At 38.1% G+C, this 144,179-nt stretch overlaps 1 protein-coding gene across 1 annotated transcript; it reads left to right on the top strand.

Annotated features, from left to right (window-relative positions):
• The first annotated feature begins 57,402 nt into the window (after window positions 1-57,402).
• Window positions 57,403-141,277, top strand: PGM2 (phosphoglucomutase 2). Its single transcript, XM_053704062.1, has 14 exons — window positions 57,403-57,592; window positions 65,258-65,425; window positions 77,165-77,271; window positions 83,009-83,093; window positions 84,863-84,946; window positions 96,304-96,497; window positions 108,058-108,247; window positions 108,409-108,506; window positions 119,752-119,932; window positions 123,407-123,500; window positions 125,068-125,197; window positions 126,507-126,696; window positions 130,788-130,921; window positions 136,565-141,277. The coding sequence occupies exons 1-14, from the start codon at window positions 57,536-57,538 to the stop codon at window positions 136,665-136,667; spliced, it is 1,815 nt and encodes a 604-aa protein (XP_053560037.1). The 5' UTR covers window positions 57,403-57,535; the 3' UTR covers window positions 136,668-141,277.
• Window positions 141,278-144,179: the final 2,902 nt, after the last annotated feature.

Raw genomic sequence — 144,179 nt, 5'->3', positions numbered from 1 at the left:
GAGCATGTAAAGTCAGGCCTTGGGTTTTGTGCAGTATGGAGCAAGAGAAAGTTTTTCAGTAACTTGTAATGGCAGCGCTACGGAAAGTGCGATATTGCTTATTTTTTTGCATTATTTACGCACCTGGTATAGTGCAAAACTTGTAATCTTGGTGAATGTTATTTATATGTCACACATGAAATACCAATGTCTTGCTGTGAAAAGCTATAAAAATGGCCTAACATAAAGTCGCCCTGTACTAACTTAGAAACAGGAAGAAATGTAATGGTTTAAACGTTATAAAGTATATTAATAACAATGTTGGTTGTGCAAAATTGAGGAACAGGTAGTAAATGCGTTATCTAACTTTTCAAACAATAACATTTTTGGAGTAGACCCTCTCATTTATATTAGTGATAATAGTTATTTTTTACTAGCTCATAGTAAATAAGAATACAATTTGAAACAATTCTATTATTGTCCATGGGGTGGCAGTAGAGCTGCACAGGTTTGTTGTCTTTGGTTATAAGTAAGGTATGGTTTATATGGCAACTGGTGGTTAGTCAGCCCAAACTTTTGAAACCATTTTTACCTGTTATGCTATCATCTGTCTTTTATCCCCCAACCTATTCTGTCTCTATATTATTTCCCTGATATATATTCAATTTATTCTCTTACACTTTGTATTTCTAAGTTATTTTCATACAAGCTGTAGTTCCCATATTATCCACTCATATATAGTCTGTATTCATCCATGTTGTTGACTATAGGCTAGGGGTGACAAGATCTGAGGGGGAAAACGGGACACACAACATACTCAAAACAGAAAGAATGAATTATTAGACTAGGTTTTGGTTGTAGCATTTCAAACCATTGATTTTAAACTGTATTAATTAACAACTTCACATGCTATACCACTGAATACATACAGATAACATTATATACCAGACATAATCAACTGTAATTCCTTTTTAAGTTGGCTAGACAGAAGACTCCATCTATGTATGGTTTATTGTTATTTTTTATTTTGTGTTTCTTCTACCTCTTACACATTTGGGGCTAAATTACGAGCGGCGTGAGCGGCAAGGGGTTTATTGCAGCTCTGTGTGCACATTGGAAGTAGCTTGCGTATTACGAGTTTAAAGTAAACGTGTTTGCTTGAGCGCAATTGAATTTAACGTGTGTCGGGTTAACACGACTTTAGAGCTCTGGTTAGCTGTTATGTGAGACAAAAAAGTGGCACAAAACACATCAAATTACATTTAACATAGAGATACATACATATAGGGTTGCCACCTTCAATACAGAAAAATAAGGGACGCCTGCCGCAGCGGGGCCCACACCCCTCGGGGTCACCATGACCACAGGCCCGTTGACGTGCCAAGCTTACCCAATGAGAACCCCTTAAAGTATACATTGAGAACTTGCTTTTTCCTATAGGATGCATGCAGCAAGAAGAATGTGCAGTTGTCACATTGTTATTGCCATGCAATATAATTAACCTACTCACTGCCAGGGATTTTATTTATATCAGTGAATATGCTAAAATTCCCAGATCTAGATGCAGTTAAACCTTGATTCTTGTTTGTGGCTGCAAAAAGGACATCCCCCATTACATACTGCTGCTATAGACACGTACAGACTCCTAAGCTCCTATCAGCCTACCTGGCTTTAGTCTTCAACAAAGGACACCAAGGGAACAAAGCAAATTTGATAATAGAAGTAACATGGAAAGTTGTTTAAAATTGCATACCCTATCTGAATCATTAAAGTTTATTTTTTACTTTACTGTCCCTTTAAGGTAAATCATTTACTATTACTGTCCCTTTAAAGGGACATTAAACACTAAATAAATGCTAGATAGAATGATGCATTCACAGAACAGATTAGTCTGATAATAACATGTTGTTTTAAAAGTTTCATTAGTTGTTAAAATAGTGACAAAATAAGTGTAAACTTTTACAGGCCCATTTATCATGCTCCGTGAGGAGCTTGAAGGGCCGTGTTTGTGGCAAGTCTTCAGACGGATCAGGTCCGCAAGACCTTCGATAAATTGGGGCCCATGTGTCTATAAAGCAATGGGAGCTACCATGTTGCAACTTAGGTTAGTTTCTCTGTTGTTGCCAATTAGGGACAGTTATAAATAGGTCACTAGAGTGTGCAGCCAATGGCTGGGTAGAATATAACTGTGTTCTGCTCTTCCATTTCTATCAGGAACTGAAATGCTCACAATTTTAAAATCGAATTACAGGAATAGGGGACAACATATTGTAGGTTTTATTTTAATATATAAGATTTATCATTTTTTATTACCATCTCAAAATGTTTAATGTCCCTTTAAAAAGTTCTTATTGCTATGAACTTAATAGATCTTAGAATTTCACCCTGTCTTACAGAATGGATATATATCTATTTAAAATCCTGATATTTAATATTTGTTTACACTAGTATGAAATAAATCTATAAATACATATTGCTATTAATACAACTGTCATGTTCAATTTACTGTATCATTTCAAGCCTAAACTGCATTAGTGTAAAAACTTGAAAACTAATTAACATGTTTTGTTTTATTTTTATTTATTTTTTTTAAAAGATACGTTTAGATTGGAAAGCTAAACGTTATTAAGAATCTAGTGCTACGTGTTTCTTTATTCTTCTTTTTTTTTTTTGCAAAATAAAAAAACATGAATACAAATAACTGCAGTTCTTCCTGTGCATCAAATGTTCACTGTTTTAAATGCAGGAATCTCACATACTCTCCAAAACATCTTATAAATCAGTATGTTATAGTGAGAATGCAAAACATATTAATTCAGTATTTTATATATTGTTTACATTTGAAAGCATTAGTTTACAGCATCTGCTATATAGAGGCTCCTTTATAGAACGTGACAGATATAAACATATGATGAACAAGTAAAGTATATTTGAAAAATATAAAATATTTCCTTGAAAAACAAAAAGTATTATTCGTTCAGTAAATATGAAACATCACACATCACCGTAAGGCACAACTTACCTGACAGCACTGAGGAACTTACAGGAGGCTAAAATCGGGCATGCATGCTGGGAATTGTAGTCATCTTTACGGCAATATTGTAATGGTTTTAAAGTAATATGGAACTGCAAATCCCAGCTTAGTGATGTCGCGAACCTAAAAATTTGGGTTCGCTAACGGCGGACGCGAACTTCCGCAATAGTTCGCGAACGGGCGAACCGCCATAGACTTCAATAGGCAGGCAAATTTTAAAACCCACAGGGACTCTTTCTGGCCACAATAGTGATGGAAAAGTTGTTTCAAGGGCACTACCACCTGGACTGTGGCATGCCGGAGGGGGATCCATGGCAAAACTCCCATGGAAAATTACATAGTTGATGCAGAGTCTGGTTTTAATCCATAAAGGGCATAAATCACCTAACATTCCTAAATTGTTTGGAATAACGTGCTTTAAAACATCAGGTATGATGTTGTATCGATCAGGTAGTGTAAGGGTTACGTGTAAGGGTTACGCCCGCTTCACAGTGCTCAGTGTAGGTGATATACCTGCCCTGACCATGCTTTGCAGACCAGGTATCAGTGGTCAGATGGACCCTTGCCCCAACACTGTGTGCCAGACATGCCATTATAGCAGACATATATGGCTTTGGCGTTGCTTTTTGGTAATTAGAAGGCTGCTAAATGCCACTGCGCACCACACGTGTTTTATGCCCAGCAGTGAAGGGGTTAATTAGGGAGCATGTAGGCAGCTTGTAGAGTTAATTTTAGCTTAAGTGTAGTGTAGTAGACAACCCAAAGTATTGATCTAGGCCTATTTTGGTATATTTCATGCCACCATTTCACCGCCAAATGCGATCAAATAAAACAAAATTGTTCACTTTTTTACAAACTTTAGGTTTCTCACAGAAATTATTTACAAACAACTTATGCAATTATGGCATAAATGGTTGTAAATGCTTCTCTGGGATCCCCTTTGTTCAGAAATAGCAGACTTATATGGCTTTGGCGTTGCTTTTTGGTAATTAGAAGGCTGCTAAATGCCACTGCGCACCACACGTGTTTTATGCCAAGCAGTGAAGGGGTTAATTAGGGAGCTTGTAGAGTTAATTTTAGCTTAAGTGTAGTGTACTACACAACCCAAAGTATTGATCTAGGCCCATTTTGCTATATTTCATGCCACCATTTCACTGCCAAATGCGATCAAATTTAAAAAAAACAAATATTTTCGCAATTTTAGGTTTCTCACTGAAATTATTTACAAACAATTATGGCACAAATGGTTGTAAATGCTTCTCTGGGATCCCCTTTGTTCAGAAATAGCAGACATATATGACTTTGGCGTTGCTTTCTGGTAATTAGAAGGCCACTAAATGCTGCTAGCAGTGAAGGGGGTTAATTAGGTAGTTTGTAGGGAGCTTGCAGGGTTAATTTTAGCTTTAGTGTAGAGATCAACCTCCCACCTGACACATCAGACCCCCTGATCCCTCCCAAACATCTCCCTTCCCTCCCCCACCCCACAATTGCCCCCGCCATCTTAAGTACTGGCAGAAAGTCTGCCAGTACTAAAATAAAAGTTTTTTTTAAAAAAAATATTTTTTTTATTTTAGCATATTTACATATGCTGTGGTGTAGCATCCCCCCTTAGCCCCCAACCTCCCTGATCCCCTCCCCAAAAAAGCTCTCTAACCCTCCCCATCTGCCTTATTGGCGGCCATCTTAGGTACTGGCAGCTGTCTGCTATTATTTCACAGTCAAAAAAGTGTTGTTTTTTTTAAATGTACACTACTGTTACACCCGATATGAGTGGTGGCACTGGGCAAATGGGCACAGTATACGCTGTGAGCCTGACACACATGCTGGCAGGCAGGCAACTGCAATTAGATTACACAGGAAAAAAAAAAAGCAGACTGATGTTCTAGCCCTAAAAAGGGCTTTTTGGGGTGCTGTCCTTACAGCAGAGATCAGATTAGTCCTTCAGGACTGTAGTGGACACTGAATACACTAGCCTAGCTATCGATTTCCCTATTAAATCAGCAGCAGCTACACTGTCCCTCCTCTCACTAAGAATGCAGCTTCCAAATGAATATAAAATGGATGCTGTCCAGGAGGTGGGAGGGTCTGGGAGGGAGGGTCTGCTGCTGATTGGCTGTAATGTGTATTCTGACTGTGAGGTACAGGGTCAAAGTTTACTCAATGATGACGAATAGAGGGCGGATCGAACATCGCATATGTTCGCCCGCTGAGGTGAACGCGAACATGCTATGTTCGCTGGGAACTATTAGCGACATAACTACCCAGCATGCTTTATGAGCCTTTACGGTCCACAACATCATTGACCCTTACCTTGTCCATAGACTAACAAACCACCATGGGCATGCTGGGAGTTTGAGTTTTTGAAATCTAATAAATACAAGGGCAAGTCTGGCGACATACTTACAAATAAAAAACATGACTCCTATTACTCTCGTGACTGTGGGGACATTTAATTGTTCAATGTCTGGCTGCCAACCAGTAGAAAATACGGGATAAACTCCATCCCATATTGATTCAACACAAGACGCGCAATGTTTATTTCAAATATGGCACGAATCTGTATTGTAAGGGACGGGAGGCAACCCTAGTCTTAGGCCACTATTAGTTTACAAGTCTTAGACCACCATTAGATTTGTTGTTTTAGCAAAGTTTTAATGGCCATCCATATATTTTCTTCGGTCTTTTTATTAAAATACAAACAGAAGGGTCGTGTCTCTGGGCAGCACCATGAATGGTCGCAATATTGGTAGCTCTAAGTTGATCACTGATAATCTGTCTATTATCAGTGTATTAGAAGATCATCTCATTACTCCCTTTGGATATCCTAACCCTCAAATCAAGCTAAAGATATGTTATTATTGGGATTTCTACCTTTGCCAGACAATCCGGAGTGTTGAGGCCTAAGGCAAACTCTTCAGTGAGAAGTACTAAAAAAAAAAACCTGGTATCTTGTATGCTGGGTATACAGTGCATCGATACTGATATCTTCTATAGCTAAATTAATGCAACATACATTAAGCATAGACTCAGCATGGCAGTGAAATTTCAATAGTTTAAAGATGCTGTATATTCTTTACTAGAAACCAATTTTGCAGACCTTCACTGGCTTATTGAAAACTGCTTTCATTTTAGCCATGTGCCAATAGTGAACCACGGCATTACTCCTCTCACACAACAAAACACATGTGAGACTACAAAAATGGCAAGCACCTCTACTGAGCAGACAGACTGAACACATACTACATCAAATACCATTCAGCTAGCTGACAGTTACCTGATAGCAGATGGTGGTCGGCGTGAGAGTGGAAGACTTGATGGTTGGGGAAGGATCCGTCAGTGACATAGCCGCCCAGATGAAAAAGCGTCCACTGGATGCCCTACCTACCTCGCTGAGACAAAGATCACTGCATTTGGAAGATCTAGAGCCTGGCCAAGCGAAGCCCGCATTGCGAATTGACGTAGCTAAAGTCCGGACTTTGGAGAATGCTACAATACACCTTGTACCATTGAAGGCTACAAAGAGAAACCCTCCCATGAGCCGCTCTTTACCAATGCAGGAAGCCGCCATGCTCAGACCTACAGCTTCAACCGGAGCTACTAATAAAACTACCAGAAATGTATCAATGCTGCAATTAATCTTGCTGAGACTCAATGCTGTGCAGCTGCGGCATCATCTCTTTATAATCCAACCATAAAACTGGATATGCACAATAATACAGATAATGACATACCAAGCTATCAACCTGCTTTACTTTGCCACCTGTGTTCTCTGGTCTGGAATCAGTTAGTGAGGGGACACCCCATACCCGGAGGTATATTTGCATTTTTGGAAACTACTATAGATTTGAAAAAAAATTCCATAACAATATGAACTCTCTTCAATATACACTAGACAGTTTGAGGGATAGAGCGAGATTGAGAAGAACTCCTCCACCTGGTTTGATATTTGCTTGTACATCTGTATATTTTAGCAGCCATGTTATACTTGTCAATTTAACTTTGCACTATCTGATAGGTCAGTGAGATCTTTGTTTTATAAAGTATTATGTATCAGGTATATGACTCTGTATCTCTATTGACATAGACAGATATTGCAGGACAATTTAGGGTTGTTTGCCCTCCTCTTATACCACTTTATATAGGTTGAGAGCTATATCTGATGTATTTACCTAATTTGTCTATATACATAGAGTAATACCAGAGGTCTTAAAATTGAGGATTTCTGTAGATACCTAACTAGGGGCGTTTAACCTGTTAGGTCTGCATATTATTCTCTACGCCTGTAGGATTTAACAGCATGCTATAGATATTTTCCTAATTAATAAATTAACTCCTCATACAATTCAGAGCTTACCAATCAGGATAAGACCCAATTGTTATTTATCTAGAAAATCAATAGCGCCACAGCCATACCATAAAGTAAGTTCAAGGGACCCTCCTCTTATGAGTATAATTCCTAATTTAGAGCCTTAGCTATGCAGATACTAGACATAATAATATTTCTCTACTTATTCTCTTGGTTAATTACTGCTGATCGCTCTATTTATGCAGCTAATAGACATGACATTATCTGATTGTTTATCTTTGTTGGTTAGTTACATAGCTATTCTTTGTTCTACTTCCGCAGACTGCAGCCAATAGACAAAAACACGTTTGTTTGCTTATTTACTAAGCTAGCTATAGCACTGCTGCCTGTCTTACATATACAGTTAACAGACATGAAACGTCCTATTTACTTATCTACTCAGTTATAACACTGCTGCTTACTTTATCTGTGCAGCCATAAAAACTAGTTAGGACACTGCTTCTTGTCTTACATATGTAGTTATTAAACATGAAAGCTCTTGTTCACTTAACTTGGTTACAACACTACTGCCTACCTTACTTGTGCAGTTAATAGACAGAATAATACTTGTTTACTTAGCTAATAGCAATACTACTGTCCGTCTTACACCCACAGTTAATGTTTACTTATTTACTTAGTTGTACTACTACTGCTTAACATACCCGTGTGGCTTATAGATATAAAACTACATATTTACTTAACTAGTGATAACACTACTACTTGTCTTACAAATGCAGTTAATATGCATGGAAGCTCTTTTGTGCTTATCTACTTATTTACTTAATTACACCCTAGATCAGTTATTTAGCGTATTTTACAGGCTTTTAGCATTAAAAGAAAAACAAAATGAGGTTTACCATTTGAGACCCAAGAGTGGTCTCCTTTTGTTCAAGTTCACCTTCTGTACCTTTACATCTCCCATATTATTAAGAGGTCCAAGAGTGGCCTCATGTACCATATAGAAGGTATATAGTCCAACTAGCAGGCAATATGAATACTAATATACTTGAAATATGTCATATAACCATGTATTGTATATTGTTTTTTTCTTTTTTGCTCTTATTGGTTACATGTCTTGAATCCAATTTGTTTGCATTCTTTACTGACATGTAATGTTGTTATGCCTTGAACTGAACCTCAATAAAAATGATTAAAAAAAAATATATACAAACAGGAACTATGTACACACAATATAAAAAAACGCAATTTTTAGAACAAAATGGCTTCTTCAGGCAAAAGTCAGTATTTAGTGTGACCTCCCTTGGTACCAAGCACATCGTGAACTCTTTTGGGGAGACTGTCCTGAAGTTTTCTGAAGTAATCTTCTGGTATATTATATAAGGCTTCTTTCTGCACTTCCCAGAATTCTTCTTTAGATTTAAATTGTCTTTTATTTATTTCTCTGTCCAGATGATCCCATACTGCCTCTATAATATTTAGGTCTAGACTCTGTGGAGGCCAGTCCATGATTGTCAGTGTTTTATCAACTGTTTTTCTCTCCAAATGTGATTTCACTGCATTAGCAGTGTGCTTGGGATCGTTATCATGCTGAAAAATAAAACCATTCCCAATAAGGTGCTTTCCAGAAGGAATGGCATGATGAATTAAAATCCATCTGTACTTTTCAGAATTCCCATCAATTTGGACAATATCGCCAACACCACTGGCAGAAATGCAGCCCCAAACAAGGTCAGCCCCTCCACCATGTTTCACTGAAGGCTGCAAGCACTCATTCTTCCATCTCTGTCGAACTCTTCTTCTCACATATTGTTGACAATTGGACCCAAAATTTTAAAACTTGGATTTGTCACTCCATAATACTCTTTTCCACTGATCTTCATTCAAATTGTTGTGAGCGTTAGCATATTTTAGCCTTTCCACCCTGTTTTTCTTCCAAAAAAGTGGTTTCTTGGCTGCTACCCTTCCACAAAGACTATTCCTGATCAAGCTTCTTCGGAATGTAGAAGGGTTAACTTGGCATCCCGATTAAGCTGCCAGATGCTGAGCCAGGTCCTTGCTTGACTTCTTCCGGTCTTCTAAAGGAGAAACTGTGAGAAACTTCTCATTAGATTTTGAAAGTTTTCTTGGCCTTTTTTTGTCCTTGACCTCTCCTGATTATTCAAATTTCTTTATAACAGCTTGTATACCACATCTTGAGTATCCAGTTTGTTTGCTGATTTCCTTTTGAGAGTGGCCTTGCTGTTGCAAAAAAATATGTGACCTTTGGCATTTTGAGTGGAATGATGTGATTGAAAGCTGGTCTTTTTAGCAAGCTTCCAATGAATTAAACTCATACCACATGTGTATGTAATGCTCAAGCATGTCTTGTAGAAACCTGATGTAATAGACCTTTTACACAGCAGTCATTTTGACATGAAATAGTAGGACAAATACAGGTGTTAGCAATGACATTAATTAGGGTTCCATTCTATTTAGGTTTCCAAGAGCCATGTTCCTGCTATTGCTCAAGTGAAGGTCACACTAAATACTTGCAACTTTAGCCAATAGAAGCTGTTTTTTCTGGGGGTTTTTTTATTTTTAAATACTGCATACAAATATCCTGTATTTTCTCGTTGTATTCTAATACAGAGACTGAGAAATAATTATATATGGTCATTATACTATTGCTAAAACAACAAATCTAATGGTGGCCTAAGACTTTTGCACAGTACTTTATGTATACATATATAGACATATAAATAAGTGCATTGGAGCTCTTTGCAGCCAAGTAGCGGAAAACATGAAAAAAAACATATATATGCAATATTCATATTTATTAAAGTGTTTAACTGTGTATTTATTGTAAATATTTCACATATAATGGTGGCCTAAGACTTATATGGGGGAAAACGTATATATATATATATGTGTATCTGATCCGGTCTTGGAGTGCAGTTCCCTTCCATGTTTTATATATATATATATATATATATATATATATATATATATATATATATATACAGGGAGTGCAGAATTATTAGGCAAATTAGTATTTTGACCACATCATCCTCTTTATGCATGTTGTCTTACTCCAAGCTGTATAGGCTCGAAAGCCTACTACCAATTAAGCATATTAGGTGATCTGCATCTCTGTAATGAGAAGGGGTGTGGTCTAATGACATCAACACCCTATATCAGGTGTGCATAATTATTAGGCAACTTCCTTTCCTTTGGCAAAATGGGTCAAAAGAAGGACTTGACAGGCTCAGAAAAGTCAAAAATAGTGAGATATCTTGCAGAGGGATGCAGCACTCTTAAAATTGCAAAGCTTCTGAAGCGTGATCATCGAACAATCAAGCCTTTCATTCAAAATAGTCAACAGGGTCGCAAGAAGCGTGTGGAAAAACCAAGGCGCAAAATAACTGCCCATGAACTGAGAAAAGTCAAGCGTGCAGCTGCCAAGATGCCACTTGCCACCAGTTTGGCCATATTTCAGAGCTGCAACATCACTGGAGTGCCCAAAAGCACAAGGTGTGCAATACTCAGAGACATGGCCAAGGTAAGAAAGGCTGAAAAGACGACCACCACTGAACAAGACACACAAGCTGAAACGTCAAGACTGGGCCAAGAAATATCTCAAGACTGATTTTTCTAAGGTTTTATGGACTGATGAAATGAGAGTGAGTCTTGATGGGCCAGATGGATGGGCCAGTGGCTGGATTGGTAAAGAGCAGAGAGCTCCAGTCCGACTCAGACGCCAGCAAGGTGGAGGTGGAGTACTGGTTTGGTCTGGTATCATCAAAGATGAGCTTGTGGGGCCTTTTTGGGTTGAGGATGGAGCCAAGCTCAACTCCCAGTCCAACTGCCAGTTTCTGGAAGACACCTTCTTCAAGCAGTGGTACAGGAAGAAGTCTGCATCCTTCAAGAAAAACATGATTTTGATGCAGGACAATGCTCCATCACACGCGTCCAAGTACTCCACAGCGTGGCTGGCAAGAAAGGGTATAAAAGAAGAAAATCTAATGACATGGCCTCCTTGTTCACCTGATCTGAACCCCATTGAGAACCTGTGGTCCATCATCAAATGTGAGATTTACAAGGAGGGAAAACAGTACACCTCTCTGAACAGTGTCTGGGAGGCTGTGGTTGCTGCTGCACACAATGTTGATGGTGAACAGATCAAAACACTGACAGAATCCATGGATGGCAGGCTTTTGAGTGTCCTTGCAAAGAAAGGTGACTATATTGGTCACTGTTTTTTTTTTGTTTTGTTTTTGAATGTCAGAAATGTATATTTGTGAATGTTGAGATGTTATATTGGTTTCACTGGTAAAAATAAATAATTGAAATGGGTATATATTTGTTTTTTGTTAAGTTGCCTAATAATTATGCACAGTAATAGTCACCTGCACACACAGATATCCCCCTAAAATAGCTATAACTAAAAACAAACTAAAAACTACTTCCAAAACTATTCAGCTTTGATATTAATGAGTTTTTTGGGTTCATTGAGAACATGGTTGTTGTTCAATAATAAAATTAATCCTCAAAAATACAACTTGCCTAATAATTCTGCACTCCCTGTATATATATATATATATATATATATACACATATATATATATATATATATATATATATATATATATATATATATATATATATATATAATAAATAGAAAATATTCTGCTATGTGAAGAACATTGGAATGTAAAATATTCATAGTTCATGTAAGGTTAGCGCACTTTGGTTAAACATAATTGAGTTTGCGAGAAAGTAGGGTGTTTTTTCCCACTTTTTTGCGTTCAATTGAAGTCTATGGGGGAGTATGTTAACGCAGTTGCGAAATTCAAAGTTTGAATTCTTGCATGCAAAAAGTTAACGCACAAGCAGGAGCACTAATTTGTACGCCATATGTAATCTGGCCCTTGGTTAAATAAATATAATACCACAGATACCGGGGTATATTAGTAGTTATTAACCATAATATCACAGAGTAATCTCTCTGCTGTTCAGCTCTTTCTCTGACGTTCTTCTCCTCTCTGATGTTCAACTGCCTTTTCTTTGCAGCTCAACTCTGTCTCTGCTGAACTCTCTCTTTGCTCACAAGCTGCTCACCTCCACTTCCAATCAGACACCACCAAAGAGGCGCAGAAATTTTTCCCACCTCCTGTTATACATGTCCACCACAACAGCATACAGGGAACTGTAGTTCCCCAGATGCAGAGCTGCAAACAGCTGCAAATATTGCATGCCATATTGCTGTGATGGACATAAAAACAATCCCAGCATGAGCATTGTGCATATATAATACAAAATAAAATCAGTAAACCGTCATTATAAAAAAAAGGATATTTTGGCGTCCCTTCAAAAAGTTGTGAGGACAAAAGGACAGTGTGTTCAACGGGACAAGTCTGGTAACCCTACTATAAGAAACAACCAGAAAGTTTGCCGGGTGAGGAAAGGGTTAATACAGTGTTCATAAGACAAACAGTCTAGTAGATTGGGAACAAACTGTTATTATAAATTCAATTCAAAAGGATATAATGTCACTGAGTAATAAGGACATCCAGGGGCGTTTAAAACCACAGATGTAATAAGCCAACATTGCAAATGCAAATGCCAAAGCGGAATACCTTTGTGTGTAATAATCTCCACAGCTGTAGTTATCGTATAAATGGCTTAGAGTACCTGATGGTAAAACGTGTGGGCTGTGTGCTCCAACCTGCCTCCGATACACAAACAAGCCGCCAGCAAGAAGACGTGCTTCATCCACAGGTGGTTCAGATGGAAAACCCTGCACATGCTCCATCTGCTCCGCTCGCCGCAGAGACTGGAAGTTCCACACTCACCCTGTGATCCAATAGGATGCCGGAAGGCTTGTCACTCATCGGCAGTTGCAGGTACTGATACGTCCTCGGTCTCATAGAATATCAATCATAGCCGAACTCAAAGGCTTTCACTGAAGAAGTCGCGCTGCTTAATGGGCATAAGAACATAAACCCAAAGAAGGAGCTGAAAGCAGCAGAATATATGTAAAACGTAGCATTTATTCTGCCAAAAAGTAAAAAAGTCCATGGAGGGACATAGGTACATGAAGGAAAAACAGTATACGCGTTTCGGCTGGACGCCGTATTCACTACTGCTAAAGAATTGTTAATCACATACAGGTTTAAAAAGTTTGTACTTTACCCCTATTGGTTAAAAGTTCTAATGCAGAACACACCTCAAAGTGATGTGTCTGAATGTACCTGAGTCAAATTAACATGTATGTGTAAACATAAATTTAAATACCAATACTTTCATATACAGAACAATTGCATATGTCCATGTATTACATAAGCAAAATGTTTGTTTGCACATTTAAGGAATACCACAGTATCCACAGATATCCCTTATGTCAGAGCCCATAGAGCATTGAGGCCAAGGCCCCCAGATACAGCACCTCCAAGGGACATTATTATGAAGTTCAAACAATTCAATGAGAAAGAAGAAATTTTAAATCTCTCACGGTAAAACCAACCTGTAAAGTTTAGAAGTGTGGTGCATCAATTTTTTCAGGATCTATCCCAATGAACATTACAAAGAAGAAGGGAATTAACCCCTTTAACATCTCTTCTACATCAGAAAAGAATTCTGTACAGGTGGGGATTCCCTTTCCACCTATATGTTCATATGTTCTTTATGGAAATAGGAAACTATCATGCAGATCAATAACTGAAATTGGAGACTTTTGTTCAGCATTGGACATTGATCCTCCCAAGATCCCTGACTCAGAAGACAACCACCCAAAAAAAATCTGCTCATGAGAAATCTAATAGATGGCAACAAGTCAACTCCAGATCTGGAAAAAAAATGTCTCCCAGAGAACGTACCCCAACCGGAGGGTAAAAAGAACAGTGATACTTAATTCAGATCTGGACTATACCACATAATAATCCATCTGGGAATAGTGATCCTTCACACATGCAAGATGGGTAATATTAAGTCATGATGTAACTAGTTAGGGTTAAATGTTTAAGAGTTATGAAAAAGTTTTTACTATACAATAATTACTTTCAATAGTCAGTTTACAGGACTTTCTGTTTAATCTGGAGTAATTCAGATCAGGTTAAAATTACAGAATACTTTTATAAAACAATGTAATATTTAGCTCCTGCGATAAAACGACAACAGTAAGTTTAATTTAAATAAGCTTGTTAGGAGCTGTTTTGCAACCTCTTTTCTTTGCTAACAAAAGATGAAACTAAGACTTTGAAAATGAATACCGTATGGGTATAATAAAATATGTTAAGATACGTTAACTAGTTTGTATTATCAGACCATGTTAAGCAATTTTTTATTTTTTTTATCTTACGTTATGGAAAATCTGTCACTATGTTCTTTACTTTTCCTTCTATTGTTTTTATTTTTTATTTACAAGACACTAACTCAGAGAGCTCATACATCATTATACCAGCTCATAAGATACATAAATGGCACACACAAGTAGAAAAACTGTACTAATATATCCCAAAATGTAAAGGGTTTTAACTCTCCTCAGAAAAGAGCCATGGCACTTTTAGATCTTTCCAAAAGGAAAGGGGATATATTATTCTTACAGGAAACACATTTTCAAAAGTTAAAAGAACCGAAATATTTAGGTAGCAATTATACACAGCATTCTCATAGTTCAGCCACACAGAAAAAAAGTGCAGTTAGTATTCTTTTACATAAAGACATAGGGTCATATTTATCAAGCTCCGTATGGAGCTTGATGCCCGTGTTTCGACTTGCCGGAAACAGAAGTTATGAAGCAGAGGTCTAAAGACCGCTGCTTCATAACCTGTCCACCTCCTCTGAGGCGGCTGACAGAAATAAACCCGATCAAATACGATCGGGTTAATTGACACCCCCTGCTAGCAGCCGATTGGCCGCAAATCTGCAGGAGGCGGCATTGCACCAGCAGTTCACCAGAACTGGTGCAATGATAAATGCCGACAGCATATGATGTCGGCATTTATTGATGTGCAGTGGACTTGATCCGCAATATCGGATCATGTACGCTCGCACCATATTAAATAGGCCCCATACCATTTAAACACATACAGACAAATAGGGATCAGGAGGGAAGATTTCTAGGAATCTTTGGTCTTTTATATGGCATCCCTACAACGTTGGTTAATATATATGCACCAAACACTAAACAACTCCAGTTTTTTAAGAAAATGTGCAACCGAATTCTAGATATAACGAAGGGCATATTAATAGTGGGTGGTGATTTTAATATTCCAATGAACCCTCAGATGGATACCTCCAATACAGATCCAATACTACCAAAAAACTACCAGATACTTATGGAAGAGGACGAAAGACTGTAACCTGCATGATATTTGGAGATTCATATACACACTTAGAAAAGACTATACATTTTTTTAAATCCACACCACACGTACAGTAGACTCGATTATATTTTTACTAATTCAGATGGCCTTTCATTCCTACAAGCGTCGAGAACCTCACACAGGACCTGGTCAGATCATTCAGCAATAGTTACGCAATTCAGCTGGTCTAATACACCAATACATCCATATATTTGGAAACTAGATGATGCTTTATTAAATCCCACTAATATTACAGAAAGAGTTGAAAAAACACTAACATCATATTTTACTCTTAATTCCATAGAAAATAGCAATCCATATATTGTATGGGAAGCACACAAGTGCTATACGAGAGGGGAATTTATTAGAATTGAAATCACAAATTAAGAAAGCAGCTAGAAAACGATATCAAGACTTATCTCAATCCCTTTCTGCATTAGAATTTCAACATAAACAAAATCCAGGGGATCAACATTTATACCTTAGATTACAAAATGCTAGGAAAGAACTGCAAAATCTTTTACTTCAAGAATATAACTTGTTAGCATTGAAAACTAAACAACGATTCCACTTTGAAAGTAATAGGGACAGAAAACTTTTAGCTAGGGCCCTAAAACTAAAAAAACTTAAAACTTTTATACACACAATTAAAACACATTCAAACACATGTGTACAATCTACTCCAGAAATTTTAACCCAATTTCAAAAATATTATAATGACTATAATATCAAAAATACAGAACAATATCCGACACCCTCGATTGATTTAGCCTCGTATTTAGGGGATACCGACCTACCACAATTAACCCAGGAGCAAAAAAGTTACTTAGATATTCCCATCTCATAGTTAGATATAAAGACCGCTATCAGTAAGTTGACCAGTGGAAAAAGTCCAGGCCCAGACGGGTTCACGGTTAAATATTATAACAATTTTCAATCTATATTGACACCATATTTACAAACAATATTTAATAAAATAGACGATCAAACACAATTCCCTCCCACGATGCTTGAAGCCCATATATCGGTTCTTCCGAAACCGGGTAAAACCCCAGATACGCCATCAAATTTTATACCGATCTCGTTATTAAATGTGGATATTAAATTATATGCTAGAAAATATCTGTCAACCTTTCCTACTAGATTACTAGTTGTTAGTACTATTTAACTATTAGGTAAACCTAGCTCCACTACACCTGAGGAAGGGGTGTGGCTATAAAACATGTCTTGAGTTTGGAGTCTGGCACACTAGTGTTTAAATTCCAGTGCAAGTGTCATTTTGTATTGTCACTATTGTTTTATTCTATACAATGTAAACATTTTTCTAAAGTGTTTCTTGCTATTAAACATAATAGCACAAAAAAAAAATATATATATATGCTAGAATTATTGCATCACATATAAATAAAATATTACCACAATTGATTCATTTTGAAGCATGGGATAATACCCTCAAAGTACTCCACCTCTTGGAATATGCACAAGCACATAACATACCGACAGTTCTATTGGCAATTGACGCCGAAAAGGCCTTTGGACAAAAGACAATAGACAGAATTTTGACATCGTATTCTAAACCTACTGCTTGAATTAAACTTAACGACTCCCTATCAAACACAATAAATATACATAATGGAACTTGCCAGGGAAGCCCTCTATCCCCAATTTTGTTTGTCCTAGCAATGGAAATATTAGCATCCAAAATAAGACAAAATGATGCTATAAAGGGGTTAAAAATAGGACAAGGACAATATAAAATGTCACTATATGCCGATGACGTCTTGTTAAGTTTAACATCACCACTGAATTCTCTTGAAGCCCTAAAAACAGAATGTGATTTATACAGTACCCTATCATATTATAAAAACTACAAAATCAGAAATTCTAGGTATTGCTATATCAGAAGCAGAAATGCAACAAATTAGTAATAAGTATCACTTCTCTATCCAACGGTCATCTATAAAATATCTAGGAATTCATATAGCAAGAACTTTACAAGAATTATTTACACTTAACTATCAAAAGCTATTTAAAGACTTACCAGTAGATTTACAGAACTGGAGTCTGAAATATTTATCATGGCTAGAACATATACATGCCTTTAAAATGACTTTACTACCAAAAATTCTTTACTTATTCCAGACATTACCCATCCAAATACCAGAAACATATATTTCTTCCCTGCAAAATCTAGCTTATATATTCATTTGGCGTAACAAACAACCCAGAATAGCTAAATACATTATGTATAGAGATAGAGAAAATGGAGGACTGGGGGTACCAAATTTATCTTATTATAGAGTAGCAACACATTTAAAACATATAATAGACTAGAGCAAACACACAGACCATAAAGAATGGGTAGGGCTGGAACACGCTTTATTAGACTATAACGGCTAGATTTAGAGTTTGGCGGCCAAAGGGGTGCGTTAGCTACGCATGCTTTTTTTCCCCCGCACCTTTTAAATACCGCTGGTATTTAGAGTTCACAGAATGGCTGCGTTTTCAGTGCGTTAGGCTCCAAAAAGGGAGCGTAGAGCATAATTTAACGCCACTGCAACTCTCGATACCAGCGGTGCTTACGGACACGGCCAGCTTAAAAAACGTGCTCGTGCACGATTCCCCCATAGAAAACAATGGGGCTGTTTGAGCTGAAAAAAAACCTAACACCTGCAAAAAAGCCGCGTTCAGCTCCTAACGCAGCCCCATTGTTTCCTATGGGGAAACGCTTCCTATGTCTGCACCTAACACCCTAACATGTACCCCGAGTCTAAACACCCCTAACCTTACACTTATTAACCCCTAATCTGCCGCCCCCGCTATCGCTGACCCTTGCATATTATTTTTAACCCCTAATCTGCCGCTCCGTACACCCCTGCCACCTACATTATCCCTATGTACCCCTAATCTGCTGGCCTAACATCGCCGACCCCTATATTATATTTATTAACCCCTAATCTGCCGCCCCCAATGTTGCCTCCACCTAACTACACTTATTAACCCCTAATCTGCCGACCGGACCTGAGCGCTACTATAATAAATGCATTAACCCCTAATCCGCCTCACTCCCGCCTCAATAACCCTATAATAAATAGTATTAACCCCTAATCTGCCCTCCCTAACATTGCCGACACCTAACTTCAAGTATTAACCCCTAATCTGCCAACAGGAGCTCACCGTTACTCTAATAAATTTATTAACCCCTAAAGCTAAGTCTAACTTTAACCCTAACACCCCCCTAAATTAAATATAATTTAAATCTAACGAAATAAATTAACTCTTATTAAATAAATTATTCCTATTTAAAGCTAAATACTTACCTGTAAAATAAACCCTAATATAGCTACAATATAAATTATAATTATATTGTAGCTATTTTAGGATTAATATTTATTTTACAGGCAACTTTGTAATGATTTTAACCAGGTACAATAGTTATTAAATAGTTAATAACTATTTAATAGTTACCTAGTTAAAATAATTACAAAATTATCTGTAAAATAAATCCTAACCTAAGTTACAATTAAACCTAACACTACACTATCAATAAATTAATTAAATAAAATACCTACAATTATCTACAATTAAACCTAACACTACACTATCAATAAATAAATTAAATATAATTCCTACAAATAAATACAATTAAATAAACTAACTAAAGTACAAAAAATAAAAAAGAACTAAGTTACAAAAAATAAAAAAATATTTACAAACATTAGAAAAAAATTACAACAATTTTAAACTAATTACACCTACTCTAAGCCCCCTAATAAAATAACAAAGACCCCCAAAATAAAAAAATGCCCTACCCTATTCTAAATTACAAAAGTTCAAAGCTCTTTTACCTTACCAGCCCTTAAAAGGGCCCTTTGCAGGGCATGCCCCAAAGAATTCAGCTCTTTTGCCTGTAAAAAAAAACCATACAATACCCCCCCCACATTACAACCCACCACCCACATACCCCTAATCTAACCCAAACCCCCCATAAATAAACCTAACACTAAGCCCCTGAAGATCTCCCTACCTTGTCTTCACCATGCCAGGTTCACCGATCGGTCCAGAAGAGGGTCCGAAGTCTTGATCCAAGCCCAAGCGGGGGGCTGAAGAGTGACGTCCATCCTCGGGCTGAAGTCTGGATCCAAGCGGCGGCTGAAGAAATCCATCATCGGGCTGAAGTCTTGATCCAAGCGGGCGCTGAAGAAGTCCATCATCGGGATGAAGTCTTCTATGAAGCAGCATCTTCAATCTTCTTTCTTCCGGAGCCATCATTTTCCAGCCGACGCGGAACATCCTCTTCTACCGACGCCTACTCGCCGAATGACGGTTCCTTTAAATGACGTCATCCAAGATGGCGTCCGTCGAATTCCGATTGGCTGATAGGATTCTATCAGCCAATCAGAATTAAGGTAGGAAAATTCTGATTGGCTGATGGAATCAGCCAATCAGATTCAAGTTCAATTCGATTGGCTGATCCGATCAGCCAATCAGATTGAGCTCACATTCTATTGGCTGTTCCGATCAGCCAATAGAATGCGAGCTCAATCTGATTGGCTGGTAAGGTAAAAGAGCTTTGAACTTTTGTAATTTAGAATAGGGTAGGGCATTTTTTTATTTTGGGGGTCTTTGTTATTTTATTAGGGGGCTTAGAGTAGGTGTAATTAGTTTAAAATTGTTGGAATATTTTTCTAATGTTTGTAAATATTTTTTTATTTTTTGTAACTTAGTTCTTTTTTATTTTTTGTACTTTAGTTAGTTTATTTAATTGTATTTATTTGTAGGAATTGTATTTAATTTATTTATTGATAGTGTAGTGTTAGGTTTAATTGTAGATAATTGTAGGTATTTTATTTAATTAATTTATTGATAGTGTAGTGTTAGGTTTAATTGTAACTTAGGTTAGGATTTATTTTACAGGTAATTTTGTAATTATTTTAACTAGGTAACTATTAAATAGTTATTAACTATTTAATAGCTATTGTACCTGGTTAAAATAAATACAAAGTTGCCTGTAAAATAAATATTAATCCTAAAATAGCTACAATATAATTATAATTTATATTGTAGCTATATTAGGGTTTATTTTACAGGTAAGTATTTAGCTTTAAATAGGAATAATTTATTTAATAAGAGTTAATTTATTTTGTTAGAATAAAATTATATTTAACTTAGGGGGGTGTTAGGGTTAGGGTTAGAATTAGCTTTAGGGGTTAAAAAATTTATTAGAGTAGCGGTGAGCTCCGATCGGCAGATTAGGGGTTAATACTTGAAGTTAGGTGTCGGCGATGTTAGGGAGGGCAGATTAGGGGTTAATACTATTTATTATAGGGTTATTGAGGCGGGAGTGAGGCGGATTAGGGGTTAATAACTTTATTATAGTAGCGGTGCGGTCCGCTCGGCAGATTAGGGGTTAATAAGTGTAGGCAGGTGGAGGCAACGGTGAGGGGGGCAGATTAGGGGTTAATAAATATAATATAGGGGTCGGCGGTGTTAGGGGCAGCAGATTAGGGGTTCATAGGGATAAAGTAGGTGGCAGCGGCATGCGGTCGGCAGATTAGGGGTTAAAAAATTTTAATAGAGTGGCGGCGATGTGGGGGGACCTCGGTTTCGGGGTACATAGGTAGTTTATGGGTGTTAGTGTACTTTAGAGCACAGTAGTTAAGAGCTTTATAAACCGGCGTTAGCCCAGAAAGCTCTTAACTACTGACTTTTTTCTGCGGCTGGAGTTTTGTCGTTAGATTTCTAACGCTCACTTCAGCCATGACTCTAATTACCGGCGTTAGAAATATCCCATTGAAAAGATAGGATATGCAATTGACGTAAGGGGATCTGCGGTATGGACAAGTCGCGGCTGGAAAGTGAGCGTTAGACCCTTTAATGACTGGCTCCAAATACCAGAGGGCGGTAAAAACCAGCGTTAGGAGCCTCTAACGCTGGTTTTGACGGCTACCGCCCAACTCTAAATCTAGGCCTAAGAGTTTGAGCAGCTCATGTATACACAAATCAAAATGGCAAATACCTCCACAGACTCCAAGTATAATCCTAGAAACATACAACACATGGGACAAATTAATCAAAGAAAAAAAAGAATTTTCCAGTATACCCTCACCACTAACACCTCTTCTTTCCAATTTAGATTTGCCATTATTACAGAAAACACCTCACACAAAAGCAACAAATATCCACTAACATTTACCGGCCTATGCAGTAACGAACAATGGGAAACTTCTCCCAGAGTCTGAAATTAAGGAAAAACTCCCAATCATAACACAACATTGGTACACGTATTTCCAAATATCACATTTTATTCAAACTAATTTAAACAGACAGGAGCTAACTAGACTACTATCACCCTTTGAGGCTCTATGCCATTCCCAAGGAACTTCAAAAAAAGGTCTCTCTTCATCTTATAGAATATTGATATCACTACATTCAAAAATCTAACCAAAATACACCAACGCATGGGAAAAAGAACTAAAAATAAACATCCCACTTAAAGATTGGTAAATTATATATATATTTTTTATTTATTTTTTACTTTTTCAGATTATAAATCTTTAATTCCTTTTTTTTTTTTTTTTAAATCTTTATTAGAAAAGTTGTATAAAATGTACAGAAAAAATAAGAGAGTGAGCAAAACTTCACACACATATCAAGAGAAAAATCATCTGAGGTATTATTACAACTATTAAGATAGTTAACCAACACCGGTTTATAGTACCCCACTGTTCCTCCTTCTTTCACTTCACTCTCTTTCCACTATAATTCAACATTCTATAATCAAAATGCTAAATAACTTCATATTATTATCTTATAATTTCAGATAAATATGAAACCTGTCCCTTCCCCACTCATCCCCGCCCCTCCAAGCGCAAGAGAAAATAAAAAAGGGAAAAGGGAGGGGGCAAATTAACCCAATACTTCCCAACTTCCCGCGGACAGTGGTATTATTTGTGAAATATTTAATACAGCATCTTCCTCCATGTACTTAACAAAACCCAGCCATGTTTTCTTGCAACTCAAGATATTTGCTTTGTTGTAAAATTTAGTATCATAGGCCTCCAGGAACGCCTGTCTGAGTAGCTTTTTTTTAACTGCTCCTATGGAGGGGATCTTATTATTGACACAATTTGCATATAGTAAGGATCTCGTTAAGATTATAACCCATTGTATAAATTTAGTATTTACCTCCCAGTTAACCTCCTTGTTTAAGAAGATAGAGTTTTCTCCCAGTAAGTGAATCTTCTTCTTTGTAACCATAAGAAGGAGATACTCGATTTTACCCCACATCTATCTAACCTTGGGACATGAAAACACCATATGGATAATAGATGGATCTACCTCCCCACATTTTACACATTTGTTGTCTATTAATGTATTCCATTATTGTGCCCTTTTTGGGGTAATATAATCAAAGTGTATAAATCTAAAGTGAGATTCTCTAAAGTTAGCTGACTTTGTAATATTCTTAATAATTTCAAAACTCTTGGGAATAATCACACTATATATATAATGCCCCACCTATTAGTATAATCTGCAATAACTCTCTCCATCTCTGGGGTTTGTAATATACCATATAGAATGGATAAAAGACCCTTTTTAACTCTTGGACAATCTAGGATCGAATGTTTATGAACAATACTTGGTTTTCTTTGACTAACATTTGCAACAGATAGTGTTTTGCCTGAAAAAAGTAAAACTTATCTGATGATGGCACTTCATATTTTAACTGAAACTCCCTAAAATTATATGGACGTAACAATAAAGGATTAATCAGTTGATTTATATATATAATATTTTTAAGCCTCCAACGATGAAATACCTCATAACTTAAGCCTGGAATAAAACTAGGATTTCCCAGGAGGGGCAGATGTTTAGTAATCATATGCCCGTGGCCTACCGATCTCATTGCCATCCTCCAAGCCCTTATAATATCTTTATAGAGAGGATGTGGTCAGATTCTAAAACCGAGTTCCCTGTCAGAAGCATGCAAAATGAATGGCAAAGATAATGGCAAACAAACTGTATCCTCTATTTCACGATTTGAGAAATTTTCCGCATGTGTTAACCAATCCAATGGATATCTTATCAATATCAATATTATATTTTTTTAAATTAGGGAGGGCCAATCCCCCTTTAGAGATTGGAAGGAGTTTATTTTTCCAATCTAATCCTCAGCTTTTTCACTTTCCACAGAAAGTGCCGGAGGTCTTTCAAAAAATTTTCAAATATCTATATCTTTTATCATCATTGGGAGCATTCTAATGAAATAGAGAAGTCTGGGTAAAATAAACATTTTAAATACTGCCACCCTTCCCATTAATGAGAGCGACATGTTAACCTATTGTTTCAATCTTTCAACATTATGTTGAAGAACTGGAGTAATATTTAATTCATACCATTTAACTGGATTTGATGATAGATAAATTCCCAAGTAGCTTAATTTCTGTGTTTCTATGAATTGATATATTTGAGTATCCACTGGCTTCTTTAACCATAACATTTTGGATTTAGAGTAGTTGATTTTATAACCTGATACCACTCCATAAGAATCCAATATATCTATTATACCCTTAACATATTTACCTGGGGATGAAACAAACATTAAAAGATCACCCGCAAAAAGCAAAATTTTAACACTTTCTTTGCCAATCTCAGAACCTATCAAAAAACTCCTAAGAAGAATGGCCAGTGGCTCCAGTATTAGATCAAAAAGCAATGGGGACATAGGACAGCCCTGCCTTGTACCCCTCTACAAGGGGAAGGGGGACAATAAATAGCTATTAAACAAAACCAAAGCTTCTGATTCAGAATATACATTCGCTATTAATCCCAAAAAGCCACCCTCAAAGCCATATCTAGCCAATACTTCCAACATAAATGCCCACTCGACTCTGTCGAAGGCCTTCTCTGCATCCAAAGATAGCAGGAAGGCCTCCGGCAGAGCCGAGTCATTCTCCCCACAACTGTGACTACTGTACTTACATATTACTTGAAATATCTTCCTTATATTCATTTCTGGAGTTCTACCCATTACAAACCCCGCCTGATCAATATGGAGTAATCTTGGAAGAATAGTTTTAAGTCTATCAGCCATTATTTTCATTAGTATCTTGTAATCAAGATTTAAGAGAGAAATTGGCCTATAAGAAGATAGTTGTGTAACATCTTTTCCCTCCTTAGGGAGGAGAATAATATTAGCTGACTTAAATTGTGCTGAAATCTTTTGGCTATTAATAAAGAAATGATTATATACTTCCCCCAGAATTTTCACAATGTCCTCTTTAAAACACAGATAAAATTCTAATGGCAAGCCATCTGGCCCAGGTGCCTTTCCTTTACTCATGACAAATTATATTTAGACAGATAGGAAAGTCTCCTTCTATGAGCATTACAGAAACCAACATGAAAATACTAACCAGATGGTATCTTAACCCAAGTAGACTTCACAAAATGTTTCTAAATACTAGTAAATTTTGCTGGAGAGGATGCGGACAAGAAGGCACATTGGCACATATCTGGTGGAACTGTCCACCTATTATTACATACTAGAAGGATATAGTGAAAGAAATAGAACACATAATAGCAAGACAATCTAAAGCTAGAACCAGTTAAAATGTCAAATTAGACTTACATTGTTATACATAATGATCAGCAGTGCCAAGCAACTGATCCCGAGATTATTGAAAACGCCACAAATCCCCACAATATCAGGTTGGAGATAAAATGTGTCTAGATTATTAACACTAGAAAAATATCACTTTCAACAGACTAATCGTCTGGACTTCTATCATTCAATGCAATTCTATTGGGAAGAGTATATAGCCTCGCTAAAATAATTCACAATAAGGAAACAATATTAAAACGTATAGAAATCTGTTAAAGGAAAATGTAAAAACATTAAACAGGAAAAATGGGGGATATAATGTACGCATATATATATCTTATGTATCAAATTCTTCTTAGATATAACAAGGAATATCTTGGTAATGAATACAACTTAATTGTAAATAGAGCCCTAGAAGATTGTATATTGAACTTTAGTGTCTTACTATTTAATGACATAAGTGACCGCATGTATTATACTCTGTATAATTCCATTCAATATGATTAAGATTCTCTTTTTATTTTAGTTTTTTTTATGATATTATTGTATTGTATTATTTTATTATCAATAAAGCTTTTGGGGGAAAAAAAGAGGGAAAAAAGATACAAACAGAAAATACAGGACATATGTACACAAAATATAAAAAAAAACACACATTTCAGAACAAAATGGCTTCTTCAGGCAAGTCAGTATTTAGTGTGACCATTGGCACTAAGCACATCTTCAACTCTATTGGGGAGACTTTCCTGAGTTTTTTTGAAGTAATCTTCAGGTATATTATACCAGGCTTCTTTCAGCATTTCCCAGAATTCTTTAGATTTAGGTTGTCTTTTATTTATTTTTCTGTCCAGGTGATCCCATACTGCCTCTAGAATATTCAGGTCTGGACTCTGTGGAGGCCAGTCCATGACTGTCAGTGTTTTATCAGCTGTTTTTCTCTCCAAATGTGATTTCACGGCATTAGCAGTGTGCTTGAGATCATTATCATGCTGAAAAACAAAACCATTCCCAATCAGGCACTTTCCAGAAGGAATGGAATGATGAATTAAAACTTGTCTCTGTCTGTACTTTTCAGCATTCATGATCCCATCAATTCGGACAATATCACCAACACCACTGAAGCCCCAAACCAGGACAGACTCCCCAGAATGTTTCACTAAAGGCTGCAAGCACTAATTCTTCCATCTCTCTCCAACTCTTCTTCTCACATATTGTCGATGATTGGAACCAACAATTTAAAAATTGGATTTGTCACTCCATAATACTCTTTTCCACTGATCTTCATTCCAATCTTTGTGAGCTTTGCAGCTTTGTGAGTCTTTTCACCCTATTCCCCTTCCGAAAAAGTATTTTTTTGGCTGCTACCCTTCCACAAAGACCATTCCTGATCAAGCTTCTTTGGACTGTAGATAGGTCAACTTGGCATCCCGATGAAGCTGCCAGATGCTGAGCCAGGTCCTTGTTGGATTTCTTCTGGTCTCTCAAAGAAGAAACTCTTAGAAACCTCATCAAATTTTGAAAGTTTTCTTGGCCTTCCATTCCTTTTTTATCCTTGACCTCTCCTGATTCTTCAAATTTCTTTATAACAGCTTGAATACCACATCTTGAGTATCCAGTTTGTTTGCTGATTTCCCTTTGAGTGTGGCCTTGTTGATGCGAAAGTATGATTTTATGTCTGTCAAAATCTTTGATCTTTGGCATTTTGAATAGTATGATGTGATTGAAAGTTGGTCTTATTAGCAAGCTTCAAATAAATTAATCACCACATGCATATGTAATGCTTAAGCATGTCTTGCACAAACCTGTTGTAACAGACCTTTTTCACAGCAGTCATTTTAACATGAAATAATAGGACAAATACAGGTGTTAGCAATGACATTATTTAGGGTTCCATTCCATTTAAGTTTCCGAAAGCCATTTTCCTGCTATTGCTCAAGTGTAAGGGGAGGTCACACTAAATACTTGTCACTTTAGGCCACCGGTTCCCAAACTGTGGGGTGCACCTCCCCAGGGGGGTGCCAGAGCTCTTAAGGGGAGGCGTGGGAACAGGAGCGGAAGAGTTTTTTCTTTTTTTAAAGTAATGTGCAGCAATTTTATCATAGCTAAGCTCCACAGTGAACAGCACCGTGACAAGGAGACTGAGCGCCTCCTGAGCACTTTCTGAGGATCATTGCCGTAAGTACAGATGGCCAAGAAGTGGGCTCTGCTGATACTTTCCTTGTCTCTGTGACTGCAGCCCTTATTGTGACTCACCGGGCACGCACTGTACTTGCTGTAATTAGGATGGCCCTCAGCTGGTACACAGATCCATGTGCTGGCTGTTCCCTCTGTAGAATAAGATTTTGCCTCACAGCTATATAGATATAATAGTTATTTAGTCATTATACGAATATTATATCTATATTCTACAATGGGAACAGTCAGCACATGCATCCATGTCCCAACTGAGGGACATCCTAGTTACAGAAAAAAGGGGAGCCCAGTGTGCAAGACTTTGAAAACCTCTGATTTAGCCTAAAGAAGCTGTTTTTTCAGATTGTATTCAGATTTTTAATACTGCATACAAATATCCTGTATTTTCTGATTGTATTCAAATAAAGAGATTGAAAAATAATTATATATGGTCATTATATCATTGCTTAAACAACAAATCTAATGGTGGCTTATAAATAAAAATGTGTTAATACAAAACCAATACTAGTGTTTATACCAAACCAATAATAATGTATTATACAGGTCAAGGATTAGAAACAAAAATCCTCAAAGAGAACAAGGAACAGATACATCCATAGCATGATTCTGCTTTAATTTAGAGGTTTAAAGATTATAAAGTATATAATCTTTATAATTATAAAGCAGGGGAATGGGTAGTAAAGGCATTATCTATCTTTTAAACAATAAAAACATTTGTGTTGACTGTCCCTTTAAAATATACACAGCCACAGGTATAAAATTACTTAGGTAATTACAGCAAGTAAAAACAGCTTCTGTACACTTGCAATGTGTGAAAGTCTCTAAAACACTTTTAATCCACACAGTGTCCAAGCTGCTGTTAGGACTGTCTAACATCTCTTTCATGGCCATGTCAATTTGGGGCAAAAAGGTGTTTTGTAGGTAGTGTTGACATTTTTCTCTGTGGGTTGAAACAATTCTATGAGGAAATAGATGATAGAGTTTATGGTAAAACTTCCTAAATTTTTCAGCGATCGTTGTTGTGTCTTCCACTGTTATTAATGTTATTCCTACTTTATTACCTTTTTGAAAATATATTTGTTGGAAGTAAAAGGCCTGTATTTGTTGTTTGATGTGTGTTAATTTTTTCTCTACATTCCTTCAATTTATGCCATATATCTTCATTATCTGGCGTTAACTTATGTTGGAGATCTAATTTAAGTAAATCCTCCCCTAATGTTTTAAGTTCTTGTATACTCTGTTGTCTTTTAGAGGATTTGATTTTGATGAGTTCACCCCGTATTACACTCTTATGAGCTTCCCATAACAATGTAATAGGTGTTTCTGGGGTTTTATTATGATTAAAATATTCAGTTGCGTTTTAAATTAAACGGTCCAATAACAAAGTTTCATCTAACCTCCAGGTAAATTCTTTAAGTGGTAGTGATAGCCATTCTAATACACTTCATACTAGCGAGTGGTCAGAGCATGTGGTAATGCTAATATGAGATTCTGAAATATGAAACAGTGCAAGATGGTCCACTAGAATATAGTCCATTCTAAAGTAGGTTTTATTTGGATTTGTAAAAAATGTATAATCCCTAACCATAGGGTTTATGTATCTCCAAGAGTCCTGAAGTTGAAGTGATTTTAGGGAATGTCCCATGATTCTAAAAGAGCATTTAGTAAAATGTGTGGAGGGGTTTGAGCAGTCTGCAGTGGGATTTAGTGCAAAATATAGGTCTCCTTCAACAGTGCTTTTCTCAATAAAGCAATTAGGGCAACAAGGATGTGTATACATTTATCATGATGTTTGTTAGGGGTATATAAATTGATGATTGTAATTGGTTTACCAAGTAATAGTTCACATATCTCTAGGAACCTTCCCTCTCCATCTTGTTCAATTTTTAAAGGTTTAAAGGGAATTGAGGAATGAATATGGACACTAACACCATTAATCTTTTTCTGTGCATTAGTACTATGAAAATGTTGAGAATAGTGTTTAGTAAAATAATTAGGCACTTGCCCAGATTTAAAATGTGTTTCTTGTAGTAATACAGTCTCCCCACCCTCTCCTGTATAAATCTAATAGGTCAATAAAATGTTTTGGGGGAACATTACATTCTTTAACATTTTGGGTAAAGACAGTAATATATTGGGATTTAGATGTGATCACTAATGTAATCTGAGAAGTATAACAAACAAATAATACAAACAAAATAGTAATGAGATCCTGTAAGGATCTAAAAATATACAAGTTCAACTCTGGTAAATAACCATTGGGGAACTTATTGTAGCTTAGTTTGATATTGTATATGTGGCTTCTATTAAAGCCAGTAAGAAGCGACCTCCATGTTATGTAAAAATTATAAAATAAGGAGGTTTATAAAGTGAGACACCAAAACAGCAGTGTTTCAACCCCAAAGCAAAGAACAGTGATTTAAAAACTATAAAAAGGTGAATACCATTTACAAGTTGAATAAGAGAAATAAATCAGATATTCAATGTTTTACACTCAGTATATGGATATCAAGAGTACCAGTTCCTGCATATATTTTTATCCTTCTGTGCTGACTATTTTAGGTGGTGAGTATTTAGGTCTGTTTTTTTTCTTGCTCAATGTTTGGAGTGTCTGGAGAGGGGTCCTCACCTTCCAAAGAAGGATTGGAAGGACAAGTGAGGTCTGATGTCAAGTTTCTGACAGAACTGCAGTATTTCTGAAGGAGATGAGCAGACTGATTTCCTGCCTTTCCAAATCACAGACAGTTGGAACAGAAACCCCCATCTGCACTGTATTTTTAGCTTAGTTAAATGGGATACTAAAAGGCTGTAGCTCCTTCCTTCTTTGTAGGGTCCATGTTGATACATCTGCAGAGAATTGTAATGGAGTATTATTATAGATGATTGGCTGTTTGTGTCTTGCGAGTGTCATTAAATCTTCTTTATACTTTGCTAGCTTTACAATGACATCTCTTCGTGGAACCCCTTCTATAGGCTAAGGACATAGAGCTCTGTGTGCTCATTCAATTTCAAGGTGTAGGGGTTCTGAGCCATCTTTAAGGTGAGCAAATAATAACTGTAGATTTTGTTCCAAATCAGTTTCCGGGATTGCACAGATTCTCATGTTTTGACATCTATGACGGTTTTCCATATCCTTAAGCTTATCTTCTAAAATGTTCAACTGCTCATTATGTTTCTGTATGTTGTGGCTATTCTCAGAGATCCTATATTATAAATGCTATTTTCCAGGACCTGCATATATAGTGGGGGGGGGGCAAACACCATAAAGGACCTCACACATAGGCCCCCTAAATACATACAGTCTAACAACAATAATGGCAGCACACCAGAACATTTCCAATTCTTCATGTTTATTCAAAACATCTCCATCAGACAAAAAAAACAAGATGTTTCGGGCATTAGCCCTTAATCATGTTGCATACATTCCATACTGATACTACACCTTAAGTATCATAAATCCCACCCACATCACAACTAACACCTGTGAGTCTAAAAACAGATACATATCTAAACATTGCATTCCTATGCCCTTTAGTGGTAAATTCCATACAAAATAACTTATCTATATACATAGTTACAAACATATCCCTAATTAGCAATATATGTATCTTATTCATGCATCAAAACCTCTATTATTGAAGCATTATAAGAAACAAAAGGGAATCAATTGCACATTTCATTTCACATAATATAGAATCTCAATGTCAACTGTGCTATATAACAATAGACATTTTAAAATCCTTATGCATCCATGCAGGGCCTATTGCTTCCAATTTATGAATTATTTGGGGATTTGTACAGTCTCTGATGCCCTGATATTCAAAGCGACAGATCAATGAGAAACTGCCTTTCTGGAATCGTCAGCCTGTCGATATATTATAATAAAAGGGGTGGACCCGAAAGGCGATGTGTCTCCCATAGGATATAATGGGGAGTACTATGTCAGCAAAACATCGCCAACATCACCACTCGTCTGCACTTTTAGCAGGCGGGGGAGCATATTTGAAGTGTTCCTACATAGCGCAGACAGTGCGCTCAGTGAAACAAAACACGGTTTCTGTGTAGGAACTCTTCAAATAATGCCTGTGTGACCTTACTTTCCCTAAACCTACACTACCTGCCTCACACTGGAAAGTCTTGTCACTCCCACAGAATGCCTACACCTAAGCCATACTCTAGCTATACTCCCTCTAGAACGCCCAGCTAACTGCTAATACCGCCTAAACCTATGCCATGTCTTAGCTACACTCCCATGGAACACCCAGCTAACTCCCACAAAACACCTACACCTATGTAATGTCTGCCATCTACCTGACTAATAAAGTATACAAAACCTCCCTATTATAACTTTAGGAGCTATGTCGCTACATTTATATCCAATGTTAAAATGATATGCATTGTTATGTATAATGCATTATTATTTGAAGTATTGTATATCATTTAAAATGTAGTTATTATTTATTTTTAAAAATATATATATATAATTATTTTAACAAAAGGAGGTGCAGGACCACCAAAAATTGTACACATAAGCAGCATTTAAAATCCCTTATGTAAATTAGATTTTAACTGAGCAACAAGTGGCAGATATACCAGGGAAAAATATATATTAAAAATTAGCTTTTATTAGGGCATTTAAAATAATGGAAAGACAAAACATTTAAAACCACAGGGAATAATTATAACTTAAATCAGGACTGGAAGGCAGTAGTGGTAATACCAGATTGTATCATTATTAAAGATGCAGGGTCTCCTCTAGTGAGATGAAAAACTAGTATAATACTAAATCGTCTTATAGCATAGACCTAGGATGTAATGTTAATCCATAGTCTTTAGACGAATAAATAATCTCATTATTTTATCAAGAGGGATCCTAATATTGGGACAAGATCAGATTAAGTCTGAAAGTATTATAGTAACACATATGGATTTGTGATTATGGCATATTGTGATATACCATATACATATAAAGTGAATTCTGTATTAAACAGGAATGAGGTAATTTAAGGTTAAAAGTAAAATTTAAGTAAAAAGATGTGTTGATTCCTATGTTACGGCCAGATTACGAGTTTCTCGTTATGAGCTGTGCGGTGCTGACGAGCAGTTTTGTCTCACCGCTCACTTACCTGCAGCGCTGGTATTACGGTTTTTACAAACCCGGCATTAAAAGGCAAGAAGTGAGCGTTGAGCAAAATTGAGCTCCTTACCGCACTTCAATACCAGCGCTGCTTAAGTCAGTGGTGAGCTGGTCATACGTGCTTGTGCACGATTTCCCCATAGGAATCAATGGAGAGAGCCGGCTGAGAAAAAGTCTAACACCTGCAAAATAGCAGCGTAAAACTCAGTAACGCTGCCCCATTGATTCCTATGGGGAAACACATTTTATGTCTACACCTAACACCCTAACATGAACCCCGAGTCTAAATACCCCTAACCTTACACTTATTAACCCCTAATCTGCCGCACCCGATATCGCCGACACCTACATTATACTTATTAACCCCTAATCTGCCGCTCCGGACACTGCCGCCACCTACATTATACTTATGAACCTCTAATCTGATGCCCCCAACATCGCCGACACCTACATTATATTTATTAACCCCTAATCTGCCACCCCCAATGTCGCCGCAACCTACCTACACTTATTAAGCCCTAATCTGCTGCCCCCAACGTCGCCGCCACTATAATAAACATATTAACCCCTAAAGTGCCGCACTCCCGCCTTGCCAACATTAGTTAAATATTATTAACCCCTAATCTGCCATCCCTAACATCGCCGCCACCTACCTACATTTATTAACCCCTAATTTGCCGCCCCAACGTTGCCGCCACTGTACTAAATGTATTAACCCCTAAAGCTAAGTCTAACCCTAAGCCTAACACCCCCTAACTTAAATATAATTACAATAACTCTAAATAAAAATTAATATTACCTAAATAATTCCTATTTAAAGCTAAATACTTACCTATAAAATAAACCCTAAGTTGGCTACAATATAACTAATAGTTACATTGCATCTAGCTTAGGGTTCATTTTTATTTTACAGGCAAGTTTGTATTTATTTTAACTAGGTAGAATAGTTACTAAATAGTTATTAACTATTTAATAACTACCTAGCTAAAATAAATACAAAAGTACCTGTAAAATAAAACCTAACCTAAGTTACACTAACACCTAACACTACACTATAATTAAATAAATTAACTAAATTAAAAACAATAAATTAAATTAAATTAGCTAAAGTAAAAAAAAAAACACTAAATTACAGAAAATAATAAACAAATTACAAGATATTTAAACTAATTACACCTAATCTAATAGCCTTATCAAAATAAAAAAGCCCCCCCCCCCAAATAAAAAAACCCTAGCCTAAACTAAACTATAAACAGCCCTTAAAAGGGCCTTTTGCAGGGCATTGCCCCAAAGTAATCAGCTCTTTTACCTGTAAAAAAAAATACAAACAACCCCCCCAACAGTAAAACCCACCACCCACACAACCAACCCTCCCAAATAAAATATTAACTAAAAAAAACTAAGATCCCCATTGCCCTGAAAAGGGCATTTAGCTCTTTTGCGGCCCAAACCCTAATCTAAAAAATAAAACCCACCCAATACACCCTTAAAAAAACCTAACACTAACCCCCTGAAGATCGACTTACTGTTCTGAAGACCGGACATCCATCCTCAAGGAAGCGGCAGATGTCTTCATCCAACCAGGCCGAAGTCCTCAACGTAGCCGGGAGAAGTCTTCATCCAAGCCGGGAGAAGTCTTCATCCAAGCCGGGCGAAGTGGTCCTCCAGACGGGCAGAAGTCTTCATCCAGACCGCATCTTCTATCTTCAAGACATCCGACGCGGAGAATCCTCTTCAAACGACGGCTTCTTACTGAATGACGGTTCCTTTAAGTGACGTCATCCAGGAAGGTTGAAAAAATCCTATTGGCTGATGCAATCAGCCAATAGGATTGAAGTTAAATCCTATTGGTTGATCCAATCAGCCAATAGGATTGAGATCGCATTCTATTGGCTGATTGGAACAGCCAATAGAATGCAAGCTCAATCCTATTGGCTGATGGGATCAGCCAATAGGATTGAACTTCAATTCTATTGGTTAATTGCATCAGCCAATAGGATTTTTTCTACCTTAATTCCGATTGGCTGATAGAATTCTATGAGCCAATCAGAATCTAAGGGACGCCATCTTGGATGAGGTCACTTAAAGGAACCGTCATTCAGTAAGAAGACTTTGTTTGAAGAGGATGCATGCTCCGCGTCGGATGTCTTGAAGATGGACCTGCTCCGAGTCGGATGGATGAAGATAGAAGATGCCGTCTGGATGAAGACTTCTGCCCGTCTGGAGGATCACTTCGACCGGCTTGGATGAAGACTTCTCCCGGCTTCGTTGAGGACTTCGGCCCGGCTTGGATGAAGACTTCTGCGCTACTTCCTTGAGGATGGATGTCCGGTCTTCAGAACTGTAAGTCGATCTTCAGGGGGTTAGTGTTAGGTTTTTTTAAGGGTGTATTGGGTGGGTTTTATTTTTAGGTTAGGGTTTGGGCCTGCAATAGAGCTAACTGCCCTTTTAAGGAAATGCCCATCCAAATGCCCTTTTCAGGGCAATGGGGAGCTTAGGTTTTTTTAGATAGTATTTTATTTGGGGGGTTGGTTGTGTGGGTGGTGGGTTTTACTGTTGGGGGTTTGTTTGTATTTTTTACAGGTAAAAGAGCTGATTTCTTTGGGGCAATGCCCTGCAAAAGGCCCTTTTAAGGGCTATTGATAGCTTAGTTTAGGCTAGGGTTTTTTTTATTGGGGGGGGGCTTTTTTTATTTTGATAGGGCTTTTAGATTAGGTGTAATTAGTTTAAATATCTTGTAATTTGTTTATTATTTTATGTAATTTAGTGTTTGTTTGTTTTTGTACTTTAGCTAATTTAATTTATTTAGTTGTTTTTAATTGAGTTAATTTATTTAATGTAGTGTAGTGTTAGGTGTTATTGTAACTTAGGTTAGGTTTTGTTTTGCAGGTACTTTTGTATTTATTTTAGCTAGGTAGTTATTAAATAGTTAATAACTATTTAATAACTATTGTACCTAGTTAAAATAAATACAAACGCCTGTAAAATAAAAATAAACCCTAAGATAGCTACAATGTAACTATTAGTTATATTGTAGCTAGCTTAGGGTTTATTTTATAGGTAAGTATTTAGTTTTAAATAGGAATTATTTAGGTAATAATATTTTTTATTTAGATTTATTGTAATTATATTTAAGTTAATGGGTGTTAGGGTTAGTGTTAGACTTAGGTTTAGGGGTTAATACATTTAGTATAGTGATGGCGACGTTGGGGGCGGCAGATTAGGGGTTAATAAATGTAGATAGGTGGCAGCGATGTTAGGGACGGCAGATTAGGGGTTAATAATATTAAACTAATGTTTGTGAGGCGGGAGTGCGGCGGTTTAGGGGTTAATATGTTTATTATAGTGGCGGCAGATTAGGGGTTAATAATTTTATTTTAGTGTTTGTGATGCGGAAGGGCCTCGGTTTAGGGGTTAATAGGTAGTTTATGGGTGTTAGTGAACTTTTTAGCACTTAAGTTATGAGTTTTATGTTACGGCGTTGTACCATAAAACTCTTAACAACTGACTTTTAAATGCGTTAGGACTCTTGACGGGGTAGGGTGTACCGCTCACTTTTTGGCCTCCCAGGACAGACTCGTAATACCGACGCTATGGAAGTCCCATAGGAAAAAGACTTTATGAAGTTTACATAAGTCGTTTTGCGATAAGGCCAAAAAAGTGTGCAGTGACCCTAAACCTTCAAGACTCGTAATAGTATCGGGCGTAAAAAAGCAGCGTTAGGACCTCTTAACGCTGCTTTTTCAGCCTAACGCACAACTCGTAATCTAGCCGTTAGTATTTTATACTGCTAGTAAACAGTAACTGCTAGTGCTACTATATTACTAATGTGCTTGTGAAAAAAAAGTATATTTACTCTCATATTATACTAGTTATCTATTCCATCAAGGACAGGTAATCAGATTAGGACAGATATAATAAAAATAAGTTCAATTGTCGTCTTTACAGAAGGTAATATCCAAACAGAAGTAGTTCTCATTAATCAAATCTCGTTTACCAGTGTAGTACTCATTACAATATATAACACCATTAGCTGGTTAAATATCAACACCCTCCTGTTAAACTTATATATGCTGACTCATTATAATATATATTAGCGTCCTGTATGAATCTACTCTTATATAAAGTCGGAATGTATCCACAAACTCAATCGCAGTTTTATGCCGGATTTATAAACCGATAGTGACTAATCCTAAAAATCTGCAGATCAAATATATAAATATATTTTTAAATAATTGTCTGACCTTTACTGTCCCTTAAGTAACATCTTGTTTAAAGTATACTTTATATAATAGTTCTAGTAACTGCCTTTTCCTGAATATAAAACACGGTAGTAAAAATCAGCTGCTTGAGCCTAAATTAACAATAGTCTAATGATAGTATTAAAGGCTATGGGCAGCCAAAATATAGTAAGCTGAAGTTTTTTAAGTTATATTCCTGCTACATTAAAATAACAACAAATGAGAGCCCATAAACTCCCAACCTCCCCTGACATGTTTCGCCAATAGAATCGGCTTTCTCAAAAGGGTTTACTAATGTTCCGTTATGGCAGGTATTTACTACCTGTAGCTCCGCCTATTGGTAAGAAGATAATATGAATTCTCCAATAGAAATAAATGGGTGTCAACGTATGTCACACAACGTTTTCATAAAATGTTGTTCTTAACATGTTATGTACCGTTTCTATGAGAAGTGTAGAAATCTGTAACAGATATTTACTGAGATCAAAATAGATACATTCTAATGTGATACTAGGATACAATTGGATACACATTAATAGCGTTAACATTTACAATAAAGTGTTTATATGAAATGTTATTCCTATCATTTTGTGTACCTATTCTATGTTAAGTCCGGAGATCTATAACAATTATTTAATGAAATAAAATTTGACGTATTTTAATTTAATATAATACTAGGATACTGATAGGTATACTTCATAATATTGTACATGTCAGATGATCTCATTGAATTTTTGACATGCTTGTGATACGATAGAATTTAAGAATATAGTAAACTAAAAAAAAAATTCTCGTATCATATAATAGCTCAAGTTTTTCAGTGGCAAAAAAGGGGGGGGGGAGAAGGAGAGCATTAATTAAGCATATATTTAGCTGTAGTATCAATACCCTGATCTATCCTTTGATCATGGTTTGTAGGGGTTAATCTACCTGTGAATGTGTGTATAGAAGATAAAGAAGTGAGATTTATTAAATGTGTGTGCACAATATTTAAAAGGATAATTCTAACAATGAAAATATATCAAGCAACTTGCTATACTGTTTTATTGTGATAATAGATGGTGAATAATAAAAGTGAACTAATGTGTTCATGGATTGAATACTTGTAAGTAAGTAGGACCTAATAAATTAAAAATATCATCATTCATATAAGGATTAGTGCTTGCAGTGTAGAAAGTGCTAAATACAAAATAAAATAAATAAAAAATAATAATAAAACTAACCTTTAAACTCGTGACAAAGTGACTGTAGGTAAGAAGAATGTTATTAAATAACATAATTTATTCAAATCAGTCTGTGATTTGAATTTACTGTGACTTTAAATAGATCAGATTATTATAAATAATCAAAATTACTATGAAGTTTTGTTTTGCCTCTCATATACGATTTTTGTATATGTCTTTTATTTTCATAGGAATATTTTAATAATCAATTTTGAGTCACTGTAGCAACATCTCTAATCAGATTAATAAAATCTATTTATCCTACTCTTAAACTGATCAAGATTGGATTATATTAACATACCTAAAACCTATCGAATGTCTGGTGTTGTATCCTGTGTGTATGTTAGTATACATGATGATCTTCTACATTATAAATATGAAAAATAATTATTGTGTTCATTCAGTCCATGAGGTTGGACAGAATTCATTAGAAATATCCATCTACTCTCATGCTGTTATAAACTTTTAGTTAAATCGCCTCCTCTTATTCCTAAATTAATTTTTTGGATCCCTGTACAGGTCAGGTTTTCAACTTTGCTTTGGTGATATTTCAGAAAGTGATAGGCTACAGAAGTGATGTTTTTCTTTTTTACTAACATAGGAATCAACACATCTTTTTACTTGAAATTAAAGCAGATCTGACAATAGTAATTCTGTGAGTTTTTTAACACATACATATAAGAAGAATTTAAATGGTATAATAGGATTAATAAGAATATTATAAGGAAACCTTAAATTACCTAATTCCTGTTTAATACAGAATTCACTTTATATGTATATGGTATATCACAATATGCCATAATCACAAATCCATATGTGTTACTATAATACTTTCAGACTTAATCTGACCTTGTCCCAATATTAGGATCCCTCTTGATATAATATTGAGATTATTTATTTGTCTAAAGACTATGGATTAACATTACATCCTAGGTCTATGCTATAAGACGATTTAGTATTATACTAGTTTTTCATCTCACTAGAGGAGACCCTGCATCTTTAATAATGATACAATCTGGTATTACCACTACTGCCTTCCAGTCCTGATTTAAGTTATAATTATTCCCTGTGGTTTTAAATGTTTTGTCTTTCTATTATTTTAAATGCCCTAATAAAAGCTAATTTTTAATATAATTTTTTCCCTGGTATATCTGCCACTAGTTGCTTAGTTAAAATCTAATTTACATAAGGGATTTTGAGTGCTGCTTATGTGTACAATTTTTAGTGGTCCTGCACCTCCTTTTGTTAAAACAAGTGACTAGTACACAGCACCTTTAAATGACATATTAGTATATTGCATTATGTTAGGAAGGTACTTTGCCTCCCTTCATAGAATTACTAGAAATTAAGTCCCTTTTATTCCCCAGTAGTGCCATTGGGCCCCTTTTTTCTTGTTATATATATATTTATGCTTAAAGGGACAGTCAACACTATAATTGTTATTGTTTAAAAAAAGGTAGATAATGCCTTTTACTACCCACCCCATCAACATTGTTATATTAATATACTTTATAACACTGAAACCTCTAAATGTCTGCCTGTTTCTAAGCCATTAAAGACAGCCTCTTATCACATGCTTTTGTATTAGCTTTTTACAACAGGGGAGTGCTAGTTCATGTGAGACATATAAATAACATTCGGGTAGATTAAGAGTTTTGTTGGTAAAGCTGTGCGGTGCTAACGAGCAGTTTTCAGTCACCGCTCACCTACAAACAACGCTGGTATTACAGGTTTTTTTAAACCCGGCGCTAGCCACAGAAAAGTGAGCGGAGAGCAAAATTTAGCTCCACATCTCACTGTAATACCAGCGCTGCTTACGGTAGCGGTGAGCTGGCTAAACGTGCTCGTGCAGGATTTCCCCATAGGAATCAATAGGGCAGAGCTGGCTGAAAAAAAGTCTAACACCTGCAAAAAAGCAGCTTTCGGCTCCTAACGCAGCCCCATTGATTCCTATCAGGAAACACATTTTATGTCTACACCTAACACCCTAACATGAACCCCGAGTCTAAACACCCCTAATATTACACTTATTAACCCCTAATCTGCCAACCCCGACATCGCTGACACCTGCATTATAGTATTAACCCCTAATCTTCCGCTCCAGACACCGCCGCCACCTACATTATACTTATGAACCCCTAATCTGCTGCCCCCAACATCGCCGACACCTACATTATAGTTATTAACCCCTAATCTGCCGCCACAAACTAACTACAATTATTAACCCCTAATCTGCCGCCCCAATGTCGCCGCAACTATATTAAAGTTATTAACCCCTAAAAATAAGTCTTACCCTAACCCCCCTAACTTAAATATAATTTAAATAAATCTAAATAAAATAACTACAATTAACTAAATTATTCCTATTTAAAACTAAATACTTACCTATAAAATAAACCCTAAGATAGCTACAATATAACTAATAGTTATATTGTAGCTATCTCAGGGTTTATTTTTATTTTACAGGCAACTTTGTATTTATTTTAACTAGATTACTAACTATTTAATAACTTCCTAGTTAAAATAAAGACAAATATACCTGTAAAATAAAACCTAACCTACGTTACAATTACACCTAACACTACACTATAATTAAATTAATTCCCTAAACTAAATACAAATAAATAAAATAAACTAAAGTACGAAAAAAACAAAACACTAAATTGCAGAAAATAATAAAATAATTACAATTGTTTTAAACTAATTACACCTAATCTAATCCCCCTAATAAAATAAAAAAGCCCCCCAAAATAAAAAAAAGCCCTACCCTATACTAAATTACAAATAGCCCTTCAAAGGGCTTTTTGCGGGTCATTGCCCCAAAGTAATCAGCTCTTTTACCTGGAAAAAAAAGTACAATACCCCCCCAACATTAAAACCCACCACCCACACATCCAACCCTACTCTAAAACCCACCCAATCCCCCCTTAAAAAAACCTAACACTAACCCCTTGAAGATCACCCTACCTTGAGAAGTCTTCCCCCAACCGAGCCGAAGTCCTCAACGAAGCCGGGCGAAGTGGTCCTCCAGACGGGAAGAAGTCTTCATCCAAGCCGGGAAGAAGAGGTCCTCCAGACGGGCAGAACTCTTCATCCAGACGGCATCTTCTATCTTCATCCATCCGGCGCGGAGCGGGTCCATCTTCAAGACATCCGACGCGGAGCATCCTCTTCAAACGACGTCCAACTGAAGAATGAAGGTTCCTTTAAATGACGTCATCCAAGATGGCGTCCCTTCAATTCCGATTGGCTGATAGAATTCTATCAGCCAATTGGAATTAAGGTAGAAAAATCCTATTGGCTGATGCAATCAGCCAATAGGATTGAAGTTCAATCCTATTGGCTGATCCAATCAGCCAATAGGATTGAGCTGGCATTCTATTGGCTGATTGGATCTACCTTAATTCCGATTGGCTGATAGAATTCTATCAGCCAATCAGAATTGAAGGGACGCCATCTTGGATGACGTCATTTAAAGGAACCTTCATTCTTCAGTTGGACATCGTTTGAAGAGGATGCTCCGCGTCGGATGTCTTGAAGATGGACCCGAACGCTCTGGATGGATGAAAATAGAAGATGCCGTCTGGATGAAGACTTCTGCCCGTCTGGAGGACCTCTTCTTCCCAGCTTGGATGAAGACTTCTGCCCGTCTGGAGGACCACTTCGCCCGGCTTCGTTGAGGACTTCGGCCCGGTTGGGTGAAGACTTCTCAAGGTAGGGTGATCTTCACGGGGTAAGTGTTAGGTTTTATTAAGGGGGGATTGGGTGGGTTTTAGAGTAGGGTTGGGTGTGTGGGTGATGGGTTTTAATGTTGGGGGGTATTGTACTTTTTTTTTCAGGTAAAAGAGCTGATTACTTTGGGGCAATGCCCCGCAAAAAGCCCTTTTAAGAGCTATTTGTAATTTAGTATAGGGAAGGATTTTCATTATTTTGGGGGGCTTTTTTATTTTATTAGGGGGATTATATTAAGTGTAATTAGTTTAAAAATTTTTTAATTATTTTATTATTTTCTGTAATTTAGTGGGGGGTTTTTCGTACTTTATTTTATTTAATTTAATTTAGGTAATTCATTTAATTATAGTGTAGTGTTAGGTGTAATTGTAACTTAGGTTAGGTTTTATTTTACAGGTAAATTTGTCTTTATTTTAGCTAGGTAGTTATTAAATAGTTAATATATATATAATAACTATTGTACCTAGTTAAAATAAATACAAAGTTGCCTGTAAAATAAAAATAAACCCTGAGATAGCTTTTAATCAGCCAATAGAATGCGAGGTCAATCCTATTGGCTGACTGGATCAGCCAATAGGATTGAACTTCAATCCTATTGGCTGATTGCATCAGCCAATAGAATTCTATCAGCCAATCGGAATTGAAGGGACGCCATATTGGATGACGTCACTTAAAGGAACCGTCATTGTTCAAGAAGACGTTGGATGAAGAGGATGCTCCGCGTCGGATGTCTAGAAGACGGAGCCGTTCCGCGCCGGATGGATGAAGATAGAAGATGCCTTCTGGAGGACCACTTCTGCCGGCTGCGTTGAGGGCTTCGGCCCGGTTTTATTTTACAGGTATTTTTATTATTTTGGGGGGCTTTTTATTTTATTAGGGGGATTAGATTAGGTGTAATTAGTTTAAAAATCTTGTAATTTGTTTATTATTTTCTGTAATTTAGTGTTTTTTTTTTTTTTGTACTTTAGATAATTTTATTTAATTGCATTTAATTTAATTTAGGGAATTAATTTAATTATAGTGTAGTGTTAGGTGTAATTGTAACTTAGGTTAGGTTTTATTTTACAGGTCAATTTGTATTTATTTTAACTAGGTAGTTAGTAAATAGATAATAACTATTTAGTAACTATTCTACCTAGATAAAATAAATACAAACTTGCCTGTAAAATAAATAAACCCTAAGATGGCTACAATGTAACTATTAGTTATATTGTAGCTAACTTAGGCCTAGATTTAGAGTTTGGCGTTAGCCGTGAAAACCAGCGTTAGAGGCTCCTAACGCTGGTTTTAGGCTACCGCCGGTATTTGGAGTCACTCAAAATAGGGTCTAACGCTCACTTTTCAGCCGCGACTTTTCCATACCGCAGATCCCCTTACGTCAATTGCGTATCCTATCTTTTCAATGGGATTTCTCTAACTCCGGTATTTAGAGTCGTTTCTGAAGTGAGCGTTAGACATCTAACGACAAAACTCCAGCCGCAGGAAAAAAGTCAGTAGTTAAGAGCTTTCTGGGCTAACGCCGGTTTATAAAGCTCTTAACTACTGTGCTCTAAAGTACACTAACACCCATAAACTACCTATGTACCCCTAAACCGAGGTCCCCCCACATCGCCGACACTCTAAAAAAAAATTTTAACCCCTAATCTGCCGACCGCCACCTACGTTATCCTTATGTACCCCTAATCTGCTGCCCCTAACACCGCCGACCCCTGTATTATATTTATTAACCCCTAATCTGCCCCCCTCAACGTCGCCTCCACCTGCCTACACTTATTAACCCCTAATCTGCCGACCGCAAAGCGCCGCCACCTACGTTATCCTTATGTACCCCTAATCTGCTGCCCCTAACACCGCCGACCCCAATATTATATTTATTAACCCCTAATCTGCCCCCCACAACGTCGCCTCCACCTGCCTACACTTATTAACCCCTAATCTGCCGACCGGACCTGAGCGCTACTATAATAAAGTTATTAACCCCTAATCCGCCTCACTAACCCTATCATAAATAGTATTAACCCCTAATCTGCCCTCCCTAACATCGCCGACACCTAACTTCAATTATTAACCCCTAATCTGCCGACCGAATCTCGCCGCTATTCTAATAAATGTATTAACCCCTAAAGCTAAGTCTAACCCTAACACTAACACCCCCCTACATTAAATATAATTTAAATCTAATGAAATTAATTAACTCTTATTATATAAATTATTCCTATTTAAAGCTAAATACTTACCTGTAAAATAAATCCTAATATAGCTACAATATAAATTATAATTATATTAGAGCTATTTTAGGATTTATATTTATTTTACAGGTAACTTTGTATTTATTTTAACCAGGTACAATAGCTATTAAATAGTTAAGAACTATTTAATAGCTAAAATAGTTAAAATAATTACAAATTTACCTGTAAAAGAAATCCTAACCTAAGTTACAAATAAACCTAACACTAGACTATCAATAAATTAATTAAATAAACTACCTACAATTACCTACAATTAACCTAACACTACACTATCAATAAATTAATTAAATACAATTGCTACAAATAAATACAATTAAATAAACTAGCTAAAGTACAAAAAATAAAAAAGAACTAAGTTACAAAAAATAAAAAAATATTTACAAACATAAGAAAAATATTACAATTTTAAATTAATTACACCTACTCTAAGCCCCCTAATAAAATAACAAAGCCCCCCAAAATAAAAAAATGCCCTACCCTATTCTAAATTACTAAAGTTCAAAGCTCTTTTACCTTACCAGCCCTGAACAGGGCCCTTTGCGGGGCATGCCCCAAGAAATTCAGCTCTTTTGCCTGTAAAAAAAAAACATACAATACCCCCCCCCCAACATTACAACCCACCACCCACATACCCCTAATCTAACCCAAACCCCCCTTAAATAAACCTAACACTAAGCCCCTGAAGATCATCCTACCTTGTCTTCACCATACCAGGCTCACCGATCGGTCCAGAAGAGCTCCTCCGATGTCCTGATCCAAGCCCAAGCGGGGGGCTGAAGAGGTCCATGATCCGGCTGAAGTCTTCATCCAAGCGGGCCAGAAGAGGTCTTCCATCCGATTGAAGTCTTCATCCAAGCGGCATCCATCCGGAGCGAAGTGGCAGCATCCTGAAGACCTCCACCGCGGAACATCCATCCTGGCCGACGACTGAACGACGAATGACGGTTCCTTTAAATGACGTCATCCAAGATGGCGTCCCTCGAATTCCGATTGGCTGATAGGATTCTATCAGCCAATCGGAATTAAGGTAGGAATATTCTGATTGGCTGATGGAATCAGCCAATCAGAATCAAGTTCAATCCGATTGGCTGATCCAATCAGCCAATCAGATTGAGCTTGCATTCTATTGGCTGATCGGAACAGCCAATAGAATAATGTAATGTAAAATAAATATAAATCCTAAAATAGCTATAATATAATTATAATTTATATTGTAGCTATATTAGGATTTATTTTACATGTAAGTATTTAGCTTTAAATAGGAATAATTTATATAATAAGAGTTAATTAATTTCATTAGATTTAAATTATATTTAACTTAGGGGGGTGTTAGTGTTAGACTTAGCTTTAGGGGTTAATACATTTATTAGAATAGCGGCGAGATTCGGTCGGCAGATTAGGGGTTAATAATTGAAGTTAGGTGTCGGCGATGTTAGGGAGGGCAGATTAGAGGTTAATACTATTTATGATAGGGTTAGTGAGGCGGATTAGGGGTTAATAACTTTATTATAGTAGCGCTCAGGTCCGGTCGGCAGATTAGGGGTTAATAAGTGTAGGCAGGTGGAGGCGACGTTGTGGGGGGCAGATTAGGGGTTAATAAATATAATATTGGGGTCGGCGGTGTTAGGGGCAGCAGATTAGAGGTACATAAGGATAACGTAGGTGGCGGCGCTTTGCGGTCGGCAGATTAGGGGTTAATAAGTGTAGGCAGGTGGAGGCGACGTTGTGGGGGGCAGATTAGGGGTTAATAAATATAATATAGGGGTCGGCGGTGTTAGGGGCAGCAGATTAGGGGTACATAGGGATAATGTAAGTAGCGGCGGTTTACGGAGCGGCAGATTAGGGGTTAATAATAATATGCAGGGGTCAGCGATAGCGGGGGCGGCATATTAGGGGTTAATAAGTGTAAGGTTAGGGGTGTTTAGACTCGGGGTACATGTTAGAGTGTTAAGTGCAGACGTAGGAAGGGTTACCGCATAGCAAACAATGGGGCTGCGTTAGGAGCTGAACGCGGCTTTTTTGCAGGTGTTTGGTTTTTTTTCAGCTCAAACAGCCCCATTGTTTCCTATGGGGGAATCGTGCACGAGCACGTTTTTGAGGCTGGCCGCATCCGTAAGCAACTCTGGTATCGAGAGTTGAAGCTGCGTTAAAAATGCTCTACGCTCCTTTTTTGGAGCCTAACGCAGCCTTTATGTGGACTCTCGATACCAGAGTTATTTTTATGGTGGGGCCAGAAAAAAGCCGGCGTTAGTTTTTTGGGTCGTTACCGACAAAACTCCAAATCTAGGCCTTAGGGTTTATTTTATAGGTTAGTATTTAGTTTTAAATAGGAATAATTTAGTTAATGATGCAGATTAGGGGTTAATAAGTATAATGTAGGTGGCGGCGGTGTAAGGGGGGCAGATTAGGGGTGTTTAGACTCAGGGTACATGTTAGGGTCTTAGGTGTAAACGTTACTATAGGAATCAATGATACCTCTCCTCAGTGTATTTGTGACCATATAGGAATATCCACGCTGTAAACAATTTTCAAACCATGCCAGGTCACTGCAAAAGGATCAGAGCACATCCGTTTCATCTGTATCATGTAAGCACTTGGAAAATCTTTACAAGCCAAAGATCGTGTGTCAGAGCACCTAGCCACCACCTACGTACGTTTCACTCCCATTGGCTGATCAATGGGGCTCCGTCTGGGCGTAATTGCGTCATGTGAGAATACTTAATTTATTCACTTCTCTTAGCCTCCTGACAAATAGCAAAGTATAATTGGGTAACATTTTAACAGCAACAACTGCTAACCAATGAATAAGACATGTGTGTGGAGAACCCACAGCATTCACCCCATTTACAATACACAAGTATGCAGACAGAAACCTAAAAAAAGAAAAGACTTACAAATGCAAAAGTGGTGTCACAAACACCACTCTCGTATATACAAATATTCAACTCAATATCAGCACGGCCATTACAAGGTAATAGAAGTACTATTTACAAACATATAAAGATTACCTACAGCTTAGTTGGATCAATTAACATTCAAATATGACATTCTGACATTTTTGTGTTGATAGAGGGCAAGTATCTAACGAATGATGTAATGTGTAAAGATACTGTATCTCTTATTACCCTATATTACTTGTAAGGCATTTCTATGATAGGCATATTTTAATTTATTTCCTAGCCTCACTTCCAGACAAAAAGTTTCAACCTTGGAAGCAGGAAAAGTCTATCTTTTCATTAAGCCCAATGGGAGCTAAAGTTTGGAGTCTATGAATCCATCTAGATTCATTTCTTAAAGGGACAGTCTAGGCCAAAATAAAATTTCATGATTCAGATAGAGCATGTAATTTTAAACAATTTTCCAATTTACTTTTATCACCAATTTTGCTTTGTTCTCTTGGTATTCTTAGTTGAAAGCTTAATCTAGGAGGTTCATATGCAAATTTCTTAGACCTTGAAGGCCACCTCTTTTCAGAATGCATTTGAACAGTTTTTCACCACTAGAGGGTATTAGTTCACGTATTTCATATAGATAACACTGTGCTCGTGCACGTGAAGTTATCTGGGAGCAGGCAGTGATTGGCTAAACTTCAAGTCTGTCAAAAGAACTGAAATAAAGTGGCAGTTTGCATAGGCTTAGATACAAGATAACCACAGAGGTTAAAAGTATATTATTATAACTGTGTTGGTTATGCAAAACTGGGGAATGGGTAATAAAGGGATTATCTATCTTTTAAAACAATAAAAATTCTGGTGTAGACTGTCCCTTTAATAGACATCTGTCCTGATCCCCTCCTCTTCCATTTACAATACCTTTATCTATCCCTGTGAATTTAAGGGATTCTGGATCACTTTGATGGTATTCCAAAAAGTGTCTAACAACGCACAATCTAAATCTTTATTTTTAATGTCATCTCTATGTTCTCTGATTCGATCTTTGAATTTTCTTTTTGTTTTTCCAACATAGAATTTTGGACATGAGCAGTATAAAAAGGTATACCAGGCCTTCAGTGTTACAGTTAAAGAAATACCTAATGTCAAAAAAGTTACTCTGATTTGTAGAAAATCGTCTAGTTTTATCCATATAGTCACAAGTGACACATTTGCCACAGGAAAAATTTCCTTTCACCTTAACACTTGAAAGCCAATTGGTTGATGATGCCACATAATTACTGTGTATTAATTTGTCCCTAAGATTGGGAGCCCTTCTTGCAGTTAAGAGGGGTCTATTTCCTATATCTTCCGCTAGATTTTATAGTAAAATGCCTCTCGGTTATGCCACCTGTTAATATAGATGTTGATAGCTTTGTATATTTTGCCTGCACGCTCAACATCACGGCAGATCCCTTTGCATATATTGCTGCATTGCAGCACTTTCGATCATCAGGGCCTGAGTGAGAATCTTCTTCTGAATCAGAAGATAAGGAAGAAGGTCTTTGTGGCGTTAACAGGTTGGGTGTAGCATATTCTGTGTTTTTAAAAAACTATTCATGGAGGAGTAGAAATATGTGATTTTAAAACTTTTTCTTGCTTGCTTACTTTTTTAGGTAACATTTTGGTAGATATCAAACACACAGAACAAAGTTAAATTTCAGATAAATAAAAATTGGTGCTCACCTAAAGGTTTTAAAGTGCAGCTTCAGAATCCGGTATAAGATTCAATTTTATTCCCTGATCATACATTAGAAAATTCTGGGGCAATACCAAGTACAAATTCTTCACTGTGAGACTCTAGCATTATATATCTAAGGATACAGAAAAAAGAACTTGTAGGCAAATCCCCTAGTGTAACACTATAGCGTAAACAATATGGTGGTCTGCAATTTTTGCGCTGTGAGTTCTGATGAACGATGACACTCATTTACTATACTGCAATAAACATGGTTGACATACTCATCTTTGCCATTTAATGAGACTGTGCCGGAGGTTGACTGGCGATGTGGAACTGATGATCAGGAGCACACTTAAAGGGATAGTCTAGTAAAAATGTATCTTTATTGATTCTGATAGAGCATGCAATTTTAAGCAACTTTCTAATTTACTCCTATTATCAAATGTTCTTCATTCTCTTGGTATCTTTATTCGAAAAAGCAAGAATGTAACCTTAATAGCCAGCCCAATTTTGGTTAAGCATCTGTGTAGAGCTTGCTGATTGGTGGGTACAATTAGACACCAATCAGAAAGCGCTAACCATGTGCTGAACCAAAAATGGGCCGGTTCCTAACCTTACATTCTTGCTTTTTCAAATCAAGATACCAAGAAAATGAAGAAAAAATGATAGGAGTAAGTTAGAAAGTTGCTTAAAATTGCATGCCTTTAAAGCGTGGCTATCTTCGTCAAGTGCCAGCTCCGCCCCTTTATTGCCTGTTTTATGTCGTCATCAATTGTCTTCAGCAGGGAAAACAGATAAGGGGCAACATAAGTTAAAACATGGAGGTACTCATTTCTTTATAGAAACTCAGAGCAATTTAGAAAAACAACAATGTTCAGAAAGGGGTAAAATAAATAATGAAAATATATTGCAATGTTTTAATTACACATAATAAAACATTTTATATTACAATCTAATACTGTTTAATATTCCTTTAAACGTTAATATCTGTTTAAATTAGGCATGGATCCAGAAGGATACGGCTGTTTTTCTAGAATGACCCAGATGTTTTTGTTTAAAATATTGTTGGATCCAGAAATGTCTGGATGTGTCTGTGCAGAAAACACTTACATTTGTGTGTATCTGTCTAAATTATACATGGATCTGGCAGGATCTGGCTGTTTTTCTATAAATAAATAAAAAAAGAGTTGGTTCTGGAAGGACCCAGATGTTTTTGTGTAAAATAGTGTTGGATCCATAAATGTCTAGATGTTTTTGTGTGGAAAACACTGAAGTTTGTGTGTATCTGCCTATATTAGGCATAGATCCGGCAGGATCAAGCTTTTACCCACACACGCAGGATTCGGCTGTTACAGGATTTGGCTGTTTTTCTATAAAAAAAAGAGTTGGTTACGGAAGGATCCAGATGTTTTTATTTAAAATAGTGTTGGATCCATAAGTGTCTCGATGTGATTGTGTGGAAAACATATTGGTGTGTATCTGTCTAAATTAGATATGGATCAGGCTATTTTTCTATGAAAAACTGTTGGTTCTGGAAGTTCCCAGATGTTTTTGTGTAAAATATTGTTGGATCCAGATCAGCCTTTTGATTGGGCAGTTAACAGTATGCTGTTGGCTGCTAGCAGGGGGTGTCAATCAGCCCGATCGTATAGGATCGGGCGGATTGATGTCCGCAGCCTCAGAGGCAGCGGACAAGTTATGGAGCAGTGGTCATTCTTGCTTGATAATTCGGCCCCTAAATCTATATACATCTGGATCTACTAAGCAAATATTCACCAAATAAAAAACACTGGAACCATAACATATATCTCATCGCCAAATTTCATGGATTAGTAAAACAGTTTTAGCTGTGGCTTTTAATAAATATTATGCTATCTCAACAATACAAACATGGAATTTTTCTCTCACTTATAACCTAAGAAGCATTTGATAAGCAACATTTTAATACGGAAAGCTTGTATAGCCATGTATTTAATCAGATATGTAATTTTCATTAAAGTGATGGTAAATTCAAGCTTTTAACAAACGCTAGGATTTACCATCACTAAAAATCAAGTGGAGGTTAAGTGATCAGATATGTAAAAAAAAGGGTGATAAACTCACCCTTTCTTTGCCATTGCACAGCACTAAACACAGCGGCTCCAGCACTTTGCTCTTCCACCAATGAGGTGCCACTTGCACCTCTAAACCAATATCCTTTCATGCATACAGAACACTGTCAGTTGACACGCATGGCTATTGGTTCAGAGGTGCAAACATCACCTCATTGAAGGATATCAATGTGCCGTGGGCGGCTGGAGACGCTGAGTTTAGCGCTGTGCATCGGCACAGAAAGGGTGAGTTTAGCACGCATTTTTACACATCTGATCACTTAACCTCCACTTGATTTTTAGCGATGGTAAATCCTTTTTTATACACTTGGATTTACAATCATTTTATAGACACATTTTGGCAAAAACGCTTCTAGTAAAAGTTATCACTGTTTTAGTGTTAGCATTTTTCTCTGCACGTGCATGTGAAGCATAGCTAGATATTCTCTGTGCACCAGCATTTTAAATACTGCAGCTGCTCAGAGCACCAGTAGAGCTTGTATTATGTCAGCAATTAACAAATTGAGTCATTACTAGACTGTACAAGCACCTTAGGCCCTCTGAGCAAGTGCTGTGTTTAAAATGTCTCTACTCATTTTAAACACAGCATCCATGAAATGCATCCATGCGGATTCCAATTTTGGCTGGAATGCCCCTTTAAACACTAAATAAATGCTATATAGAAGGATGTATTCAAGCAAAAATGTCAACAGAAACAAAAAAAAGTCTCAAACAGCTATCTGAGTGCTGGTAATACAGAGTAAATATTCAATTATGGATAGGTAAAAAAAACAAAACAGTTACCCTCTAAACAGCTATAAGGGCTACTGAACTATTACTTACTAACAAAATGTTTGCCCCATCGTAGTCCAACCTATTTTGGGGTTGGTGGGAGCAGTTGGACATCTTTGGAGATTTAAATCCCTTCAAAAGAAAGATATCTTTTTAAAAGAGTTACTTAGACGATTTGATCTTGATTTCGCATGGAACTATCTCTGAGATTGATCAGTTTGTCCACTGGCTTAAAGAAATGGTAAACTTTCCACTTTTTGTAATCAGATCCTGAATGTTAGTGATATTTTAGATTGACTTTAATAGATCACTTCTAATGAAGATGCACATTATCTTACTTTTTAATCTAGCCGTGCCATTCTAATACCCTGCGCTCCCGCCGCCCACTTCAAAAGTAATATTTTTTGTGAGCTAAGGATTTAAACTGTTCACCAATCAGCGCTCTATCCATATAGCGCTATTAGACCATCCCTTCCTCCTGCTAGCGGCGAGACAGCACTATAAAAAAGCAACCCCTATAGAAAGACCAGAAACATCATTAAAGTGACTGTAAACTTTCATGAATTAGTGCCCGTTTTTTAAAAATACTATTAAAAACAGGGGCACTTTCAATAATGAAAGTTTACATTGCAGCATATTTTAACAAATACATTCTCTTCAGGAGAGCCGGATCGGTGATCCCCCGCCTGCTTCTCATGCTGTGCTTACACAGCAATGACGAAACCGGCTTCCTCCAATCACGGCGTGGCCTCACGAGATTGACACTTGGGGGGGGGGCATGATTGGAGGAAGCCTGTTTGGTCTTTGCTGACGTAGGTACAGAGGAGCTGCGGGCGGGGGATCACCGATCCGGCTTTGCTGAAAAGAAAGGTGTTTGTAAAAACACGCTGCAACGTAAACTTTCAGAAATGAAAGTGCCCCTGTTTTTAATAGTATTTTTAAAAACGGAGCACTAATTCATGAAAGTTTACATTCATTTTATGGGATTAAAACAGGTACTTTGGGCACTGTAATGGCCTTTTTAAATCTGGAGTCTGTGTTTCCACTTTTAGTAGGAACTGAAAAGACCACAATTTAAGGAATTACATGAAAATGGGACAAAATAAATCTAAAATAAATACACGGACACAGGAGCTATGGCGAAATGTGGAAAGGTCACGATTTATTACCTTAAATTAATTTTGCCACCTTTAAGCTTTGTATTGCAAAATTCAGCCATAAATCAACTTTAAACACCAAACAATGCCACTGCATTAAAACAAGAATTTTGGGACCCACGCCTAGGGGGGGGTGGACCACAACTACCCCCCCCCCCAGCAGGGCAGTTGGAGAAGGGAGAACCCATGGCATAGCCCTCCCCCTAGATAGACCACCGGATCACCCCTCAGGGCTGAGTATGCCGTGGGATCCTCCCACCCCCCATTCTGCCCCACCCACGTGCCGGACCCAAACTTCACCACCACCAAAAGAGCCCCTCTATCGGCCAACATCTTTCCACCTTCCGTGACCTTTCCTTACCTTTACCAACTCTTGGCACATCCCTCTGATGTCTACCAGCAGTTGGTCATTCCCCTCATCCGTTAGGTGCACTCCATCCCGTCTGAATAGTTCCTCCTTTTTTGCCGCTATCAGTGGGTACTCTACCACTCTGCCCCCTATCTCCCTCATTACTTTCGCTGCTACCTGGTTCACTTTTCTCCTTGATCTATATCCTGCTTTGCTCGTGTATGAGTTCCTCCAGTATATCCTTGACACTATATTGGACCATATCACTTGCACCGATGGCCATGCTACCTTTAACCATTTCATTCCTCTTGCCACTTTCTCCTCTAGGTCTCTGAGCGGGTATGCTCTTATGTCATTCCCCCCTAGATGTATAATCAGGGCATCAGGAAACCCCCATCTTCGCCTTGCTTGCTGTATTGTTGGCACTAACGCATCCCACATCATACCTCTTTTGCCTATCTAATGCTAACTTCCTTGTGTGAAAAACCTATATGCAATCCTTGCACAGATGCTGCCGCCCTAGCCTGCACCCAGTAAATGTAGGAATGTCCTACTATCCACACCCTTAATGCTTTGCCTGTAATAAAAACACATTTTTCAACAGTTAGAAACTATTTAAACTACGCTTTTTTGCGCCCTGTCTCACTCCAAACAACACCACACCAACAGTACCAAAACCCCTCTCGCCTTAATCTTTTTGCATCCTTATGTATGACTTATACGCTGCGGATTTCCATCTCCCCAGCTTTTTAATCTGTTCCTCTGAACAACCTCTACTTGCAGCCGAGGTCGCTGCCCCTATTCTAAATGAGTGTGGCGCGAAGTATGCACTCCCCCACCCCAGTTTTTTCACTACTTTCTGCAGCACGCTCTTAAACTGAAAAATTGTTACCTCTGACCCGTCTGCATGCCGCAGGAATGTGCGACCCCCGCCGCTCTGTGTTGCTAGGTAATCTTTGACACAGGCCACCGGGCACAGTGCTCCCCCTGTTCCCACCATATTCAGCCATGCCCCTTTTCCTTCCTCGTCTGTCTTGGATCGTCTCACAAATATTAGTTATTGGTTCCCTTTTATCTGCTCCCTTTTCCTCATCTCTTCCCCATGCCCTCGCAATCTTCTTCACTATGAACTTCTTGGACCAATCTATTCCCCCGTATAGCTGTGCACAATATGATATCCCCGCTAATACCGAACCCAGTCGCCCTTTTCTAACACCTTCTCTCTGTAATACCATCAACCATTCTAGGAATCTTCCCTCCTCCCCTTCTTTTGCCCCCTCCTTATGTTTGCACCACTGTCCCCAATATTTCCTGTACACTGCCCATGTACTTGGTGCCAGGGCTTTCTCAACCAGTTCCTCGATTCCTTCTATCCGTTGCCAATCTGCCAAAGAAGCATAGGGCAACATTCACCTTCCTGTCTGGCATTGGGTGCAAACTTCTCCCACTTAAAACGGGATAGCGCGTCAGCAACTACATTTCTGAAACCCGGAATATGTTTGGCCCTGACACAGATGTTATGCTTTAAACATTTTAGAACAAAATACCTTAGGTACCTAACTACCGGCAGCAATGACGCAGATAGCTGATTGATGACCTCGACCACTTCCATATTGTCTGACCAGCATATTATTGTCTTATTTGCTAACTTTTCGCCCCATAGCTCCATGGCCACCACTATGGGGAATAGTTCCAGCAGTACCAGGTTCCTAACCCATCCTATTTCCCTCCATATTTCGGGCCATCCTCCCGCACACCACCACCCCTGGAAATATGATCTGTAACCCAGTCCCCCTGCCGTGTCCTTGTATAGCTCCAATTCCACCGCGGGCGCTACCTCTTGCCATATGCGCCAAATTGGTCCCATATTTTCAAATCCTCCCTCATCTCCTTCGTCACCCTAATCATGTGCTCTGGCCTTTTTGCACCTTTCGTGCTTATCTCCAACCGCCTTTTAAAAATCCTCCCTACTGGGATAATTTTACAAGCAAAGTTCAATACCCCCAAAGTTTTCTGCATCTCCCTTAGCGTTACCTTTTTTCGCGTCGCCATCCATGCTATCTGCGCCCTAGCTTTTTCCACCTTATCCTCGGGTAGCTCACATTGCCCTTTTTCCGAAACTATCGTTATGCCTAAAAATGATAGTCTTGCGCAAGGGCCCTCCGTTTTTTTGTCTGCCACGGGGACCCCCAATTCTTCTAGCAACCCTATCAGCCCTGTTTTCATGCTTTCGCACCTGTCAGTACCTGCCCCTCCTACCACCATGAAATTGTCCAGATAGTGGACTATTGAATCCCTCTTTTGCCTTGCGCCCCTAGTGCCCTCACTGGGAATGCGCACACTGCTGCCGTCCCCCTGTCCCTGCGGAATGCCTTCTTTGCTGGATGTGGGGCTCATCATGAATATTTCCGGCATACCGCCGCTACCCCCCGGAGAGAGACTTGCCCTGTCTTCCCCACCTGCACTGCTCCCAAGCGACACCTTACCTGCTCTCCCTTTCCCCCTCTATGGGGTGCTGTCCCTCCGGTGGCTTACCTGCACCACTGCCAGAGAACCAACCTCCGCTGTGCCTTCGCCGAATATCACCTCTCCTTGGGCTGCTTGCTGCTCTCTCCTGACCTTCTCCATCCTCTTGATCATCTTCTGTGCCTGGATTGCCCTAGTCTTCCAGACCGTCTCTCCTTCATCCAGGTAACGCCTTAGGATTCTTCAGTTCCTTGCCGCCATTCTTCCAACTTCTTACCTGCAACAAACAAAGAAAAAAGGTTAGTGACCACTTCTTGTAGTCCCCCTTCTTATATCCCCTTTTCTCTGCCCTTCCCCTGTCCATTCTCTTGACCAATGCCTGTTCGTTGGCCCCAGCAATCCTTTCCTCTTATCCTTCCTACACAAACCCCACACTTGGCACACCTAACTCTCCTATTGTTCTCCCCCAGTAGCCCCTCCCTTACGACGTTCCCCTCGCATACGCTCCCTACACTAGTTATCTCTGAGATTGATCAGTTTGTCCATTGGCTTAAAGAAATGGTAAACTTTCCACTTTTTCTATTCAGATCCTGAATGTTAGTGATATTTTAGATTGACTTTAATAGATCACTTCTAATGAAGATGCACTTTATCTTACTTTTTAATCTAGCCGTGCCAATCAAATACCCTGCGCTCCCGCCGCCCACTTCAAAAGTAATATTTTTTGTGAGCTAAGGATTTTAACTGTTCACCAATCAGCGCTCTATCCATATAGCGCTATTAGACCATCCCTTCCTCCTGCTAGCGGCGAGACAGAACTATAAAAAAGCAACCCCTATAGAAAGACCAGAAACATCATTAAAGTGACCGTAAACTTTCATGAATTAGTGCCGATTTTTTAAAAATACTATTAAAAACAGGGGCACTTTCAATAATGAAAGTTTACATTGCAGCATATTTTTACAAATACTTTCTCTTCAGGAGAGCAGGATCAGTGATCCCCCGCCCGCTTCTCATGCTGTGCTTACACAGCAATGACGAAACCGGCTTCCTCCAATCACGGCATGGCCTCACGAGATTGACACTTAGGGGGGGGGGGCCATGATTGGAGGAAGCCTGTTTGGTCTTTGCTGACGTAAGTACAGAGGAGCTGCGGGTGGGGGATCGCCGATCCGGCTTTGCTGAAAAGAAAGGTGTTTGTAAAAACATGCTGCAACGTGAAAGTGCCCCTGTTTTTAATAGTATTTTTAAAAACGGGGCACTAATTCATGAAAGTTTACATTCATTTTATGGGATTAAAACAGGTACTTTTGGCACTGTAATGGCCTCTTTAAATCTGGAGTCCGTGTTTCCACTTTTAGTAGGAACTGAAAAGACCACAATTTAAGGAATTACATGAAAATGGGACAAAATAAATATATTGTAGAGTTGTTTTTTACTACACATACTTAAACATGCTATAATAAAAAGCGTTTAAATCCCCTTTAGTCAGAAAATAAACTTTCAAGAGAATTACAATAAAGCATTAGTGGGTAGGTAAAAACTATAAGCTTTCTGGACTACTAAATCCCAGCAAATGGTTCTGAACACAAATATATAAGAGAAAAAATGTCAGAAGTAGGATCTGTTTGGTAGGGGAAGTACTCGGTATTGCAAAAGCAACAAGCTCCAGGGGATAACCCTAAAGCCAGAAGCTTCAATTCTGTGACTCTGGATTGCATAGGCTTCCTGTTACTCCAGCGTGAAAAGGCCACACCTTGCTGGCTGGCACTGGCAGAAATGAAGGGCGTCGCTGCATGACGCGCCAGTGTAGGCGGAGGAGATGGCAAGCAGTAACCCATCGTATAAGCTGACTGACAGCAAGATGGGAGTGGCAGCAACAACACTCCGGTATAGACAAAAAGGGGAGTGACAGCCTAGGAGGTGTGACAGCTGCAACGTTCCGGTATAGGGACGATCCCCCTCCCGTATAGGTGCAGAGCAGCAGTGACATCAGCACAGCCGGGGCGAGTGTGAGAACAGCAGTAATGGCAGCGCACAGCGATCTAGATCAGGCAGTAGCAGACTGGCTCAAATGGGACAAGGTGAGAGAGTCAGCTGCATAATGTACAGATGGGGACGCATCTAATGATGAGAGGGACCTAGCTGCCATCTCTGACGCTGTACATGAGATGTACAGTATATGTGTCCCTAAGTACAGCAGTTTCAGAATACATAACCCTATGTGCCTATTACTGGTGATGAATTAGCTCGAGAGTTTTCCTATGAATTACAGTGACAAGGTCATTTTTGTTTCCGCTAATCCATGTTTCAGTTGAGTCACAAGTTATTCTGTTTTGTATAGATATTGCATATCCTGTTATAGTATTTTAACATAATTAACTAAACAGAAACTAAAAAGCTTTTTATGAATAATTAACAGATATTTAAAGTGGTTTATCAATAACATATGTGATCAGACACACATTTGTGATCAGTAACTATTTTCCTCTGGGCCTCATAAAGCTGAAATATTTGTGTAAACCATAATTGATTTTGTATGAATTGTGCTGTGGAATAAGCAATTAATCTTTGAGGCACTTTTGTGCTAGATTATATTTAGTGTCACCCTTTTTAACCTAGGGTCATCTCCCCTCCCCCTTTACAGCTGCATCATCAGTACAAAGTACCACCTTTTCTACATACAGTATGTAGTTACTGAGTGATGGATACAGCTAACCTACTTATGCATATGTTAGAATTCTCTTTCTGCATTTGTTCACACTCCCCTTTCACTCCACCATCATGCATCCAACTATATTTATACACACAGAGCTAAGGACAGCAAAGAGGAAGCACGTACAGCAATAGTTTGATCATTTATGATGGTGGTGACACATTGTATGTGTGATTATACACCATGATGCTGTGGTTATACTGGTCACTGGCCTAGCATTCTGAAATGACACAGATGTGTTTTAGTTTTCATTCCTTTTAATTTATTTTCACATCTACAATAAAATAGCAAAGAGAGAGAGAATACAATTTAATTTTAAGGGAATTTTTTTATATCAGCATTTGTTCCCAGCCCACTATAACAAAACTCTCTCCTCTGCATTAGACACACTTGCCCCTCCCCAGCTGCGCAAAACACCACGCCGTCAGTTACAGCCCTGGCATGCTCAGCAAACACGCTATTTGCAAAAATGCTCCCGTACTGCTGAGCGTGTCTGGAGGAAAACTCACTCTGAACCTTATTTCATACACTATAAGTTTATTTTTCGTTCATACACTTCCGCCCTTCACTTAGCCAAACGAACTTACTTCTCTTCTCTCATATCTACTCTTTCCTCCAACCCTAAACGACTCTTCTCCACCTTTAACTCTCTCCTCTACCCACCTGCTCCACCACCCCCGCCTGTCTTTAGTGCTCAAGACCTGGCTGACTACTTTTTAAACAAAACACATACTATCCGAAGAAACATCCCAACACCTACCTGCAATACTCCAACAACAGGCCTAATTACTCCCTCTGCCACCCTCTGTAACTTCCATCCAACCACTGAGAATGAAGTTTCTTCCTTACTATCTTCCTCACGCCTCACTACCTGCCCACTCGACCCTATCACTTCCCATCTAATTCCCTCCCTATCTTCCACCCTCACTCCTGCTCTTACCCACATCTTCAACCTATCTCTCTCTACCGGCTCATTCCCATCTTCTTTCAAACACGCAAAAGTCACTCCCATACTCAAAAAAAACCCTCCCTCAACCCTAATTCTCCTGAAAGCTACCGCCCCATATCACTGCTTCCACTAACATCAAAACTCCTTGAAAAATTAGTTTACAATCGCCTAACCCACTTCCTGTCCGCCAACTCCTTGCTTGACCCACTGCAATCCGGATTCCGCCCAAAACACTCAACTGAGACTGCCCTTACCAAGGTCACAAACGATCTTCTCTCTGCTAAAAATATTGGCCACTACTCTATACTCATCTTACTTGACCTCTCAGCTGCCTTCGACACAGTTGACCACCCCCTCCTCCTACAGACCCTTAGCACTTTTGGCCTCTGTGACACTGCTCTTTCCTGGATTTCCTATCTTTCTCACAGGTCTTTTTCTGTGTCACTTGCCGGCGAATCCTCCTCTCCTATGCCTCTGTCTGTTGGAGTACCTCAAGGATCTGTTCTGGGTCCTCTACTCTTCTCCATCTATACTTCTTCGCTAGGTAACCTTATCAACAGTTATGGTTTCAAATATCACCTCTATGCTGATGACACCCAGATCTACCTTTCCACCCCTGCTCTCTCTCCCTCTGTCCTCTCTCATGTCAGCAACTGCTTATCTGGTATTTCTTCCTGGATGGCCTCTCACCACCTAAAGATTAACATGTCCAAGACTGAGCTCCTTCTTATCCCCCCCCCTCAAGCTCTATGCCGACTTCTGACTTCTCTATCCCTGTTGACGGCATCACCATTTCCCCATCGCCCCAAGTCCGCTGCCTCGGAGTCACACTTGACTCAAACTTATCCTTCATCCCCCATATCCAATTGCTTTCTACATCCTGCCGCAATCATCTATGCAATATTTCTAAAATTCGCCCTTTTCTGAGCGCTGACACCACAAAGCAAATAATCCACTCCCTTGTTATCTCCCGACTTGACTACTGCAACAACCTACTCGCTGGCCTTCCTCTTTCCCGCCTCTCCCCCTTCAATCCATCCTAAATGCCTCTGCCAGGCTGATCCACCTTTCCCGTCGAACTGTATCTGCACCTCTCTGTGATTCCCTTCATTGGCTCCCCATTCACAGCAGAATTAAATTCAAAATTCTCACCCTTACATACAAAAATCTCACCAACGCCGCTCCCCTCTACCTATCCTCTCTAATACACAAGTATACTCCAGCCCGTCCACTAAGATCCAACAATGACCTGCTCCTTGCATCCGCAACTATCACCTCCTCTCATGCTAGACTGCAGGACTTCTGTCGTGCAGCACCTACCCTCTGGAACACTCTCCCTCGTGCTGTCAGGCTTTTCCCTAATCTTTCTTCCTTTAAATGCTCCCTGAAGACTTTTCTGTTCAGGGAAGCCTACCACCCAACTCAATAATAAATTAATTTCACTTACCTAATATTTCCCTCATCTAACTCTGTATTAACATCCTTCTCAATCTTGCAGTCCTCGCCTCCTGTTTCCCAACCTCCTACCCTTCTAGATTGTAAATTCCCACGGGAATAGGGCCCTCAATCCCTCCTGTATGTGTTTGTAAATTTTGTCCTGTATCTTACAAGTCTTGTATTGTTTTATTTAAATTAATTGTATCCATGGACAGCGCTGCGGAATATGTTGGCGCTTAATAAATAAAGTATAATAATAATAATAATAATATCGGACTTTTATCAATACACTAGTTTGGGTTTTTTTTGCATTAAAGGGATAGAAAGGTCAAACTTGAAATGTGGTTGGGTGCAATATACGTCCATTAGCAAAAATGCTTCTAGTAAATGTTGTTATTGTTACGCACATATGCTGTGTGGAACCGTGCACCTGCATTCAGAGAGCGGTCCACGGTGTATATTGTTTCTGTGAAGACTTAAACGGATAGTCTAGTCAAAATTAAACTTTCATGATTCAGACAGAGTAGGCAATTTTAAGCAACTTTCTAATTTACTCCTATTATGAATTTTACTTCTTCTCTTGGTATCTTTGTTTGGAAAAGCAAGAATGTAAGCATAGGAGCCGGCCCCAGTTTTGGTTCAGCACCTGGGTAGCACTTTTTGATTGGTGTTTAAATGTAGCCATCAATAAGCAAGCATTACCCAGGTTCTGAACCAAAAATGGGCCGGCTCCTAAGCTTACATTCAAATAAAAATACCAAGAAAAGGAAGAAAAATTGATAATAGGAGTAAATTAGAAAGTTGCTTAAAATTGCATTCTCTATCTGAATCATGAAAGTGTAATGTTGACTAGATTATTCCTTTAATTTGTGTCGTACAAGCTGCTGCTGACTCTCTGAGGACGTGTGGTCGTATTTGAATGTACTTCCCAATATTGGCAAGTAATATTTTACCACAGTGATAATAGTTATTTTGATTTTACCTGTTTAAGATATGTAAATTGAGAAATGCTAGTTACTGGTTACAAATACATTGGTTATTTTGCATCAGTAGTGTTGTGATTTGGAAATTGTATTACACAAGTTGTCTGACAGTTTTTACTGTTGTACAATTCTTCTGTAAATTTTCCTTAAAGGGACATAATTCTCATATGTTAAATCACTTGAAACTGATGCAGTATAGCTGGAAAAAGCTGACAGGAAAATATCACCTGAGCATCTCTATGTAAAAAAGTAAAAAGATATTTTACCCCACAATCTCCTCAGCTCAGCAGAGTAAGTTCTGTGTAAAAAGTTATACTCAGCTGCAGGTAAAAAAAAATAATAAAAAAAATGAAGAAATGAACAGCAGCCAATTAGCATCAGCAGTTCTGAGGTCATGAACTCTATTACTGTGATCTCATGAGATTTCACTTAACTCTCATGAGATTTCATTGTAAACTTCCTTACACTGAATAGGGAAATAAGATGAGCGTGCACAAAAGCTCGCTCCTTCCGCTTTCCCGGAAAAGACATACTGATTTGACGATTAGAAGTCCTTTACAATGGAATGTGGCTACTGAGAAACTTTTGAGGTAAAATATCTTTCTTTTTTACATAGAGATGTTCAGGTGATATTTTCTAGTCAGCTTTTTACTGCTATAATACACTTTCAAGTGTTTAAACATTTGGGTATTATGGTATTATATGTTGAACTATTTGAGAAAATTGCAAGATTGCAATAAGATTGCTAATTAGGTCTATGTAGAATTAACAAGATTTTCAAATATTAATTTTCTGTTGACGGACTGTTGAAAAATACAGCAAACGACTATAAATAAAGTGATAGAAAATCCTAGTGTTTTTTAAATCATGCCAGCTGCCCGCACGGCTATTTGCTAAGAGGTGGAAACATCACCTCATTGAAAAAAAGTGTTCTGCTACGGACGGCCTGAGACGCTAAGCGCGGCGAACACTACAGACAAATAAAGGAACTTTTAGCATGAAGTATTTTATACTTCATGACTGAAAGTCCCCTTTATTTGTTACACTGGTAAATTCTAGCGTTCCACAAATGCTAGGATTTACTATCACTTTAAGAAACATTCAGTAAGTTGGAACATTTCGTGTAGATGATGGAAGTTGCATATCCTTTATCTGTGTTTAGTACAATAAAGTTTTCAATAAAAAAAACTAGGGTATCAATGTATGCCAGTTACATATGGGACACTTTAATATGACAAGTCTAAATACATTTTGAAACTGTTTATATTTTACATTTCTTTATACCTCCTAATTGTAGCCTAGCACCCTCTCCAGGCAATGTTTTTTTGTTTTGTTTTTTGTTAAGTGCTGACAAGTGGTTTGTACAGCAAATGGAAAGCATAGTGCACACTGTTGACATCTATAACAGCTGTACTTAAAGGGACACTGAACCCATTTTTTCCCCCCCCATGATTCAGATAGAGCATGCAATTGTAAGCAACTTTCTAATTTATTCCTATTAGCAAATTTTCTTCATTCTCTTGCTATCTTTATATGAAAAGCAAGAACGTAAGTTTAGAAGCCGGCCCATTTACTCCTATTGTCAATTTTTCTTCGTTCTCTTGCTATCTTTGTTTAAAAAAGAAGGCATCTAAGCTAAGGAGCCAGCCAATTTTTGGTTCAGCCCATAGACAGCACTTGTTTATTGGTGGGTGCATTTAGCCACCAATCAGCAAGCACAACCCAGGTTGTGAACCAAAAAGGGTCCGGCTTCTAAACTTACATTCTTGCTTTTCAAATAAAGATAGCAAGAGAATGAAGAAAAATTGATAATAGGAGTAAACTAGAAAGTTGCTTAAAATTGCATGCTCTATCTATCTGAATCATGAAAGAAAAAAATTGGGTTCAGTGTCCCTTTTTAAGGAGGTGGAACAAGTTTGATTTGCAGAGCTATTTTACATAAAAAGCTAGCAAATAATCAATATATGTTACAATGTTGTTTAACCTTTAATAGAAACATTTATTTTTGTTTATATGTTTAGGTTACTGTCCCTTTAACCCCTTTGTGCTGGTGTTCTGTCGATTTTGCTCCCTTATCGAATTTTGCTATCTCAATTTGAGCATGCGCACAATTATGTAATCACAGTCCACATATGTTTCAAAATAATGTGTGGAATGCTATCACATAATTAAAAGCATGCGCACATCGTTTGGTAGCAAATTTCGACGGACAGCCTGATTATCCTTGCCTTCATTGTTAAAGCAGTGTCCACAGACATGCATGCATGCGCAGTTCAAGGTAGAAAATTTCGACAGTCTTACTTAATATAATGTTCCAACTAGCGTATGTCATCATCGCCATGCGAGTCCTCAATCATATAAATATATCATTTTTATTCAACAGGCTGTATTGCATTTTTTAAGCTTATATACACTATCGACATGCATGACGATGATGACGTATGCTAGTAAGAACGTTATGTAATTGTATGAAGGTAGACCGTTGAAATTTGGTACCTTGAACTGCGCATGCACGCATGTCCGTGGATGCCGCTATAACAATGAAGGCGAGGATAATTAGGATGTCCGTTGAAATTTGCTACCAAATGATGTGCACATGCTTTTAATTACGTAATAACATTCCACACATTTTTATGAAACATGTGGCGTTTGATTATGTATTGTTCACATTGAAGTAGAAAAATTCTATAAGGGAGCAAAATCCGACAGAACACCAGTACAATAGTGTGTTTTTCCCGATGTTAACACTATTAGTAAAAATGAAATCACGCGATCTTCAATGTGATCACATGATTTTAATGCCGGAAACGGATCATGGGGAACTGCCTACGCTGCTATGCACGCCCCCCAGGCTGATTCTTGAATTAATCAAAGGGGGAAGCTGCAGGACGTTGTATAAGGTAGGACATTCCATGCCAGCCTAACGGCATTAAAGCCCAGCGCTGTTAGCATGCCATGAAACGTCCTGACGGCATGAAGAGGTTAATATATTAGGCTATATTAATATAAAGATTTCAAAATTCCATGACAATGTCAAAAATAAAACCATTATTTGCATTTACTAGTGCCACTGTTAAAGTCATTGTAAACTTGACATGTTTTAAAACCATGTCCGTAATCTAAGTGATATTTTACAGGGACTTTAATTGATCACTTCTAATAAAGATGCGCTATAACTTACTTTTTAATCTAGCCGTGCCATTCTAATACCTTACCCTCCGGCCACCCACTTGCATATTTCTTGAGGAGCTAATGGTTTGAACTGTTCTCCAATCGGTGCTCTATCTACAAAAAAAGTGCTGTACGGCTAGAGCGCCCAGTTTGGAAGTGCGTGGCAGGAGCGCGGGCTATAAGAATGGCACGGCTAGATTAAAAAGTACAGCACATCTTCATTAGAAGTGATCAATTAAAGTCCATCTAAAATATTGCTTAGATTCCAGACTGTATTTAACACAAGTCAATTTTACCATCACTTCAAGTCCATGTTTTGACTTAACATTTGTTTATTAAAACCATCTATATAATCCAATAACATTTCTGCCGTGCTGTAAATGGTTGTGTTTTGTTATGACTACATTACATACTTGATTTGACATTCTGCAAATGCTTGAAGTATATTTTCTGGTATGTTTTCGTAACATGAATTTTATTTGTTTTTTTACAGAACCCAAAAACATCTGATTTAATTAAGCAGCTGGTGGCTGATGGGAAGAATAAAGAGCTGCAGGCATGTTTTGGTTCAAGGATGGAGTTTGGTACAGCAGGATTACGTGCTGCGATGGGCCCTGGGATTTCTCAAATGAATGATCTGACTATTATCCAGACAACTCAGGTAAACAATACAGTTCAGTGATCAGTGATAATGTTGTTTTAAGGGAGATTCTGGCTCAGTATTCTAATTCAGATATTTTAAATAGTTATTAATGTGAAATGCACTGCTGTGCTCCTGTTTATTCAAAGTTAAAGATACAGACTGTGCTTTTTAATATTAAATAGAAATGATTTACTAAATCTACTACAGCTTGTAACACATGTAATATGGCATGAGTAGCCTTGGTGGCATTCAAAACATTTGCTGACGCTCTCCCTCAGGGCAACCACTATACTGACTATCATGTCCCATTTTTTTTTCTTTCTCAGCATGGTTCATTAGAAGTACTTAAAAAATGTACAGAAATTAAGATCATAGATAATAAATCATACAAATAAATGACCATATATAGAAATATATATATATATTATAAGGGTAGAAGAGAGGGAGTAGCTGTAAGGGGTGAGAGGGCAGTATTAGTGCAGAAACTATTTCCTCAGTAACAGGGGAGAAAGAGCTAAGTTTATGGCTATGTGGGTTGAGGTTGATTGCGAGCGTTTGAGGGGGTGAGAGAATGGAATTATGCTGAGAGCTGATTTTGTTTCTGATGGAGTCGATTTTGTTATTGAAGTGTCTAGCAAAGTCTTGAGCTGACAGAGAAGTTGTATTAGGAGGTGGGGGTGGGCGGAGAAGAGTATTGAAAGTGGGGAACAGATGTTTTAGGTTGGAAGAAAGAGTAGAGAAGTAATGTTGCTTAAAGAGATTGAGGACAGGATAGAAGGAGTTCAAGATGAATTTGTAATGAAGAAAATCAGCTGAACTCCAAGATTTTTAGGGCTGATGATGAGTGTGTGATTTCCGAGCTATGGTAAGAGAGATTGTCAAGGACGGATGTAAGGGTGGAATTATAGTGGCAGATGTCTCATGTCCCTTTTAAGTTTTGCTCTTGCTCGCAGTCTGAAATACTGCTTTACTTGAGTGAAATATTTATACTACGCTGTCTTATCTGACATTAATGTTAGTTTTTAGGGCATTACCTCATAGAAATCTGTTATCTGATGGAAAGAATACACCTGTACTATTCGACCTACGTATTGTAGCTTGCAATATGCTTCCTTGCGCGTGATATGTATTCATTGTGGACTTATAAAACCAGTGCAAAAATGCAAGCAGTGTGCATTGCACTCCAGCAATGTTAATGCTCTATACCACATTTTTGAGCTTCACTGTTCCTCAGTGTGTAATGTTCCTTTTAAGTTTTCACATTCTGTAAACATTGTTTAGCCATTTTTGAAGATAAACATATAAATGACGCGGATCTTATGTTTTTTTTTTTGTTTTGTTTTTTTATATGTTTGACCTTTCTTTGTTTAACCATTTGAGTGCTAAGCACTTTCCCACCTGGCTGCTAATATTTTTTAAAGTTTTTTTATTTTTTTAACAAATTTTATTTTCCAATGGTGGGTCTTGGGGGTCTGTAGCTGCTTAGATACCTGAGATACAGGCTTCTAAGCAGCATACTCCCTGCTCCTATACTTAAAGGGACACTATACCCAAAAAAAATATTTCGTGATTCAGATTGAGCATGACATTTTAAGCAACTTTCTAATTTACTCCTATTATCAAATGTTCTTCATTCTCTTGGTATCTTTATTTGAAATGCAAGAATGTAAGTTTAGATGCCGGCCAATTATTGGTGAACAACCTGGGTTGTCCTTGCTGATTGGTGGATAAATTCATCCACCAATAAAAAAGTGCTGTCCAGAGTACTGAAACCAAAAAAAAGCTTAGATGCCTTCTTTTTCAAATAATGATAGCAAGAGAACGAGGAAAAATTGATAATAGGAGTAAATTATAAAGTTGCTTAAAATTGCATGCTCTTTCTGAATTACAAAAGAAAAAAATTGGGTTCAGTGTCCCTTTAACATTCTAAAGTATAAATAAAGTTGTGCGGTGACGTCATCACGTTATTGCGCGTGACATAACCACGCAAAACGGGAAGCCCCGGCGATGCCTGTCACTCTACAGGCACGATCCCCGGGTAAGAGCGGGTGGGAGCCCCCAGATCTCCCTCGAGGTGGGAGAGTGCTAGTGCCGGCTCTGAGCCGTCATTAGCACCAGAATGGGAAACTCTGTGACGGCTCAGAGCCGTCATTAGCACTCAAAGGGTTAATATTACACACAACTCTGCAGTAACTGATATTGTCCTTACAGAAATAAAAACACTATGCACATGTAGCAGAGAATACCAGTACACTCATCTGCTTTTTTTTTTTTGGGGGGGGGCAGGGTATTTTTTATGGAAATGGATTGAAAAGCTTTGGAGGAATTCTATTTGGTTGTTCACAGTGAAGTTCTATCAGTGTCATGTGCATTAGCTAATTGATGGGAAGCAAAAACAGACTAAATGAAACCACTATACATCCTGCTTCCAGAATGAGCCATTCCAGACTTTTCTCCTACGGTAAACAATGAAATACTGTTGTGAAGCTAATCAATTTAATTAGCATATGACCGTTAATAATAACTACAACAGCATGGTCAGTTTTTCCAGATATGGTTAGATGCTGAATGGAGAAAATGTAATTTTTCATAAATTAGTGCTGTTTTATGGTAGGTATGTCAGACCATTATTTAACTAATATCACCCAGAACTCTTAAAGGGACAGTCTAGGCCAAAATACACTTTTATGATTCAGATAGAGCATGTAATTTTAAACAATTTTCCAACGTACTTTTCTCACCAATTTTGCTTTGTTCTCTTGGTATTCTTAGTTGAAAGCTTTAACCTGGGAGGTTCATATGCTAATTTCTTAGACCTTGAAGACCACCTCTTTTCAGAATGCATTTTAACAGTTTTTCACCACTAGAGGGTGTTAGTTCACAAATTTCATATAGATAACACTGTGCTTGTGCACGTGAAGTAATCTGGGAGCAGGCACTGATTGGTTAAACTGCAAGTCTGTCAAAAGAACTAAAATAAAGGGACAGTTTGCAGAGGCTTAGATACAAGATAATCACAGAGGTTAAAAGTATATTAACATAACTGTGTTGGTTATGCAAAACTGGGGAATGGGCAATAAAGGGATTATCTATCTTTTAAAACAATAAAAATTCTGGTGTAGACTGTCCCTTTTAAAGGGACACTGAACCCAATTTTTTTTTTCTTCAGATTCAGATAGAGCATACAATTTTAAGCAACTTCCTAATTTACTCCTATTATCAATTTTTCATCATTCTCTTGCTATCTTTATTTGAAAAAGAAGGCATCTAAGCTTTTTTCTGGTTCAGTGCTCTGGACAGCACTTTTTTATTGGTGGATTTATTTTTTTAGGAGTAAATTAGAAAGTTGATTAAAATTTCATGCTCTATCTGAATCATGAAAGAAAAAAATTGGGTTCAGTGTCCCTTTAAGTTTTGTCCCCTGCAACACTGTTGGAAAGATTAGGCGATTACCTTTCTAACAGTGGGTCTTTGGGGTCTGTAGCTGCTTAGATGCCTGAGATACAGACTTCAAAGCAGCATGCCCCCTGCTCCTATACTTAACATTAAGTATAAATAAAGTTGCGCTGTGACGTCATTGCACGTGACTTCACCACGCATAACTTGAAGCCCCGGCGATTGCAGGCACGGTAGGAGCGGGTGGGAGCCCCAGATCTCCCTCAAGGTGGGAGAGTGCTAGTGGCCGTCGTTAGCACCAGAGTGGAAAACTCTGCGATGGCTCAGAGCCGTTGTTAGCACTCAAGGGGTTAAAAGAGCAATCGGCTCTTTTCCAGCCCAAAAAACCCTAATCTAAAAAAAAAAAAGCCACCCCAAAAAAAAAAAGCCTAAGACTAAGCCCCAAATTGGTACTCCCCGTTCCTGAAGTCCGGCGGAGAAGGTCTTCTTCCAGGCGGCTCCATCATCTTCTATCTTCATCCGGAGTGGAGGTGCGGAGCTGTCTTCCCCGGTGGGTGGATCCTCAGCGGCAGTCCTTGGCGGCGGCATTCCTCAGCGGCGTGAAGGCTCCTCTTCATCCGATGTCCGTCATACACTGAAGATTGAATGCAAGGTACCACATTCAATTTTGGGTACCTTGCATTCCTATTCGCTGAAAGTTTGAAATCAGCCAATAGGATTAAAGCTACTGAAATCCTATTGGCTGTTCAAATTAGCCAATACAATTTCAGTAGCTCTCATCCTATTGGTTGATTTCAAAATTTCAGCCAATAGGAATGCAAGGTAGCCAATAAGTACCTTGCATTCAATCTTCAGTGTGCGACGGATGATCAAATGAAGAGGAGCCTCCACACCGCTGAGGATCGTCGCTAAGGATCCTTGCATCGGAGAAGCCAGCTCCGCACGATGATGGAACCGCCTGGAAGAAGACCTTCTCTGCCGGACTTCAGGAACAGTGAGTACCTATTTGGCGCTTAGGCAGAATTTTTTTTTTTTTTTTTTTTTTTTTTTAAAGTTTAGGAATTAAAGGGGCTTTATTGGGGGGGGGGGGCTTTTTTATTTTCATAGGGATTAGGTTTAATTGTTTTTATTTTTGATAATTTAGTTTTTTTCTGTAATTTTAGATTATTTTTTTATGTAATTTAATGTTAGGTTTTATTATTTTAATTGCAACTTAGTATTGTTTTTTTTTTAGGGGGTGTTAGGTTAGTAATTAAATTAGTTATTTGCATTGTGGGGGGTTTGGCGATTTAGGGGTTAATAGGTTAATTAGGTTTATTGCGATGTTGGGGATTGTCGGTTCAGGGGTTAATTAGGTTTATTGCAATGTGGGGGGTTGGCGGTTTAGGAGCTAATAGGTTAATTAGGTTTATTGCGATGGGGGGGTTGGCAGTTTAGGGGTTAATATTTTAATTATGTTATTTGCGTTTTAGGGGTTAATTACTTTATTTTGCGATGTGGGGGGTTGCGGTTTAGGTGTTTGTAAATAATTAGTGCGGGAGGTTAGTTTTTTTGTTATACTTCGTGCGGGCGGTTAGTTTTTTTTAAATTATTTTGTGCGAGAGGTTATGTGTTTTTTTATTCATTTCTTGTGGATGGTTGGGTGTTTTTTTATTTAAGGCTTCGGGTTTGCCTACGCTGCGATGGATTCTTTCACCACCCTGCCATTTTCAGAATCCACCTGGATTCAGCATAGCTATGCTGCATTCAGGTGGATTATTTTGGCTGCCTCGCACAGCCAACATTCCTGTGAGGATGTGTGCGTAAACTGGCGACACCGGACGCGTTACAAACGCGATTATAGTATAGATATGTAGAATAACAATGTTAAAAGCCAGAATTAAATTTTTATGTGGCATCAAAGACTTGTCAAGACCAGGCTTAAACAGATGTAACACAAGTACGGACACTTAACATTTGTGCACTTTGAGCTACATAATACGCAAGTCACTAACGCCTAGATTTAGAGTTCTGCGGCCAAAGGGGTGCGTTAGCTACGCTGGCTTTTTTCTGGCCGCTCCTTTTAAATACCGCTGGTATTTAGAGTTTACAGAATGGCTGCGTTAGGCTCCAAAAAAGGAGCGTAGAGCATATTGACCGCAACTTCAACTCTCGATACCAGCGGTGCTTACGGACGCGGCCAGCTTCAAAAACGTGCTCGTGCATGATTCCCCCATAGAAAACAATGGGGCTGTTTGAGCTGAAAAAAAACCTAACACCTGCAAAAAAGCCGCGTTCAGCTCCTAACGCAGCCCCATTGTTTGTTTGCTATGGGGAAACACTTCCTACATCTGCACCTAACACTCTAACATGTACCCCGAGTCTAAACACCCCTAACCTTACACTTATTAACCCCTATTCTGCCGCCCCCGCTATCGCTGACCCCTGCTTATTTTTTTTAACCCCTAATCTGCCGCTCCGTAAACCGCCGCTACTTACATTATCCCTATGTACCCCTAATCTGCTGCCCCTAACACCGCCGACCCCTATATTATATTTATTAACCCCTAATCTGCCCCCCACAACGTCGCCTCCACCTGCATACACTTATTAACCCCTAATCTGCCGAGCGGACCGCACCGCTATTATAATAAAGTTATTAACCCCTAATCCACCTCACTCCCGCCTCAATAACCCTATAATAAATAGTATTAACCCCTAATCTGCCCTCCCTAACATCGCCGACACCTAACTTCAAACATTAACCCCTAATCTGCCGACTGGTGCTCACCGCTATTCTAATAAATGTATTAACCCCTAAAGCTAAGTCTAACCCTAACGCTAACACCCCCCTAAATTAAATATAATTTAAATCTAACGAAATAAATTAACTCTTATTAAATAAATTATTCCTATTTAAAGCTAAATACTTACCTGTAAAATAAATCCTAATATAGCTACAATATAAATTATAATTATATTGTAGCTATTTTAGGATTTATATTTATTTTACAGGTAACTTTGTATTTATTTTAACCAGGTACAATAGCTATTAAATAGTTAAGAACTATTTAATAGCTAAAATAGTTAAAATAATTACAAATTTACCTGTAAAATAAATCCTAACCTAAGTTACAATTAAACCTAACACTACACTATCAATACATTTAAATACAATACCTACAAATAACTACAATTAAATAAACTAACGAAAGTACAAAAAATTAAAAAAGAACTAAGTTACAAAAAATAAAAAAATATTTACAAACATTAGAAAAATATTACAACAATTTTAAGCTACTTACACCTAATCTAAGCCCCCTAATAAAATAACAAAGCCCCCCAAAATAAAAAAATGCCCTACCCTATTCTAAATTACAAAAGTTCAAAGCTCTTTTACCTTACCAGCCCTGAACAGGGCCCTTTGCGGGGCATGCCCCAAGAAATTCAGCTCTTTTGCCTGTAAAAAAACACATACAATACCCCCCCCCCAACATTACAACCCACCACCCACATACCCCTAATCTAACCCAAACCCCCCTTAAATAAACCTAACACTAAGCCCCTGAAGATCTTCCTACCTTATCTTCACCTCACCGGGTATCACCGATCGGTCCTGGCTCCAAAATCTTATTATTGGCGATCCATAATCCTGCGGCTGAAGAGGTCCAGAAGAGGCTGCAAAGTCTTCATCCTATCCAGGAAGAAGAGGCGATCCAGACCGGCAACCATCTTGATCCAAGCGGCATCTTCTATCTTCATCCGATGAGAAACGGCTCCATCATGAAGACCTCCAGCGCGGATCAATCTTCTTCCGACGACGTCCAACTGAAGAATGACGGTTCCTTTAAGGGACGTCATCCAAGATGGCTGCCCTCGAATTCCGATTGGCTGATAGGATCCTATCAGCCAATCGGAATTAAGGTAGGAATATTCTGATTGGCTGATGGAATCAGCCAATCAGAATCAAGTTCAATCCGATTGGCTGATCCAATCAGCCAATCAGATTGAGCTCGCATTCTATTGGCTGAGCGGAACAGGGTTATGGTTAGACTTAGCTTTAGGGGTTAATCCACTTATTACAGTAGCGGCGAGATTCGGTCGGCAGATTAGGGGTTAATAATTGAAGTTAGGTGTCGGCGATGTTAGGGAGGGCAGATTAGGGGTTAATATTATTTATTATAGGGTTATTGAGGCGGGAGTGAGGCGGATTAGGGGTTAATAACTTTATAGTAGCTGTGCGGTCCGCTCGGCAGATTAGGGGTTAATAAGTGTAGGCAGGTGGAGGCGAGATTGAGGGGGGCAGATTAGGGGTTAATAAATATAATATAGGGGTCGGCGGTGTTATGGGCAGCAGATTAGGGGTACATAAGGATAACGTAAATAGCGGCGCTTTGCGGTCGGCAGATTAGGGGTTAATTATTGTAGGTAGCTGGCGGCGACGTTGTGGGGGGCAGGTTAGGGGTTAATAAATATAATATAGGGGTCGGCGGTGTTAGGGGCAGCAGAATAGGGGTACAAAAGTATAACGTAGGTGGCGGTCAGCAGATTAGGGGTTAAAAAAAATTAATTGAGTGGCGGCTATTTTTGGGACTTCGGTTTAGGGGTACATTGGTAGTTTATGGGTGTTGGTGTACTTTAGAGCACAGTAGTTAAGAGCTTTATAAACCGGCGTTAGCCCAGAAAGCTCTTAACTACTGACTTTTTTTCTGCGGCTGGAGTTTTGTCGTTAGATTTCTAACGCTCACTTCAGCCACGACTCTAAATACCGGAGTTAGAAAGATCCCATTGAAAAGATAGGATACGCAATTGACGTAAGGGGATCTACGGTATGGAAAAGTCGCGGCTGAAAAGTGAGCGTTAGACCCTTTAATGACTGACTCCAAATACCAGAGGGCGGTAAAAACCAGCGTTAGGAGCCTCTAACGCTGGTTTTGACGGCTACCGCCCAACTCTAAATCTAGGCCTAAGGTTTTTCATTGAATCTCAGTTTTGGGAAGCTTGTGGTGAATAGCCTGTATGTAGATCTATAGCCATCTGACCCTAGTTGTTATAAAATCATGACAGGGCTCCAGTTAGAAATAAAAGAAAAACCTCCCCTCCCCAGTTAGACATGGAGTTATTTGTGGATTGATGGTTGGTGTTAACTCATTCCATAGGATCATTTATTTATGATCCTCTATATTAAGTTTTAGACTGGCTAAAAGCTCTTATATACAGGGAGTGCAGAATTATTTGGCAAGTTGTATTTTTGAGGGTTAATTTTATTATTGAACAACAACCATGTTCTCAATGAACCCAAAAAACTCATTAATATCAAAGCTGAATAGTTTTGGAAGTAGTTTTTAGTTTGTTTTTAGTTATAGCTATTTTAGGGGGATATCTGTGTGTGCAGGTGACTATTACTGTGCATAATTAATGATATTCTCTTCCCCAACAGGAAATGGCAAAGAGTCCCAACAAAGCTGGTCACATGATCCCTCCTAGGCTCCGCCCACCCCAGTCATTCGACCGACGGACAGGAGGAAATATATATAGGAGAAACCATATGATATCGTGGTGACTGTAGTTAGAGAAAATAATTCATCAGACCTGATTAAAAAACCAGGGCGGGCCGTGGACCGGACACACCGTTGGAGAAAGTAATTTATCAGGTAAGCATAAATTCTGTTTTCTCCAACATTGGTGTGTCCGGTCCACGGCATCATCCTTACTTGTGGGAACCAATACCAAAGCTTTAGGACACGGATGAAGGGAGGGAGCAAATCAGGTCACCTAAATGGAAGGCACCACGGCTTGCAAAACCTTTCTCCCAAAAATAGCCACCGAAGAAGCAAAAGTATCAAATTTGTAAAATTTGGCAAAAGTGTGCAGTGAAGACCAAGTCGCTGCCTTACATATCTGGTCAACAGAAGCCTCGTTCTTGAAGGCCCATGTGGAAGCCACAGCCCTAGTGGAGTGAGCTGTGATTCTTTCAGGAGGCTGCCGTCCGGCAGTCTCATAAGCCAATCGGATAATGCTTTTAAGCCAAAAGGAAAGAGAGGTAGAAGTCGCTTTTTGACCTCTCCTTTTACCAGAATAAACAACAAACAAGGAAGATGTTTGTCTGAAATCTTTAGTAGCCTCTAAATAGAATTTTAGAGCACGGACTACGTCCAAATTGTGTAACAAACGTTCCTTCTTTGAAACTGGATTCGGACACAAAGAAGGTACTACTATCTCCTGGTTAATATTTTTGTTGGAAACAACTTTCGGAAGAAAACCAGGCTTAGTACGCAAAACCACCTTATCTGCATGGAACACCAGATAGGGCGGAGAACACTGCAGAGCAGATAACTCTGAAACTCTTCTAGCAGAAGAAATTGCAACCAAAAACAAAACTTTCCAAGATAATAACTTAATATCTACGGAATGTAAGGGTTCAAACGGAACCCCTTGAAGAACTGAAAGAACTAGATTTAGACTCCAGGGAGGAGTCAAAGGTCTGTAAACAGGCTTGATCCTAACCAGAGCCTGAACAAATGCTTGAACATCTGGCACAGCTTCCAGTCTTTTGTGAAGTAAAACAGATAAAGCAGAGATCTGTCCCTTCAGAGAACTTGCAGATAATCCTTTCTCCAAACCTTCTTGTAGAAAGGATAGAATCTTAGGATTTTTTATCTTGTTCTATGGGAATCCTTTAGATTCACACCAACAGATATATTTTTTCCATATTTTATGGTAAATTTTTCTAGTTACAGGCTTTCTAGCCTGAATCAGAGTATCTATTACAGAATCTGAAAACCCACGCTTTGATAAAATCAAGCGTTCAATCTCCAAGCCGTCAGTTGGAGGGAAACCAGATTCGGATGTTCGAATGGACCCTGAACAAGAAGGTCCTGTCTCAAAGGTAGCTTCCATGGTGGAGCCGATGACATATTCACCGGGTCTGCATACCAAGTCCTGCGTGGCCACGCAGGAGCTATCAAGATCACCGAGGCCCTCTCCTGATTGATCCTGGCTACCAGCCTGGGGATGAGAGGAAACGGTGGGAATACATAAGCTAGGTTGAAGGTCCAAGGTGCTACTAGTGCATCTACTAGGGTCGCCTTGGGATCCCTGGATCTGGACCCGTAGCAAGGAACCTTGAAGTTCTGACGAGACGCCATCAGATCCATGTCTGGAATGCCCCATAATTGAGTTATTTGGGCAAAGATTTCCGGATGGAGTTCCCACTCCCCCGGATGGAATGTCTGACGACTCAGAAAATCCGCTTCCCAATTTTCCACTCCTGGGATGTGGATCGCAGACAAGTGGCAGGAGTGATCCTCCGCCCATTGAATTATCTTGGTCACTTCTTTCATCGCCAGGGAAGTCCTTGTTCCCCCCTGATGATTGATATATGCAACGGTCGTCATGTTGTCTGACTGAAACCTTATGAATTTGGCCTTTGCTAGTTGAGGCCAAGCTCTGAGAGCATTGAATATCGCTCTCAGTTCCAGAATGTTTATCGGGAGAAGAGACTCTTCCCGAGACCATAGACCCTGAGCTTTCAGGGATTCCCAGACCGCGCCCCAGCCCACTAGGCTGGCGTCGGTCGTGACAATGACCCACTCTGGTCTGCGGAAGCTCATTCCCTGTGACAGATTGTCCAGGGTCAGCCACTTTCTCCAACGGTGTGTCCGGTCCACGGCCCGCCCTGGTTTTTTTAATCAGGTCTGATGAATTATTTTCTCTAACTACAGTCACCACGGTACCATATGGATTCTCCTATATATTTCCTCCTGTCCGTCGGTCGAATGACTGGGGTGGGCGGAGCCTAGGAGGGACTATATGGCCAGCTTTGCTGGGACTCTTTGCCATTTCCTGTTGGGGAAGACATATTCCCACAAGTAAGGATGACGCCGTGGACCGGACACACCGTTGGAGAAAGTAATTTATCAGTTAAGCATAAATTCTGTTTTTTGTTATTTTGTCTAGGTACATATTTTCAAAAACTACTGTTTGTAACGGTTTTAAATTGATTGGTGTATACTGTCCCTCTAAGGGACCAATCTTCATATAACTGCATGTAATAGACGCTACTATAAAGAAGAAGATATTGATATAAAACCTTTTAAACATACCCTCCCCTGCATATAAGAAGACCCATTACACAAACGGGAGCAAGCAGGAATCTGTAGACTTCAGTCTACGTCTGATACTTTGGGGCTTGGTTAGGAATCTGAAAATCAGCACAATGTTATAAAAAAAAAAAATAAGCAAAACAAAACGTTGTTACAAAAACACACCCAGGTGGGGTATATAAATGGATCATCTACAAAACATTTATACATACAAAAATCTAGTGTACAATGTCCCTATAACACCTATCCACTATTTCATGCATTTTTTTTCTTTCAGGGATTCTGCAGATACCTTGAAAAAAATATCTGTGATCTGAAAGAGAGGGGTGTCGTGATTGGTTATGACGCCCGGGCACACCCTGCAAGTGGAGGAAGCAGTAAGAGGTAAGATGACTTCTTCTATACTGATCCTGTGCATGGCCCCTTTCTTTAAAGTAGTTTGGATGCAGATTGCAGACATTGTGTGTGTATATATGTGTGTGTGTGTATATATATATATATATATATATATATATATATATATATATATATTCTCAACTAAGATAATAAGCAGCAATGGAAGAATTAGTTACCGCATCTGGCCAAATGGGAAAAGCCCAGGTACCTCGTCAAGGTTTCTTCCAAATAAACCTGGGTCCCTAAACAGCCACACAATGCAGGCTCACAAACAAACAGCTGTGAAAAAATGGAGGGTTCACAGGCTTATGTAATCTCCCCAAACATATACAAAACACGGGTAGAGTCAGCACTCTCAGGCCGGACCAGGTACACATCCTATGACTCTGCAACATGCACAGCCCTGGGTGCAAAACAGCACTCTCAGGAAGCTGCACTGTTACCAGAGTCACAGGCAGTTAACCCCAGTCAGGCCTGGGTGCAAGGCCCAAACAGGGAAAATTACAAAAAAAATTGGGCCTTGCACCCAGGCCTGACTGGGGTTAACTGCCTGTGACTCTGGTGACAGTGCAGCTTCCTGAGAGTGCTGTTTTGCACCCAGGGCTGTGCATGTTGCAGAGTCATAGGATGTGTACCCGGTCCGGCCTGAGAGTGCTGACCCCACCCGTGTTTATATATATATATATATATATATATATATATATATATATATATATACATATACATACACACCTGTTAGAACTTTCCTGTAGTATATCAGTCTGATCCCGCCTATTACGGTCAGCCCAGCGCCGATATACCAGGCAATTCCTCTCTGAACAAGGAACACAGCAACATATATATTGTATGTGTGTATAATAAATATATATATATATATATATATATATATATATATATATATATATATATATATATATATATATATATATATATATATATATATATATATACAGAGAGAGAGAAAAATGATATATATTCAATGCACTAAAATATCGACCATTTGCTAGTATATGTGTATTGTAATAAATGCTTCTGTTGAATGATGAAATGGATTTATGTGTATTTTCATTTTGATGAGTTTTATGTTTAGCTACACAATATGTTTTTGAATATTCCATGAAACATATGGGAGCCACACTTTCAATGACACTAAACCCATACAATTTGCAATTACAAGAATGTTTTATTGTCTTGCTTTAGAGTAACATATCAGCCACATTAAAACAAATTAGCATCTTGTTTGCTGCAAATGTTTTTAATAGCCAAACTCCATCCATCATTTGTCTTATTTGGAGGAGTTAATTTGGGTTCAAGTCTGCAGATAAAAAGGTTAGTCATGGTCATTATGTTAGTATAAAGTGCATTGTTTTGCAGTTGTCATCTGCTAAATCCAATTTGGGAAAGATATGTATCAGGGTTAGCATTTCTTCTTTTGGTAATTAGAAATTCTCAATGCTAAACTACATGAAAAGGGAGCAAAATAAATACTTTAAGTATATTGTAAATGTGTTTCACTATGCATAACTAAACTTTCAAGATGTTTACTGTAATTGTATTTTTGGCAGGAATGCATATATATATATAAGTATGATTTAAAAATGTTAAATTTAGCTTTTAGTATAACATTTTTGTAATTAGTGTTTTATTTAATGTTTGCCCTCTGGAATACTCATTATATATATATCCTATCATGGAGGGCTACCAAAGTGCTTAGTGCCTGAGAACACACGTATTCGCAGTGCTTACAACATGATGCTCTTTTAGACCGTAAATAATATAAAAATACCAAACATCACAGAACAAAATCAAGGTGAAATAAATGTGATGACTCAAAAAGAATCATAAATGCAACATAGAAAATGAATAAAAAGTTCATATAAGGATATGCGTGTTCTTGCTGGGACTCTTCTGATTCTTTGTATCCTTAGAGTTTCTCAGAGAAAGGAGAGAGAAATAGCAACATAGTGTGATTCTGTAACAATATCCAGGATATACTGTATATCAAACTTGTGGCCAAATGACTACTCACATGAATTAGAGTTTATGACCAAGCTCAGGGAAATGCGCACACCCACGTTATACTGGTGGGTAAACAGTACTCTCACGGCAATGTAGTATAATATAAAAGGATTTATTAAAATACAGTAAAAGCGTCACAAATGCTAAACACAACACCTATCACAGAGGTTAATAGAGCAGTAAATGCTGGTTATAGCTCACAAAAGCAGACTCCACTGCAGGATGCAAGCGGATTCGGGCAGCAGAAACTTAACCGCTCGGCAAGGTCGGGGAGCGGCAGATTAGGGGTGTTTAGACTTGGGGTTTATGTTAGGCTGTTAGGTTTAAACGTAACTTATTTTTCCCCCATAGACATCAATGGGGTTGCGTTACGGAGCTTTTCATTCTGCGATCGCAGGTGTCAGTTTTTTATTTCTAACACTCTCTCCTCATTGATGTCTATGGGGAAAGTGTGCACAAGCACGTCAAAGCAGCCCTTGGATTTTGTGCGGTATGGAGCTTATTGCCACCATATCGCTCGCACAAGGCGGCTTTTAAGAAACTTGTAATGGCAGCCCCTATAGCGCAAAACTCGTAATCTAGGCATAAGTTTTTAAACTGTTTTCTACTGTATGTTTATATCCGTATCTGTGCATATTCTTCTTTATAGTAGTGTCTATTACATGCAGTTAAATTAAAATTGGTGTATACTGTCCCTTTAAAGGAAGAGACTAGGGCAGGCTTCCCCAGTCTCTCTCAACTACACATGTGCAAACAGAGTTCATGCTATATCTGAATATAAGTTTGTAATTGGTTAACAAGGATTCTTTTGTTCCGGGGGACAGGGAAATTAGTGAAATGAATGAACATAAAACAATATACTCATTTGACAAAATAAAGCTGCAGTTTTCATTGCAAAATTATTCTCAGATATGAAAGTTAAAAATCATGGAGTTTATAATTTAGTGGGCCTTTAAGAAGGGTTTGCATGTGTGTTTCTGGTACCTACACAGAAGTAAATTGTCCTCAATGCAAAAGTAAAACGTGGTTGTTTTTGAATCCGTATTTATGAATGCTGTCTAATGTACTTAAAGGGACGGTAAAGTCAAAATTAAACTTTTATGATTCAAATGGAGCATGTGATTTAAAACAACTTTCCAATGTACGTCTATTATCAAATTTGCTTTGTTCTCTTTATATCCCTTGTTTGAGAATAAACCTATGTAGGCTGATAGGAGCTCAGGAGAGTGCCCGTGTCTTTAGCAGTCTATGGCAGCGTTGTTTGCAACTATGTATTACACTACTTAAACAATGTGCAAGTTCCTGGATCACTTAGGATTACTCTTTAACAAAGGATACCAAGAGAATTAAGCAAAATTAGAAACATAATGAAATTGAAAAGTTGCTTAACATTTCATGCTTGGTCCAATCCATTGAAGTTTAATTTTGCCTTTACTGTCCCTTTAAAGTGGCATGAAAATCAAAATGAACTCCTTTTTAAAAAAATAAATAATTTTTATTTACTTCTGTTATCAAATTTACATCATTATCTTGGTATTCTTTAAACTTTTTTTTTTCTTTCTTTATAAGTTAATTTCTATTCTTGATACGTGTATTTAACAATTTTATACAATTTAGCATCATTTTACGATTACATTTTTTTAATGTCCAGATAAACATTCAGATTATCAAACTTTATTTACATTTAAGTTTCATAGTTTAAAGTTTGATTTGAGATATAATTTAATATAAGTTTTTATTGATTAGGGAAAAGTTTTGTTTACAAATGCTAGATAGAATGATGCTGTCAAAAAAAAGATTAGTCTTAGAATAACATGTAGATGTATTTTTTTTTTAAAGTTTCATTAGCTGTTTAAATAGTGACAAAATACATGTAAAGTTTTAGTGTCTATAAAACAATTGGAGCTGCCATGTTGTAACTTAGGTTACCTTCTCTGCTGTGGCCAATTAGGGACAGTTATAAATAGGTCACTAGAGTGTGCAGCCAATGGCTGTGTGGAATATAAGAGTGTTCTGCACTTCAATATCTAACAGGAACTGAAAAGCTCACAATTTCAGAATGGAATTACAGTAAAAGAGGACAAAATAAATAAAGTATATTGCAGAGGTTTTTTTATACTTACAGTTTATCATTTTATATTGCCATCTCAAAGTGTTTAAAGGGACAGTCTAGTCAAAATTAAATTTTCATGATTCCAATAGGACATGCAATTTTAAACAACGTTCCAATTTACTTTTATCATCAAATTTGCTTTGCTCTCTTGGTATTCTTTGTGGAAAGCTAAACCTAGGTAAGTTCAAAGTGATTTCTATGTTGTTGAACTGCCTCTTATCTCAGTGCTTTTTGACGGTTCAACACTGCTAGTTCATGTGTGTCATATAGATACCATTGTGCTCACTCCTGTGGAGTTATTTAAGTGTCAACACTGATTGGCTAATGTCTGTCAAAAGAGCTGAGATAAGGGGGTAGTCTGCAGAGGCTTAGTTACAAGGTAATCACGAAGGTAAAAAGTGTTGGTTATGCAAAACTGGGAAATAGGTAATAAAGGGATTATCTTTTTTTTTTTTTTTAAGCAATAACAATTCTAGAGTAGACTGTCCCTTTTAATGTGTGTACTGAGCATGCACTGAATCTTTCACCTTACAAAATAAGCCATGCACACTTTTTTTTTTTTGTTTTACTACCACTCTGGGTACTTAATCATCTGACATTATTTAACATTTCCATTGTCCATGTGCTGTTTTTTAAAAGATTGGGGCAATAAAAGTTTTTTTTTTTTCTTTACACCTTGAGTACAACATTTATTGCCTCTGGACTTGCTGATACTTTGGTTGTTGTCCTTGGTATTGGCTGGGAGCTTGTCAATATGGAGCGCCCCCCCCCCCCCAACTAGCAAGCACTGGAATGGAAGTCTTTGAGTTGTAATGGCCTGTTTCACTTACCAAAATAGATTGCAATAGATTCCAATTAGTAATCAAGCAAATAAACCTCATTTTGTTTATCTAATAAAACATTTGGAGAAAAAAACATATCGCTTAAAGTGCCATAAAACATTTTGAGTTATGTGCATATTATAAACGGGTCAACTGAGGTAAAACAGTGTGTGAAAAAAGTGTAAAGAAAAAAAGCTTATACGTATTTTAATAAAATTTCCAAAAATCTACAAAATTACTTACACTATAGTGTTTCCAATTGTAGCCTACTCCAAATCTTTTGGTATCATGTAACAAAGTGTGCATGTGAGTATAATTACTTATGCAAGCAAGGGGGGGGGGGTTGAGGTGGGACAGCAGGTATAGCTATTGTATGTTGCCAAGAGGCTTGCTCGTTTCCTTGGGGATAATGTCACATGCTTTGTGACAGCTTCAGCATTATACTGCGCACTGATTTAGTCAGGCGTCATGTGACTCTGCCCCTTACCGTCTACATGGACAAGTGCATCCTGCTAAAGCTATGGCCTGTATAGCACATTTCATATAAAAATGCCCAGGTGGAGCTTGCTGCAAACAAAACTATGCCTGGATTAAAGCGGTTATTGGGGGTTAAAACAGAAACCGTCTTGCAGTAAGATTTGGCTGCATTATATATTTAGAAACTTATGTTAGTTCATACTGTTTTATGTTTCTTTAAATGTTAGTTTAGTGGTTGTGAGTGACTATTTTTAAGAACCTATTTACCCTAATCAGATATGTTTTAATCTTTTAGGTTTGCAAGACTTGCTGCCACTACCTTTGTTAGTCAAGGAATACCTGTCTACCTCTTCTCTAATATAACACCCACTCCTTTTGTGGTGAGTCGCACTAGAAATCCATTTTCCTACCACTGTTGTTGTTCGTTTTTTTTTTTTTTTTTTTTTTTTTAAATACTGCAATTCATTAAAAACAAAACGTAACACGAAGCAAACTTCATTTATGACTTCTTTATAAATATGTTTCTGTCATATGACCTGCAGATTAGAGTAGCTGTGTTAGTCCAGTAATTAATTTGGCAGAGTAACAGTGTTTAGAACAGTAAGCTTTTCAGAGTTTTCTGTCTTCCCCATCTCAGTGCTATCAAAAGATCAAAATAATAAGTTGTCTTTTTTTTTAGGAAGACTTTCATGGAAAAATACCAAGAAAGCATTTTATTTTTGTTTTGCTAATTGTTTCCCAGGTTATATTTAGATGAGTTTGCGAAATAACGAATGATTTAGTGAAAGCAAGTTGGATTTTATGGCCCTTTTCATTTATTAGAATGCTATTGACTGAATTTCTGTGAAACCCACATTTTTTTTCTTTCATGAGTCAGATAGAATGAACAATTTAAAAAAATAAAATACTTTTATTATGAAATTAACTTTGTTGTCTTGGTGCCCTCTGTTGAAAAGCAGGTTGGTAGACTCAGGGGCAAGCACATTTCTAGATCAATATCTGGCAGCTGTTTTGCAAGAATGCTTTTGACCATATTATACATAATGCAGATACTGCTTCCATCTAGTGCACAAAAGCATTCTTACAAAACTGCTAACGTGTAGGTCTCCAGACATTTGCACGTGATCTACCTAGATATTATCTTAAAAAAAGAATACCATGAAGAAATGTGATCATTTTTAAAACTGTATCCTCTATTTGAATCACAAAAAGAAAGAATTGGGTTTCATGTCCCATGCAAAGGGCCAGTGTGCTCTAAAATTGTTTTCTAAATTATAGTAAAAAAATTACATTCTCTAATTTATTACAGGAAAACTATTTTCTCAAACTCCTGTACTAGCAACAATTAAAAAGGACATAGATTTTGAAAACAATTGATGCATCATAATCTTGCATCCTTCGGGCCTGATGATTTTAAAGCTCCCAGCTCTGGCGAGAGTATCTAAGGAGGAGTATTGTCAGTACTGTAAGGTTGCTGAAATTATTTTATAAAGCCAGTATTCCCTTGAGAGCTGTTTGTCATTACAATATAATGCTCATAAAAGCCCGCAAAGATTTTGCGTGATTTCTCTCTTTATGCCGGTGAGGTTTTGATCATCACATCCTTAGGGCAAGATTCATCAATCTGTGAACGGACAGGATTCACATGTTGTGAACCTATTTGCATTTGATGGCAGATTGTGGTGCGCATTTGTTCCCCATATTTAACATAGCATGGGCGAACCCTTGTGCAGTGCCACGCCCCTACCCTCATGCAACCAATTGCATGAGAGTGGGGCTTTTAAATCACCCCGGTTGAATGAATCCATGGTGATTTTCATTGGCCAACTTCAAATTGGTGAGAAGGTTTATGAAGCAGTGGTTTAAATCGCTGCTTTGTAAATGTCAGTTGCAGGCTCAAATGAGCGTGCCTGCAACCGATCGGGGCATTCACCTCATGATAAATCTTGCCTTTAGTCTAGGAAGGATATTTGTTGTACATAGGTTTCCGCTAAGTTAGCTCAGGAATTTTACTGGTAGCAGCAAATTTGCCTTCTGTATACATTTAGAGAAGAGAGGTTTTTTTTTTGTTTGTTTGTTGTTTAGTGCATTTTGTTAAACATTTCAATAAAAAAGCATAAATATTAATAATCTGTTTCTGTCTTTTTAGCCATACACTGTAATTCATCTAAACCTCTGTGCTGGAATAATGGTAACTGCATCACATAATCCAAAGCAAGACAATGGATACAAGGTATTTACCTATTTGTAATCGGAATAATTAACATAACAATTAAAGCAGATGTTAAATTTATAGATATGTTGATAACCGCGTTGATAGTTTGTGGAACAACCCATCAGTGTGCCCTGTCCCTTTAACAAACATCTCACAAAATTCTTTACATGTTGAGTTTTTCTTCTGGATATAACCCAATAATAAATTAAGACATGGCAAAAAAATTTATTTTCCCTTGGGAAGCTTAAATTTAGTTAACTGCATTATTCTAATATGCTTAGATACTAGAGACCTTTCCTTACTCAAAAGACAAAAAATAAATAAATCTTAAGGCCTGTTAAATCTGCCCACTTTATCTTTAAAAAGACAGTAAAGTCAAAATGAATTTTACATTTACTTTTATTATCAATGTTTCTTAGTTCTCTTGGTATTTTTTGTTAACCCTTAGTGACCAGACCATTTCTCTTGTAAGATGTATCGAGTCCACGGATTCATCCATACTTGTGGGATATTCTCCTTCCCTACAGGAAGTGGCAAAGAAAGCACCCACAGCAGAGCTGTCTATATAGCTCCTCCCTTAGCTCCACCCCCCAGTCATTCTCTTTGCCTACTCTAAGTAGTAGGAAGAGTAAAGTGAGTGTGGTGACAAAAATGTTAGTTTTTATTTTCTCAAGCAAAAGTTTATTTTAAATGGTACCGGTGTGTACTATTTACTCTCTGGCAGAAAAGGGATGAAGATTTCTGCAAGGAGGATGATGATCTTAGCACTTTGTAACTAAGATCCACTGCTGTTCTCACAAGGGCTGAAGAGTACAGGAAAACGTAAGTTGGGGGAACGGTTTGCAGGCTAAACTGCATTGAGGTATGTTCAGTCTATTTTTTTCTAGACAGACTGTGATAATTCTAGAAAAGGCTGGCAATATCCCCATGAGGGAAGGGTAAGCTGTATTCAGACACTTTGTAGGAATCCCAGCTTGCATAAAGGGCTCATTAGTTACTGGTGACACTGATAGGAAAAAACGTTTTTGTTTTTTTATAAAAAATGCAAACATAACATTTTTTGAGGGACTTTAAGGGGTCATTGTGGCTTGTTTAAGGGTTATTAACCCACGTGGCTAGTTTGAGAAACACTCTGTTGTGTTTCTTTTAGGCCCCATAACATTGAGTGAGGTGGGAGGGGCCTATTTTCGCACCTCAGTTGCGCAGTTTCTTTTCCTCAGAGACATCCAGCTGCTTCTCCAGAGGTTCCTACTGTGTTTGAGGGCTTTAAAGAAGGGTTTTTCCCCATAAATCGTTCCTAAAGGGCAGGTAGGTGCCACAGCAGAGCTGTGGCAAGGTGCTGAACGTTTTTTACCGGTTTTTGACATTTTGTCAATCAGGTTTTTACATTAAGGGGTTTATTGTTTATTTGCATAGCTGTGCAAAGTTACTAAGGCTTTATGATGCTACTGTAAAAATTTCGTAGAGTTTACTGCTTTTTTACACTGTTTTGCAAAGTTTGTGCAGCTTTTTTTCTCTTAAAGGCACAGTACCGTTTTTTTCTAAGTGTTATTTGCTTTGATTAAAGTGTTCTCCAAGCTTGCTTATTGCATTACTAGCCTGTTTAACATATCTGACATCAAGGAAAATCCTTGTTCAATGTGTTTAGAAGCCATTGTGGAACCCCCTCTTAGAATGTGTCCCACTTGCACTGATATGTCTATAAATTATAAAGAGCATATTTTAGCACTTAAAAATATTGCAATAGATGATTCTCAGACAGAAGGAAATGAGGGTTTGCCATCTAGCTCTCCCCAAGTGTCACAACCAGTAACGCCCGCACAAGTGACGGCAAGTACCTCTAGTGCGTCAAATTCATTTACTTTACAAGACATGGCCACAGTTATGAATACAACCCTCACAGAGGTTTTATCTAAACTGCCTGGTTTACAAGGAAAGCGTGACAGCTCTGGGTTAAGAACAAATGCTGAGCCGTCTGACGCTTTAGTAGCCGTATCCGATATACCCTCACAATGTTCTGAAGTAGGGGTAAGGTATTTGTTATCTGAGGGAGAAATTTCTGATTCAGGAAAGACGCTCCCTCAGACAGATTCTGATATGACGGCCTTTAAATTTAAGCTTGAACACCTCCGCTTATTGCTCAGGGAGGTATTGGCTACTCTAGATGATTGTGACCCTATAGTGGTCCCAGAGAAATTGTGTAAAATGGACAAATACTTAGAGGTTCCTGTTTACACTGATATTTTCCAGTCCCTAAGAGGATTGTGAATATTGTTACTACGGAGTGGGATAGACCAGGTATTCCTTTTGCTCCCCATCCTGTTTTTAGGAAAATGTTTCCCATATATGACACCATGTGGGACTCGTGGCAGACGGTCCCTAAGGTGGAGGGAGCTATTTCTACTCTTGCTAAGCGTACAACTATACCTATCCAAGACAGTTGTGCTTTCAAAGATCCTATGGATAAAAAATTAGATGGTCTCCTGACGAAAATTTTTGTTCATCAAAGTTTTCTTCTCCAACCTATTGTGTGCATTGTTCCTGTAACTACTGCAGCTGCTTTCTATTTCGAGACTCTAGAAGAGGCTCTTCTGATGGAGAGTCCATTAGACGATATTATGGATAGAATTAAGGCCCTTAAGTTGGCTAATTCTTTCATTACAGCTGCCACTTTCCAACTGGCTAAATTAGCGGCGAAGAATTCAGGTTTTCCCATTTTAGCACGCAGGGCGTTATAGCTTAAGTCATGGTCTGCTGATGTGTCATCAAAATCTAAACTTTTGAACAACCCTTTCAAAGGAAAGACCCTATTTGGGCCTGAACTGAAAGAGAGTATTTCAGACATCACTGGAGGGCAAAGGCCATGCCCTCCCTCAGGATAGATCAAATAAAATGAGGACCAAAATAAATAATTTTAGTTCCTTTCGGAACTTCAAGGGTGGTCCCGCTTCAGCTTCCCCTGCTGCAAAGCAAGAGGGGAATTTTGCCCAATCCAAGTCAGTCTGGAGACCTAACCAGGCTTGGAACAAGGGTAAACAGGCCAAGAAGCCTGCAGCTGCCTCTAAGACAGCATGAAGGGGTAGCCCCCAATCCAGGACCGGATCTAGTAGGGGGCAGACTCTCTCTCTTCGCTCAGGCTTGGGCAAGAGATTCCTGGGCTTGAGAAATTGTGTCCCAGGGATATCTTCTGGACTTCAAAGTCTCCCCCCAAGGGGGAGATTTCACATTTCTCAATTGTCTGCAAACCAGACAAAGAGAGAGGCGTTCTTACGCTGTGTAAAAGACCTACATACCATGGGAGTGATCCGCCATGTTCCAAAAGAGGAACAAGGGCTAGGGTTTTACTCAAACCTGTTTGTGGTTCCCAAAAAAGAGGGAACTTTCAGACCAATCTTGGATCTCAAAATTCTAAACAAATTCCTCAGAGTACCATCATTCAAGATGGAGACTATTTGGACTATTCTACCGTTGATCCAGAAGGGTCAATATATGACTACCGTGGACTTAAAGGATCTACACATCCCTATTCACAGAGATCATCATCAATTCCTCAGATTTGCCTTTCTGGACAGGCATTACCAGTTTGTGGCCCTTCCCTTCGGGTTGACCACAGCTCCCAGAATTTTCACAAAAGTGCTAGGGTCCCTTTTTGGCGGTGCTAAGGCCGCGGGGCATAGCAGTGGCGCCTTATCTAGACGACATCTTAATTCAGGCGTCGCCTTTCCAACTAGCCAAGTCTCACACGGACATCGTTTCACGGGTGGAAGGTGAACATAAAAAAGAGTTCTCTCTTCCCTCTCACAAGAGTTTCCTTCCTAGGGACTCTGATAGACTCGGTAGAAATGAAAATATTTCTGACGGAGGTCAGAAAATCAAAACTCTTAACCACTTGCCAAGCTCTTCATTCCATTCCTCGGCCAACGGTGGCTCAGTGTATGGAGGTAATCGGACTCATGGTAGCAGCAATGGACATAGTTCCTTTTGCCCGCCTACACCTCAGACCACTGCAACTATGCATGCTCAAACAGTGGAATGGGGATTATGCAGATTCATCTCCTCAACTGCATCTGGACCAGGAGACCAGAGATTCTCTTCTCTGGTGGTTGTCTCAGGACCACCTCTCTCAGGAAATGTGTTTCCGCAGGCCAGAGTGGCTCATAGTAACGACAGATGCCTATGTATTTCCACCATTTCCTCTCCTCCCACATCTGGTTGCCAGAATCAAGCAGGAGAGAGCTTTGGTGATTCTGATAGCACCTGCGTTGCCACGCAGGACTTGGTATGCAGACCTAGTGGACATGTCATCTGTTCCACCGTGGACTCTGCCAATGAGGCAGGACCTTCTAATCCAAGGTCCATTCACGCATCCAAATCTAATTTCTCTGCGTCTGACTGCTTGGAGATTGAACGCCTGATTCTATCAAAGCGTGGTTTCTCTGAGTCGGTCATTGATACCCTGATTCAAGCTAGAAAGCCTGTCACCAGGAAGATCTATCATAAGATTTGGTGCAAATATCTTTATTGATGTGAATCCAAGGGTTACTCATGGAGTAAGAATAGGATTCCTAGAATATTGTCTTTTCTCCAAGAAGGATTGGAGAAGGGATTATCAGCTAGTTCCTTAAAAAGACAAATATCTGCTTTGTCTGTTCTTTTACACAAACGTCTGGCAGATGTCCCAGACGTTCAAGCGTTTAGTCAGGATCAAGCCTGTATTTAAACCTGTTGCTCCACCATGGAGCCTAAACTTAGTTCTTCAAGGAGTTCCGTTTGAACCTATGCATTCCATAGATATTAAGCTTCTATCTTGGAAAGTTTTGTTTTTAGTAGCTATCTCTTCGGCTCGAAGAGTTTCTGAGTTATCTGCTTTACAGTGGGACTCACCTTACCTTGTTTTCCATGCAGATAAGGTGGTTTTGCGTACCAAACCTGGATTCCTTACTAAGGTTGTTTCTAATAGGAATATCAATCAGGAAATTGTTGTTCCTTCACTGTGTCCTAATCCTTCATCAAAGAAGGAACGTCTGTTGCACAATCTGGATGTGGTTCGTGCTTTAAAGTTCTACTTACAAGCAACTAAAGATTTTCGTCAAACATCTTCATTGTTTGTTGTTTATTCTGGTAAACGGAGAGGTCAAAAGGCCACGGCTACCTCTTTCCTTTTGGCTGAAAAGCATCATCCATTTGGCTTATGAGACTGCTGGCCAGCAGCCTCCTGAAATAATTACTGCTAATTCTACTAGAGCAGTGGCTTCCACATGGGCTTTTAAAAATGAGGCTTTTGTTGAACAGATTTGTAAGGCGGCGACTTGGTCTTCGCTTCATACTTTTTCCAAATTTTACAAATTCGATACTTTTGCTTCTTCGGAGGCTATTTTTTGGAGAAAGGTTCTACAAGCAGTGGTGCCTTCCGTTTAAGGTCCCTGTCTTGACCCTCCCTACATCCGTGTCCTAAAGCTTTGGTATTGGTATCCCACAAGTATGGATGAATCCGTGGACTCGATACATCTTACAAGAGAAAACAAAATTTATGTTTACCTGATAAATTTATTTCTCTTGTGATGTATCGAGTCCATGGCCCGCCCTGTTTATTTAAGGCAATATATTTTTATTTAAAAAACTTTAGTCACCACTGCACCCTATAGTTTCTCCTTTTTCTTCCTAGCCTTCGGTCGAATGACTGGGGGGTGGAGCTAAGGGAGAAGCTATATAGACAGCTCTGCTGTGGGTGCTCTCTTTGCCACTTCCTGTAGGGAAGGAGAATATCCCACAAGTAAGGATGAATCCGTGGACTCGATACATCACAAGAGAAATAAATTTATCAGGTAAGCATAAATTATGTTTTCTATGCTGGCTAAGCGTACTACTATCCCGCTGAAGGATAGTTCTTCTTTTAGAGAGCCTATGGATAAGATAAAGGAAACATTTCTAAGGAAGATGTTTCAACATACAGGGTTTTTATTTCAAACGGCGGCAGCTGTAGCCGCAGTTGCTGGAGCAGCTACCTACTGATGCAACTCTATCTGAGCTCATTGAGGTGGAAACTCCCCTCAAGGATATTCAGGAGAGAATTAAAGCTCCGAGAATTGCTAACTCCTTCATCTGTGATGCAAATATGCAGATAAATTCAAGGGCTTCTGGCTTTGCGGTCCTAGCCCTCCGGGCTCTCTGGTTGAAGTCTTGGTTTGCGGATATGAGTTCTAAATCCAGACTTCTTTCTGTTCCTTTCAAGGGGAAGATTTTATTCGGTCCAGAGCTAGACTCCATTATTTCTACGGTTACCGGAGGGAAAGGTGCCTCCCTACTGCAGGATAAGAATAGGCCTAAGGGACGGCAATTGTCTAATTTTCTTTCCTTTTTGTTCTGACAAATCACAACGACAGCAATCCTCGTCCAAGTCTGAGCAGCCCAAGAGTACTTGGAAGCCGGCTCAGTATTGGAATAAGTCCAAACAGACTAAGAAGCCCAGCGAGAACAAATTGCCATGAAGTGTCGGCCCCCATCCAGGATCGGATCGAGTAGGGGGCAGACTGTGTCTTTTTTTTTTCAGATGCTTGGTTCCAGGATGTACAAGATCCTTGGGTCTTGGAGGTTTTATCTCAGGGATACCGGATAGGATTCAAATCTCATCCGAATTCTGGAATTAAAGTGCCTAAAAAAGTTTCTGAGTGTTTCCTCTTTCAAGATGTAGACAATACAGTCAATCCTTCCTCTGGTTCAGGAAGGACAGTTTGACCACCATAGACCTGAAGGATGCATACCTTCATGTTCTGATACACAGGGAACATTTTCAGTTCCTAAGGTTTACCTTTCTGGACCAGCACTTCCAGTTCATAGTTCTTCCGTTTGGCCTAGCTACTGCTCCAAGGATATTTTCAAAGGTTCTGGAGGCTCTTCTAGCCGTTGCCAGAACACAAGGTATTGCAGTAGCGCCTTAAAGGACCAGTAAACACAACAGATTTGCATAATCAACAAATGCAAGATAACAAGACAATACAATAGCATTTACTCTGAATTTCATATGAGTAGTAGATTTTATTCTAACAAGTTTCAAAGTTATGTATATTTCCACTCCCCCTGTACCATGTGATAGCAATCAGCCAATCACAAATGCATATACGTATAGTCTGAGTTCTTGCACATGCTCAGTAGGAGCTGGTGACTCAAAAAAAAGTGTAAATATAAAAGACTGTGCACATTTTTTTTAATGGACGTAAATTGCAAAGTTGTTTAAAATTACAGTGTACATGCTGTATCTGAATCATGAAAATTTAATAAAACCTGAGTGTCCCTTTAACTGGATGATATCTTGGTACAGGCACCATCTTTTCATCTAGCGGAAGAACACTCAGAGTCCCTTCTCAGTCTTCTTTGATCACATGGATGGAAGATAAACTTGGGAAAGAGTTCTCTTACTCCAAGTACAAGGGAGGATAACAAACTCCATATCCATGATATTTCTCACAGATCAGAGACGTTGCAAACTAACTTCTGCATGTCTTGCCCTCCAGGCCTCCTTGAGACCCTCATTGGCCCAGTGTATGGAGGTGATTGGACTCATGGTGTCCTGTATAGACATCATTCCCTTTGCCAGATTCCATCTCAGACCCTTACAACTATGCATGCTGAGACAATGGAACGGCAACCATTCAGATCTGTCTCAACAGAATGTGCTGGACAACCTGTCGAGAGACCCGCTCTCTTGGTGACTCTTTTCAGATCATCTGTCCCAAGGCACGTGCTTCTTGAGACCGTCCTAGGATTGTGACTACGGACGCAAGCCTTTCCGGCTGGGGAGCCGTTTTGGGGGCCAAGAAGGCACAGGGGCTGTGGACTCAGGAGGAGTCCTCCCTTCTGATCAATATATTAGAACTCCAGGCAATCTTCAATGCCTTGAAGGCTTTACCCCTTCTGGGTTCGTCCAAGTTCATCAGATTCCAATCAGACAATATAACCTCGGTTGCCTACATCAACCATCAGGGGGGAACGACAAGTCCCTTGGCGATAAAAGAAGTATCTCAGATACTAGAGTGGGCGGAGACTCACCGATGTACGCTGTCAGTGATCCACATTACGGGTGTGGACAACTGGGAAGTGGACTTCCTCAGCAAGCAATACTTTCACCCAGGGGAATGGTCTCTCCACCTGAGGTGTTTGCAGAGATATGCAGCGAGTGGGGGACGCCGGAGATAGTTCTCATGGCATCCTGCCTCAATACCCAGCTTCCCAGGTACGGGTTGAGGTTGAGGGATCCTCAGGAGGAACTGATCGATGCCCTATCAGTACCATGGAGGTTCAGACTTGTATATCTTTTTCCTCCATTACCGCTTCTCCCTCGTGTGGTGGCTCGCATCAAGCAGGAGCAAGCATCAGTGATTCTTATTGCTCCATCATGGCCGCAAAGGACGTGGTTTGCGGATCTGGTGGGGATGTCCTCATCTCCTCAGTGGAGGTTACCTTGTCGCAAAGATCTGCTGATACAGGGGTCCTTCGTTCATCAAAATCTAGATTCTCTGAGGCTGACTGCATGGAGATTGAACGCTTAGTCTTAGCCAAGAAAGGGTTTTATGAGAGTGTTAGCAACACTCTGAATCAAGCTCGTAAGCCAGTTACTCGTCGTATCTACCATAAAGTGTGGAGGACTTACTTGTACTGGTGTGAAGAGCGTGGCTTTTCCTGGCATAAGGTTAAGGTTGCCAGAATTGTATCTTTTCTCCAGGATGGACTGGAGAAGGGTCTATCTTCTAGTTCCCTGAAGGGACAGATATTGGCCCTGTCGTGTTACTGCACAAAAGATTGGCTGAACTTCCGGATGTGCAGTCCTTGTTAAGGCTCTGACTAGGATCAGACCTGTGTTTAGATCTGGGGCTCCGCCTTGTGGCCTCAATCTTGTTCTTCATGTTTTGCAGCAGGCTCCGTTTGAGCCTATGCATACTGTTGACATTAAATTGTTATCTTGGAAGGTTCTTTTTTTTTTGTTGGCTATTGCCTCTGCGCGCAGAGTTTCTGAGATTTCTGCTTTGCAATGTTACCCTCCTTATCTTGTTTTTCATGCTGATAAGGCGGTTTTACGTACTAAATTAGGGTTCCTCCCTAAGGTGGTGTCGGATCGTAACATTCAGCAAGAAATTGTTGTTCCTTCTTTGTGTTTTAATCCTTCTTCAGCGAAGGAACGCTTGCTTCACAATCTAGATCTGGTTCGTGCCCTGAAGTTATATCTTCAGGCTACTAAGGAATTCAGACAATCTTCCTCTTTGTTTGTCATCTATACGGGGAAGCGTAATGGGCCAAAGGCTACTATGACTTCCCTATCTTTCTGGTTAAGGAGTGTCATCCGCTTAGCTTATGAGGCAGCAGGACGACAGCCTCCTGATAGGAAAACGGCTCATTCCACTAGAGCAGTGGCTTTCTCCTGGGCTTTTAAGAACGAAGCCTCTATGGATCAGATTTGTAAGGCGGCTACCTGGTCCTCCTTACACACTTTTTCTAAATTTTACAAGTTTGATGTGTTTGCTTCAGCTGAAGCAGCTTTCAGGAGAAAAGTTTTGCAGGCTGTGGTGACCTATGAATAGGGTCCGCCTCTTTTTTCTTCCTTCCCGTTATTCCTTCAGTGTCCTCTGGAACTTGAGTATAGTTTTCCCAACAGTAAGGAATGAAGTCATGGATTCTCCCTGCCTTATGGAAGGAAAACATAATTTATGCTTACCAGATAAATCCTTTCCTTCCTGGCAGGGAGAGTCCACGACCCCGCCCGTAATTTATTTTTGTTGGGCGGCATTTTTTTTTGTTGGCACCTTTTTATACCCTGATGTTTCTCTTACTTTTCCTTGTTCCCTCGGCAGAATAACTGGGGGATAGGGGAAGTGGGAGGGATATTTAAGCCTTTGGCTGGGGTGTCTTTGCCTCCTCCTGGTGGCCAGGTGTTGTATTTCCCAACAGTAAGGAATGAAGTCGTGGACTCTCCCTGCCAGGAAGGAAAGAATTTATCTTGTAAGCATTAATTATGTTTTTGTAGGTATTTTATAGATTAAAAGAGACTTTATTATTATTAATATTATTTATTATTAGATTACAGAATAATATATTAATAATTGTGTTTAATGCTTTAATTTCTTAGATTTGCTTAGTTTTTTTTTCTCTTAAAAGTATGTTTTCTAATTTGCTTTGTTTTCTTGCTTTGTTGAAAAGCATACCTAGGTAGGCTCAGGAGCAGCAATACACTACTGGGAGCTAGCTGCTGATTGTAGGCTTCATATATGCCTCTTGTCATTGACTCACCTGTGCTAGCTCCCAGCAGTGCATTACTGCGCCTTTTTATGAAAGATACCAAGAGAAAGAAGAAGTAAATTGGAAAAGTGTTTAAAACTGTATGATCCGTCTGAATCCTGAAAGAAAATGTTGGGTTTTTTTGTCCCCTTAAGTAAACACTGCATATAATCATCAACAAATAGTATGGACATAAATATCTTAAAGGTACATTAAGCACATAATAAAAACTAGATAGAATGATTTGTTCAAAGCAAATATTTGTTTAAGTATAATACACAGATTTATTTTGTATTTTTTCAAATACTTTAAATATTGAAATATAAGTGTAAAGTTTTACTGTTCATAAACCAATGAGTACCGTCATGTAACCTAGGCTTCAAAGTCCTCTGCTTCCACAATTTTCAGAATTATTTGAAAGTGTTTATTGTCCCTGTTCATTGTAAAAATAAATAGATTGTGTTAAAAACCACAAACAACTTGTTTTCTTGCAAAATAAACATCTCAGTGCAGACACTGCCTTTAGTGAGATAAGGGAGCTGACATTACAGAATTTAAATTCAACTGATATTTTTCCTCAAAAGCTCTCTACTGAGCATGTGCAAGAAACTGACTGGAGCTATTTTAGTTGTGTCCTAGCAACCACTTAAAAGGAAATTATGCTCCTTTGTCTTCCGGAATAGACCACAGCCCCTTGTGGGGCTTTGAGAGGAAGTAATGGACCATGCAGAAATTGTTAAAAAGCGAAACAAAAAACAGTATCCTTCTTTTTAAATAGTGAATAATAAATATTGCAATTATATCTATTAAACATAAACCGCAGCTTTGTGCTTTTTATTACAATGAAACAGACTGTTTTATATCTCTATAAGAAAGCACATGGAACACAATACTCTTGAAATGCATGTAAAATAGTCAGAAAGCTAAGAAGCAGATGCAGAATTTGAAGTAACATATTGGGAATAAGGTTAAATAAGTCGCACATAATTTATTATTTTCCATTATATACAGAAATACAAACCAACAAATATAAACGCATGCAGATAAAAATGACAAATGTTGGAACCAAATAAAACTAATGTTTTTATTACATTTTTTATTTTTTTTAGGTTTATTGGGAAAATGGTGCCCAGATCATATCACCCCATGATAAGGGAATTGCTGAGGCCATTGAAGAGAACCTGGAACCATGGGCAAAGGCCTGGGATGACAAACTTATTGACAACAGTGACCTTCTTCATGATCCCTACAAATCTATCAATAAGGATTACTTTACGGATATCAAGAAGCACTGCTTCCATAGGTTAGTCTCACAACGATGAATGGGAACTGGGCCTCCAAGGCTTTGTGAATGAGGAGAATATTTGAAGATGTATATCTATATATCTATCTCTATCACATCATATCTATCTCTTTATACTACCCTACGTTTTGTTTTTGTAAATGAGTTATATGTGACAATGTTTCCTCATCCTTTGCCTCACCCACGAAATGTAGTTCCACTTACAAATTTAGATGTAGGTGGTGCATGTTGTTGTTCCAGGCTCAGCAGGTGGTCTCTGTATTCCTGTTTGCTTGAGTTACATCATGTAACTAAGGAGGGAAATATTTTATATGTAAGAAGGAGCCCAAGTGAGTACTTTGCTCTGTCTATCTAATCTATCTCTTTGTCTGTCTATCTATCTACCTATAACAGGGGGTATAAGGGCACATACACATACAAATATTAACAAAAACGGCACAATATCACTGGAACTTCTAGATGGGGGCCCTAGCAATCCTCAGCACCTCCAGTGGGCAGAGTTTGTGGTTCACTGTAACATTAAACTTGAGTGATGTTACCTTCATACCAGTGACACAGCAGAAAATAGCATCCTGGGAGCTGTTTTAAAGGGACATAAAACCCAATTTTTTTCTTTTGATTTAGAAAGATCTTTTCATTTTAAACAACATTCTAATGTATTTCAAAATGTCTTCATTTTCTCTTGTTAAGTGCATTCCGTCCACGGATCATCCATTACTTATGGGATATATTCCCTTCCCAACAGGAAGTTGCAAGAGGATCACCCAAAGCAGAGCTGCTATATAGCTCCTCTCCTCACATGTCATATCCAGTCATTCTCTTGCAACTCTCAACATAGTAGGAAGGTGTGAGAGGAGTGTGGAGTTTTTATACTTAATTATTTCTTCAATCAAAAGTTTGTTATTTTAAATGGCACCGGAGTGTGCTGTTTTTTCTCTCAGGCAGTATTTAGAAGAATCTGCCTGCGCTTTCTATGATCTTAGCAGAAGTAACTAAGATCCACTGGCTGTTCTCGCACATTCTGAGGAGTGGGGTAACTTCAGAAAGGGAATAGCATGCGGGGTCCCCTGCAGATGAGGTATGTGCAGTAGAATATTTTTCTAAGGAATGGAATTGACTAAGAAAATACTGCTGATACCGATGTAATGTAAGTACAGCCTTAAATGCAGTAGTAGCAACTGGTATCAGGCTGATGAATGTATGTGCAATAAGTAATTTTCTAAGGAATGGAATTTGACTAAGAAAATACTGTTAATACTGAAGTAATGTATGAGCCTTAACTGCAGTAGAAGCGACTGGTAGCAGGCTTATTAATAACACTACCTAACTTTTAAAATGTATGTTTAAAACGTTTACTGGCATGTTATTCGTTTTTGTGAGGTACTTTGGTGATAAATCTTTTGGGGCATGATTTTTTCCACATGGCTGTCGTATATTTCTGCATAGAAACGGTTAACTGAGGTTTCCGACTGTTGTAATATGAGTGGGAGGGTCCTATTTTAGCTCTTTTTTGCGCAGTAAAAATTCAGTCACAGTCTTCCTGCTTCTTCCTCCTTGATCCAGGACGTCTCTAGAGAGCTCAGGGGTCTTCAAAATTCATTTTGAGGGAGGTAATCAGTCACAGCAGACCTGTGACAGTGTGTTTGACTGTGATAAAAACGTTAATTGTTAAATTGATTATCCGTTTTGGGTATTAAGGGGTTAATCATCCATTTGCTAGTGGGTGCAATGCTTTGCTAACTTAATACATTTACTGTGAAAATTTGGTTGCTATAACTGATTTGGTTCATTGTTATTTCAACTGTGACAATTTTTTGTGCTTCTTAAAGGCGCAGTAGCGTTTTTTATATTGCTTGTAAACTTATTTGAAAGGATTTTCCAAGCTTGCTAGTCTCATTGCTAGTCTGTTTAAACATGTCTGACACAGATGAATCTCTTTGTTCACTATGTTTGAAGGCCAATGTGGAGCCCCATAGAAATATGTGTACTAAGTGTATTGATGTCACTTTGAATAAAAGTCAATCTTTATGAGGGGCGGAGCTAACTGCCGAAGCGGCTAGAAGCAACATACAGGAGCTCCTGTCTGTAATTTTGATTATTGGGGTTATATAACTGAAATATTTGATATATTTTTTTATTCATTACTCTGACCCCTGTCTAAGGGCACACACTGGAGACTTGGCAGTTCCTGAGATATATTTCAGAATTCCTAACTGGGTAGACTTAGTATATTGACCGTGAGGCGGCTGAAACTAACAGGGAGGACACCATTGAAAAAGATTCTTCTCGGCTTTCTCTCCTGCCAACGATGAGTGTGGGGACACTTGAAGACCGACTTTGCGACATAGTGAGAGTTCACTTGCTTGATCTACGGATCTTACTTATGCAGTGGTCTGAAAAATACAGTATGCGACATGCTTTTCAAGATGGCGCTGAGTCACGGATGGGAACTAATACCCTCATGGAACACGGCACTGTGATTCCTGACAGGGAGACCTGGAAGGAAGGTGCCAAGAATGCTGACAGCCCTAACGCACTGGATATGCAGGTACTGAATCAGCCCAGGCAGACTTACTACTCGCAACTTGATGCACCGGACACCACAAAAGCTCCCAGCCTCATATCTCACGCAGACACAGTGAAACTGGATGGAGCTATCGAGTTCGCTCCAAAGACATACAGTGTAAGATTTGGTTTAAAAGTGGTAGACTATGGGCTTCACCTTGACAGATTAGAAACACAGCCCATCGTTGCCAAAGAGAGAAGTCCTCACCACTCAGACCCAATTCAACGGATGGTACTGTGGGACCCAGGCGGATCTTTGTCGTATCACAGCCCACTGAAAAACGGGACACACTTGAATGGTTGGTAACCCATGGATATTTGCTAACTTATACTGTCTGATCACTATGGTTCACCAGACAGACTGAGCGACAGTAGCGATGATATGCTGCCCTTTATGAAAGTGTTTGCACCAACTAATAAACATGGCGACATGTCCCATATTCTAACAGCAGCTGCCCAATTCTAGAATTTTTTTTTATGAGGACACTGGTCTGCATATACGGACTTGTAACTATTTTTGAGACGATCCAAGACTCTGCTTCATATGAGAGACATTCTGGTCGATAGTTTGTATAATTACTGTTTTTTCTCACATCTGGATTAGTCTTGTTGCAGTGCTCTCATCGAGTATGGAATAGCCTTGGACGACATCTTGCATAGCCTTTAGGAAAATAGCATGTTATTCCCAATATTGTTTCATTGCCATTTACTTTTGCCACTTTGCATGTTATACACATAAGTTCTGCTACGAGTGCATATACCATATATATTGTGTTGTTTTTTTTTCTCATTTATTTTTTTATTTATAGCTGATGGAATACCTCTAGTTATATAATGTACATATTGGATGACATGATTTGCTTCCAAGCCGGCACACTATGTTATTTCCCTTAGAATAAAGTTTAGGCTATATTGGACTGGGTACATCTCATCTTCTCTATTAGATCTTTAATGTACAATAGTCAGCCCCTCTCTTATATGTACCCTAGGCACTTACTTGTTAATGTTAACTATAAAATACTGGTTCATGTCGATACATATTAATTATGGAGCTTCTTCACCACACCAGTGCAGCTAGGTCTGGGACATTGTAAATGACTTCTTTTTCCCCTGCTGAGCTGCCTGCGGCCGAGGTAGCTTAGCAAACACACCACATAGATGCCAATATAGCCCATGTAGAAGCATTCTATTTGCGAAATTGCAATATAGTCTCCTAGACCGCCTACATTAAGGCGATTAACTGAATTACAGTGATAATTATGTCCTCTAAGCAGCATTATATGTACATGCCTTCCATTTGAGTGGTACATATTTTTTATTTTCCGTTTATACCTATAACTATACATCGCTCCCTTTTAGATGTGTGCTGGCTTGCACTTGATAATTATGGTATTATTTATTTATTTTGTTAACGCATGATAGCTGATACTGGAATCTATAGCTCATACTTTACCAAGATGCCTTATTAAGATGCGGATTAATATTATTTCTAGCTAGAGGAATACACTCCGCAATATTAGCCATAGTCGGTTGTTCCTGCAGCTTCCATATTATTATGCGGCTCCCATAGATAAGTGGCTACATATATTTTTCCACACCCATAGGTAATATTAACATAAGTCCCCCTTAAGAATTCGCTAGAATATATCATTGATTCCTGGAGTTATACAGTATATGTTATGCTATTCTGATAGTTTAAGTTTCAGTGTTATAGCTTCCTCATCTAGTTTAATATGTAATTCATGTCTTTCCAATATGCTGTTTTTTTTTTTTTTTTTTTGTTTTTTTTGTTTTTTTTTTTTGTTTGAAGTGCTTAGCAACACCCCTATTGTAATCTAATCTAATAATATAAAGTGACTTCAGCTTCCCAGAATTGAGACTAACTAAACTACATTCTCTCCTCAGATATGAAAATTACCAGTCCATATAGATAATTTAGTTGGCAAGTTATTTTCCATGTTACAGAGTGTAGGTTTATGTGGCCTGCCTTCATAGCCTCAAATGATTAGCTGTATATTATAAACTGGTTGGCTATGATTCCCCCCCCTAGGGCTCCCGCCTTAGTATATGTTTACTTAGTAAACCTAGGAACGTAGATTCCCTTGAATTTCTCTTCTATCTAATACAAGATTGGTACAATGTAACGGCTAATAATATCCTCATTTAAGTATTACATAATAATAGTCTTGCTAATCTCCTCTCTTATTGAATATTTTCTAATGATATAACTAGTCTAAGGAGATTTCTATTTGTATGGACTTGAATATGGTCCTATAAGCTACATATTTGAATTATCTTCATAACTTTTGGCAATTATAGTTATAAGGGCTCCAAAAGTGCCCCATATTTTCATTTAAAATTCTGAGGTTCGTCTTTTTTACTTTTATTAACCACATAGGTAGCACTTCTTTACTAGTGTTTGGTTCAGTTTTTAGTTTTTGTTTTTTCTATATGTAGAAGCGCAAGATTTTGTTTGTTTATAGTTTTGTGGAGATGTATGCTATATGTGCAGTACTGTATACCTTATTATATATCCTCACGGGTTGAGGGTTTTTCTACATGATTGCTATGTACTGTTATATTCTTTACCTCAATAAAAAAATATTTAAAAAAAAAAAAAAAAAAGTCAATCTTTATCTGTAAAGAAATTATCACCAGACAACGAGGGGGAAGTTATGCCGACTAACTCTCCTCACGTGTCAGTACCTTCGCCTCCCTCTCAGGAGGCGCGTGATATTGTGGCGCCAAGTACATCAGAGAGGCCCATACAAATCACTTTGCAAGACATGGCTGCTGTTATGACAGAGGTATTATCTAAATTGCCAGAATTAAGAGGCAAGCGCGATAGCTCTGGGTTAAGGACAGAGCGCGCTGATGATGTGAGAGCCATGTCCGATACTGCGTCACAATTTGCAGAACATGAAGACGGAGAGCTTCATTCTGTGGGATCTGATCCAGGGAGACCGGATTCAGAGATTTCTAATTTTAAATTTAAGCTTGAGAACCTCCATGTATTGCTAGGGGAGGTATTAGCGGCTCTGAATGATTGTAACACGGTTGCAATTCCAGAGAAAATATGTAGGCTGGATAGATACTTTGCGGTACGGGTGTGTACTGACGTTTTTCCTATACCTAAAAGGCTTACAGAGATTATTAGCAAGGAGTGGGATAGACCCGGTGTGCCCTTTTCCCCTCCTCCGATATTTAGGAAAATGTTTCCAATAGACGCCACCACACGAGACTTATGGCAGACGGTCCCTAAGGTGGAGGGAGCAGTTTCTACTTTAGCTAAACGTACCACTATCCCGGTGGAGGATAGTTGTGCTTTTTCGGATCCAATGGATAAAAAATTAGAAGGTTACCTTAAGAAAATGTTTGTTCAACAAGGTTTTATCTTACAGCCCCTTGCATGCATTGCGCCTGTCACTGCTGCTGCGGCATTCTGGTTTGAGTCTCTGGAAGAGGCCATTCGCACAGCTCCATTGGATGAGATTATGGACAAGCTTAAAGCACTTAAACTAGCTAATGCATTTGTTTCTGATGCCGTTGTACATTTAACAAAACTAACGGCTAAGAACTCCGGATTCGCCATCCAGGCGCGCAGAGCGCTATGGCTTAAATCCTGGTCAGCTGACGTGACTTCTAAATCTAAATTACTTAATATTCCTTTCAAGGGGCAGACCTTATTCTGGCCCGGCTTGAAAGAAATTATTGCTGACATTACTGGAGGTAAGGGTCATACTCTTCCTCAGGACAGGGCCAAATCAAAGGCCAAACAGTCTAATTTTCGTGCCTTTCGTAACTTCAAGGCAGGAGCAGCATCAACTTCCTCCGCTCCAAAACAGGAAGGAACTGTTGCTCGTTACAGACAGGGCTGGAAAGCTAACCAGTCCTGGAACAAGGGCAAGCAGGCCAGAAAACCTACTTCTGCCCCTAAGACAGCATGAAGAGAGGGCCCCCTATCCGGAAATGGATCTAGTGGGGGGCAGACTTTCTCTTTTCGCCCAGGCTTGGGCAAGAGATGTCCAGGATCCCTGGGCGTTGGAGATCATATCTCAGGGATATCTTCTGGACTTCAAAGCTTCTCCTCCACAAGGGAGATTTCATCTTTCAAGGTTATCAGCAAACCAAATAAAGAAAGAGGCATTTCTACGCTGTGTACAAGACCTCTTAGTAATGGGGGTGATCCACCCAGTTCCGCGGACGGAACAAGGGCAAGGTTTTTACTCAAATCTGTTTGTGGTTCCCAAGAAAGAGGGAACCTTCAGACCAATCTTGGACCTAAAAATCTTAAACAAATTCCTAAGAGTTCCATCATTCAAAATGTAAACTATTCGAACCATCCTACCCATGATCCAAGAGGGTCAATACATGACCACAGTAGACTTAAAGGATGCCTACCTTCATATACCGATTCACAAAGATCATTATCGGTACCTAAGATTTGCCTTTCTAGACAGGCATTACCAGTTTGTAGCTCTTCCCTTCGGGTTAGCTACGGCCCCAAGAATTTTTACAAAGGTTCTGGGCTCACTTCTAGCGGTGCTAAGACCGCAAGGCATAGTGGTGGCTCCGTACCTAGACGACATTCTGATACAAGCGTCAAGTTTTCAAATTGCCAAGTCTCATACAGAGATAGTTCTGGCATTTCTGAGGTTGCATGGGTGGAAGGTGAACGTGGAAAAGAGTTCTCTATTACCACTCACAAGAGTTCCCTTCCTGGGGACTCTTATAGATTCTATAGAGATGAAGATTTACCTGACGGAGTCCAGGTTATCAAAGCTTCTGAATGCTTGCCGTGTCCTTCATTCCATTCCACGCCCGTCAGTAGCTCAGTGCATGGAAGTAATCGGCTTAATGGTAGCGGCAATGGACATAGTACCATTTGCGCGCCTGCATCTCAGACCTCTGCAATTATGCATGCTAAGTCAGTGGAATGGGGATTACTCAGATTTGTCCCCTCTACTAAATCTGGATCAAGAGACCAGAGATTCTCTTCTCTGGTGGCTTTCTCGGGTCCATCTGTCCAAGGGGATGACCTTTCGCAGGCCAGATTGGACAATTGTAACAACAGATGCCAGCCTTCTAGGTTGGGGCGCAGTCTGGAACTCCCTGAAGGCTCAGGGATTATGGACTCAGGAGGAGAAACTCCTCCCAATAAATATTCTGGAGTTGAGAGCAATATTCAATGCTCTTCTAGCTTGGCCTCAGTTAGCAACACTGAGGTTCATCAGATTTCAGTCGGACAACATCACGACTGTGGCCTACATCAACCATCAAGGGGGAACCAGGAGTTCCCTAGCGATGTTGGAAGTCTCAAAGATAATTCGCTGGGCAGAGTCTCACTCTTGCCACCTGTCAGCGATCTACATCCCAGGCGTGGAGAACTGGGAGGCGGACTTTCTAAGTCGCCAGACTTTTCATCCGGGGGAGTGGGAACTTCATCTGGAGGTCTTCGCTCAACTGATTCATCGTTGGGGCAAACCAGAACTGGATCTCATGGCGTCTCGCCAGAACGCCAAGCTTCCTTGTTACGGATCCAGGTCCAGGGACCCGAGAGCGGCGCTGATAGATGCTCTGGCAGCGCCTTGGGTTTTCAACATGGCTTATGTGTTTCCACCTTTTCCGCTGCTACCTCGACTGATTGCCAAGATCAAACAGGAGAGAGCATCAGTGATTTTGATAGCGCCTGCGTGGCCACGCAGGACCTGGTATGCAGACCTAGTGGACATGTTGTCCTGTCCACCATGGTCTCTGCCTCTGAGGCAGGACCTTCTAATACAAGGTCCTTTCAACCATCCAAATCTAATTTCTCTGAGGCTGACTGCATGGAGATTGAACGCTTGATCCTATCAAAGTGTGGCTTCTCTGAGTCAGTTATTGATACCTTAATACAGGCACGGAAGCCTGTTACCAGAAAAATTTACCATAAGATATGGCGTAAATATTTATATTGGTGCGAATCCAAGAGTTACTCATGGAGTAAGGTTAGGATTCCTAGGATATTGTCCTTTCTACAAGAGGGTTTAGAAAAGGGCTTATCTGCTAGTTCGTTAAAGGGACAGATTTCTGCTCTGTCTATTCTCTTACACAAACGTCTGGCAGAAGTTCCAGACGTCCAGGCTTTTTGTCAGGCTTTGGCTAGGATTAAGCCTGTGTTTAAGAATGTTGCTCCTCCGTGGAGCTTAAACTTGATTCTTAAAGTTCTTCAAGGGGTTCCGTTTGAACCCCTTCATTCCATTGATATTAAGCTTTTATCTTGGAAAGTTCTGTTTTTGATGGCTATTTCCTCGGCTCGAAGAGTCTCTGAGTTATCTGCCTTACATTGTGATTCTCCTTATCTGATTTTCCATTCAGACAAGGTAGTTCTGCGTACTAAACCTGGGTTTTTACCTAAGGTAGTTTCTAACAGGAATATTAATCAGGAGATTGTTGTTCCATCATTGTGTCCTAATCCTTCTTCAAAGAAGGAACGACTTTTGCATAATCTGGACGTAGTCCGTGCCCTGAAGTTCTATTTACAGGCAACTAAAGATTTTCGTCAAACTTCTTCCCTGTTTGTCGTGTACTCTGGACAGAGGAGAGGTCAAAAAGCTTCGGCAACCTCTCTCTCCTTTTGGCTTTGTAGCATAATACGTTTAGCCTATGAGACTGCTGGACAGCAGCCCCCTGAAAGAATTACAGCTCATTCCACTAGAGCTGTGGCTTCCACCTGGGCCTTTAAGAATGAGGCCTCTGTTGAACAGATTTGCAAGGCTGCAACTTGGTCTTCGCTTCACACTTTTTCAAAATTTTACAAATTTGACACTTTTGCTTCTTCGGAGGCTGTTTTTGGGAGAAAGGTTCTACAGGCAGTGGTTCCTTCCGTTTAAGTTCCTGCCTTGTCCCTCCCATCATCCGTGTACTTTAGCTTTGGTATTGGTATCCCATAAGTAATGGATGATCCGTGGACTGAATACACTTAACAAGAGAAAACATAATTTATGCTTACCTGATAAATTTATTTCTCTTGTAGTGTATTCAGTCCACGGCCCGCCCTGTCTTTTTTAAGGCAGATCTAAACTTTAATTAAAACTCCAAGACTTCTTGTCTTGTTTCGGTCGAATGACTGGATATGACATGTGAGGGGAGGAGCTATATAGCAGCTCTGCTTTGGGTGATCCTCTTGCAACTTCCTGTTGGGAAGGGAATATATCCCATAAGTAATGGATGATCCGTGGACTGAATACACTACAAGAGAAATAAATTTATCAGGTAAGCATAAATTATGTTTTCTTTTTTTTCCTTGAAAAGCAGGAAGGTACGTTTAGGCGTGTGCCCCTGTCTGCAGCACTATATGGCAGCAGTTTTGCAACAATGGTATACATTAGTAAGATCACTAGATGGCATGTAGTGCGTCATACATGTGCACGTTACCTATCTAGATATCTCTTGAAGTAAGAATAACCTGAGAATGAAGCACATTTGAAAATAGAAGTAGATTAGAAACCTTTTTAAATTGTATTCTCTATCTGAATCATGAAAGAAAAATGTTGGGTTTCATGTCCCTTTACTGACGGTCTAAGTAATATAAATAACACTACTTATCACACACTAGGTGCAATAAAACAATAGAAACTCTCCATTCTTAGACATAGATCAGTTAACAGCCAGGAAGTGTGACCAATTGTCAGCCTGATAGTAAGCCAGGCAATAGTAATAGTCCTGATTAACAATTCCTGATTGCTCCTGAATGGCTAAAACATAACCAAATTAATATGTGCCAGCCAATCAGAGGAGTGCCTACCTTCTATGAGTTATAAAATTAAGTTTGCCTGAATGCAAATTCTTGTTAATCCCCACCTACTTGCTAAATTTAGAGATTTTGTGGTAATCCTGTTAGGAAGCTTGCTGGAATTTAATACAATGTCTGCTCTTATCCTCTCTGGTAACATCATTCAATACAGAATAAAAAAAAAAATCAATGATTTAAAAAAAAATTATATATATATATATGTATATCCCTCCCAACTGAGGGAAAGTTGTCCAAATATAATTGATAGTTCTCCTACTAACAACTTGAGAATTATTTTATTTTTAAGGGTCATCTGGTTGTAAATACAGATATAAATACCAAAATTTGAATCCCAAAATCCAGATTTATTCCAAAATCCAAAGTTATTTATTTTAAAAATACAAAATTACAATTTTCCCTATCAGTAAGTCACAGTCTTCTCTGCCTGCATCATATTTTTTTTTTGGAGGGGGGGGGGGAGGTTGTGTTCTAAAATGCAGATGCTATTGTATATTTATTTAAAACAACCATTACCTTTACAGTACTGTACTATCTCTCTGATGGTAACATGAATACAAAAGTATTAAAGCTTATACCTAAATGCAGTTTTATATAAATGTTAACATAAAGATTGTCTAATCTAAATAAGATAGTTTACATTTGGTCCCATCCCCTCTCCAAGCTGTTCCATTTTACCGATGAAAATAAAACAGTATTCCAAAATCCAAACCTTTTCCAGTCCGAAGCAGTTTGGATAAAGAGTTTTGTGCCAGTATAAAGATTTGCCTAATATTAAGATTATAATAACCAGCAAGAATGAGTCTTTAGGTAGAAAACAGTTATCTAAAATTGAGTCTTAATAACTAGTGATTTTAAATCTTGATTTAATTAAAATCACCCTGGAATCTACTATTCTCTTTCCCTTCCTAAAAGTATCAGATAAAATATCCATTTTATGTCCTCAGATATTATTTAGAAATTGGGTGTTTGTGGCAGTCACCAATGATTTTTTTTTTTTTTTTAATAAAACTGAGATCTTAGTCACTCCGTATTGCCATGCTCTGCCTAGCCAGCCACAAAATTCTAGCTACAAAATTCTATTTATTTATTTTGTTGGCATTAAATACATTCAATTGGGAGGGATATACATATTATATATAATCATTATCAATGGCCTTTCCTGTTTTTTAAAAATTATGATTAACTTATTTGTCATTATAGAGACATCAATAAGGAGTCCAAGGTAAAATTTGTCCATACGTCTGTGCACGGAGTCGGCCATGAATTTGTGCAGTCGGCCTTCCAAGCTTTTGGCTTTAGTGCTCCGCTAGCTGTACCAGAACAAAAAGATCCTGACCCGGAGTTTCCTACAGTGAAATACCCCAATCCTGAAGAGGGTAAAGGTGTGTTGGTAAGGATAGTCCTATATTACTGTTCATATTACACTGATTTGCATTGCTTTTAATTTGTGACCCAAACCTCTTGTAAAATACATTTAACGTTCCCTCTTTATTATATTTGTTAAAACTGTGATGTAAAATAAAAACAAATACATTTTATTTTTATTTTCAGAAATTATCTTTTTCCTTGGCTGACAAAGAAGGGGCGAGGATTATTTTAGCAAATGACCCAGATGCTGATCGTTTAGCAGTTGCAGAAAAACAGGAAAGGTGAGCTTGCTCGGTAACCCATCTTTAGTATAGATAGAATGAAAATACAGATCTTTAAAGGAATATGAAACCCCCCCAAAAAATTATTGTGTGATTCAGACAGAGCATACAATTTCAAAAAGTTTCTATTTTACTTATATTATCAAATTTATTACTTTTGGGAAATAAGAACCTGGCCACCAGGAGGAGGCAAAGACACCCCAGCCAAAGGCTTAAATACTTCTCCCACCTCCCTCATCCCCCAGTCATTCTTTGCCTTGCGTCCCAGGAGGTTGGCATAGAAGTGTCAGAAGTTTGTCTTGTCTCTTATGGCGGGTAGTACTCTTCTACATGGGACGTGAGTTTTAAGTAATCCTGGATGAAAGTTAAAGTCCAGAGATGCAGGAAGAGTCTTTCTGCGAAACCATCCCAACTCATATTAACAGCTCCACTAGCAATCAGCGTGGTCGAACTTAGCTTCGCTGCCTGCTTTCTTCTCTCAAGTCCATGACTGAGGCGCTGCTACCATTCGTCACACTTGAAGCGCCGTGTTTATCAGAATGTACTGTAACTTTTTGTTTCCCGTAAGGAACTATCTTGCAGGACTTATTAAGTGTGTGTATGTGTATGTGTATATGTGTGTGTATATGTGTATGTATATATATATATATATATATATATATATATATAGCTTCAGTGAGGCTCCTTTGGTATCTTGAAATCAAGGTTTTTTTTTTTTAATCATGTTTGTTATGTGATTCAATCTGCTTATGTGTAGTGTTAACTGGGCTCTTGTCTAGAACTTAAGGGCCTTTGGTAGTGACGCAACCTTATGGTTGGGCACACTTTTTAGACTGTACGGTTCACCGTGTGACTGGACGTGTTTACGTTCTGGTCTACCATTCCCGCATTCCTGACCGTGTTTCTGCTAGTGTCTGGTTCTAGGAGGTGGTGAGTGCCCCAGCCATTGTGGGTGTCGGGTGCTGTTTAAGTTTTTTCTTTAGTACATATTATTTAATTCTCTATCTAGTTATGGAGGATTCTGATGCTGAGACTGTTCAAATTTCAGATTGAGATTCTTCGACTTGTGAAGAATGCGAATTGGCCCCGTTGACACAGGTCAATCAGTTATGTTCCATATGCCGTATTAGAGCGCCCTGTTCCTCGGGATCAGGGAATCGGGGGTCTGAGGAGCCATCCGCCTCTGGGGGTTCTGTCCTCCAAGAGGCGAGTTCCCTACCGCTCCCTTCCACTACACATGAGGGTAACCGAAATTGTTAATTATTGTAAATTTGTGTATTGTTAATTATTTTTTTAATTTGTGTATGTATGTTATGTTGTTTATATATATATATATATATATATATATATATATATATATATAGAGAGATATATATATATATATATATATATATATATATATATAATATATAGATATATATATATATATATATACAATCAATAAAAGTTATATTTTATTTGTATCAGAATCTTGCCTATCATACAAGTCTGGGCACAGAGTGCTAAGTGCATTCTTTCCAGTGGGTATCTCTCATTATCCACACTTTTTTGCTAATAACCCAGATTGTGTTTATCCCTCCTTATAGGGCTGCTTGTTTCCCCCCCCCCCCCCCCCTCCCAGAGGTTGCAGCTCGTTTTCGCTTTCACAGCTGTTCCTGAGTGTTGTGCCTTTCGTTACAGAAAAGCGTGTCTTCGCGTTTTACTCAGACACGTTTTTGAGTTATTGAAGGATCCCATCCTTAACGGATACGGGAATCCGCAGTATTCTACTTCGAATGGCTCACCTTATTAGACATGAGGGGATGATGTAATCTCCAAATTGTCTGCTTATTGAGATCTTTCCTAGTTTTTTTGTTGGAAGATCAGGGTTCCGTTTGGCTGGTCCTGCGGGTATGCCTGTTTTCTTCCTGGGAGTTAACCTACTGGTTGCCTTATATTTTCTTTTATCCGGTTAGGATGTCTTTTATTTTCGATTATGTGTTTCCTTCGGAAACTTCTGGGATCGATTCTCTCTGGTTGCTTCTTCGGAGGTTTGTTAAGGGACACGTCCTATGTTTGTCGGTTTTACCTTCCCCTCTGAGGGAGGATTTAGGCAGCTTGACAGTTATGACCCCAGCTGTGGCTGGTCCTGCTGAGATTCAGATCTTCTGTCCAATGGCTTATTCAGACATGTGGCGCCTTTTCTGCCTGGCTGGTCCGATGGGGCACTGAGTGCTTACAATTATTATTTTTGTGTTTTCTTGTTTTTCTTTTACAAGTTCAGTTAAGCTCTCTAAAAGGATCCGTATGGCAGGAAGGATTGTGTCAGTCCTTATTCAGACTTCAATCTGGTTGACCGGGTCAGTGGAGTTCCGCTGCGTCTCTCTTTTTGCTCAGATTTCCTCAGGGTCTAGAGTTTCTTCCTCTCTTAGGAGGATTGGGGGTACAGCGCCTCCTTACCGCCGTTTTGTGCGGTTTGGCCTTCTAAGGCTCGGGAATTGTCCTTGGACTTGTTCCTTCTGTGGTTCTCTTCTTGAGACCTTTCGGACTTCATCCATTCCTCGGGTTCCTTAGGGAGACCTGGTTCCCTTCGGGAGATGGTTCCTTTGTAGGGACATGGGCAGTGTGGTCTCCTCGAGCTCTGTTTAGTGTTTCTTCCCTGGAGCTGGGGGATGTTCCGCATCCTTTTTCATCTTCTCCTCTGATTTTAGGGGGGTCAGGGTGATTTGTAGACTAGCCTTTGTTCGAATTACTTTGTCCTCGAGGTATCACCTTGTTCTTGGTTGTCTTGTGGCTGTTTCCGCCTAGGGCTCTAGTGACCTTGTTTCAGTCTTGCTTCCTTAGCTCCTTGGAGCGTTGGACTCTGGCAAGGGGTGGTCTCATCTTTTGGTCGGGACTGGAAAGTTTTTCTCGTTGTCCATTTTACTTTGGACATTGTATGGTTATCTTCCGGGGGTCTGGTTTTTATATCAGATGGGGGATTCCAGTTTCCGGGTTCTTGTTGGTTTGGGTGCTCGGCCCTCCTCGCTCTGGTTCTTCAGGTGGCTGAGGTTCTCACTCAGTGCTTCCTTTGTGGATCCCGTTGTGGGTTGTACTGGACTGTTAGGATCTAGAGCTGGTATGGGGGGTTCCTCAGTTCCAGGAAACTTGAGCTGTGTCCTTTGGTTGGGCTAGTTGAACTGGTTCCGGCTGGTGAGGTAGCTCAGTTGGTAAATGCCCTGACTACAAGAAGCCTGTTTAAAAGATCTAAGGTCACAGGTTCAGATCTCGGCAGGGCTGACTCAGCCCTTCATCCTTCTGGGGTCGATTAAAATGAGTGCTGTTATATTTGGTTACGTTTTTTTGGGTGACGATGCCCCATGGGCCTTCGCATATTGGTCGGTTTCCCTTGGTCGGCTTGCTGAAATAGTGTGAAGGCTTTCTGATAGCAAAGGGTGTGCTATGGAACCACTGCAGCTATGGCACCTTGTCTGGTGCTAGCAAGTTAAAATCTCTAGGGGATTCCTTCCAGATCAGGGCGTTGGAGATTTGTTCTCTCGGTTCAGCTTATGGCTGTGTCCTAGGGTCAGGGGTTTTGTCCTTCCGGCCCTTTAACCGACCCCCCTTTGTTTGGGGGGCCTTATATCCTTCTTTCGGAAGTGTGGTCCCTATCGTAGGGCTTCTCCTGTCTCAAGAGGTTGGGACAGACGGGTTCACCTATTCGGAGAAAGTTACGCTCTCTGGGTTGTTCTGTCCATCTGGAGAGTTGCTGGCTCCGCCTTGAGTCTATGTTGTGCCTTTAGCTAGATCTCTAGGTCTACGGCCTTGTTGACAGTCTCCATTTAGTGTTTCGGGTTGGAATCCAAGCACTGTTGTAATGGCTGTGCCATTTTTCCGCTCGTTGTTTGAGCTGGGGTTTTTCTGGTCCCCTGCTTTCAGACCTACCAATGCTTGGGCTGGCCCGGCTGGAGGTAGGTCCTGAGATTCGTGGTTCTTCTCGGATCTTGGGGGCGCTTTGGTCCTCATTGAGGGCTCTCCTTTTATTTTCAAGACCTATGTGTAGGTCTGGTGGTTCGTTGCTCAGAGTGTGCCTTCTGTCATGGAAGTTTAGCACTCTGCTTTTTATAAACCGTTTCTAGTAAGTATTGCTTCGTTGTCATCCTAAGGATGGCTGCATGTTCTTGACTCAGGGGTTTACCTTCTCCTGGGTCTGCTACATGTAATTTTGCCTGAATTCTTCAGTGTTCTGAGCTCGGAGGATATTCTCCGTTTTCAGTTGTCCCTAGGCACTGGTTGACTTGCTGCCTGACAAGTGAGGGGTTGTTCTTGAAACCAGCTGCAGCTGTTGTGCCTTGATCGTGTGCTAGCTAACTGTTCCAATCCTTTGCAGGATGTTGGGAGAACCTTTTCTGTGTTCTGCTACCTGGTTTTAAACCTTGTGGTTTCTATTTGGATTGGGCGTTGCCTCCCCTTGTTGTCAGGACCCATTTAGGTCTTGCGAGCTTGGTTTGATTTGGGGGTTTTCATTTAATTGGCGTTTATAGTAACCTTCCGGTTTTCAGTTGGTTCTTCCTTGCCTTGTTCCTTTGGGAGTTCGGCTGGAGTTCCCTTCGCTAGTAAAGGGTGTGTGGTGGGGGACCGACTGCTGTGCGGCGGTTTCTCCTGGAGGACTGTTGGCTCAGTTGAGTCTGATGGTGCGGTCTCTAGCTAGGCTTCTGGGCTATCTGCTGGTCAGTGTCCTTGGGGCCTTTTCCCTTCCTGTTTTCTTGGCTTCGGACGAAACGTTTTTTTTTGTTGGGTAGTGGTTTTCAGGCCTGGTGCCCTCAGAATGGGCAACCTATTGTACCGGCCCGTTTTGGCATTCAGTGTCCTCTATAGCTTGGGTATTGTTTTCCCAAAAGTAATGAATGTAGCTGTGGATTCTTTCCATTTAGGAAGAAAAACTTAAATCCTGCTTACCTGATAATTTTCTTTTCTTCCGATGGAAAGAGTCCGCAGCTCCCCACCCGTCTCTTTTTATGTGGGGTGTCTTTGTTTTAATTCTTCTGGCACCTTTTCACCCTGATATTTCTTTTACTGTTCCTTGTTCCTCAGCAGAATGACTGGGGGATGAGGGGAGTGGTAGGAGTATTTAAGCCTTGGCTGGGGTGTCTTTGCCTCCTCCTGGTGGCCAGTTTCTTTTTTCTCAAAAGTAATGAATGCAGCTGTGGACTCTTTCCATCGGAATACATGAAAATGATCAGGTAAGCATAATTTTAAGTTTTTTCTCAATTTAAATTTAATACATTAAAATCAAAACCTGCGTTTAACAGCATTAGGAGAATTCTATTTTCTAGACTGCAAGTTATCTTATATCTAATATTCTAATTTAAAGGACATACATGTAAAAAGATAATGTTCTAACTAATGTGTTAGAGCATTTTATTATTGCACCAATTCCTGTAAAGGGGAAAACACATAGTTAAAGTCAACTCCATAGCAACAATGTACATTCTGGACAATCACAATTGTTGTTTTTAAGGCTGTTTTCAAAACGTGCTTTATGCCAAGGATGATGAAGTATGTACAGCACAAAGTCCTCCTGTGACCTTAGATAAGTGTCATGGTATTAAAGTCACATTGGGTAACCACACACTGTAAACTCTGTAATTGCATATTATGATTCATTTAATGTCCAATTAAGATATTTTTTTACAATACACAACTATTCAGAGGGATTGGAGACTTGTGCTTACTGCAGTTATCTTAAGAAGAAAGCAGAGAACCATGAATTCTGCTAGAATTTTCAAGGGGTGTATTTCTGGAATACTCTGCATTATCAAAACCCTTCAATTTGTATAGAAACCAAAAAAAAAAACGCTGATAGTAATTGCCACTATAACATTTTACAGAAAGTTTTTAATTGTTGGTATTCAACATCTATACCCAGACAAATTGGCTTATATATTCCGTTTATATATACTGTATGACCAAAAGTATGTGGACAGCCCTACTAATGATTGAGTTCAGGTTTTTCAGCCACACTCCTTGTTAACAGGTGCATAAAATCCAGCACATACCCGTGAAATCTCCATAGACAAAAACTGACAGTACAATGGTTCATACTGAAGAACTAAGTGACCTTAAACCTGGCACTGTCATATGATGCCACCTTTACCATTTCAGTTTTGTGAAATTTCTGCCCCGCTAGATCTGCCTCCGGTCAACTGTAAGTGCTATTATTGTGAAATGGAAATTGGTAGGAGCAACAACAGCTCAGCTGCAAAGTGGCAGATCATTCAAACTCATAGAGCTGTGCTGCCAAGTGCTGAAGTCCATAGCGTGTAAAAATCATTTGTTGCACTAACAATTATAGAGTTCCCAACTGACTCTGGACTCTGGGAGTTTCATGAAATGGGTTTCCATGGCAGAACAATTGTACAAAAGCCTTACCTTAATATGCATAATACCAAGCATGGGCTCGTTTGTTAAGCACGCTGCCAATGAACTCTGGAGCAGTGGAAACTTGTTCTCTGGAGTGATGAATCGTACTTCACTACCTGGCAGTCTAATGGAAGAATCTGGGTGTGGTGGAGGCCAGGAGAATGCTACATACCGGAATGCACAGTGCCTAGTTTGATGGTGGAGGGATAAAGAACTGGGGCTGTTTTGGGCAACCCATTAGTTCTAGTAATAGGTCATATTAATGTTACAGGATACAAAGACATTTTTAGACAGTTTGGAGAAGGTTGTCTCCTGTTCCACCATGACTGTGCCCCTCTGCACAAAGTAAGGTTCATGAAGACATGGTTTGACGAGTTTGGTGTGGAAGAACTTGATATGCCTGCACAGAGCCCTGACCTCAACCCCATTAAACACCTATGGCATGAACTAGAAAGCCAATTGGAAGTCAGACCTTGTCATCCAACATCCTTAAAGGGACATTCCAGCCAAAACTCTAATCCACATGGATGCATTTCAGGTTTGTATAGAAGCATTTTTGTAATATACATGTATTAGCAAAAATGCTTCTAATAAAAGCTATAGCTGTTTCAAAAGTGTATTCATGTATGCTCCATGCACCAGCATTTTAAACACAGCAATTGCTCAGAGAGCCTAAGGTACTTGTACCATCTAGTAATGACTCAATTTATTAATTGGTGACATGATTACAAGCCCCACTGGTGCTCTGATCAGCTGCAGTATTTAAAATGCTGGTGCACTGAGAATATCTAGCTATGCCTCACATGCAGAGAAAAATGCTAACACTAAAACAGTGATAACTTTTAGTAGAAGCATTTTTGCCTAAACATGTATATTGCAAATATGTTTCTATTCAAAGATATAATTCATCTATGTGCATTTAAATTTTGAGCGAAATGTCCTTTTAACTGACCTCAAAATAATCTTTTGGCAGAATGGGCACAAATTCCTACAGATACATTCCAAAATCTTGTGGAAACCCTTCTCAGAGGGCGTCTTTTATACCTGCAAGGTGAGGGAAACTCCATATTGATGCCCATGATTTTGGAATGGACTGTCTCATACAGCTCAAAACTGAAGTAATCCAACACACAGGGATACACAGAGGAGTATATTTTAATAAATAATGTGTAAAATTTATATTTTTGTGTTCCCTTAAAAAAAATAATAATCAGGCAATTAACCTGTTTTTATTAAGAGACCTATAAATAATTCAGAGCAGAGTGTTCAGTAAAGTTGTCCTCTAGACCTCAAAATGTTGTGCTAAGCTTCTACACAGGCATGTTGCCTCGGGAGAAAGCAGTGCTTTCATATCTTCCCAGCGTATGTGTGCGCTCACTGTAATGGCATTTTGCCTGGCAAAAAGGCTGCATGCCAGTTTGGGAGAATCAGTAAAGTCAGTGACTTTCTTCTGTAATTGGATCTCAATCTGTTACACATCTCCAGGTTCTTTAAGCTAAATAGAGCATGCATAACATATAACTCAGGCAGAGAGCTTTATTAAAACTAAGCAATTCCTTTAACTGTTTTAGCATGAAAAGGGAACTGTGCCTTTTTGTTACACAATTATTTCTTAATGCTTGTTGCTTAAGTATTTAAGTGATAATCTATTTATACCAATCTTAAAGGGGCACAAAACTGGTTCCATAAGAAACAATAGCTCTTTAAATATACTTACCTTTTAAATGCGTCAAAAATCAATCAATCAAATAAATATAAAAATTGATATAATCAAACAACATTTTAATATGAGCCCATGCTGGCTTTTATACAACATGATGTAAAATATATGAGAACTACTTAACCAAACCAACTCTTGTGGTTAACATATCTAGATATACTGTAGCATCTAAAGCTTTAGATTTATTCAGCAACAACTTGCAATAATCATATTTCTTTCATGTAATTTGGCAAGAGTCCATGAGCTAGTGACTTATGGGATATACATTCCTACCAGGAGGGGGCAAAGTTTCCCAAACCTCAAAATGCCTATAAATACACCTCCCACCACACCCACTACTCGGTTTTACAAACTTTGCCTCCTATGGAGGTGGTTAAGTAAGTTTGTGCTTGATTGCTATGATTTTTTCTATGATAAGCACTTCTAAGCATTCTGAATCCCAATTCCTCTCAGAGTACAGTGTTTGTCAGTGCGACGTGAAGAGAGTATCGCCTATTGATTTTTATGGTTAAACTCATGGGGAAATCTTTTCAAGGGTTCTCTGTTATCGGTCGTAGGGATTCATCTCCTACCTCCCTTTACAGATCGACGATATACTCTTATACCATTACCTCTGCTGATAGTTTTCAGTACTGGTTTGGCTGTCTGCAATATATGTGGATGGGTGTCTTTCGGTAAGTATGTATCATTGGTTAAGACACACTCAGCTTTGTTTGGCGCTTTATGTATTTATATAAAGTTTTAAATATATGTATTTACTTATATTTGCCATGAGTCAGGTCTATGTATATTTCCCTTTGCAGTCTAAACAGTTTCAGTATAGGAATCATATTGGAAAGTTTATTCAAACTTTTTTCTTACCTGGGGTTTCAGTCTTTTTCTAATTTGACTTGTTTTTCTGTTCTTTCTGTTTTATTTCTTAGAAAGATTGCGTAAAGGGACAGTATACACTCATGTTCATATAACTGCATGTAATAGACACTACTATAAAGAATAAGATGCACAGATACTGGTATAAAAACCCAGTATAAAACTGTTTAAAAACTTACTTAGAAGCTGTGTTGAAAAGGCAGCTGGAAAGCCCACTGCAAGTGGGAAATAAGACACTCCCTCCTCCCTCTTATTTTGCATATGAAAAGACTCTTTACACAAACAGGAGCAAGCTGGAGTAGGTAGCTGACGGTATTCTCATAAAACTTTGGGGCTTGATTAGCAGTCTGAAAATCAGAGCAATGTTATTTAAAAAAAAAAAAAAAAAACTATTCATTTAAAAAAAAAAAAAAAACTTTATGGGCTATATAAATAGATTATCTACAAAACATTTATGCAAAGATCAAATGAGTGTATAATGTCCCTTTTAACTTCCTGATATTCACTGTTTTGTTCAGGCTTTGGTTTGTATCAAGCCTGTTAATTTATTAATTTCTCCTTTTTGGAGTCTTAATTTGGTTTAAAGATTTTGCAGGCTCTTTCTTTTGAGCACATATTTTCTTTGAAGATTATTTACTTTCTTGGAAAGTGTTGTTTCTTTTAACTATCTCTTCTGCTAGAAGAGTTTCTGATTCTATATCAAGGTTACTAGGATTTCAGAAGATTTTTAGTCTATTTGTTGTTTTTCTGGTTCCAGAAAAGGTTAGAAAGCCTCTGCCATTTCTTTGGCATCCTGGTTAAAGCTTTTGTTTCTCACGGCTTATTTGGAGGCAGGGCAGGCTCCGCCTCAGAGATTTACAGCTCATTCTACTAAGTTCAGTCGCCATTTCTTGGGCTTTTTCAGAATGAAGCTTCGGATGATCAGTTTGCAAAGCATTAATTTGGTCTTCTTTGCATACTTTTTTATTGTTTTTTCCATTTCGATGTATTTGCTTCTTCTGAAGCAGTCTTTGGTAGAAAAGTTTTTCAGGCAGCTGTCTGTTTGATTCTACTGCTTTTGATTTAAGTTTTTTTAAGAAAAACTTAATTATTGTGTGCATTTAATTTCTCTGTGGAAATATCTGTTATTTTATCCCTCCCTCTCTAGTGACTCTTCTGTGAACTTCCACATCTTGGGTATTTCTATCCCATACGTCACTAGCTCATGGACTCTTGCCAATTATATGAAAGAAAACATAATTTATGTAAGAACTTACCTGATAAATTCATTTCTATCATATTGGCAAGAGTCCATGAGGCTCAACCTTTTTATGGTGGTTATGTGTTTTTTTTTTTGTTTGTTTTTTATAAAAGCACAATTATATTTTCAGTTCCTCTTTTTGTATGCTTTCTTACTCCTTTTGTTATCACCTCACTACTTGGCTATTCGTTAAACTGAGTTGTGGGTGTGGTGGGAGGTGAATTTATAGGCATTTTGAGGTTCGGGAAACTTTGCCCCCTCCTGGTAGGAATGTATATCCCATACGTCACTAGCTCATGGACTCTTGCCAGTATGAAAGAAATGAATTTATCAGGTAAGTTCTTACATAAATTATGTTTTTTGTTGTGTTATTCCCTTTAAAAAGATATGGAAACCATTTTTTTATTTCATGATTCAGATAGAGAATGTAATTTAAAAACAGTTTCTAATTTACTACTGTTATCAAATTTGCGTCGTTCTCATGTTATTCTTTATTGAAAACATATCTAGATCGGTAGCATCACATGTCTGGAACACCATATGACAGGAAATAGTGCTGCCATCTAGTGCTCATTGTGGCAAAACTACTGCTATATAGTTCTGCAGACACGTGCACACTCTTGAACTTACCTTAATGCTTTTCAACAAAGGATATCAAAATTACAAAGAAAATTTGATTATAGAAGTAAATTGGAACATTGTTTAAAATTGGATGTTCTATCTGAATCATGAAAAAAAAGTTGTTGTTTTTTATTTCCCTTTAATATGCACAGCAAGAGTAAGTTAAAAGCAGACTTCTGGAGTAAAAAGAAAATGTTTTATAAATACACACACTTCTTGAGTTTTTATGCAGAGTTCAATAATTGTATTACTGTAGTTAGATTACGGCATCTGTTTGATGTGTCCGCAAAGTGAAAACGCATAGAATAGCAAACAAAACACAAACCAGACAAGAATATGCATTGAAACATGGTTTTGCCATTTGTAATTCACATTGCTTAGTTACCCTTTTGTTTAAACACATTTTTCTTCAGCGGCGAGTGGAAAGTGTTCTCTGGCAACGAGCTTGGAGCCCTTTTAGGTTGGTGGATTTTTACTTGTTGGAAAGAACAAAACCAAAAACCTGAAGCGGTAAAAAATGTGTACATGCTGGCGAGCACAGTCTCCTCGAAAATCCTCAGAGCCATTGCAGTGAAAGAAGGCTTCCATTTTGAGGTATGAGGTGTAAACTATTATATTTTTATTGTAACTGATGTACTATATATATATATTAAGGCCTATTAATATGCATTCTTTTAGAAAATGAACAAATAGTGTAGTCTGGTTATAAATTAATATTTTGATAAATTGCTATTTAAGTATGTTATATACACAAATAGCAATTTAACAAAAGATTAATTAGTAACCAGACTACACTATTTGTTCATTTACTACCCATTTTTTTGCCTTTACTACCCTCTCCCCAGCTTTGCATAACCCTAAATAATTATATTTATATACAGTACTTTATAACCTCTAAACCTCTGCCTGTTTCTAAGCCCCTGCAGGCCACCTCTTAGCGCAGTGCATTTTATTCGCTTTTTATAGCCAGATAGTGCTAGTTCATGTGTGACATATAGATAACAATGTGCTCACTCCCATGGAGAATGATAATTGTTATGCACCTCACTGACGAGGTCCAAAGAAGGCTGAAACAATTATCGGGGTCGCAGTTTCCCTTATTTGTTGGAGAATTGCATGGTATTTTGAAGCTGGGCTAACCTTGTTAGGCAGGATCAGACTAATATACTGCAGGAAAGTTCTCCTCTGTGAAAAGCAGAATTGGTCTAAAAGAAGCTACTCCCAGATGGTAATTGGGCCATAGAACAAGCCACTGAGCTATTGTAAGTTCCTGGCTGACTGCTTCTTGGCAGCCTGCAGAGACTTGTATACAGGTAATCACAGAGGCAAACGGTTTATTAATATAACAGTGTTGGATATGCTAAAATGTTAAATATAGGAATTTCCCCTTTAACCTATTCATTCACTTACCCTCCTAGCTGCTGGTCTCCTCAGTGCTTTCTTAAATAAACTGTCATTGGGTAGTACAGCTAATCAGGAGCTATACCTCCCGTTCCATTGTAACGAATGAGAGTGAGCTGCTGAATCATTTGCTTCACCTGCTCCGGCCTATCGTGCACATCTTCAGCATTACACCATGGTTTTAACAGTGACACCGAGGCAAACTCTGCTTAGTTTTAATGTGAGTGAAGGTAGGCTTCTGATTGGCCAGAAATTCTCTGACATTTGCTTAAAAACAAACCCTTGATCATGCCGAGTGGCTGGGATGGTAAAAAAAAACGAGGGGCAGCTGGGGTATAATTTCTACCTTTAACCCCTTAATGACCGAGGACGTGCAGGGTACGTCCTCAAAAAAAAGGCAGTTAATGCCTGAGGACGTACCCTGCACGTCCTCGGTGTGGAAAGCAGCTGGAAGCGATCTTGCTCGCTTCCAGCTGCTTTCCGGTTATTGCAGTGATGCCTCGATATGGAGGCATCCTGCAATAACCTTACACGGCCATCCGATGCAGAGAGAGCCACTCTGTGGCCCTCTCTGCACCGGACATCGATGGCCGGTATCGTTGGTGGGTGGGAGCCGACTTGGGAGGCGGGTGGGCGGCCATCGGTGTTCCCTGTGTCGTCAAGGGGGGCGGGATCGGGGGCGGGCCGTTAGGGGGCGCGCACGGGCGCGCGCGCGTGCACGGAGGGTGGCGGGCGGGCGCGTGCACGGGGCGGGAGCGGGTGGGAACCGCTACACTATGGAAAAATTTTTTGGTAACAAATGGCCAAATCTTGTTTGTGCAAAAGCACAAAAAGAGATCATGGAGGGGTGGGGGGTTGGTTTTGTGTGGGGGGAAGCTACACTGCAGAAAAATTTAATAAAAACTAAAAAAAAAACATTTTTTCTGCTAAACTGGGTACTGGCAGACAGCTGCCAGTACCCAAAATGGCGCAGATTAAGTTAGAGTGGGAGGGTTATAGAGCTGTTTGGGGGGGATCAGTGAGGTTGGGGGCTAAGGGGGGGATAGTACACAGCAGCATATGTAAATATGCTTTTTAAAAAAAAAAAAAAAAAAAAAAACATAGCTTTTATTTTAGTACTGGCAGACTTTCTGCCAGTACTTAAGATGGCGGGGACAATTGTGGAGTGGGGGAGGGAAGAGAGCTGTTTGGGAGGGATCAGGGGGTCTGATGTTTCAGGTGGGAGGCTGAGCTCTACACTAAATGTGATATTAACCCTGCAAGCTCCCTACAAGCTACCTAATTAACCCCTTCACTGCTAGCCATAATACACGTGTGATGCGCAGCGGCATTTAGCGGCCTTCTAAATACCAAAAAGCAACGCCAAAGCCATATATGTCTGCTATTTCTGAACAAAGGGGATCCCAGAGAAGCATTTACAACCATTTGTGCCATAACTGCACAAGCTGTTTGTAAATGATTTCAGTGAGAAACCTAAAATTGTGAAAAATTTAACGTTTTTTTTTAATTTGATCGCATTTGGCGGTGAAATGGTGGCATGAAATATACCAAAATGGGCCTAGATCAATACTTGGGGTTGTCTACTACACTACACTAAAGCTAAAATTACCCCAAAAAGCTCCCTACATGCTCCCTAATTAACCCCTTCACTGCTGGGCATAATACACGTGTGGTGCGCAGTGGCATTTAGTGGCATTCTAATTACCAAAAAGCAACACCAAAGCCATATAAGTCTGCTATTTCTGAACAAAGGGGATCCCAGAGAAGAATTTACAACCATTTATGCCATAATTGCACAAGCTGTTTGTAAATAATTTCAGTGAGAAACCTAAAGTTTGTGAAAAAATTTGTGAAAAAGTGAACAATTTTTTTTGTTTTAACGCATTTGGCGGTGAAATGGTGGCATGAAATATACCAAAATGGGCCTAGATCAATACTTTGGGTTGTCTACTAAAAAAAATATATATACATGTCAATGGATATTCAGAGATTCCTGAAAGATATCAGGGTTCTAATGTAACTAGCGCTAATTTTGAAAAAAAGGGGTTTGGAAATAGCAAAGTGCTACTTGTATTTATGGCCCTATAACTTGCAAAAAAAGTAAAGAACATGTAAACATTGGGTATTTCTAAACTCAGGACAAAATTTAGAAACTATTTAGCATAGGTGTTTTTTGGTGGTTGTAGATATGTAACAGATTTTGGGGGTCAAAGTTAGAAAAAGTGTATTTTTTTTCAATTTTTCCTCATATTTTATAATTTTTTTTATAGTAAATTATAAGATATGATGAAAATAATGGTATCTTTAGAAAGTCCATTTAATGGCGAGAAAAACGGTATATAATATGTGTGGGTACAGTAAATGAGTAAGAGGAAAATTACAGCTAAACACAAACACTGCAAAAATGTAAAAATAGCCTTGGTCCCAAACGGACAGAAAATGGAAAAGTGCTGCGGTCATTAAGGGGTTAACAAGCTTTTGCCTATTTATATATGCGGTGATCTCTGCATTTATTTAATGGAGCAATGACAAGTTTAACGTCTAGTGCGCCTTTTTATGTTTATTTAAAAAGAGTATTTTTAAACTACTCTAGATAATTACTTGTTATTGGCAGTCTAGTTATGCTACAGTTGTACGTCTCCTGAATATGGACTTGTTTGTTTGTAGGAAACATTGACGGGATTTAAATGGATGGGAAACAGAGCAAAACTACTCATAGACCAAGGGAAGACTGTGCTGTTTGCATTTGAAGAGGCAATAGGTAAGAAATAAATCTTTATAACTTAGTGAATTCTGTAAATGGCAGACTGAAATGGTTGTAACGCTGACTCGTATCAATTCTAAGCATGATAGATATAACCTTAAGTGACATTTGGTAAGTGAATAATCTAGCCAATGATTTATATTTACTCTGTTTAGTAAGGGGAAAAACTATTCATTTCCAAGTGTATTTTATGGAATATATTCCCTACTGTTTAGAGCTTTAAGGTCCTCGGGTCTGTGTCTGTGCTGCATATTTTAGTCCGAATTAAAGGGATATAAAACTCAATATTTTTTTAATGATTCAGATAAAACATACAATTTAAAAATACTTTATTTCTATTATTAAATTTGCTTCATTATCTTGTTATCCTTTGTTGTAGGAGCAGCAATGCATTACTGTAAGCTAATTGAACATCATATGAGGCATATATGTGCAGCCACCAATCAGCAACCAGCTCCCAGTAGTGTATTGCTGCTCGTGTACCTACCTGTGTATACTTTTCAATAAAGGATACCAATAGAGCAAAGGAAATTAGTTAATAGAAGTTCATTGGAAAGTTGTTTAAAATTGCATGCCCTATCTGAATCTTGAAAGAAAAATGTGGGCTTTATGTCCCTTTAACTTGTTCCTTTTAAGATAACTTATGTACCTGGGACACATTTTATACTTATGCGAGTGTCCCTATAGCCTCTTCTTCTGTGTTTTGTGTACTTCTTCCTCCTCATACTCGGTCTCTGCACAGTCTGGAGTATAGATAGACGTAGCACAGGAGCTCTGATATGGCTGATTTTCTATTCGTCTTAAAGATTCATCTGCTGCCTTTAGAACAGATATGCAGTAGAGCTTTAATCATTCTATAATTTTGTAGATACTATTGCTAGATATATTCTTATTTTCTACTGCATTAATATGCACAAAGCTCTGGTCACTCAAATATTCTGTGCTTTAAACCCAGGAGCTACAGTAACTGATGCGTATTGTTTATTAATGGCAATAATAACATTCATTGTAAAGGGATGTGGATCAATAAAGTATCTAAGGACCTATCTGTATTTATTTGCACTGGTTACAAAGACATTTTATTTTACTAAATTCATCATACAAATACCAATATACATTGTGCCTTTAAATGATGTCTGTACAATGTATGCAAATAACTAATGACTATATAGATGTTTAAGGTTTAGATCTCATCATCACCAAGCCCAGACCTGCTTATTTGTGTGATATCTTTGATGAGCATCCTCATATATGTTCCTATATATTACTATATGTAGATTGGATCTAATTTATTATAAATATCTCTTTATTGGCTTTTAATCGCTTTGCAAGTTCTCTATTTTTACTGCTGATTATTGTTTCTTTATACAGGTAAAAAGCTATTTATTTAATTTATTATAAATATCTCTTTATTGGCTTTTAATCGCTTTGCAAGTTCTCTAGTTTTACTGCTGATTATTATTTCTTTATACAGGTAAAAAGCTATTTATAACGGTTATCTGCACAATGTCTTGCCTTTTCCTTGTTATGACTCTTACAATATAAGCTTTTATTTTTGTTCAAGGCTATATGTGCTGCCCTTTTGTCTTGGATAAAGATGGAGTGAGTGCTGCCGCAATAGCAGCAGAAATGGCAAGTTACTTAGCGACAAAAAATACTACACTGACCAAACAGCTGAATTCCATTTTTAATACGTAAGCATAATAAATTCTTACCTCTAGCCCACAGGCATTTATGTGCATATGTCGCTTTCTCTGTCTGTCATCTAACAGCTGATTTACATAATGGTTCATTCAGAGGTATAACCAACTTTCACAGCTTTATTTACAAAATGAGTTGGCTGTGCCTATTACATTGCTGAGTAGGACATAGCAAACTTAGCTGCAGGAATCAGAATGTCATTTATTTTAGAACCTAGAAATAGATTTTTGGACAGATGTCCTTATCTCTTAAACACAAAGTTGTTAGCTAAAAACATATTACAGTTCTGAGCACTATCACTAATATTGTATAATTATCACTAATATTGTATAATGTATAACTATCACTAATATTGTATAATGTATAATTATCACTAATATTGTATACTGTATAATTATCACTAATATTGTATAATGTATAACTATCACTAATATTGTATAATGTATAATTATCACTAATATTGTATAATTATCACTAATATTGTATAATGTAGAATAATCACTAATATTGTATAATGTAGAATAATCACTAATATTGTATAATTATCACTAATATTGTAAAATGTAGAATAATCACTAATATTGTAAAATGTAGAATAATCACTAATATTGTATAATGTAGAATAATCACTAATATTGTATAATTATCACTAATATTGTATAATGTAGAATAATCACTAATATTGTATAATGTAGAATAATCACTAATATTGTATAATTATCACTAATATTGTATAATATTGAATCTCCCCTGAATTTAGTTGATATTTACCCATGAAGCTTACAGGTATAAAATGGTGCAAGAGTTTCAGGTGCTGAGACATTGATGATGTATTATTCAGCATAGCAGTGTAAGAATAACAACAGCATCAGCAAGGGGCAGACCTGTTCTCTTCCTCAATAAGATAACTTTTATCTGCGCCTTTCTGACACATAAATAAACCAGCACATCAGAGTACCTGACCGTTTTAGTACAGCATCTTAGATAATGAATTAATATTGCTGAAAACATGATGATAATTTCACCAAGTGTATTGTTATTGTTCCCTACCTTACCAAGGTTTAGTTTTAAAAAAACAAACCTAAAAGAACTTCCATTATAAATACTGCCTTGCTAGATACCTGGTTTGGAAATCTGGTAAACATTTAATGGAAACTCGATCTTAAATGTTTTTTTATAAAAGCAGCACAATAGGAAAAGTTTCCCATTTTTCAAACTAGCTCCAATATAAGTGATGTTTTTCAAAAGCGTGACTGTCTCTGAAATGTCATTTCTCAGTTTTTTTATATATATTTTTTTCAGATATGGCTACCACATTAGCAAAAACTCATATTTTATTTGCTATGATCAGAATACAATAAGGGACCTTTTTGAAAATCTAAGAAATTATAATGGTGAAAAGACATACCCAAAACTCTGTGGTAAATTTGAAGTTTCTGGAGTGCGCGATTTAACCACTGGTTATGACAGTAATCAGCCTGACAACAAAGCTGTAAGTATTAAACTATACATTGTATTCCTCTGGTCCTTCTTGTTATGACAGATATATATGTGCAAATTTGTCTCCCTGTTACCCTCCAAGGAAGCTTTTTAATTCCGTAATTCACTTTTTTATATTGTGTGGCGACAAGGCACATTTCATTGAGAACCAACAACCAATTCACCACATAGAAAATCAGTGAACATCTTGTGTCAGAGGACTTGATATTCAAAACCTTGTTGCTCTGGCAAGATATTCTATGAAGTCTCATCGGTACAGCGAAAAAAAAAAAAAAATTTAAAACACAAATTCTATCTTGAGAAATATTTATGTTGCTATGTAGTGTTCTTCATATGAAACAGAGACTCCTACATTACAATACAAGGTCTCTCCATGCCGGCGAGGGTTTAAATATCAGGCCCAGAGCATTTTTGTTAAATGACCATTAAATACACTACAATTGAATAATTGTCAAATACACAATAAAAATAATGCTATAACACTTACTTTGAATTTGAAATGAGCAGTAGAATATTTTATGGCAAATTTTAAATTAAATTAAGTTTTCCAACCCCATGTATCATATGAAAGCATCTGCCAATCACAAAATGCATATACATATATACTGTGCACTTTTGCACATGCTCAGTAGAAGCCGAAGCCTCAGAGTGCATGTAAATAGAATTTGATGGAAGTATATTTTGACTTTAGTGGTCCTTTAATTTCCTATAGAGTGTAAAACATTTTTTTATTAAATATATAACACAATTATAAAAACCAGTATAACATCCAATCACACATATTCATGCATTCAAATTATGCACATTACATACAGTTGTAAGCAAAAGTATCCTACGTTATTGATTTTATAAGTGTAAAGAAGTTAGCACAACCTCTTCCGTGAACAAGTGTAAATACAGCATATTTCTGCATATTTTACAGTCATTATTTATTTGCTGAATTTAACTTATTGAAAAAAATGAAAAAAGTGGCATACACAAAATGTTGAGCACCCTGATTTATTTGTAAGGTCTTAGAACCTTAATGGTCTAAACTGTGTGAGAGTCCTAGAGCTTAATAAATTCTCTGATTCTTGGAACAAATTTTTTTTTATTTGGTGAGGGATGCCAAAACTTTTGCAGACGTATTTCAAATTACTTCTCATCAAATCCTCTATATAATTTAATCCCAGCCTCATTAAATTATGCTCTATATAAATCATGACATTTTGATTTTACAGTTTCTGTAATTTTCTCTAATCGTTTATCTTTCCCTTAAATATATGATGTAGACTCAGAGAAACAAATCCATGATGTGTTATTTAGTATCTACTCAAAATCCAACTGCAATTAATGGAGATAGGCTACTGACCCATGACAGTCAAAACTATTATTTACATTTTGTAATGTATGCACTGTATAAAACAGAGCCATACCGTTAAACAGAATAACCAACCTTAAAGGGACAGTCTCGTCAAAAGTAAACATTGATGATTCAGATAGACCATGACATTTTAAACAACTTGCCAATTTACAACAGAAAAAATAGAGCACTATAGAAAGGGACATATACCAAGTTAGGATTATATCATTAAAAAGTCAAGGTATCAAACTATCAGGAGTAAATGTTGATAAATTCAAAAATGTTCCTCTAATAAAGGAACAATAATTTTTCAAAACAATGTCCAAAAATGAAGTTCAATCTGTAAAAATACACAATTTATAAAATACTGATGAGAAAAAAAATAAAAATTTTACAGTACTTGTTCGTGAGAAGTGGATTAGTGCCAAATGGGTTCCTTTTAACAGCGCAAACGTTTCATATACTGCTTCACGATGTTGCTGCTGTAGTATACCGGATATTCTCAGCAAGGAAACCGGAGAGGAACAAACATGTAAGAAAGCAGAAGACAAAGCGCATCCACGATTCACAGTATACTTTAATCAAAGTTGACACGTATGACACATAAAAACACACTTACAGGAAACATATGTAAAAGCAGCTTATCTGTAATACTGCTCAGGCAGTCTGTTTGCAACAGGACTCCATGTTCCAGATTTACTTCCCTCTGAGCTGCCTGCAGTTATGCGTAAAGAAGATCTTTCTTCCACGGTCCGTGTGCCTGGATCCTTAGTAATATTGCCGGTACATAAAGTTTTTACAGAAGGAATATACTAGTCCTTATTCCGGGTATAACTTCATGACTCAAACACGCTATTTGCTAGACACTCCCCTATGCGTTTCATCAGCACACTAGCCAACTTTCTGAAGGGGTTATTGGTTACTAGTAGCGTTTGGTGAAAACAGCTCCAGATTTAAAAGGCCGGCCCCTATGTCCTACGTCATTAGCCAATAATAACTTTATTCATAAAAAATACATACATTTTAACTCATATAGATGTTGCAATCTTATAAACAAATCTCATAGTGCCAATTGTAAAATGTGATTAGTTTAAAAAATTACTTATATAAAATTTGTGCATCTAAAATAAAACATATAAAAGTTTCTTAAATACATCATATGGTACTCATGTCATTGATACAATCCTCTTATTATCAATAAAATGTATATATATCGAATACCCATATCCTAATCAAATGATCCTACATATACTAGGTTCTGTTTAACTATTTAATCCACTGAAAACTGTTATATTAAAAAAAAATATATGATAAATTCTCCTATTTAACCTAATCATTATTTGTTAGAGCATAAATGCAGCTAGGTCAATATCTATATTTAGTCCCTGAGGGGTTAAACTTCCCAATCGGTGTATCCATTTAGTTTCATATTGTCTGAGATTGGTTAATCTTGTAACTTCATCTCTACAGGGGGGTATCTGCTCTAAGATTTAAATTTTTAGATCAGATGGATCTTTATTATGCTTTCCTCTAAAATGCTCAGAGACACTATGTTGTTCCAGACCTTTGATGATATTCTCTAAATGTTCATATATTCTACTTTTTATCTTATGCTTGGTACGACCTATATAGATTTTCCCACAACTGCATTAAAGATGGTAAACTACATATGTGGCCAGACAATTACCTCTGAATTTAATATTATAATTTTTTGTGCAATCCAATTTATCATGCAACAATTTAATTTACTAAATTTATAAGTCCCTGGTTTTAAACCAGCCCAACTAGATAGTGTATTAGAGGAACTATCAGTAAGGGGTTTAAGTTTGGACTTTCGAATTTACTTTTATCATCAAATTTGCTTTGATCTATTGGTATTCTATGTTAAAAGCTAAACCTAGGCCAAAACCTAGCTCATTTGCTAATTTCTTGAAAGCCGCCTCATCTCCATGCATTTTGACAGTTTTTTTTCCAGCTAAACAGCGCTAGTTCATGTGTGCTATATAGATAACATTGTGCTCACTCCAGTGGAGTTACTTATGAGTCAGCACTGATTGACTAAAATGCAAGTCTGTCAAAAGAAATGGAATAAGGGTGCCTTCTGCAGAGGCTTAGATACAAGGTAATCAAAGAGGTAAAAAAGTATATTAATATAACCGTGTTGGTTATACAAATCTAGGGAATGGGTAATAAAGGGATTAAACAATAAAAATTCTGGAGTAGGCTTTCCCTTTAAGCTCATATTTAAAATTCAGCGAAGTCAAAATTAAACTTTCATGATTCATGTAGAACAAACAAATTTAAATAACTTTCCAATTTACTTGGTAAATTTGATTTAAAATGACATGCTCTATATGAAAAATGAACGTTTCATTTTGACTTTATCATCCCTTTTAATGTTTATAGCACATGAAAGATCAGGTTCCTTTCTTTTTCTACCATTTGTACCCATGTATGTGACCATTGGCTTAGGCCCTCAGTACAAAAACATCTTTGAAAATGTATTGTTTTAATGTCTGACTGTACTAACAAAATACATTTTCAGTAATCTATATAAAGAGAAATGTACTGCAAAACCGACCTCTCTTGAAGTGAAGGTGGCCTTAGACAGCTGCTTACTTTTTACAAATGGCAAACCCATCTTTTTAGGAAATCTTATTTTTTTTTTCCCTATTCCATAGATTTGTCAGAATGTTGTACTATAGTGTTTGTAAATAACTTTCTTTTTTTATTAACCACAGATTCTTCCAACCAGTAAAAGCAGTCAGATGATTACATTTACTTTTAGCAACGGAGGAGTTGCAACCCTTAGAACTAGTGGAACCGAACCAAAAATTAAATATTATGCAGAGCTCTGCGCAGCTCCAGGAAATAGGTATGAATTTTACATGTACTATGTGTATTTTAACTATTTTATCTCCAAAGGCATAAAAAGTATTTAGTCTCTTAAGGCACTCTGTGCAGTCTAGACTGTGCAAAGCTATGTGTAGTATTTCCAGATCTTTACAGATAATAATATGATTTATATCCCAGAAAAAAAAATGAAATTATGAGCTAGATTTCATCACTTCTGAAGCAGATCTTGGTAACCAAAATAGCAAAAGCTCTCTGGAGTTTTTTTTTTACCATTCAGTAATTATGTTACTGTTTTCATATATACTGACACTTTCAATACTGTAGTAATTGGTACAGAAAAGATATGTAAACAAGAGCCACCAAAATAAATCACAATTCCAGTGAGGGGTGGGAAAGATAGATATAAACATTTTAATTCTCAGTTTTTCTTTCTAAACTTTTATGCAGACAAAGATAAAATAATGAAGCCTTTGGATGTATAGAATGTGTTAAGATAAAGACGTCTGCTCTCCCTACAAGCTCCCATGCATTACACATTAAGGGGAAACTAATTTTACAGTACACTGTCCCTTTAAATATATTTTAAAAATTGTTCATTTAATAGCTTATAATTGGCTTGGTCTTGGGTCCAGAATGATTTCCATATCCCAAAAAATAAACCACCTAGCAATTCAAAATATGTAAAAGCCTCCCAATCTTATATTTCACAAATTGCTAAATATGGAATGAGTAATGGTATGAAGTCCTATATTTGGAAATTGTAGGTATATTTATTAACATTCCCTGACTAATCAGCACCTTTTGGCCTTAATATTGGCCATTATGTATTAAGTAGTATACCTTTTAAGTTACTTAACTAATCATTTTTTATTAATATTTATATTTTATTATTTGGCATATACCACAGAAGGAAAACAAATCCGTGTTTCCATTTTTATTTATAAATGTAAGATTTCTTTCATGGTGAGATTCCACTCCAGTCTACTAGGAATAGGCATAAACACCCCAAGATACCAAAGCGTTGATCCCTATAACTCTACCAGAATCCCTCAGGTGCCTCCAAGATGGAGTGAGCTGATCTACATGTCGTTTGATAGGGGTTCTCTAACCGATCTGAGACTCATTCTTTTCCCTCATAGTGCCTCCTGGTGCAAAGTGGTGCAGCTCTGGTCTCCTGTCAAGCAGCTGATTAGTTAGAGGTCAGATCTACTGATTATGTAAGATCCCTGTGCTTATTTCTCCTTTGTAAGGGTATTCCCATGTGTTCCTCTGCACAACTAGGTATCTCATGTGCTGGAGCAATTTAATATCCTAGACAGGTTTTTGCTTCTCTGCCTAATGCAGAGACGCATGCATCTGGCTAAAAGTGATCATACTCAAGCCCCCCACCCCTGTTTATAAGGGATCTCTTTGAGTGACCTGTCTAGGGCCCCTGATATAAAGAGGGGTACCTTAGTGTCAGACAGTTCCTCTTCTGAGGATGAGTATTCTGAAACTCAGGACCCCTCAGAAAATATGGGGGAGGTTGTGCCCTTCAATTTCAGGGTAGAGCACATTCATTACTTATTGCAAGAAGTGTTAAAGGCTTTAGAAGTTGAGGATTTTCAATATTCTGACAAACCAGCTACTAAAAAAGATTGGGAAGTTCTTTAAGCTGGGTTCTAACCTGCCGTATAACTTCCCAGTGCCTGATTTAGTTGTCGATCTGGTAACTAAGGAATAGAACAAACAGGGTATACCTTTTTTGTTCCGTCTGCCAAATTCAAGGCTATGTTTCCATCACCTCCATTCAAGTTTGAATCTTGGGAAGCAGTCCCTAAACTATATAGGGCTATTTCTACCCTGGCCATGTGCACCACCATTCCTTTAAAGGTACTACCACTTTTTTCACTGGTGGTCCTTTCAGCTCACAGGCAATCTCTTTTGTCCATCTGTCAGTGTAGCCGCACCTACCTGCAGTTTGGTGTGATAACCAATTGGAACTGATAGCTAGTGAAGTAACCTTGGAAGATATCCTGGATTGATTAAGGCTTCTCTAAAGCGCAAACAACTTTATTTGTGATGCAGCAGTAGAAATTATCTTGTAACTATACAAGCCTTATGACTTAAATCTGCAGATGTGGTTTCCAAGTGAAGACTTTTATCTCTACCCTTTCAGGGCAAAATACTGTTTGGCACAGGAGTAGATACAATTATTGCTACAGTCACTGGAGGTAAAGGAGCGTTCCTACCTCAGGACAAAGGTAAAAGTTGTCCATCTCTCCAACTTTGTTTAATTTTGTACTTTCAAGTCCCAAAAGACAATCTTCTCCTCAACTCAATGTTCAGGATCACCCAAGACTTCTTGGAAGCCTAACTCTGCCTGACCCAAGGCTAAGCAGGCAAAGAAGTCTATCTGTCATCTATAAGTCCACATGAAGCTGTGTCCCGCATTCCAGAGATGATTCTGATAGAGGGTAGATTGAAGCTGTTTCTGGAGGATTGGAAGAGGTCTTTGGTAGACCCTTGGGTGTTAGAGGTTATTTCTCAGGGGTACCAAATCAGTTTTTGTTCCCATTCTCCTCATGGGAGTTTTCTCCTATTATGAGTTCCTAGAGATCCGGTAAAGGCCAAAGCCAATTTTGAATCTCAAGACCCTAAACACATTTCTGAAAGTTGAAAATGGAGACTGTTCACACTATACTTTCTAGAAGGACAATATATGTATATCATAGATTTAAAGGGACACAAGTCAAAATTAAACTTTTATGATTCAGATAGAGCAGGCAACTTTTCAATTTACTTCCATTAACAAAATGTGCACAGTCTTTTTATGTATTCACTTTTTGAGTAACCAGCTCCTACTAAGCATATGCAAGACTTCACAGAATATACATATATGTATTTGTGATTGGTTGATGGCTGTCACATGATACAGGAGGAGTGGAAATGTATATAACTTTGAAATTCGTCAGAAAAAAATCTACTACTCATTTGAAGTTCAGACAAGTGCTATTGCATTGTCTTTTTATTTATGCATTTGTTGATAATGCAAATCCACTGTATTTACTGGTCTTTTAAAAGATGCTTATTTGCATTTCCCTATTCACAGGGCTCATGTAAGGTTCATTGGATTTGATTTCCTAATCAACCATTATCAATTTGTGGTTATTTCATTTTTGTGTAAATAAAAAACCCAGCAATATTTACCAAGATATAAGGGGGTCAGTGGTACAAGTTAAAGGCATTTTTGTAGCACCCTACCTAGACATTTTACCATTATAGTACAGGCACCTTCAGTTAGCTGTAAACCATACAAAAGCTTTCTTTTTTAACTGCTACACATTCATGGATTACTTCTCACACTTGGGTGTCCTTCCAAGGCGCAATCATAGACTCCTTGTCACAGACCAATGTCAAGACAAACTTTAAGATGTGTGTGTACTCAACTTCAGCACACTCCACGGTTGTCAGTTGTTCAATGCATGGAGGTGGTCATTTTCATGGTGTCTGCATCAGATGCAGTCCCCTTTACAAAGTTTCAACTCAGGACTCTATGTATCTCTTTTTATTTGCCAATAGAACAGAGATTACGAGTACCTGCCTCAAAATATCCTATTGAATCAAGAGACAAAACAAACAATCCTTGACGTGGAAAACTCCCCACTGTCTGATACAAGGTGCTTCCTTCATCCAGTCTTGGCAGTTTTGGGAAATCTGAGAGTGCAGGGAGTTTGTTTTAATCTGGAGGTGAGGTTACCTACAAGCATTCTGGAACTCCATGCAATCTTCAGAGCTCTAGAGTTGACCATTTATTTCCATCCAGACAGTGTTAGGACAGTATCCTACATAAATCAGGGGGAGACTCTGAGTTACATACAATGAAGGAAGTATCCCAAATAATCAGATAGGTGAATCGCTATTACTGTCTGATTTCAGCCATTTACAATCTGGAAGTTAACAACTGGGAGGTGGACCAGATAGTGAGATGTTGGGGTTTGCCAGAAATATATCTCCATATATCCTATGGAATTTCTTCAATATGGTTTAGAGAGAGGTTTATTCGCCAGTTCTGTTAAAAGTCAGATTTTGGTCTTATCCATCCTCTACCACAAGAAAATCCGCAAAATTCTTAAAAGGACACTGAACCCAAATTTTTTCTTTCATGATTCAGATAGAGCATGCAATTTTAAGTAACTTTCTACTCCTATTATCAATTTTTCTTCGTTCTCTTGCTTTCTTTATTTGAAAAAGGCATTTAAGCTATTTTTTTGGTTCAGACCATGGAAAGCACTTGTTTATTGGTAGGTGAATTTACCCACCAATCAGCAAGAACAACACAGTGTGCTCACCAAAAATGGGCCGGCATATAAACTTACATTCTTGCATTTCAAATAAAGATACCAAGAGTATTAAAAGAATTTGATAATAGGAGTAAATTAGAAAGTTGCTTAAAATTTCATGCTCTATCTGAATCACGATAGAAAAAATTTGGGTTCAGTGTCCCTTTAATGTTTAGACCTTTGTTCACTCGTTAATTCGAATTAAGCCTGTAATTTCACCAGTTACTCCTATTTCGAGTCGTAATCTGGCCTTGAGGGTTCTTCAATCCTTTCTAACCTATTCATGAATTAGACCTTTAGCTTTTATCCTGGAATGTTCTTTTTCTATTCACTATTTCCTTGGCCAGAAGGGTTTTCAGAGTCGCTTGCTCTTTCTGCCTAGCCTCTTTTCTTGGCTTTATATCATACGTATACATTTTTTAACAAAGACAACTTGACACAATTTACTGATCTTCTGCCTAATGAAGTAGTATTCATAAACTATTTTGTATATCCCAAATGTATAGCATGTGGTGGTTTATTTTCATATAAAAATAACCCAGTTATAGATCCCAGAGGCGTTTGTAAGTAGGATTGGAGCCAATATTTTGAACACTTTATAAAATGTAATAATCACTTTGCTTTACGCTTGCATTGGTTTTCGTACTGTTGATGAAACGGTCTTGATGTATTTCCCAGGGTTATTTCTCATATTAGTCATGACAGCTCATAGCCTACCTAAAGAAAAATACCTCACAAGTATTAGACTCCTTTCCATATACTCAATGTTCTGTAGTAACAGTTCTTGCTGAGCAGAAAACTAATATAAACCATAGATCCAGAATTTACATACAGATATCCCAGTCTGCTGTCAATAAAAATAAAGAGGAAAACTAGACAAACCAGATTTACTGATAACTTTAGGTTTCTTTACATTAGTGAAAGTACACAGTGCTATTGTCTTGCGATCAGTTATAATCCTTAGACATCTATTACCTTTTTGTTCTACAAATATGTGAATAGATTTATAATGAAGCATATAGGAAGTAATGTTGAGGAAAACTCATTATGGGAAAAAAAGCATTGTTTTTGCCAAATCATTTCCATTCTTCACTATTGATGAGTGTTTATATTAAAGACGTGCAACTCTTTTCCCAAACTATAGAAATGTTAACCGATTACAATTTCATTTGTTTTTTACCATACAATTTAAATTTTCTCCACAAATGTAATGCGTAATTCCGAGATGGAGCTATAAAGTCCTCCGTCTTTTACTGTATTTAATGAGCTATGTTCAAAAACACAACTAATGATTTTTTTCCATTCTGATTTAAAATAACCACAGTCTCTATTATTTTTAGTGACTTTGACCAGCTGAAGAAAGAACTAGAGGACTTGGCTGATGCTATTGAAGAACACTTCTTTCAGCCAGAGAAGAACAAGCTGCAAAGAAAATCAGAATGAAGAACTGAAATTAAAATGCTTTAGTATAAACTTAAAAATATATTGTATTATTAAATATTATAAAAGACCGAATATTGAGTTACTAGATATTATAATAGACATAAAAAGGCTATGGGGTCAATCACAATCTATCGTCTTGTTTTTGGCAGTTTTTTAGCCCAAAAAGGACACTTTTCATTTTAACATGATCACAATAGGGAATATAGAATATATCTATATATTTTACAGTATGTTTAATAATTTATATATATATATTTTTTTTAAAGATTTTATATGTAATATCTCAATAACGCGCCTTAAGATTACTTAGTTTTCATGTGCGCTAACCCAAGCATTAAAATCTAAATCGCAAAACACAAAGGGCAAAATGCATATTTTACATTACTATGTTCTTCACATTCTTCATGTAATTTTTATTATTAAATGTTTCTATATGTATCTGATAATGTTAATGTAAAATACATATCTATACCTATATATCTATATGAATAGATATACAGTTATAGGTATATACAGATAGATATAGATAAATATGTATTTAAGAATGAAAAGGACATTTACTGTACATATTTAACATTCAAATGTTCTACATGAAAAACACTTAACTACATCTGTACACGCATATATATATATATATATATATATGTGTATATGTATGTGTTTTATTTATATATATATATATACATACATATTTAGACATGTGTATGTATGCATGTATTTCTATGATAAAGCCCTTTTCCATGCCACTTTTTTGTCTTGCGTAAGTTAACCACAGCTCTGAAGTCATGCTAACCTGACGTGCATTAAATTAAATTGTGTTCAAGCTAACGCTTTTGTAATACATGTACTACTTCCAACGCGCACAGAGAGCCCCTTATCGCTGTCGTTTTCTGGTTTTGCGTGATATACACCTGAAATCAAGAAGAAGACTATGGGTTTCTATTAGAAAGACTTTTCTTATTTTCTAAAACTGGATTTTAACAGCACTGAAAGCACTCAATTGCAATATTGTAACTGCAAAATTAATGTTCAAACAAGATTGTGCCTTCATGACTGGGTTTTTAAAGGAAACGGTCTTCATATACACAAAGTCCAAACAAGTTCACTACAGTGCGTTTTCCAAATCTTGCACTAACATTATTGAATTCCTAGTCACAAAGGCACAATCTTGTTTGAGAGTTTCTAATAGCAATCCGTAGTCTTCGTCTTGATGTATATCACACCAAACTAGAGAACAACAGCGCTTTGAAAATCAACAAATGTAGATATATAAAACATAAAAATAATACTTTTAAAATATTAAAAGCGTCAATATAGTAATTGAACAAACATTCCAGTGCGCACATCATGCCTAGATACAAATGCCATTCAGATTGTTTTTAGCAGTGATCAGAATAGATTTGGATTGCAACAGGTTAATCTCACACATGTAAATGAGTATTTCCCTTACACACTAAACATAGGGGTTCATTCAAAATCTATCCTGATCACAAGCACTTAACCCCTTAATGACCACAATGTACCCTGTATGTCACTGGTCGTTAAGGGGTTTTTCAGGACATAATAGCACAAGTCTAGCAAGAATACGCTATTAATGCCCTCCCTCCAGCAGGCTTTGTGGAATAGAGCAGTCTTAACGCTGGTGGCAAGACCGCGCTATAAAACAATCAAGTCCCAAAAAAAGGCCAGCGACATACAGGGTACGTCGCTGGTCCCTTAAGGGGTTAACAAACGTAAACACGTTTTTCTGTTTAAAAACACTTTTGTATCTTTTAGTGACTGGGTTCATTTTGGATTGTGATTAGTTGAAAAGCACGCTGGCCAATTCAGACGTAAAAAAGATCATTACTGGGGAGCAGATAGCCCATAGATTGTGATCGACCCTATTCTCTTTTAAACATGCTTTAGTTTAAAATAGTCTAAGTAGATATTTTTATTTAGTCCTAGTTTATAGAATAAAAATATTGGTCTGAAATGATCATTTGCCAGACCATTAGTAAGAACATATATCTCTTTAAAGGAAATCCATCACAGAAAATTGATTAAAGGGACATTAAACACTAATGGTATTGACATTATTCCCGGCCTCCCTCTAGTCATGGGTACCACCATGTTGAAATCTAGCTTTCACTTTATTCCAGTGCTGAGCTGTTTGTACATTTGCAGTAAATCTCCTTCAGATACCTGTGGTATAACCTAGATTCCAAAATGGCAGCACCCATGATTAGAGGGAGAAGCATGAAATGTGTTTAGTATCCCTTTAATTTATTTTCAGTCTGATACTTATTTTCATTTTGGGGTAGATGCTATACAGCTCTTTTGTATATTTTATTTTGCTATGTAGATGCTTCTCTTGGTGATCCTATTGTATACCAAGCAGTATATTTTCCCAGAATTCCCTAACTGACAGGTTGATGGCAGACAGCTGGAGAAGGGGAGGTTTGTCTACCATCAACCCCACCCCTTGTTGATGGTTAATCAGCCATTTCATCAGTATTTAAAGGTCAAAAGGGAAAAGTTAAAAACACTAAAACATTTAGAGATATAATATTATTTTATTTATGGTTTTCCTTTAAAATAACATGGACGTCTATAACACATTGTTTTCAGTCCCTTTTGAGTACTGTTTTATAATGTAATTTTTAAACATGTGTGCTTCATTTCTGTCCATATTTAAATTGAATTCACTTCTGCATCCTCATCCATTAAAACCACCAATCAGAGTTAGTTTTACCAGATTTATATCAATGGGAGTTCACTCTCAGTTGCTTGTGGTCTTTGGAAAGAGAGAAAGCCGTGTTGTACATGTGCACAGCATTTTCATCTCTTTTCCTCCTTCCTGTCTTCCTTAGGCAATGGGTACCTAGGCATATTCTCCAGTGGTTAATAATGGTGGAATGATACAGCCTCTGATTTACTGTATTGCCTGTAGCCTTATTAAAGATAAAAAGCTTCAGTACTAAGTGCCAGCTAGAGGTTGCAAAATGGGGTGAATTTTATTAAAAATTTGCAAAATGAACAATAAAAAAATAAAAAAAATGGGGACTGTGAGACAATGTGATGACATGATGTATTAGGTATTTGTTTATCAAAGTGTTTTAAAGGGACAGTAAACATCTTGTAATTACAAGACATATATGTTGTGTAGCTATAGAATAACATTTCAGCCATGTCTAAACACTTTTAAAAATAGCTTAACATTCTTTTTATTGCAATTATCAAAAGAAAAACTCCACCCACCATTTGCCTTATTTGGATTAGCCAATCACTGATTTAGTTTGCAGCCAACAAGGCTAGGAAGGCCATTGTACATTGTTTTACAGCTGTTATCAGCGAAAGCCAAATATATAGATATGTAAAGCCATATTTATAGCCGGGTTAGCCTTGAGAAGACAGCAGGGTGCATTTCAAGTTCTGAGAATTAGAAAATGCTCAGTTTCCAGAGCTAAATTTCATGAAAAGAGGTAAAATAAATAATGAAAGTATATTGCAAAGTTGTTTCATTACACAACTGAAAGTTTTATATGAAAATCTCAAGTTGTGTACTGTCCCTTTTAAGTATAAAGCTCAACACAGAGTCAAATGGTTGTGGTAGCTTTACAAGCTTGGTACAAATTCCAAACAATAAAGCTATTATATATATATAAATATAGATTTTATTTATTTTTTCTTCATAAACCAGGAAGTATTTCACCTGATGTCAATTTGTTTTAAAGATTCTCACTGAGTTTTAATATTTCATCTATTTAAAATCTATTCTCTTCACGTCTAACTCCCATTTGAAAATGTTAATAAAATCATAGGAATAAGAAATAGTAGAAGGAATATATCTTCTTTGAAGCAAAACAGACACGAAAGTCAAAATTAAACTTTCATGATTCAGATAGAACATGCAATTTTACTTTATTTATAAAACGTTGCACAATATTTTTTATGTGTACACTTTGTGAGGTACCATCTCCTACTGAGCATGTGCACATGTTCACAGAGTATACACATACTAGTCTGCAATTGGCTGATAGCTGTCACATGATATAGTGGGCTGGCAAATGGGGAAAAAATACATTATTTTTTTTAAAAAATCACTGCAGATGTAGGCGGCTGCTCGTGGCATTCGCCTCTTTTCGAAGCCAGGATTTCTTGTGAAAGTGCAAAACAGTAATATCTTAGCCTGTTTAACTTTCAGAAGAATAAATCTGGCTCCGAAAAATATTAGCCGAATGCCACGAGTGGCCGCCTACATCTGCATTTGGATCCTAATAATGGATCAGAATGCCCATATCTAGTTAATTCATTGTCTTTTTATTATGCCCTTGTTAATTATGCAATTCTGCTGCATTTAATAGCCCTAGAAGAAAAGTAAAGATCAAACAGAAGTAGGAAATAAGCAGAGCAGCACAACAGATGCACTAAATTAAAGAACATTGTCCTTAAATAAAAATCTAACTGGCAGGAAATGCTTTTACAGTCTTGTAGAATGAGTCAGCAAACACTGTTTTGTTTCCAGTAAGAGAGGGGCCTTCTTATTAACCAGTTTTTATTTATATGTTTCCGTACTTGTATAGTGCAAGCATAAAAAACAAAACTTAAGATTAAACATGTAGCCTAAACAGTGTTTTTGTTGATTGTCGGCTAATCGTATCACCTTAATTTCACAATAACAGCTTTGTTTAAAGGGTTACCAGAGATCATCCAATATTACAGAATAGTTTAGAACTACTTTTAAAATGATTTCCTTTAGCAGCCATTTTACTTGAATCTTTCCAATAACTAATCCCTAATAATGTGCCCAGGTTCTATTGTGAAGCAATGTGGCTAGTAAGCTCTGCCCTGTTTTCCCAGTGCCACTTCAAAATATTTTTCATGAATTTATAAACATAATTGGGGTAAAGGCAACAAGTGGCTGTGATGCACCAAAGCACTACTATTTTAATAGAACAGTATTCCTAAAGGACATTCTTAATTGTTATCACCTAACCTACTAGTACTAGTTATACCCTAACCTACTAGTACTAGTTATCACCTATCCTACTAGTACTAGTTATGGCATAACCTATTAGTACTAGGTATTGCCTAACATACTAGTACTAGTTATCACCTATCATTCTAGTACTAGGTATTGCCTAACCTACTAGTACTAGTTATACCCTAACCTACTAGTACTAGTTATCACCTATCCTACTAGTACTAGTTATGGCATAACCTATTAGTACTAGGTATTGCCTAACATACTAGTACTAGTTATCACCTATCATTCTAGTACTAGGTATTGCCTAACCTACTAGTACTAGGTATTGCCTAACCTACTAGTACTAGTTATCGCCTAACCTACTAGTACTAGTTATTACCTATCCTACTAGTACTAGGTATTGTCTAACCTACTAGTACTAGTTATCACCTAACCTATTAGTACTAGGTATTGCCTAACCTACTAGTACTAGTTATCACCTAACCTACTAGTTATAGGTATTGCCTAACCTACTAGTACTAGTTATCACCTAACCTACTAGTACTTGTAATCCTCTATCCTACTAGTACTAGTTATAGCCTAACCTGCTAGTACTAGTTATCGCCTAACCTACTAGTACTAGGTATTGCCTAACCTACTAGTACTAGGTATTGCCTAACCTACTAGTACTAGGTATTGCCTAACCTACTAGTACTAGTTATGGCCTAACCTGCTAGTACTAGTTATTGCCTAACCTACTAGTACTAGGTATGGCCTAACCTACTAGTACTAGTTATGGCCTAACCTGCTAGTACTAGTTATTGCCTAACCTACTAGTACTAGGTATTGCCTAACCTACTAGTACTAGGTATGGCCTAACCTGCTAGTACTAGTTATCGCCTATCCTACTAGTACTAGTTATCACCTATCATACTAGTGCTAGGTATTGCCTAACCTACTAGTACTAGTTATAGCCTAACCTGCTAGTACTAGTTATCGCCTATCCTACTAGTACTAGTTATCACCTATCATACTAGTGCTAGGTATTGCCTAACCTACTAGTACTAGTTATAGCCTAACCTACTAGTACTAGTTATAGCCTAACCTACTAGTACTAGTTATGGCCTAACCTGCAAGTACTAGTTATCACCTATCATACTAGTACTAGGCATTGCCTAACCTACTAGAACTAGGTATTGCCTAACCTACTAGTACTAGTTATGGCCTAACCTGCTAGTACTAGTTATCGCCTAACCCACTAGTACTAGGTATTGCCTAACCTACTAGTACTAGTTATGGCCTAACCTGCTAGTACTAGTTATCGCCTATCCTACTAGTACTAGTTATCACCTATCACACTAGTAATATGTATTGCCTAACCTACTAGTACTAGTTATCACCTATCCTACTAGTTATAGTCTAACCTACTAGTACTAGTTATGGCCTAACCTACTAGTACATGGGGCCCAATGATCAAAACTCACTGCCATGGAGAGAAATCACACAAAATCTTTAGATTTATTTTTAGATCTTATAGGAGTCTCTCCGTCGCATACAGAAACCTGTATTGTGAGAGAGTCCTCTCTCAAGGTAATATTTATACTTCTAAAATTCCTTGAGTGACCTCGCCCTACTGATGACACTTCTTCCCGAAAGGAGAGCTTCAGATAACCGACCCCTGGTAAGGATTTATTTAATCTCCAAAGAATATTTGCCAAAAGGGACCATCACTCAGTACTATATAAAAAAGGTTTACTTTTTGAGTTATTGATTGCTGTATAGATATTAATGAATGTTTTGTATTTGTTGATGTGAAGAATTGTACTTACTACAGTAGATATGAAATAACCTGTGTTTTTATATTAAAGCATTACTTGCAAATAAGAGAAAAAACACAAAAATAAGACAAAAATGGTTTTATTATCTTTCAAACTAATCTTAGAAGCAAAATAGAAATTTACACCAGTGAAAGCTGTATAGGCAATAAGTGTTCATATGTAATATTATTGCTAAAATATGCCTCATCTTTTTTTACCCCCATTTAAGAGCCAGATTACGAGTGGAGCGCAAACAGTTACGCATTAGCAAAAAAAGGGGTTTATTGCGGGTGTTTGCGTGTGTCGGGTTTACCGCTCATATTACAAGTTGAAAGTAAACGCGAATGTTTGAGCGTAATCGTGATTTACACTAGAATGATTACCACATACTCGGACCTCTAGTTAACTGTTTTGCTAAAAAAAAAAAAGTGTCACAAAACACTTCAAAAATACATTACAAAGTATAGTTACACTCACAATGACACCATCTAATAAAAATTATTTAAAAAAACAATTGCACAAAAAAGTTATAAAGGCTCAAATATATGAGGTTAGATAAAAAGGCAGGCAAAGGGCTTTAAAATAGAGATAGAAAAGGAAAGAATAACTCCCACACAGCTTAGTTGTTGGTATTAGTAGAGTAACGTCCCATATCAATAATTGAAGGCTGAGTTAAGACACTATGCACAAAGCACCTTAGTAAAATTCAGTAGAAACTTTACTGAATACATATTAAAAAGTCCAAAC

This window comes from Bombina bombina, chromosome 2, assembly GCF_027579735.1.
Source record: "Bombina bombina isolate aBomBom1 chromosome 2, aBomBom1.pri, whole genome shotgun sequence".
Classification (NCBI taxonomy): Eukaryota; Metazoa; Chordata; class Amphibia; order Anura; family Bombinatoridae; genus Bombina; species Bombina bombina.
The sequence above is the reverse complement of the archived record's forward strand: the minus strand, read 5'-3'. Positions and strand labels throughout refer to the sequence as shown.

What these genes read in the sequence shown, in the direction of transcription:
- PGM2 (XM_053704062.1), top strand. Translation starts at nt 57,536, where the DNA reads ATGGCAGCGCACAGCGATCTAGATCAGGCAGTAGCAGACTGGCTCAAA. An exon ending in AAGAAGCACTGCTTCCATAG is followed by an intron (nt 96,498 to 108,057) that starts GTTAGTCTCACA and finishes TTGTCATTATAG; the next exon opens with AGACATCAATAAGGAGTCCA. An exon ending in TGCATTTGAAGAGGCAATAG is followed by an intron (nt 123,501 to 125,067) that starts GTAAGAAATAAA and finishes TTTTTGTTCAAG; the next exon opens with GCTATATGTGCTGCCCTTTT.